Source organism: Sitophilus oryzae, unplaced genomic scaffold (genome assembly GCF_002938485.1).
Source record: "Sitophilus oryzae breed Bouriz unplaced genomic scaffold, Soryzae_2.0 scaffold_1112_pilon_pilon, whole genome shotgun sequence".
In the NCBI taxonomy this organism is placed as follows: Eukaryota; Metazoa; Arthropoda; class Insecta; order Coleoptera; family Curculionidae; genus Sitophilus; species Sitophilus oryzae.
Window position 1 is genome coordinate 549934 of NW_022145741.1, and position 144179 is coordinate 694112.

Below are 144179 nucleotides of genomic sequence, written 5' to 3' on the forward strand. Positions count from 1 at the left end.
AAAGTTTTTTCATAGTGTTTTTATGTTTGTTATTAAAAGGACACAAGTCCATTACTTGATTTGCTTCAAAAAGGCCGAAAAACTTGTACAAGTATTTAAAAAAATGAGTGATGGGAAAAACCGAGTAATTTCAATAATCGAGAACTCGAGTTTCAAGCGATTGCAATAACCGAGCGATCGCACGAGCGAAATATCGCTCGTATTTAAATACGGTTTTTCGTCCGTCGCTTGTTGTAAGTACTCGTTAACGCCAAGCGTCAAGCAGTAATAAGTTGCGTGTGCAGGGCACATATTCTTTCGGTGCTGAATGGCAAGTAGCAGGCGACGAGCGATTTGCTTGATCGCTTGATTTAGTTTACTTCAAATCATTGTCGATGTAGGTCGTAAAACTTTGTCCCTCAGATACACAACGGATAAATATATTATACCGGGTGCGTCTCAAAAGTGGCTCGCACCCCTATAACTTTTAAAGTAAAATTTGGACCTATTTCATACAGTCGCAAATTTTTAGGGACATTTCATTTTTGCTCCACTGAAAGTAACAAAAAAAAAATCATAACCTGAGATAACTTAATTTGTTTTTTATTCGTGTTTACGATCTTTATTTTATATTTTATAGTACACAGTATACAATATGAGTTTAAATTTGTTTAATGATTATGAATATCGATTTCAATTGGAATCGGATTGGAACAGAAGGCGCAAAATTGCCATTTACTTATTATTAAAACGTAGAAGAGAAGTTTATAGGTCATTTGGGACATGTGAAATATTTAAATTTCGTAAGCAACAGTATGTATCGCAATTTAATTCAAGAAATCATCGTATCGTAATTCGCAACGTATCGTAATTTAATTCAAGAAATCAAAATAATCGATAACCGGATCACAACACCATTCTGCGCAAACGGGAACCTTAAAATAGCGCGAATATTCGCAAAAAGTTGAAAACACTTTAACTTTCCCGCCCCCCCAAATTTTAAATCTTGCGAATCGCCAAAACCTTAAAATTTCTGACAGCGCCGCCATGGTCATTAAAATTGGACCAATGAGAGCAGTTTCGCAAAATCGCGATTCGCGTCTACATGAACAAGGCTATACGAGTACGTGGGCGACAAATGCGCGCGGTACAAGCGATACGACCGACGCGACGCGTATTTATCAAAAAACGTTTTTATATGAAAGCGTCCAGCGTTGGCGATGCAGAGACTGCACATAAAGGCGCATTCTCGCGACTCTTGTACTTGGCAAGTATTTTTTTATTGGCATCAGTGGCGTAGCGGCGCAGTGGGTTAGGGGCGCCCGGGGCGGAGAGCCTCTGGGTGGGAGGTTTGCCGCCCCTACAGAATCCGTTCGCCGCTTTTATAACAATTTTTTGTCGCCCCGCAGGTACTTGGAGGGTAGCCGACCGGGGCGGCCCGCTCCCACCGCCCCCGCCTTGCTACATCACTGGTTGGCATACAGGGTCTGGCGAGAATGCGGCGTAGCTCCTATAACGGCGGATTCTTACGACTCGTGTACTTGGCAAGTACGCCAATATTTGCGTACTTGGCAACTATGCATATCTGTAAACAACATTGTTAGCAACAAGTTTGGTGCTCACGCGGCGGTACGGTTGACTAATAATTGTACAAAGAAACCGCTCACACGACACGGCAAGTAAACGCCAATAATAACCAATGTTTGTACAAGTACACGAGTCGTCAGAGTCCGTCTTATTAAATAACTTAAAAATTCTGTATAGATACCCGACGGCCCATGTATACCCTGTATACCAATTACAAATGTTTGTCAAGTAAAAGCGCATTCTCGTGTACTTGGCAAGCAATGACTAAAGAATACAAGGACATATAACACCCGAGACCAAATTGTTACCATGGCTCCAAACAGTGCCGTGGCCATATATTTTTCATAATTTAGCTGCTTGAAGGGATATTTATATTTTTGATAAATGTTTTGACTACACCCAAAGATATTTAAACTCGGGAGATACAACGATCCTTTCATAAAACGCTCTAAACCTTCATCACACATTGGTTTGAGAAAATCAACGAGTGCGAGAGAGAATGGGCAAAGAAGGGAATAGGGTATCGGCGCAACGGCAACAATGTAGTTGTTTACAAAGATTAGACGGTTGAGGTCAATTTCCATTGGCGTGCCGATCGACCGACAGTATTTTAAGGAAATTAAAATAATTGTTTAATAAATTTAAAAAAATAATAATAACACATATTTGTCGCATTGTAAAAGGTTGAGGGAGGATATTAATAGAAAAAAAATAAGTTGAGGGAGGATAGCGAAATAAATAAAAACCGGCATAATTTTTTATTATAAGATGGCTTTTCACATAAGAATAACGATTAAAAAAATCAATAAGCTTTTTTTACTTTATTTTATTAAATAAAATATCAAATTTTGGGTGTATTAGTAAATGCAGTTTCAATATCTTGTTCCAAACCTTGTTCATCTCCGGTGAATGAGACTCTCTCTATTAGCAATAACAAAATAAAATAGTTATTTTAACCTAGTAACACAATATTTTACCAAAAACTAATATTTGTAGACTTCACATATTTTTGATAAATACTTTATTATTATATGTATATCTATTATATACCTATATGAATTTTACAACTACTCAAATGTGTGTCTAAAGGGATCGCACCGCGATTAAAAAACCGATACAAGACACAAAGTACCAGAGTGGTGCTACCCCAAAAACAAAATAGAAATACATTAAATTATAAAAATAAACAGAATTAAAAAAAATAAAATTAGATAAAAAGAAGTGAAAATATAATTTTATCAGGGATGAGCGGAGATAAGCAGAGAGGCATAACGAAACAGTGTAACCGGAACAGCAACCAATGACGGGCATATCACAAGAACAAGAACCTCACAAATCAGTCGAAGAAAGTATAATTTTTTAAATGATTTATTGTTATGAATTTAGTAAATGATTTTTCATTTGTTTTTTATAATCTGTAAAGGATTGAAATTTAAAGTTAATAGAAATATTATTCCACAAATGTGGCGCTATGAAACTGAAAGATTTTTGGAAGTTAGCTGATGTTCGGTGTTGTGGAATTTTAAAATAATGCACTTGCCTAGTCGAATGATCATGGTCAACGTAGTGAAACAATGCGAACAAATAGGGAGTCTGCTCTGTAGTTAAAATTCGATAAATGAATGTCATTAAATGAAATTATTACAAATCTAAACAAAATTATGATGATATTTGATACAGTGATATTGATATTGTAATACAGTCATCAGAAAAGTCTAGCGATAATTTTAGAAAATCATAAATAAAATAAAATGGCGATTGTTTAGTAAACGGTTCTTCCCTTAGTCTTAAAAAATATTTAGTTTTTTTTCTCTGGTTTGCAAAGGAAAATTCATATTGTTTATAAATAATAAAAAGTGCATGTGCAAAGAATTTCAATACAATAAAATGTAAAAATACAACAAAATGTAGTAGTCATAAAATTCATGTAATTAGTACATTAATTATATGTATGTCAAAAGATGATCATTTACATTATAGCAACCAAAATTTAAAACAAAAGCCGTATTAAATTGTAACGGCAACGAAAAGTAAGGCCGCAAAATTCCATTTTTGGTACACCCCAATAAAATTTTCACAAAAGGTAGGTAATGATTTGTCAAACCCTTAAACCCAAGTGGGTACCTCAATTATACTTATTCAATACCCTTTCTTAAAAGGGAAACAGAAATTGTTATTAAGTTATTAGTAATTAGTACGTACCATGTACCTTTTTTCTACAAATAATTTAATTAATAAATATATAATTTAAAAAACATAATAAATTAATAAATATACAATTTCAAAAATAAACCTAAAAATAAATATAATTTAGAAATCTGCTATTTTTTATGTCTAGGTCCGCATTAGTCCGTATTAAATTTGGATTTAAATGATACACTCTCTTGTATACAATACATGAATGCACCATATTCTCAAATTAATGTCCACAGAAGTCCACAAAATAACGCAAAAATACTATAATACTGCAAATAAAGAATACGGAGCTTGATCGGCGGCATAGCAACATCGCAACAGGAGAATCTAGGAATTTTCATTGATCCTCGAAATCCGTTGTACTACGCCCGCATATTTCTAAAACTAACTGCTTTTTATTATTAAAAGAAACACGATCATGATATTTTTATTCCATTATAAAATTTAAAATAGTTAAGCATTAAATGAAAAAATTGACGTTAGCAAATTAATGTACTTGATATATTATAGAAATATAACGAAATTATTTATTACTTAATAATTGGTTGTGGTATTTAATCGAATACTAATACCAATATACAGGTAAATCTGGCAAGTGTTTTCGGTGTAAGAGAGATGCGAAAATAAGGAAAGAATAATGGCCGTTGAGGGTGCAGCCACACCATCCTAAAAACGGCGTAACGACCTTGAATCGATTTCCAGTAATTCTATTGGCTGAAATTTTTGACAGATGAATTTGACAGATAAAATTTCTGACAGATAAATGTTTCAGGGTGCAGCCACACTATCCTAAAAATGGCGTATCGGCGTAACGGCGTAATGACCTTGAATCGATTTCCAGTAATTCTATTGGCTGAAATTTTTGACAGATGAATTTGACAGATAAAATTTCTGACAGATGAATGTTTCAGCCAATAGAATTACTGGAAATCTATTCAAGGTCATTACGCCGTTACGCCGATACGCCGTTTTTAGGATAGTGTGGCTGCACCCTCAGCCAATAGAATGACTGGAAATCTATTCAAGGTCATTACGCCGTTACGCCGATACGCCGTTTTTAGGATAGTGTGGCTGCACCCTGAAGAAAAAAGGTAAACAATAATTGTATCTCTTGAGTTTAAATATCTTTGACTACACCCATGGTGTAGGCGGTGGTATCATGCTAATTAATTACGAAAAAAACGTATTAAAATGTTAACAAAAGGTACAAAACTAGTATCGACGATTAGCACACGTCAAGTACATATGGTATCAGGAAAATAATTACCAAATTCAATAAGAAAACGCTAAAAAGGTGGAGTGGACTATTTATTTACTTATGAAACACAACTCCTGTTTCTTTCTTATCATTGCGGCTTTTACACTTGAAAGCTGAATACATCACCATTGTAATAAAGTGTATACAAACTTCACTACACACAACAAGTTATTAAAAATCGCTAAAATTGTCGCTGTTGACGAGGTGGTGACTCATCCGTAGGCTCCAAAATGATGGCGTCTAAGGTAACAAATTCTGCTGCAGCCCGTATATGGGCGTTGTCCATCGTTGTCCAGCGTTGTCCACCATGTCCTTGGATTCTTTAGTCATTCATTGTTGGCTAGTATTTTTTATTGACCTACAGGCAGGGTTCGGAAAACTACATGTTACTTTTAAAAACTACATAAACTACATTACATGTAGTTAATGTAGTTTATGTAGAGGGTGTAGTTTATGTAACATATGTATGTAACTTTCAAATGTCAAAGGTTTGAGGTGTGGTTATAATAAGTTGAAGCTTTAGAAAACATATAATGTATTTAAGAAAACAGAAGAAATATGGCTTTAAATATAACTATTCACATCATATTATTTAGACTCCTCATACAAAGCAAAATTATTCATAATATCAATAGGTAGTTTATTAACGTAGTTTTCATGTAGTTAATGAACGGGAAAAGACGTAGTTTTTGAAGAAAAACTACACGTAGTTAATCAGGTAAACTACGTCTTAATTAACTACTTCCGAACCCTGCCTACAGGGTCTAGCTGGAGTGCGGCGTAGCTCCTATAAAAAATAACTTAGAAATTCTGTATAGATGCCCGACTCACCGTGTCTACCCTGTATACCAATTACAAATGTTTGTCAAGTACATGAGTCGTGAGAATGCGCCGTATGGCGCGTTCCCGCTAGACTATGTATGGCAATAGAAAAATTGTTGCCAAGTAGACTAGTCGTGAGAATGCGCTTTTACACGAGTCGTGGGGACACGTATCGTGCTCATTCTTCGCCCATGTAGGACGGTGTGTATAGTCAGTAAAGTACTTGTGTCTAGCCCTAGCAGGCAACTGTTAAGCCCGACCAATCACGTTAGAGTTTTTGACAAACACAAATGAATTAACACACTCCAAATAACCACGCTAACCAACCTGATTGGTCAAGCTTAATAGTTGACTGCTAGGACTAGATACTTCTCAGTAAAGTCGTTGTGCATTCTTTTTAACTTTTACGAAGAATACGAAGTAAAAGACATTAAAAATATAGAAACGATTTTTATTAGAAAAACAGGAAAAAACAAGTGGAAATCCAACTGTACTCGAATATTTTTGACCTACACACTAACAAACCACTTCCCGCGCACCTTAACCTACGTAAAAGCGCCCCAAACCCCCCGAAAGCCGTACTATTTCCTTTCGGGGGGCTGGTCCAGTTTTCCGGAGTTTCGTACTGTTCCGTGGCCTGTCTTTCCAGCTCCGAAAACACGTTATCGCTCGAAGGACTGTATTGCTCCAACGCCTGCAGCTCTAAATCGTCCGAAACACTATTTGCGACCGGTACTATCTCGTCCTGATCGTCCAAAATTGCCCCCACGGTTTTTGCCACGATATTTTCTAGATCCTGCATCACGGACGGACTTTCTACCGATTTGAGGGGTAAGGGAGGAGGTTTAGGTTTGGGAGGCCTGTACTGATAGCTGGATGTTTGGGGATGGTTCCTGTTCGTCAGGAAACCCACGGAAGCCTTCATAGATTGCTGAATAAACCAGCTGGAGGGTGGAAGAACAACTTGCGGTCTTTGAGGAAGCACCACGGGCCTACTATAACCTAGAAACGTGGGCGGAGGGTAAGGAGCGGGATTCTGCAATACCAAGTGAGGAAAATAAGCTGTGTGACGGAAACTGAGCAATCCAGGGTTGGGTACGAACAGTGGACGACTGTAAAACCCCGCTCCGATATTCTGGGGCAAGTATTGGTACCCCGTAAATACGGGAGGTTGTGTACTGGTTTTAGCGTGGTAGTATTGGTAGTTTTGGCTTTGGTACCAATAACTTTCGGTTGCAACTTTCTGGAAGTTCTCCGTTGTCGTGTGTGGAGGTCGGGAAGGAGTTTCTGTGAATGAATCGGTGGTGCTAGAAGCTTCCAACAGCTTTGAAGTGGAGAACTGAACGCTTGTGGAGCGCTGAGAAGGTCCAGCGGTGTGGGAAGTACCTTGAAGTACTGCTGAATACAGTCTTTTATGTGGGGACAAATCATTTGTTTCTTCTGTATTTGTTTCCAACCAAGAAGAGGCCTTATTTTTCTTCAAAATTGCCTCGTTAGGTTGTTTGAAGCCCTGTGCCAAGTCCTGGAACAGAAAATCAGTCCTATTAGTCCGAGGAAGTCCAATATCGTCGTTATTGACGGAGATATAAAAAAAGTGTTAAATAAATGTTGCTTGATTTATAAATGTGCAAATTCATTCCAGTATTTCTACTTTTCGTATACTATATATCGTCAAGAGACAGTTTTTGGTCTGTACTTTGTACTTACATCTTACATGTCTAGGAATGAATTTCTATGGTGATCTTGTGTGATCGGTGGGAAAAGAAAAATGCGAAGTGTCTATTACACAACCCCTTAATCGGACGCTATATTTCATGCGTTTGAGAAAATACTTGCTCTACTGTCTTTGTTCTGTTGTTGAGCGTAATGACTGCACTCTTCGTACATATGAAAAAGCATCACCAAGAAGCCAGATCAGCACCAGATTGACAATTGACATTGTCGGCCTTGTATACTATTTTTATCCAAAGTTTCATTAAATGAGAAATAGCAACACCGCGTATTAGTGCTTCAAATAGTGTACTATTATGCAAAATTCTATAATGAATAATATTCCGTACCTACAGAAAAATGGGCGAATTTAAATAACTTAAACTTCATTATTGCTTTTTTTGGGGTATCCTGTATACAATAAAATCCTCTTAGATAGAATATTGAGAAACATTAATATAAAACTACTAATTGTTATCTTAATCAAAAACATCGATATTGGATTTCCACGGACTAATGGGTCGCTCTGTATAGTATGTAGTGAAGCTGAACAGATTCAGTGATTTAGACCAATCTATCCATTTAATGTAGTCGTTTGAAGTGGTGGGTACGTGTTGCAGTGGGTTCGGTGAACGTACCTCTAAATGGGTAACCGTGGAATAGTCATTCGCTGGTACTCTTGTCCAGGAACATGCATCATTAGTTCCAGAAGATTCCGAAGCAAAAAACTGACTAATAGGAGATTTGAACAAATCTAGATTCTTGATGCGGGTCAGAGGCTGCCAGCCGAAATAAGGGAAACATTTTACGTCCCAAATCATTTTGGTACTTTGGCACTCTGAAATACAACGAATAAAGTAGTATAGGCAAATGTTAAATAGTAAAAATAAAAAACTTCACTTACTTATTTTCAGCTTAAGGGCCATCTCTTCAAACGTAGAGGCATTCAAAAAGGGAGATTCATAGGACAGCTCACAGAATCCGTTGTTGCAAGGAAGGTTATCGTGGTTCTCGTTACAAGAATCCGTATCCTCTTTGTGCTCCTCTTAAATAACGACATACATGTAAACGAGAGCATTATTACCTTAAAAGCCTTACTGTAACACAAGAAACCTATCAGTAAATCGTCTATTTCTTCTAGCATCCATGGTTCATTTACTTCTTCTCCAGAAAAAGTCTGGTAGAGCCTTTCGTACCTCGTCACAGCCGGAGTATAAGACAGTTCTCTGGCTTCGTCATACTCAAAATTAGCATATCTAGCTAGCTTACTTTCGGGAATGCAGTCCCTAACAGTCCTCGGACTGATTCTTTCCCATCTGGAAGCTTTAAATTGAGCTTGTCGCTCTTTCAAATACAATCCCTAAAAGAAAAACGTCAAGAGATTTTGTCAAAAATGTACAATATAGGTTAAAGTAAGCTGGTACCATGTTGGCCCTCTGAAAGGGTCCCTGGTCGACGCTCCAAGTAGTGTCTGCGCAGAAAGACACGTTTTGGAAGGCGGTGCGCAGCTGGTTGGTGTTGCACATGCGACCGGCCTCATTCACGTCAATTTTGACGCTCAAAATTGACGTCAAATGATCTATTTGTGTGAGAACCAGGTGTCGAAGACGCGGTTAGTACCTACCAGCAGTAGGTACATACCTTGTACCATTTCAAATAACAATACTATAATATTTATGTATAGGTACTATGCATCGCTCAATCACCGAAGATGAGCGTTGTTAGAAGAAGTGAGCAATTGGACGGATAACCGCTCGAAAAATTTATCGAGAAGCGCAGCTTAATCACTTATCAAAATAAGACGCTCATCATTTCTACTATTTTTTTACAGGGTATACAGGGAGAGTTTCCTACCATGTTCTGTTCTCTCTGAGTATCTCGGAAACTACTGGAGGTAGAGAGTCGGTTAAATGGGGAAAGAATTGCAGTTTTGTGGGATCATAAATATGCGCCTTTCAGATTTTTGAAAAAGTTCATGGCTTACTAGATATTTCGAAAAAAAACAAATTTCCGCAATTTTAAAAATTGTCCCTATTTCCATTATAAGCTATTTTAGACACAAAGTTTTCATATAAAAGTTATAGGTAATCACACCCTTAATGAGACTTAATGAGAATGTGTTTCTTCTAAAGCCTGTCATTTTTGACATATAACACAAACATATGTTTTTTTAAATGGAAACCATAGTTGGCCATAGTTTCATAAAAAGCGCTATTTTTTAAGCTTTTCAGCGATATAAGCTATAATATGTTTTCTTCGAAAAATTACTGAGTTATAGCCAATTCTTATAATTTTTTAACAATTTCTCTTAGTTAGTCATGGAAACAAGTTTAATCGTCTTTGCTCTCAGAAATGTGAAGCAATCACATCCAAACTTTGTAAATTAAAATATGCAAAAATTGTAAATATGAATTTTTCAAATGAAGAAAAGCGTGTAGGATTATTGGTTCAACTTTTCTTGACCATACATTTTCGAGGATACGTTGACTGGTGAATGTTACGTTTTTTAGAGGTTTTCAAGACATGTTAGAAAAGTTAAATTTAGTTATAGCCAATTCTTATATCTTTCTTGGCTAATTTCAATTAGATTGCATGATATTCTTATTCTGCTATGATTTACAACTTATAAAAAGTCAGAATTTATATATTAAAATGGTTCCTTACAATTTACACAAACTAAAACTAAAAAAATAATATCACTGCATACACTTTAAGTTATTGTTACGTTTTTCGTCGGTTCCGTGTGGATAGAAAGTCACAATTTATTTAAACACTATTTTTTATAACGAATGAATCATTGCGGTGTCTATGCGATGTTAAGGTCATCCGAGGGCGGGCCATATTGTGAGGTTAGGTCGAGTCCACACCGGCCCGCAACACTGCCCCCTTCTTAGGCACATGCTCGTCCCGAGATGTATACGGTGAATGAAGGTATTTGCAAAGCTGGCCCCTGGTACATTGCGAAGTCTGAGTGAAATCTATTACCTTTTTCAAAAGACACAAATTTTTAAAATAAACCTTTCGTAATGATATAAATTGTACATTAAAAAATATAGAACTGATACGGAACGGAAGCTTACGTATAGCGTCAATACAATAAAAAATACGGAACGGATATGGAATGGATATAGAATGGAAACGGAAGGTATAGTGAGAATCAAGCTTTAATATGGAGCTGAGTTATGTTGTCTTTTTCTTACGGCACGGAAAAAGCACACAGGGTTAAATAGGGAACACTGAGTATATATTATTATTTATTTATATGTATTATGTATATGGTTATAACCGGCAAATCGGCTATAACTCAAGAAAAGGGAACACACAATAGATCTGTAAGGTCGCCGTAATTAAGCCCCCTGCAAAATATTCTACATTCTACATTAAATAAATAATAATAATAGCTCCCGTATATAGCGTTTAACGCCTTGGGAGTAGCAAGGTACAGCTTGCCATGCTAGAGCCGTTCGGTATACAAGGAAGGTAATGTGGCTAGCACTACGCTTCCACCGCCTAGTATTATTTTAGGATTGTGAATCCCAAGTATTAATTTAAGGCATTACATTCTAGGTACCCAAACTATTTTTATTTTAATAAAAATAGTTGGCTGATGAAATGCGGGCTGTAGGATTCAAATCTACATCCTTGAGATTGGTAAACGAGAGCTGTACCTCTACACGTCGCCGGGCACATTCTACAATAGATTGGGAAAAATTATCTATAGTTATTCTCGTGTAACTTTTCCAGTCATATATTAAAATTTGGAAAACAAACGTATTTGAAACATGGAATATTGACCTTCCTCTCGAAAGCACTCTGCTTCGTCCAGATTAGTCCTTGCTGCAGGAGTATGATAACTTAAAATTACTAAAATCCCATGCGCAGATGGCTTTTCTCCTTTTTGCCCACCAGCCCAAAGAGATTAATATCAAGAAGATGACACCGTAACTAAAAGTTTAACATATTGTTACGTTTTTCGTCGGTTCCGTGTGGATAGAAAGTCACAATTTATTTAAACACTATTTATTTAACACTAATTAACAAAAACAATAACGATAAAAGACTTAAAGAACTATTTACAAACGATTTATAACTAAGAATTTATTTTTGAATTTTAGCGCATCAACTACACTCGTCTATTTATAACTGCCCTCTCTAGGCCACAGCCGCCGGCTTTTATACCGACAGCTAAAGATCTCTAGAATAGTCCATAGATCGTTAGGTGCATAGAGAAGGTTTCGATTGTTCTCGTATGTACTACTCCATTCCAGTGGAACTCGTTTCTTCTCGAATCTTCGAATGAATCATTACGATGTCTATTCTTTAATGCGATGTTAAGGATATCCGAGGGCGGGCCATATAGTTAGGTTAGGTCGAGTCCACACCGGTCCGCAACAATATATTTATAGAAAAGGATAAAAAAATGAAGAAAAGTCGGGACGTCGAATTACTGGTGGTGCATCGTAGTTGGAAATTGGAAACATAACAAATTCCATTTTTTAAAGTGTCTAAATATTGGCTCTTTTGTTGATTTTACACCGAAATCGTACATAGGATTTTAAAAGTCTGCGTATGAGAACTACAAATGCCAAATTTGAACAATTTTGGACAGCCACATTTTACTAATTTAAGAAAAACTGTGCATATATTTTTAAATTAAAACTAACTGAACAGTTAAACAATGCAATACCAGGCAAATGCCAATATACCTTAAAGTTTGGACAATGCGAGCGTCACACATAAAAAAGCGCTGTTTAAATCGTACCCAATTGTGTTAAAATCAGTTGATGCCTTCTAAGTGGCGTCCAACTGAGACGTGCGCAGCTTTCAAGTGAAGTTAATCCAAGTACACTTTGATTTATCAATGTCAATACTATACAGGGTGTCCCAGAAATAAGTGCAAGTATTTTAACTAAATTCAGTAAAAAAACTTTACTAAATTCACTAAATTTTACTTTAAAAATTTCCAAAAAAAGTTATTTTTTGGTAAAATTTTGAGAACCACTGGATATTTTCTGGATTTTTTTTCTTGTAAATTTAATCTAATACCTATGTTGCCATATTATCAAGAAATTATATTTTTAACTAAAAGCTAAAAAAAAGTTCCAATAATTTTTTCAAAAAATTTCGAATTTTCAAATTTTTTTTTTGCGAAAAAAATCACATAGGCGTGTTTCTGGGGTTGAACCAGTTTGGTCTACCAGTTAAAATACTTGCACTTATTTCTGGGATACCCTGTACAGTACCATAATCATATACATATACCTACTCTTCTTTAAAAAAGTCTGGGTTTATTGTCACCAGAAAACAAGTTTACAATATAAAAAAGATACTTTTTGTAAACACCATTGGAACAACGGAAACCAACTTGTGAGTGGATCAACACATCATCTACTCATTGGTCAAAGAATGCCTAGAGAAGATGAACAAATTAGGCAGAGAAAATAAAGTCATCTTCCTACTCTGAGTGCCAGCTCACCAAGATATAGAAGGCAATGAAAAAGCAAACGATCTAGCTAGAAACGAAGCAAACCAAACACTTCACTAACTGGACCAGAATCGTTGTGCTTTCCAAGTGGAAACCAACGTCAAGCGGAACTTAAGAATCTGGTAGACTCCATCGGTAACCTGGAATGAGAATCCTCCAAGAGTCTAAGACGTCCAAAGAAATTTCTCAGAACTGACGACTGAGAAAAATCAAAGATTTCCCTTTATTTAAGTACTAGCGTGTACCAGCGACTTCGTTCGCGTCGAATTAATCATTTGTAATGGTGATGATAAGCAAAGCAAGAATTTCCATTAACACACAAACTGGATAAAATTTTCTCACATTTATGTCAGCATGAGAAAAAACAATAAGGCGATATTATTATATAACTTGGTAATATTTGAGGGGTAGTTTCATCTCGTTGGAATTTGACTTTCGAAAAATCCGTTTGCCAAAAATAAGCTTTTTACGTCAAGCAGTTTAAGCAGAATCGTGGTTAAGAAATTACCCAACTTTTTGGAACACCCTGTATGATTTTTTAAAAATATCAAAATATGTAAAAAACCAAATAAATTATGCTTGTCTAAGCGTTTTCCCGAAAAGACTAAACGTTTTTTAAATAACAAATATTGTAATATTTGAGGGGCGTTTTCACCCTCTTGGAATTTGAGATTCGAGAAACCCCTCCTTATCGAACCTCTACACCCCACAGTCAATCCGTTTGCCAAAAATCAGCTTTAAACGTCAAGCAGTTTAAAAGCAGAATCGTGATTACTCAATGGTCATATTTTATGAAACACCCTGTATAAATTTATAAAAAATCTTAAAATATGTAAAACAACAAAATAAAATATACGTGTTTAAGAGTTTTCGAAAAAAACTCACCGGTTTTTTTAAATAAAAATATTTTAATATTTGAGGGATAGTTTCACCCCCTTAGAATTCGAGTTTCAAAAAATCCCTTCTTATCGAACCTTCACACCCTAAAGTTAATCTGTTTTCCAATAATCAGCTTTTTACGTCAAGCGCTTTAAGCAGGATCGTGATTAATCAATGACCAGATTTTTCGAAACACCCTCTATACATTTTTAAAAAATCTTAAAATATTGAGATGAACCGCCTATTTAAAAATGGACAATATTTATTTAAATTCAAAACATTCATTTTTAAGACACTCTGTATACATAAACAAAATTATTGATTTTTAAAAATATTATTCACAAACTCGGGAGAGGGAAATCAGGCGACGAACAGATGTGATATTTGTTAGATAATAGCTTTTAGACTACCATTCGAGACGCATTGATATTATTTTGGTTCCTAAGTTTTGTGACAAAGAATGTTATTAAAGGTAAAGTAAATGTGTTTTCTCATTATTTAACTAATGTTAACTAAATCATATTATTTTGTTTTCTTGTTGTAATTTTCTTCTAAAGTTATTCCTCATTCATTTGATCTGTCAAAGACAATATATAACATGTGTATGCATTAAATGGAATCTATTTATGCTGTAAATAATTTCAGTTTAAAAGTAATCTAAATAAAATCGTTTACTGTTCCTTCGTGCCGATGTTTGTGGTTTGTGAGAATAAGAGCCTTGTTGAGTGTACTTACAATTTTCGACCTTGCATGGGCGAATATCTTAGCTCGCAAAAGGGCAAACAAAAACAATAAAAAAATAATTCATAGAATAACTTACAATTTATTAAATCATAAGATATTGGCACCAAACCTTCAACTTTAGCGTCGATTCCGCAACAAGGGACTTCGTACCTACGGGTGGGGACCAATTAAACTAACAAAAAACTCTTCAGTTTTGAACGATATAAATGTGGCATGTTTTGAATGTATTAAACTATAAACCTAGGTATGAGGATAGTTTCTATAATATTATTTCTCTTCTATTAAAGTTCACGACAGCATAGTTATATTCTCTGGAATAGTGATCATGGTTTTCTCTGCCATGCTCTTTTACATGTGAATTCCAGGCAGAGTACGGCACTCCTTTCATTTCATTTAATAAAATAAGTAGGGCTATTTACAAATTTAGCGTTTTATTTACATAACCTATTCTCCTCAAATTTCCCAAAATATTGCTTTGTCGAGGCGCATCCGAGGTAATCACAATAAAAAAAATATTTAACACAACGTAGGTTCCTTTCTTTCATTTAAATTTCTTGTTATACAGCTGACATATACTTTTTACTTTTTATTCTAATTCATTTTAATTAAGCAGTTGATTGTCAACCATCATAGCATACACATGTACTAAAACCAATTTTTTTTGTAATAAATAAATTTTTAAAAAAGCATTTCTGAGTGTTCGAGAGTTATTTACCGTGTATTTTCTGTGCCAGAAATTAACTAAAAAAAAAATATATCACCATACTTGTATCTCATGAATTTAACTATGAGTAATTAAACTGAAATGTATAAGAACTGTACTGAGGAGGAGGATGGGCTCCCATATCTCTAATCTCGCTAATCTCGATCTCTATCTATAATCTCTATCTATAATCTCTATCTTTAATCTAATCTCTCTGGTTTAAACTAAAGTGTCAATTCTGGATTAATCTTAAACTTTTTTGGAAAAGAAAATTTAATCAAAATATTCAGTAGTCTGAAAAACACTTATCACCGAAAGCATAGGGTTAAGACCAATGATATTTAATTGATGGTTTCGATAATGGTTGTCCAGGATTCTTAGTTGCGGAGGATTATGAGCTCGATCCTTTTCGACTGGATTCTGATTGATGATCATTTTGAATCTGAACTCATAAGTAAAATTAGAAAAAACTGTGTAAGAAAAACAGGAATTATATTAATTTTCAAAAAAAAAAATTACAATGTTCTTTATTGATATTTTGTTTAACACAGTCAAAATAATAATAGATTTAAAAAAAATAAACTTCACTTTTCTACTTAATGAAAATCAAAATAATTTTAATTCTCACACTATTTGGAGAAGTTTAATATAGAACTATCAGAAAAACAATATTAAAAAGTTAACTACAAATAGATATATCCAAATGAAAAAAAAAATGAAAGGTTTGCCCTGGAATGATAAGTAAATTAGCAAATTTTGAGTTAAAAAAAAACTGAGTGACAAACTATGAAATAATCAAATTGGTTTATAGTAAATTATTATTTTAGATAATTAGATTACTACAAAATCAAGCATCTGCCTTAATGTAACTTAAGAATGTTTAGAAAAATGTAATATAAATAATAACCATATTATCAACAGAGACAAATAATTATTTTTGTTTGTTTATTTACTAGCAATTTTAGCAGACATTTTATGATGAACATTAAGTTTCTAATAAAATCTAGCTTTTAAATAGGTAGATAAATAGATTTTAATATAATGAAAATTGGAGAAATCAACACTGTAAATCAAAGACAAAAACAATTTTTTTATTCTGCTCGAAACATTCAGTTGCTTATGTAACTACAGGCTGAAAAATATAAAACGAAAACAATTTTTTACTCTGCTCAAAAACACTGAGTTTTATCTCTAGGCAGGCTGAAAAATATAATTCGACATTATCGAAAAAAAATGCATACATAAAATAAAGCTAAAGGAACACATACACTGTAATTTATAGAAAAACACATACGGTGTTTTTATAAAATAAACAGATAAACACTTTTTCAAGAATCATAGTATAATCACTAATCTTGTGGTATTATGATTAAACTAATATAAATAAACACTTTTTCAAGAATCATAGTATTGTCACTAATCTTGTGGTATTATGATTAAACTGATATAAATAAACACTTTTTCAGGAATCATAATATTATCACTGAACTGTGGTATTATGATTAAACTAAACAATACATATAACACTTAACTAAAGGAACTCATACACCTTAATTTACATGAAAACTATTCTTTTTTACAAATCATGGTATTATCCATAGAGTTAAAAATCACTAAACTATAGTATTATAATTAAACTAAACAAACAATTTTAAGTACATCTGCCGAAAAAAAAAGTTATATTTTAGTACTCTGGTAATCTCATTGATGATCTTTATTTCAAGAAGAATACAACACTATATTAGAAAAAAAACAAATTGTTGAGACATGCACATGTTATATTTGTTAAAAAAAGAGGATAAAAAAAAATGTCTTGGACTAGTTACTGCTGCTGTGTAATCATGTTACAGAATATGCGGATATGTCCTGTCTAGTGGTTTGGATGCGGATGACTTTCGTAGGAATGCAGTGTTCGATGCGGATCACACTGCCACCTTCGGCGCGCCCTCAGTATCTAACGATACGAAGAACATCCACCGATGCTCTGTTGTGCATCAACCAGCAGACCTGAATCGTTATTCGTTTTTGAAGCTACAGTTCGAGGGTCGCAGGGCGGGGCCTCGTATGATTTTTTTAATAAAATTTTATTATTATTTAAAAAAAAATGCAATATTTTCACAAAAATAATTCAAAATATTTTATTGGGTAATAAAGCATTGATATTTCGCCTCTATAAAATAATAATTAATTAAAAAAAAAATAATAACAATTTAATGTAAAATTAGGCATGTTGGACTTCCTGGAAAGTCGTATCAAAAATGAAACGAGGTACTGCATTGTGACACTCGAGTTGTTGGTTCCACGAGCTCGGACCTGGTACCAACATGGACGTCCTCTGTTGGCGCTGAGGAATATTCTAGGGAATGATAGTTTAGGGGCGGATAGGAGATCTATATACATATGCATGTGGGCTCTCTACAGCACTGTTGGTCGTTTGTCATTATTAGGTAGCCATATTCTTCTATTTTGACATGATCATTCTTTAATATTTTTTTCTAATGATGTTATCTTTTCTAAGGATATCTTTGCTCTACCATTTCTGTCCCCTCTTGTATTATGTCACAAGTCTTTCGATTGATATTCTTTTCATATGGCCGAAACATACTAATTGCTTTGCATCTGGTTTACCAACGATACTTATCTGTACACCTATAGTTGGTTTGGTTCGATCTGTGTTAAATATCATCATTAAAGGTTAATTCACATTCTTTTCATTTGGGCCGTGATCATCTAGTGGAGGGAATTTATTTGTACTTTAGGTATTTCTATTCTTTATAAGATGCATATATCTGAGTCGTATGCCACGAAACTCTCAACTAGTGTTAATATGTAGGTGTACTTTTATTGGTGATTTCTTATGTCTTTGTCAGGATACAATACACTCTATATTTTCTTTGTAATTTTGTTTGCTGCATTGATATAATTCATATAGTCCAATTCTATTATCCAAAGGCTGGCCTATAGGTAATTTGTTTACTGGTAAACTGTCGTATGCCGTTTATACAAAAGATGTTATCCAGACAAGACTCTCCTGGCTTAAATCCACTTTGTTCTTTCCACTTTTCAAACTGTACTTCAGTTTTATATCTCAACTTCAATTGTGGGAGGCTGTGTGTATGTGTATATAAGATCATAACCGTCATAAGTAAACGTAAACTAACTTATTAAACGTCAAAGTCACCTTTTATTTAAAAACTACTTTTATTTTAGAAATTAGTTACATTTAACTATTACTTATTTAAATTAAAACTAAAAAAAAAAAATTAAAATGACATCTGTTTTAAAACTAAAATGTGAATGTTCTAATAGAATCTATACTTGGAAAAAAAATGCTAGTCAAATATTCATTTTATGCTAGTCAAATATTCAATTAGTCAAGTATATATTAGTCAAATATTCAATTATTTATTCTATATAATTATATTTTATTTTTACATTGTATTGTTCTATCTGGTTTGGACTTGATGTTTGACAATTTGTATGTGGTTGTATGTATATTTTAGTATTGTTTATATTGTCAATGGTCAATAGTATCATTTGCTGTCATACGAAATATATATATATAATGACTATTCAGCACTTATACACGCATAATATAATAACTCTATACATAATGTATAATTGGGATGTTGAAAGACTTTCTCTCTCCCTGGCATTAGTCTTTCGAAAATCTTTCAAAGGGGCGTCTGAGATGAACCGCCTATTTAAAAATAGACATATTTATTTAAATTCAAAATATTCATTTTTGAGACACTCTGTATACATAAACAAAATTATTGATTTTTAAAAATATTATTCACAAACTAGGGAGAGGGAAATCAGGCGACGAACAGAGGTGATATTTGTTAGATAATAGCTTTTAGACTACCATTCGAGAGGCATTGATATTATTTTGGTTCTTGAGTTTTGTGACAAAGAATGTTATTAAAGGTAAAGTAAATGTTTTCTCATTACTTATCTAATGTTAACTAAATCATATTATTTTGTTTTCTTGTTGTAATTCTGTTCTAAAGCTTTTTCATTATTCATTAGAGCTGACAAAGACAATATATAACATGTGTATGCATTTAATGGAATCTATTTATGCTGTAAATAATTTCAGTTTAAAAGTACCTAATCTAAATAAAATCGTTTACTGTTCCTTCGTGCCGATGTTTGTGGTTTGTGAGAATAAGAGCCTTATTGAGTGTACTAACAATTTTCGACCTTGCATGGGCGAATATCTTAGCTCGTATAAGGGCAAACAAAAACAATAAATAAAATAATTCATAGAATAACTTACAATTTATTAAATCATAAGATATTGGCACCAAACCTTCAACTTTAGCGTCGATTCCGCAACAAGGGACTTCGTTCCAATTATACCAACCCGTTAAACTAACAAAAAACTCTTCAGTTTTGAACGATATAAATGTGGCATGTTTTGAATGTATTAAACTATAAACCTAGGTATGAGGACAGTTTCTATATTATTATTTCTCTATTATTTAAGTTCAGAACAGCATAGTTAGATTCTCTGGAATAGTGATCATGGTTTTCTCTGCCGTGCTCTTTTACATGTGAATTCCAGGCAGAGTACGGCACTCCATTCATTTCATTTAATAAAATAAGTAGGGCTATTTACAAATTTAGCGTTTTATTTACATAACCTATTCTCCTCAAATTTCCCAAAATATTGCTTCTGTCGAGGCGCATCCGAGGTAATCACAATAAAAAAATATTTAACACAACGTAGGTTTCTTTCTTTCTTTTAAATTTCTTGTTATACAGTTGGCCAAAATATTACCTTTTCAACTTTGTTGACGAATTTGGGTTGTTACACTACACAAGTTAATCATTTTACTGTTCAAATTGTTCAAGTTGTCGTCTAATTTGTGTAGGCACGAGTCAAGGTCACCTTCCAACTCAAAGCAAAATGTGTCAGGATCCTCATCTTCCTCCACCAAAACGTCTCTCAGTTTAGCTTGCAAAATGCTTTTCTTTCCATCTGTTTCGCACTCTCTCTCTTCCAATATGCATTTCAGTTCGGACACTTTCAAGTCTTTCAACAATTTTTTCAGAGCCATGGTCAGTCTTTTTATTTTTCTTGTCTATCACACACGCCACACTTGACACCAATTGTTACGTTTTTCGTCGGTTCCGTGTGGATAGAAAGTCACAATTTATTTAAACACTATTTATTTAACACTAATTAACAAAAACAATAACGATAAAAGACTTATAGAACTATTTACAAACGATTTATAACTAAGAATTTATTTTGAATTTTAGCTTGTCAACTGTATATTTATAACTGCCCCCTGTAGGCCACCGCCGCCGGCTTTTATACCGACAGGTAAAGAACTCTAGAATAGTCCATAGATCGTTAGGTGCGTAGAGAAGGTTTTCGAATGTTCTCGTATGTACTAGTTATGTACTAGTCCATTCCAGTGGAACTCGATTCTTCTCGAACGAATGAATCATTGCGGTGTCTATGCGATGTTAAGGTCATCCGAGGGCGGGCCATATTGTGAGGTTAGGTCGAGTCCACACCGGCCCGCAACATTATCTTAGAAAATGTTCAAAAAATCCGCCATTGTTTTGGGTTGCATGTTTTTAAAACTGAATTGCTAATAAGGACGAATAAGATGGGACAAAATATATTCTCATAGAAGGACCGATCGACTTAATTAAACTTCTCTCGTACCGCCACTTCGAGTGCCTCTCTTAATTCACAGGTTCTTTTGTAAACCCTATTGTTAACCGTACTAAAAAAATCTAAAATGGATCAGGTGATCGAGGAGGCTCATGCAATTGGTCCACCTCTTTCTATCCCTGAGGGCATAATTATGATATAAATAATTTTTAACATTTTTTTACTATGGGGGGGGGGGGTCATAAGAACCACTTTATTGATGCGGGAGTATCTACACGCTTTTCTTCATTTGAAAAATTCATATTTACAATTTTTGTTTATTTTAATTTACAAAGTTTGGATGTGACAGCTTCACATTTCTGAGAGAAAAGACGATTAAACTTGTTTCCATGGCTAAGTAAAATTGTTGATAAGAATTGGCTATAACGCTTATATCGCTGAAAAGCTTAAAAAATTACGCTTTTTATGAAGTCATGACCAACTATGGTTTCTATTTAAAAAAAAACATATGTTTGTGTCATATGTCAAAAATAACAGGCTTTAGAAAAAAACGTAGAGCACAGTCTCATTAAGGATATGATTATCTACAACTTTTATCTGAAAACTTTTTGTCTAAAATAGCTTATAATGGAATTAGGGGCAATTTTTAAAAACACCGAAATTTGTTTTTTTCGAAATATCTAGTAAGCCATGAACTTTTTCAAAAATCTGAAAGGCGCAATTTATGACCCCACAAAACTGCAATTCTTTTCCCATTAAATCGACTCTCTATCTCCAGTAGTTGTATAGGTAATATGTATAACCACATCAAGTCTAACTATACAGGGTGTTCCAGAAATAAGTGCAAGTATTTTAACTGGTAGTATATTTCGAACTCACAAACACGCCTATGAGGTATTTATTGCAAAAAAAAAATTTGAAAATTTGGAATTTTTTGAAAAAAATTTTGGAAATTTTTTTAGTTTTAAGTTAAAAAACATAATTTCTTGATAATATGGCAACATAGGTAGTAGCTTAAATTTACATGAAAGAAAATCCAGAAAAGGTCCAGTGGTTTTCAAAATTTTAGCAAAAAATAATTTTTTTTGGAAATTTTCAAAGTAAAATAACTCGGTCATTTTGGACTTATTTGAAACACGGTACAGAGAAAAAATGTTTCTTTTGACCAGATCTACCACCCCTTAAAATACTTGCACTTATTTCTGGGACACCCTGTATAGGTACTATTTTTTTAGGCATCTGAAATCGGGTTTTACGACATAGCTAGGGCATCCAGATTTTTTGTATATGTCAAAAATGGCGATAATTTCACGGATGTGTCGGATAGTTCAAATTGCTCTGTCAGCCAAACCAATTATAACAGATCATTTTCGTTAGCTGGATAGTTTTAATTTTATCTAATACTAGCAGATCCGGCCACGCGTTGGCTAAGATCAGTGGGGAAATACCCGCCGGTATATTGAAATTTGGGTAAATACCATTATATCGGGCACATAACATCATACTCGCGTTTTTTAAAAACAATTTTTAATACCAATTTGTTGTTAAATTAAAATTATTAAATTAATAATATCGCTATTAAAAAATAGGGGTTAAGAAGGGTGAAAATTTAGGGTTGCTTTCTATGTATTTTTTTATGTCATAATACTTTCATCATAAAGAAATAAAAATAAAAAATTTTGACCAAAAAGTAAAAAAATAATATTTGGGGTAGACCACCCTTATCACTTAAGGGTATAAAAAATAACTAGCAACCTATTCTCAGACCAACTGTATATACATATAAAATTTCATCAAAATCGGTCAAGCCGTTTCGGGGAAGTATGGTAACAAAAAATTAAAAAACAACCCCTATTAAAAAATAGGGGTTGATGGTAGAAGGGTGAAAATTTAGAGTTGTACGTATTTTAATATTTTTCTTTTCCGATGTAACTAAGTACAATGATTTGTTATCTGAAAAAGTATTCGAATTTTCCATTGTCCACCATATGCTTATGACCTTTACATTATTTGTATTTATAGAACACCTGACTCTGACGTGCAATTATTCTGTCATAATCTACCAAGCTTGCTTGAGTCCCTGCCCTTAAAAAGCAAATTAATTTTCTGTGGTGATCTTAATATTGACTTTCTAAGTGTATGTGCTACTCAGGAGTTTCTTCTGTTCATTTTTGATTCTTTAGGAATAGCCATGCATGTAGGCTCACCTACCAGAATATCCAAAACCAGTTCTAGTACTATAGACTATGTTGTGTCATCTTTTGATCCTAACTCCATCGCCTGCAACGTTTTTAGCTCGGGTCTCTCTGATCATGAAGCAGTTTTAACTAAATTTTCGATAAATTCCAAAATCAAAAATGCCCCTCGTAAATTATGCCGTATTTTTTCAGAAAAGAATGCTCAAAAATTCAGCCATTTATGTAACACAACCAATTGGGATACTCGGTCTTATGATGTGGACACCGAATTTTCTATATTGGTAAAAAGATTAACCAGTCTAGCGTTCAAATCCTTTCCTCTTAGGCCTATCACAAATAAGCATAATAAACCTTGGACCACTAAAGGTCTACGCATATCTTCTAAAAACATGCGATCATTATCTCACTTAAAAAAAATCTCAGACAGTGCCTTCTTCCACAATTACGTAAAACCCTTGTAAAACTCTACAGAAAAAATTATCATAAGACTATAAAAGCCGCTAAGGACCTTTATTATAATAGGAGAATAGCCAATTCTTGTAATGTTGTAAAGAAACATGGTCTATTGTGAATGATTTGAGAAACAAAGGTTTTTCGTCTAGCAATATCTCTACCTCACCTGAGAACCTTAACGATTACTTTGTAAATGTAACGAAAAATTTAACTAATACCATATGTCCTTCTCATGATCCACTTTCATATCTCTCTAATGATAATGTAAACTTACACAGTTTCTTTTTATCGCCCGTAGTTTTAGAAGAGCATCGCAGTACAATTAATACCATCAAAAATAAATCCTCATCTGGAACTAAAAATGTTTTCGAATCTGCTAGAAAGCACTCTGAATCGCCTAACTACTTTAATTAACATGTCATTCCAAAATGGTATTTTTCCAAAATGTCTTAAGACGGCAATAATCATTCCTCTGCATAAAGGAGGAGACAAAGATCAAGCTCCTAACTATCGCCCAATTGCACTCCTTCCAACGCTATCTAAGATCATAGAAAGGTTGGTTAAGAGAAGGCAGGGTATCTTTTCTGTTTAAGTACAAAATACTTACTGAACATCAATTTAGATTTCTAAGCAACAAGTCCACAAATGACGTTATGTTTTCCGTCCTTAATAAAGTTTACTCCAGCCTAAATAACCATCATATTCTACAGTAACAAGTTTCTGTGATTTTTCTAAGGCGTTCGAGTGTGTAAATCATAAGATCCTAATTAATAAACTGCAGCACTATGGGTTCAGAGGCCGTCCTATATTTTATTTAAACGTATTTGGTTCAGGGGAACATCTCTCGAATGGTTTAAGTCGTATCTGAGCAACAGAACTCAACTTGTGAGGGTGGATAGTGGATACCACGTTGTCTTCTAGCAAGCCAATAGAATGTGGAGTACCACAAGGCTCAGTACTAGGCCCTATGTTGTTTCTTCTTTTTATTAACGACATTGCTAACATAAACATCAGTGGTAAAATATGTCTTTTTGCGGACGACACTAGCTTCACTTGGAGCAACAAGGACGTCACGGCACTTCACAGGATTATATCAAATGACTTATACACCATTAAATCTGGGTGCGATTCGAACCTCCTGAGCCTCAACATTTCTAAAACTAAAGCTTTGTCAGCCTTTTGTACTTAACAACACTACCATTGACGTCGTAAAATCGGTAATGGGACATGCATATCGACGCTTTGTCGAAAAAATTAAGCTCTGCCTGTTTTTGCATTAAGATCTGTTTCTAAGGAGCTTAACTTGTCAGTGGCTAGAACTGTTTATTATGCACTTTTTGAGTCGCACCTCAGGTATGCCCTTCCATTCTGGGGTACGTGTTGCGCGACTCAATTTGACCGCATTTTTAAGCTCCAGAAGAGAGCTGTTCGATATTCACTGTGACTAAAGAGCAGAGCTCATTGCCAGGACTTTTTTAAAAAATTAAAAATATTAACTCTTCCTTCCTTATTTATATTTAAATCCGTTTGCCTAATACGTAAGCATGTATCAGCTTCTCAAGAAAGGCCATCTCACACTTATCCACTCAGGAACGCGGGGCAAGATCTTTATCTACCTACCTCACGCTCAGAGTTAGTTAAAAGTTCAATATCATACAGCTCGAAAAAATGCACAATCACCTGCCATTTGAAAGCAAATCCATAACATCATTTTCTTCATTTCGCAAAGCATTGAAATCTTATTTACTAGACAAGGCTTTCTTCGCCGTAAATGACTTATATTTTGATAATCGAATTTGATCTTGTAAACACTGGTCTAATGTTTGCTATTGCTATATTTACCAATGACATCGAAATAAATTTGTTTAGAGGTCATTGATATTTACTATAAACTAACTAAATATTTTTGAATATTATTTTTATTTTTTTATTCCTTGACATTGCAGACATTTATAAATGTTTATTTTAAACAATAAGACTGATAACTGATAATGTTATTTGTATAATGTTTTGTATTCTCTTTTGTTTGTTTTCTTTACCTTTGTCTACAAATTGTAAAAATTTTTGACAATAAAGACATTTATTTAATACCACATCATAAAAAATTAAAATAAAAGATGTTGTTCAAAAAGTAAAAAAAAATGGTGTGGACCACCTTTATCACTTAGGGGTATAAAAAATAGATAACAACCTATTCTCAGACCTACTGAATATGAATATACCTATAAAATTTCATCAAAATTGGTTAAGCCGTTTCGGAGGAGTATATGGTAACAAAAAAATTAAAAAAAACAATGGTTTGGTTTGGTTGATGGTAGGATGAAAATTTAGGGTGGTATGTATTTTTTAATGCCACATCATAAAAAAAATAAAATAAAATTTTTATCCAAACAGTTGTTCAACCAGTGGCGTCCATTTTTGCATTGAATAATTCTGAAGAAAAAAATGGTACGCCACTGATTTCTCTTACAATAAAAAGTATTTTCTAAATCTTCATTCATTTCTAAACAGTTTTCATCTCCTGATTTTTTTTCACGTTTTGGAAGGCAGCTGGTTGGTGTTAGGTTAGGTTGCAGCGACCGGCCTCATTCACGTCAATTTTGACGCTCAAAATTGTATTTTAATATACATTTTGTTCAAAAAGTAAAAACAAAATTGGTGTGGACCACCGTTATCACTTAGGGACATAAAAAATAGATAACAACCTATTCTCAGACCTACTGAATATACATATAAAATTTAATCAAAATCGGTCAAGCCGCTTCGGGGGAGTATGGTAACAAAAAAATTAAAAAAACAACCCCTATTAAAAAATAGAGGTTGATGGTAGAAGGGTGAAAATTTAGGGTTGTATGTATTTCTTAATGCCACATCATAAAAAAAATTAAAATCAATTTTTTTCCAAACAGTTGTCCAATCAGTGGCGTCCATTTTTGCATTGAATAATTTTGAAGGAAAAAATGGTACACCACTGATTTTGGCTTTGAATCAGTTCAAATCAAATATTTCCAAAGTAAAAAAAAAACGTGCTTGCAATATCCCACCGTACAGAACGGCAGCTTCAGAAAATAGGTATATATGATGTACTCAGGTGCCACAGTAAGGTGCCGTATTTTTCAAGCCGAACGCTTTGGAAGGACCAGAGATATCGAATATCTCTGGGAGGGACACAGCAATTTGCAAGTATATACACGCTTTTTTGCCATGCAGCTCGCCGTCAAATTATGACGTTATTTTGGGTTACCGTTTCTAAAGAAAACATACTTATGTATAAAATTAAATAAACTTAAATTACCTAGTCAGAACTAGGTTAAGACTATTTTTAAAGTTTACACACCCTGTATAATAAAACGTAGGTAATTTCAAAGAGGTTGTAATTTGTTACCTACTTATTATAGATAAACTAGAAGTCGTAAAACTATTGCAGTTAAGTTTTATTTTTTTTAATGAAAAAACTGTCCAAACATTACAACACTAAAGACGCTACATTTATCTTTTATCTAACGTAGCTCTAACCACAGAACAGATACAAATTTGTATCTGTTCTGTGCTCTAACTATGAACATTTCCTTGCCAATATTAACGCAGCATAAAGCATAACAAAAGTAATCTCATATCGTCGTTCTCTCACTCTCTTTCATTTAAATTCGGAGTCGATTGTAAATTATCTCAATAAAAACGCTCGACCCAAACGATAGATCAACGTCGCAGCGCGATGTTTGCAGCTCCGGCAGCTCTCCACATCGATAATTTCGCTAGAAACCCATTAAACCGCGCCTAGCAACGTCAAAACATCGACCCGTGCCGTGCGTTGACCTCTATACAACCTCTGCGCTCCTCCGTTTGTTCCCTAGTCTATACCGAACCTCTCCTCGGCGCCTAATAGCTTCAAACTCTGCCAGTGACTGTACCTAAGTTCGTTGTTGTCTGTCTCTATCGTTCTCGCAAGTTCTGTATCAGGCTATCCTTGTTTGTTCTTCTCATGTCGGCGTGCGGGAGCAGGGAGAAACATGCCAAGCCAGCTGCGATGTTTTATCTTTAATGAGAGGAAGGTAGTTTTGATATAGAGAGCGTGCGGCTGTTGTTTTTTTAAGTAAGCCTGGTATGGCTTGAAATAACTAGAGAGGCCCAGTTTAGGAGAACGAGATATTGGAATGTTCTATTGTCGATTTTGGGTTGATCTAGGCGCTGTAGTTTTGTTTATCTGTCGGCCTTGATTATATAATAAATAAAACAAGTTTTATCGCTTGGAGTGTTTGTTTGAACTAAATTTGAATAACCTGGGTAAACTATTTATGTTTTTGATTAGGCTGCTTGAAAACATAATAAAAATATTTTATGTTCAAACTTAAAAAATAATGTACCTACCTATTGTTAAAGTTTAAAGTTTTTTCATAATGTTGTTGACTAACTCTAAAACATTTGACATGTTTTAGGTAAATTGTTTCTAAAAATAGAAATTAATGTAGGTAAGGCACCTATACCTATAGGTCTAGGTAAGGCACCTATACCTAGGTCTAGGTAAGGTACCTAATTTGGACAGTAATTTTACTAGGTATACACAGAAAAAAAAATGTTAGGTACATAGGTAGTTACCTTAGCTATAGAGTTGTCTAATAATCCGGTCTATAATCTTTGTGATATGATCCGGAGTGCTGATTTTTTTTCAGAACTACTTTTTTTAAAAGTATGGGTACCTAGATAGGTATCAGATAGGTACCTAGATAGGTATAGTTGTTAATAATCCGGTTTAAAATCTTTGTCAGTTGTGTTTAAGAATTACTTGTTTTTAAAAGTATAGGTACATAGATAGGTAGGTATCTAAGTATATACCTACTCACAACTTTATTTTTTTTTAAATTTGATTTTTTTAGATTACAGATAAATCAATCTTATTTAGTACACTGAGAAAACAAAGTTTCATTTTTTTTTAAAACATTTTAAAACCCTTTCAGATTTTAATTATATTGATATTAAATATACAGGGTGATTCCTGTAAGTCGGTCATGCCTTCGGGGAATGATAGGAGACGTCGAAATATTAATTTTGATACAGCACACTATGGGTCGGAAATGCCTCTTACGCAAGATACAGGGTGTTAAAGTATTTTAAAAATTAAAGATATTCTTTAATACGTTTTTAACAGTTGAAGGTATCGTTATAAAATTTTATTATAGGAGCCTACCTAACAGAGACACTTTAAATGTAAAAAGAAGAGGTTTTAGTTTCAATTTCAACCAGTGGCGTAGATGTAATACGCATCGGGTAATTTTTTCAAAAAAAAAGTCACCGATAAAAATAAAAATTTCTGTTTTTTTTATTTACTCTGTTTATTTCCAAGAAAAAATATCTCTTGTAACTTTCTCCTATCTAACAACATTTTATCACAATAATTTAAAAATAAATAATTTTTTAATGACAACCTTAAATATGCGAATATTATATAGTAATAATGCGAATATTATATAGTAAAAAATACTAAAGTTACTCAAGGTATGTAACTCTAACTCCTATTTAAATCATTTTTTACATGTGATGAAGGGAGCTAACGATGCACATGTGTTTCTGCCCTTTAGTTACAATAATTTGCTGTATTTAAGGATCTCATTAAAAAAATTATTTATTTTTAAATTGTGACAAAATGGTGTTAGATAGATACCTAGGAAAAAGTTGCAAGAGACATTTTTTCTTGGAAATAAACCGAGTAAATAAAAAAACTCTGAAACTTTTATTTTTTATCAGTGGCGTACTACTTTTTTTGAAAAAATTACCCGTATCACATCTACGCCACTGGTTTAAACTAAAAACCTCTTCTTTATACATTTAAAGTGTCTCTGTAGGTAGACTCCTATAATAACATTTTATAACGTTACCTTCAACTGTTGAGAAACTATTAAAGAATATTTTTTCAAAAATAACAACAAATATTATAGAAACGTCTAGGTTTACTTATTTCACTGAGATTTGTTAAAAAAAGACCTTTGTATCAGGTATAGAAACCGGATAGAAATAGGAGACAACCGAGAGTCGTGAAAAAAATCCCCCCCGCGCCCTTCTCGGCAATTTCCGCAAGAAATGAAAGTAAGTCAAAACAAGCCGAGACAAACGGATATAATCCGGGACAAGACAAAGTTAGACGAGGTACAAAGTAGAACGAAACCTTGACCTGCTTCGGACTGTTTATCGCATAGTGTAGTGGGTGTATAAGTAGTATAAAAATTAATATAGTATAGTACCTAGGTAAGGCACCGAATTTGGACAGTAATTTTACTATACACTGAAAAAAATATTACATAAGAGAAAGAAATACCTTTTTAGGTAGGTACTTATAGGTAGGTATTTATGTATCTACCTACATTAGCATAACTTGCAATTTATCCTAGGGAGGGCCTGGGGGGGCCTGGGGGGCCTGGGGTTGAGCCCAGAGGTCCTAGGGCTTTTGTTTTTTAAAAATGAAAAATAATTTTAAAAAACACATTTTTTGAATAAAACGTTTACATGAATTTCTCTATCAATAAATTTCATAGACTTGGTTATCAAACCATGTTCCCGTAGATTACTTAAATATCTACAAATTTTTTAAAAAAATAAAAATTAACACATTTTTTGAACACAACAAAATAATATTAAGATTTACTTATTTTTTTTGTTGCTGTTGCAACTTTTTTCTTGTAGAATATGACATTTGTTCCACATTGTAATTACAATATTTGAACAATAAAATAGATCTATCTATCTATCTATCTATCTATATATCTATCTATTAACTAAACAAAACTAAAAAACGTCATTTTTACTGCATCACAAGCAAATAAAAATTAATACGTGTAGCCAAGAGTCATAATTCAGGATTTCTCTGGGGGGTACCAGCAGAACTTGGGGGGGGGGCCCGGCACCCCCTGCCCCCTGTAGTTACGCCAGTGTCTACCTACCTACGTCATTTATCTTTTTTAAATTATTTTTATTTTAGGTACACTGAGAGAACAAAATGTTTCATTATTGCCAAATGCCTTTTAAAAACTTTTTTAGGTATTAATTATATTGTTTTTAAATATTACCTATACTATAGATCAAAGTTTTTAAATTAAGGTACGATTGAAAAAAAAACGGCGTCAGAGTTGGCTTGGATATGAAGATTGCTGTCATTTTGTAGGTATGAAAAATTATATGAGGAATGTGACGGAATCTCTGATATCGACATTTCTTCCCAAGCCAACTGTTATTTTTTATTTTATAAAATATTTTTAATTCACCTTAATTATCTATTATATTTAGTATAAACACCGAATAAGTATAAATTAACAATTATAGGTATAATGCGTAAAAAATATGTATTCTATTTTGGAACAGAATAAAACAAGAATCAAATATTTAGGTAGGCAAAGTGCAATAAAGTGAAGGCCTAAAAGATACGGCAACCGGCAACGTTTTACTCATTTACCTACATTGCCCTTAAAGGTAGCACAGTACACAGTACAGTCAATAACTCAAATCCGCACCCTCTTTCCATTACTATCCCCTTTCTCCACTCCTAACTATTTCTCATTTATTTTGCTCTTATATTACATGGAACATGGAAAGCACTTTCCTCCGTCTCACCCGATCTCAAGGGTCTTACGAAATAGAGAGGGAAAGGTAGAACCAATGAAAACAGAGCTCCTAATAAGTCTAGTCTGCTAGGGGAGCTCCCAAAGTCGGACGAGTCCATTTTAGACTTTAACAGGGGTGGTTCGGGAGTTTCCCTGCTAAAAAAAATCAAAAAGAAAAACGGAGAAAGGAAAACGAATGGCAATAGATCCAGAGGATTTAGTCTTATTATTTATACTTAAGATATATTTATATTTAAGATATATTTATACTTAAGATATATTTAAAATTGTATCTAAGTGCCTACTTATTTATTCAAGCCTCAAAAATATCCTATTATTGATAAACCCTAAGGTTAAACCAAAACATCGTTCATGAACAATACCGCATACCTACCTAAAAATTCAAATTAAAACCGCCAAGTCAGACGCTTCTTTCCTAGAAAACGTGTAAAAAAACCCGACCTGTATAATAGGTAATAAAATTCATAAAACCAGAGAATATCTCTCATTATTTTGTTCGATCTCTACCTGCCCGAAGAAAGGCTATTATGCTGTCTCTTTCTGTCTCTCGTTCACTCAGCAATTAAATAAACCTTTGTTCGTTTATCATAAATTTTAAATGCGCGTCAGTCAGAGGAAATGAAACGATAAACATGAAACGACTGCACGTTACTTTATCGTAAAAAAACAAACGAGACTCTCTGGGGGCTGGAAAGCAGTTTCGATAATGTTCGGGTCGGCGGTTCAGTCGCCACGAGACCTTGAACAGAATGAAAACGCCGCGAATCCCGAGTGCCGTGCTGCAAACTTTGAATCGATACGTTCGAAACGTACCGCTTTAATTCGAACAAGCTTTGAAATTTTCTACAGTGCGAGGACGGAGATATCGTTAAACGTTGATTAAAAAGGCACTAAAACGTGCTGTTGCTTATCGTTGTGAGGTTATGTCGCATCAGTTTCCTCGCTCAGGTAATATTTTTCCTTTGTAAAAACCGGTTTCGTACAGTGATTAGCATTAAAGCGCTGCCTAAGCGTCGTCGGTTGGGTAAAAATAAACCAGCAACGAATGCCTGATGCGGCGAGAAGTGAGAGAGAGCACATTAAATTGAGAGAGCTCGTCGGGTTGGTTGGATGACCTGAATTTCACGTTTATGCGGAGGACAGCCTTGGTGTTACGAGTGCGCACTCGCAGCTGCAGGCGCTTCCTACCGGCCTGTCTGTCCAAGGCTGTTGTGGCTGTTTTGGGCTGTCGTCGGGTGTGAGGGGAAGGGGGGTTTTTAGCCCGACTCGCAACAGAAGGTCGCGATCCTAGCAGGCGGCGACTAGTACTTTGTTTCTTCTTCTTATTCGATCGAGTTTTTTGTGTTATCGTACTGTTAAAAGTTCGCTAATATATTTTTTTCGGTATTTACCGGTACCGGTATAATGTTGCTAGTTATATCACTTTTCGAAACTTTCTCTGTCGATTATAAACGAGAATGTTTTCAGACCGTGGTAAAGAATGAATCAACTAGAGGGAACGGAAAGTGGTAGGTCCTAGGCCCTAGTGCTGTTGAGAATTACGTCCCTAAATACGGTGGTAGGCTTTTTGAATAATTGTCGAGAATGTTTTTTGTGTGAATATTTTGCTTGCTCTTTTATTTTAAATCGAATATGCCATGATTTTTCGCGCAAAACTAGTAATTTAAATTAGTTTAGGTATCTCGGAGTTATCAAAAATCAGTTAAATTGGGGTTTTGTGTTTGTATTTTTTTGTGAATATGAATTTACTTAAAATAATTATTGCCCTTATATAAATATTTATGATGATTTTTTGTTTATTTTCGGATTAAAAACTGAACCTACCTATCATGTTTTGCACATATTAATAGATCATAATTGGCCGGTAAGTTATCGGGAGATTATCAAAACCGACCTTTAGTATACTTTTATTGTATATAAAAAGTTTATGGAAAAAATCGGTTAATTTTGTAAGGGTTTTGTTAGTAGCTATGATTTTTGAAAGTTTGCCAATGGTTTGCCATACACATATTTTCTTTTAATAAACAGGTTGGTCAAAAAAATCTGAAATACCTATATAAAATATATTTTACATTTATTCTATTATTTTTTTATTATTGTCAAATAAGATGTTTTTTTCGATATAGAGCGTTAGATGTTTTTTTTAAGATATAAGGCGTCCCAAAAATAATTTTGACTTAGTACCCATTTAGTACCTGAAAACAGTAAGCGTATAAGTAGTAAATTTTTGGATTATAATTCATTTTAGTAGATTGTTTTCTTTTTATGTTTTTTTTTTATTTTTCCGATATATTTTCTATTCTGTCTCATGAGTGTTGATTAAACTTATTAAATAAAGTATATAAATTAGTGATTTGAATAACTTTTTAAGCTTTTTTTTATTTTTTTTGTATATTTTGGTATTAACTTTTTGACTTGTTTGTCAATAACCGTCAATCAATTTAAAATTATTCCTATGATTATTCTGCATAAATGTAATGTATTGTGAACAATTCCCTCAATTGAGGATAGTTATTTGTAATGTATTATTTTTTACTAAGATTATTCCTTTATACTACGAATGACTAACGATATTTTTTAGAGGAATCCACTGAAAACGAAGAATTGTACTGTTTTTACTGCGACTCAACTTTTGTGAACAAAGAATACCTATATCAGCACGTTTACCATCACATAAAACAACCCATTGTAAAACTGGAAAGGCTACCGGAAGAACTTCACCCCCCTCTAAAAATTACTCTTAAGGTATTCATTTCTGCATTTTTTACAATAACATTTGTGAAAAGTCAAACAAAAATTAACTATATATCTCCGAAACTAAAGTTTCAAAAAAAGTCATACTATACTAGAAATTCATTTACCCAGTAGTAGTTATAAAAAACATTTTTGGTAAACTCTGTCTCAAATAGTTTCTGAAAAAAAATAATTTTTTTAAAAGGTCCGATTAAATTTATATCTCTGAAACTAAAGCTTCAAAAAAAGTCATACTATACTAGACATTTATTTACCCAGTAGTAGTTATAAAAAGCATTTTTGGTAAACTCTGTCTCAAATAGTTTCTGAAAAAAAATTATTTTTTTTAAAAGGTCCGATTAAATATATCTCCGAAATTACAATTATCTCTGAAAGTACAATGGTAATACTAAAGTTTCAAAAAAAGTCATACTATACTAGAAATTACTTAAAATATACTTAATTTTTGTTTAAAAAATATAACTTAAAAAAAAATATATCCAGATATTTCAGTTACTGGTTGTATTAAAAATTATTTTTTTTGTTAGAACCGTTCAGGTAACAGTTTCGAAATTGTCCCATCACCAGTGTCTTCTTCAACTTCCAGCGTGGAGGACACACAGCAAGAAACGTACCAAAACGAGGCTTTTGCAACGGATACCACTGAAGGTATGATGAAAAAGAAAAAAATATTATAAAATTAATAAGTTTTTTAATTAAAGGTTTTGGAGGGGAGGTAAATACAGAGCTGGAGACCTTTAATAATACAGACACTGATCAAGACACTGAAGAGGTAATTTAAAAAAATGTTTCATAAGAAATTTTTCTAGAAAAATGTTTTTTTGATTAGGCGGAGGATAGAGCTAACGTTTGCTTCTCTCCGAATTTCGCCGATGTCATTGGTGAACCTTATCTGCACGATCTAGATTCTCCTGCGGTTACTGCTCCTCAAGATACTCCTCGAGATCAAGAGCCCCAAATAAACGAGTCCCAAGATCAGAATACCTCAGACAACACGGCAGGGGTGAGTAAAGTCTATTTTATGTTTTTTTTTTCATTAAAATTTCTTGCAGGTAGATACGTTGTCACACGGCGACGATGCCACCTCTTCAGAATACGGAAGCATACCGGGGGCTGAGCCCACGCCCCCTCCCGAGCCCTCGCCCACGGGACCCACTGAGTACCCCAAGATCAAAATCAAAACCACCGGACTATTCAAAGATCCCGAACCGGAACGATGCACCATCACAGAAATCACCGATGATAATCCCAACGGAGACCCATCTTTAGGTCTGTGTGAGTGATATTTTTATATAAATACTCTGAGAATTTATTCAATATTAAGGGTATTTTATTTTTCCAGATCCTAACCATTCTACCCCAATATGGACTACTCCATCTTTGGAGGATCCGCTTAAGCTGCCTGAAGACAACAACCTCATGTCCCTGTTCAACAACAACGACAAGGCTAAAGACTTGGGATTCTCTACTAGTAGCGATAACGAATTTATTTCTTTGGACACTTACAATGAAAGAAATAGAGGTACAATGGTAAGTGTTGTTTAACATAACACTTATTGTTTTTGAGTATAATTGGTCTGATTAGTGTTGTGTTACGAGTTTTGTTAATAAATGTATTTTTTGCAGCAATTGTACAATCCAAACCAGATTGTTCCCACATCCTCAAGTTCCTCATCTTTGGATACGCTCACCGGTCTTCCTATGCAAGCGCTGGCTCAGCAAGTGTCCAGGCTACAGCCTTCAAGCTCGCAAGGGTTGCATCAGCAGAATGTGCTGATAAATATTCAGCAGTTTCCAACGCCTCAGCAAAACAGTTACCAGCATCCTCCCATGTATCCTCCGCATCCGTATCCACCACACCCTGGACAACCACCGATGCACCAACCCTACCAATATCAGTAAGTGAGATTCTTTCCATTATTTTACAAATTGAGTTGCTAAAATTAGACCAGAAATTCAGTTAAATGTATTTTTTATTATTTGCAGGCCGCCTACTCCAATGTATTATCCCCCTGCTCCTGGCTACCCCCCGCAGCATCCGGCCCCACACATGCCACCTCCACCCCCGCAACATCAGATGGGGCAAATGCAACCTCCACCACCCATGGGGCAGCAACCACAGATTGGTGCACCGGGACAACCACCAAATTCTATGGTAAGTCTTTGATATGTTAATAATAATAGCGATTAAAAGATTATTATAAATTATCCGATACCTATATGCAACCAGTAATACGCATATATTGTTGTTCGTACAATATTATTTTTATTTTCTTTTTCTTATTATGAGCTTTCTAAAAATATACTATACTCTATACTTATTTTCAGAAATAAGGTAAAAAATGCATTGTTAATTTAACTTTTTAACATAAACCTAGTTTAAAAGTGCAATATTATTTTTTTATTTAATTAAATTTAACCAGATAATTTTGCTTTCCGTTGAGTAATCTGAATAAACTGCACCGAAAATCAACTTGTGCAGCTTTTAGACAACACCCTATCAGTTAGAATTGTTGCACAAGTACATCAAAAATATCAATTTGATGTACTTGTGCAATAATTCTACACACAGAAACTAGCGTGGAATAGCGAATAAATAAAATTTGACGTCAAATTAAATATTTGATTGTTTTGATTACCCTTAAACCTGCCGCCTATCTTTGTACAGTACGTCTGTCCGTTCTGTAGCTACGGGGTATCCGTGAGAGGGGAAACGATATTCTCTCGATGTTTTTCGTAAAAAATAAGACGACGCCTCCCATAAATAAAAATTCGACAAATTTGCAAGTAGCCAATAAAATGAGTGGGCGGAGCTATTTGCGGTGACGTACTTGTCACGTCGACGTATAAAATATATGGCTGTTTATTTAAATGTTTTTTGTCCGCATTCCTTTCATAGACACAGATCCAGCAGACGTACAGTATCTCCATTCTTAAACGAGAAACTCCATAAAACACGAAAATGAGACACCCCGTAAATGGCTCACCCCTATAACTTTTTTATTTTATACGACCTAAATCAGGATCGATTGAAGTATTCAATTGTTTTCGGTCACTTCCTGTTTCACCAGTATACCAGGATAGTTCACCACTTACAGTTCACCTGTATACCAGGAAATGACTCCAACTTATGATTTTTAAATGGTACCCTCGGTATTTTTTTACTTTATTCAATAGAAAATGACAACCAAACCAAACTATTTTTTAAAGTTTTAACATCCTGTAACTTTAAAACTATTCATTTCCACACTCATGTTTATAGGAACTTTTTTCATATTTTTTATGAGGAATCAATGAGTATTTAACTTTGGCCAGTTAATGACATCAAATTTTTTTTAAAAGGTTTTGCTGTTTTATTAAATTAATAAAATTGTGTTTATCTCATCAAGGAGACTGAAATCGACAAAACACCAAGAGACTTTTAATCGGAATTAAATAGCCTACACAAGTGTGGTAACAAGAGAAAAAAGTCCAATGAAAACCCTTTCATTGGAATATTTTTCTAAAAAAAACTGTGCGCCACTGACTTTTTCTACTTTTTCTAAAAACATGTAGGTGGCCTAGGGGGCGCCACCTACATGTGTTTAGGTTTTAACCTTTAATAACTTTTCGTCCGTACTTGTATAAAACTACTGAGTGAAAAAATATACATTTCAGTATTTTTTTACGTAAAAAATGTCTTTTAGTAAAAATTGCCACAAGCAACCATTCTCAAGATATTTAGAATGTAAATAGTCAATACATGTCATTATTGACTAAAAATAAACATGCGTTGAGTAGATAGTTATTTGAGTGAAATGATAAATTTGGGAACTTTTTATTTTTTTAAATTAATTATAAATTTTTCTTTGAAAAGTGATGTTTCATCATCAGTTTTTGTTGAACTTTTGGGACAAAAACATTTCAAATTTATGATTTCACTAAATAACTATTTAGTCAACGTGTTTAAAGCAAAATAAAACACTAAATCACCACAATACACCAAAACACTTTTACTTTTACACTGGACGCGCGTTTCGCTAACCATGTTAGCATCATCAGCAGATGATTATAAACTGATGGTTATAAACTAACATGGTTAGCGAAACGCGCGTCCAGTATAAAAGTAAAAGTGTTTTTGTAAAAAAAAGTTTGGTGTATAGTGGTGATTTAGTGTTTTATTTTGCTGTGTAACACCAAAGGTTCCAACCCTCAACTGTAATCAACATGTTTAATTTATGTTAGTGATGACAGGTATTGATAATTTCAATTCCAAATATCTCGAGAACCCTTACTCGTAGCGATTTTTACAAAGACACCTTTTTTACGTAAAAATCGTCGTAAATCTATATTTTTTGACTCACTGGTTTTATAGAGGTACGGACAAACAAACAACGCTTTATTGTACAAAAAGCCAAAACAGCTTCATCGACAAAGCACTCACAAACAACAAAATCACAAAAAATACAAACAACAAAAAATACACCATACAAATAATACAATTCAAAAAAATTTAAGTCTTTAAAATTACAAAAAGAATATACATGGACAATTTTAGAACAGTACGCAGTAAATAGATATAATTTTAGAGTTATAAAATATTAAATACTTGACCTTTGACCAGTGTGTGAGATGATCAAAATTTTAAAATTCAAAATTGTTCATAATTAAACATCAACAAAAAGTCGTTTACCGCATATAGGGCTTCTCCAGTAGGTATGATTTTAGAGCTTTGCGAAATGCGGGAAAGAATGAAAGCGACTTGGTATTCAAAGGCAGATGATTGTACATTTTTTTGGCATTGTACAGTATTGAATCTTTAACTAGTTCTGAGCTCGGGGTTGGTAGATAAAGATCGTGCTCTGCATTCCTAAGTGGATAGTTATGAGATGGCCTTTCGGGAATAGCAGATATCTGCTTGCTGATTAAGCAAACGGATTCAAAAATGAATAAAGAAGGAAGAGTCAGTATTTTCAAATTTTTAAAGAATTTCTGGCAGTGAGTTCTACTCTTCAGTCCCAATAAATATCGAACTGCTCTCTTTTGAAGTCTGAAAACACGATCAAATTTTGTTGCGCAGCAAGTACCCCAGAATGGAAGGGCATAACGATATAAGAAGGTCAAAGAGGCCTAGATATAAGAAGATCAAATATCGAAAAAGAATTTAAACTAAATCTTTACTTGAAGTGTTTCAAGGTTGGCATCTCAAAATATTCAATCAATAAATTATCAAAAAAAATAATCAGTGTATCTAGAATAATAGCTGTAAAAAAATTAAAAGTGTAGGTGGTATCTATGTGCAAGGCCCCACGTTGGGCGCCACTTTCTATGTGACAAAAACTTTTCTTTTATTGAAAATTTAAGTCAAAATATTGCGAACGGCTACTCTTATATCGGAGGCAGTGGGAACAAGCTTTTGCTTCTGCACTTGACTAAAAATATGATACCCACCTATATCTTACACTGCATACCAAAGTATAATACCACTTATTTCAAAAAGAAGCTAATACTTACAAAGGATAGTACAAACTGAAATAAGAAAATTTGTACAAGTGTATTAATTGAATAGAAACTAAAATTAGTATAGCTATTAAATATTTTGAGAGACTGGATCAACCAATGAAACAATTCAAATACCCAAAAAATAAGATTTATTTCTTGTTAGAAATTATTCGGTACCTATTCGGCACAGCAGTTATATACATTAATATACAAGAATTATATTTAAGAAACTGTATCTTAAAACTTGTTTAAAATCAAATTATGCCTTTTCAAATATTATTCAAACAATTATAATATAAAAAAATACTTTTAGAGCCGGTCTTGGTTATATTCGAATAATAAATATTTAAATTTGACTTGACTTATTACGAAGATTCATGAACCTTTTTGTTTATATATAGTTAAGGGGAAAAAGACTAAAATCTGTACCCAAGATTGCCCTTACAGGTCAAAGATCGTAATGATATAAAAGGTTAACATAAATAGGTGTTAAATATGAATAATCAATCAATATAACATGATTATTTTATAAAAAATAATAAAATGTAACAGAACGTTAAATTTTATAAATTAAGGGTTAAAGCAATGCTGAAGGCAAGTACTTAACCAGTTAAATGTAAAATATTAAGAATAGTTAATTTCTTAACACACTAATGATTATTTAAAATCAAATTAATAACATTTTAGTTTACTATAAAAAAATATACTGGCCTTGTATACCAAATTATACAAAAAAGGATCTTCTTAATGATAAAAAAACACCACAGCATCCAACTTCTTCTCAGAGGGGTGCAGGGCTGAAATCTAACCGAACAGGCTGCTGATTGCTTCGGTGACAACACGTTAGAAAAACTTGTGGAACAACTTGTAGAAAAACTTGGCGAAAACTTCTAGACACAAGTGTAGAAACACTGTAGAAAAACGTCTAGAAATACTTGAAGAAAAATCCAAAGAAAACCGTTGAGAAAAACGCTGAGAAAAATACGTAGAAAAACCTCATTGTGAAGGCACACGATCAATAATTATTTAACATTTCTTCTCAAATAAGGGCTGGACACTTCTCATCAAAAAACTGGAATCTAAAAGAAAGGCATGTGAAGGTTTTTTCTAACGAATGGAATGTCAAAGAAAATCTTACCAAAACTATAGATCCATTAATATCTCAACAATCAAAAACTATATGGGATCTCCATCCATCTATGGGACAACAAAATCACAATATTTTTCCCATATTGTGAAAAATACCAGACAAATAAATTTAATTCTCAAAATAGCACAGTGACCTTGGGAACGGCCATATCCGAGGTGACGATTTTGACGTTTCCCGTCTTGTCGATAAAAAAGAAGAGATGGCCAATACTAATACCGTATGATCGAAAAAAAACGGCGTCCAGTTGGCTGGGAAATGACGATCGATGAGATTTCCCATATAAATTTACATATAAAATGACAGCGATCTTCATTTCCCAGCCAACTGGACGCCGTTTTTTCTCGATCATACGGTATAATCTTAGAATATAATAATATAATATTGTACGATCCAATATTTTCAATAGAGAGCGTTCCGAAATTTATGTGTTGTAGAAATGTAAAAAGAATATTAATACAATAATAAAATACCGACTATAATAAAACAAAGTAGCATTTGGAAAATGAAAATGCTACAAGATGTGACTCAAAAAGGGCATAATAGGCTATTCTAGAGGTTGAGAAGTTAAGTTCCTTAGAAACTGATCTTAGCGCAAAACAGGCAGCGCTTAGTTTCTTTGATGAGCTTCAATGTGAAAGTCCCATTTTAACGAGTTGGCTACAACAAGTCCTAAGAATTTCACAGAGTCCACGACGTCAATAGTGATGTTATTAAGTACAAAAGGTTTTATAGTACTTTTATAGGACAAACATTTAGTTTTTGATAGGGTGAGGCATAGGAGATTAGAATCGCACCAAGTCTTAATGGTGCGTAAGTCACTAGATATAGTATCATATAGTGCCGCAACATCTGGGCCGCTCCAAGTGAAACTAGTATCGTCCGCAAAGAGGCAGATTTTACCGCTAATGTCTAGATTTGGAATGTCGTTGATAAACACCAGAAACAAAATAGGGCCAAAAGTTATTACTCTTCAAACCAGTTAAAAAATATATAGGTGGCGCCCTCTGCAAGTAGGAGTCATATTGACATCAAAATAAAATTTCTCGTGTCAAAAAACTCCTAGATACCAATTTTTATCCAAATATTGACGTTAGTTCAGAAATTATTTGGAAGAAATCGAAATAAAAATAAAGCTTCTACACCCTGTATCTCCGATTACGCTGCCGAAGTTTCTGGAATACAGTTCGGACTACCCTGAAGAGTATACAGGACTACCCTGTATTGTATACTGTGTATACAATACATTTGATTATTTCTGTCAGAACTGGCAACACTGCCAGATTGCTTCTTAAGTCTATAGGGGGAGGTCAAAAAGTAGTAGTGATTATAAGTTTCTTGACGGTCATCCTTAGTTAATCATAAAAATGTTACTTAATAATAATTAGGCTACTATAGAATACATATGACATAGTTATTACAAGCACAGGTGAATAATGATCTTTTTATCTAGACGGATCAATTATCAATTTTTTATTGTAAAGATTGTTCAGCCATTGTTCACCGTTCATCATTATTTATGAAATATGAGTTTTAGGGTGTGTCTGAGATCAGTTCATATTGTTTAGAAAATTTTAAGTACCGGGTGGCCAATTAAGAATGGACGCCGGCTGTATCTCAGAAACTACTTATCGTATAACATTGGGAAAAAAATTCTAATAAGTAAATCGACCAAGAGAAATCGATGGGAATTATTTTCAAGTTCAAGAAATGTCCGCTAGGGGGGCGTTTCTCTGGTAGCCAATCAGAAAAGAGGGGTTTTCTCAAAAATATGCAGGTGAACAGGTATTTTAAATATTATTATTGTAACCATCGTGAAATTTGTAATTTTTTGACATAGACTATTTCGCTCTAGCTCATAAAATAAAGTGGTGGGGGAAGGTTAAATTTGCTTTTATTAAAATAAGGATAACTCTTGTTTAGGTTACCCGTTTTAAACAAACTAGGGCTCGTTTAAAAGAGCTTTTCTTCCTCAATGATCTGCAGTATAAATTTCGTTTCCATAATTTTTTTCGTGGTAGCTAGAGGGCGCTGTTTGACATCATAACAGATATTGTGCTTTTGCATAAAAATATTAAATAGTAGGCTATGTTTTTTTTACACAGTTAAATATCAGCGCAAACCGCAACTTTCCATCTTCTCTCTAACCGGAGGTATTAAGAGAACAAATCAGGTTAGGCTGCCGCTTAGGACTATATGGTCTAAAGATTATAGTAGTAGGCTAGGAAACAAAAAAAGGTATTTTTGTTACGTCAAAATATCAAAACGTTTAAGTTCAGTCTTCATGCATCCGAATTTCGGGCGTTTTCTAAATTTTACTAAAATTTCAAGGAATTTTGTGCCGCCATATTGATTTAAACAGAAAACGGCCAAATTTCGTATGGCCGAAAACTAGGGATTTATTTCATATAACGTCATTTAGTTATTAATCCAAGTTCGTCCTTGATTTCACTTGTTTTCGTGTTTTACCTGTTGTTTGTGTTATTTATTATTATATTATAAAGTTTATTCCGTTTGGGTCACTTTTCATATAGAACGAAGGTGCGAATCTTAACAATATGTATTACTGGTCCAAATCTACCCTTGATGCAAGTAGTTCAGCACCAAGACCGTGGGTCGGAAAATGTTTAGGCAGGAATTCTATGATGGCGAATGATTGGACTTTTTTAATTATCTGAATGAAATGAACTATCCATAATTTCTAAGAAATGAATTGTTAATTTTACGAGGGGATCCGTCATGATGAAATTGCATTTTTAAAAAATTATGGAAACAAAATTTATACTGGAGATAATTGAGGAAGAAAAGCTCTTTTAAACGAGCCCTAGTTTGTTTAAATCGGGTAACCCAAACCACCGAGTTATCCGTACTTAAATAAAAGCAAGTTTAACGTTCCCCCACCACTTTATTTTATGAGATAGATAAAAATACTCTATATAAAAAAAATTACAAATTTCTCGATTATTACAACAGTAATATTTAAAATACCTGTTCACCTGCATATTTTTGAGAAAAACCCTATTTTCTGATTGGCTATCAGAGAAACGCCCCCTAGCGGACATTTTTTGAACTTGAAAATAATTTCCAGCGATTTCTCTTGGTGGATTTACTTATTAGAATGTTTTTCCTAAAGTTATACCTAGGTATATTCTTTGAGTTACACCTTTGGTTATACGATAAGTAGTTTCTGAGATACAGCCGGCGTCCATTCTTAGTTGGCCACCCGGTACATTCCAATATTGATTGAGCGAGTTCCGCATTTTTTTCGGCATTTATTCATTTTTTTTCTCGAACTCATCAGTTAACATCCCTCTAATTCAAATCCTTTGGACTGTTGAAATTCCTATTTCCAAAGCATCAGCAACTCGCTATATTATTTAAAAATGCTATCAATTTTTGTATTTTACATAGGAATATTACACCTTTGTATTGTACTTTCTTCATATACGGCGTCCACGGGCAAGAGTGTTCTACATGCTTCTCTTCCTCGAGAAAAATAAGTTATAAGCTTAGCAATGAGCTCTTGTTCATTTTGGTTAAATCTTTGAGGCATTTTTGCAATAAAAAAATTGAAATATTGTTTTACACTTTGAATAAGAAGACTAAGGAAGGAGCATAATGCTATCCATGTATTCATGCATGGTGGACGGAAAAGCCACCATAAAAGCTCTCTAGGGTGGGGATCCTTGACAGTTCTGTTTGACGATTCATTTGACACATTTGAATTTGATTTGAAATTTTGTGGATTTGTCAGTCTTTACGGAGCTTATTTTATGTTATTTATTATTTATTCTACTACTGATAGTAGGTAGTAAAGGTAGTAAATCTAGATGGAAATTGTGGCAGAACTTAAATTAACAGTGACACTATCGCGATTTATCGAAAAAGACTCTAAAATAGTTGGTTGTGTAGCGTGCGGTAGATCTCGGCAAAAATCGAGTGAAATAATGGAACAACTTTTCGCTAGTAAGTGACTATATAATATAAATACGTGTAGTAAACCGATCGTTTATGAAATTCACTTAAATTAACTAAATTATATATTTTTCTTGCATTTTAGCTTTTATTTATTACTTGTCAAAGATTAGATTCAAAGAATTTAGATACGTTAATTTGACTTACCTGCTTCAGTAGCGTATGGGATGTTTGTGTTAATAAATACTTATAACTTATCTATTATTATTAGAATTATATATTTTTATAACAATTTTAATAATTACCAACATTTATTCACAACGTAAAATAAAACAACAAATTATTGAGTCTACCCCACGTCTACCCTACATCATAGTTTTACATTTTTTAAATAAAATTAGAACGACACTGATAAACCGGAATTTAAGTCGGCCATATTTGAGGCCCATCGCGGTGTACCTAAGATTTTTGATATGCTCCTTCCTTAGTCTTCTTATTCAAAGGTTTTACAGCAACAATTAAATTTTAATTTTGACATTGATCGATGTCCGTCAATAAAATTATAACCGCAAATTAAATGACAATGACAATTAAAAGAAAATTTTTATATTGATCGATGTCCGTCAATAAAATTATAACCCCAAATCAAATGACAATGACAATTACTAAAAAGAATATGCAGTAATTTACGAAATGCCGTAATGACGTCACTAATTTTTTTCATCTGGTTGGCAAGCCTAGACCATAATAATAATAGACCCTGTATATTATACAGGGTGTTTCAAAAAAGATCTGCCATCTCTCCTGGGGATATTCTTGAAGTAAAAATAATATTTATTTTTCATATCAACATAGGTCCGATTCTGCTTTGTTTCGTAGCTACAGGGTCTTAAAATCTTAATAATTTTTCGACTTGTTATAATTTTCTTCCAAGTACTTTTAGTGATTCGAATGAAATTTTCAGGATAAAAGTTACTATAAGTGCTTCATATTTTAATGCTAAAAAAAGTGTCGATAAATTCATCACTGGAATATTTTTCAAAAAAAACATGTGCGTCACTGACTGCTTTTCTTTTGATATCAAAATTGTGTAGGCCGTTTAATACCAATTAAAAGTTATCTCTTGATATTTTGTTAAATTCGTTCTCCGTGATCTTGATGAGATAAACGCAATTTTATTAATTACTATTAATAAAAACAAAATTAATAGATTATATTTTATATTTTACCTAATTTATTATTAAATATTATTAGTATTAGTTATTATTACTATTAATCCAACCTAGAGCAATTTCAAATAAAAAAATAATGGTATTTAAAATAATTACAAAAAAACCAATGTTAAATTTTTTTAACATCTTGTAACTCTAAAACTATGCATTTCCAGACCCATGTTTATAGGAAATCTTTTCATATTTGTTTGATGAGGAATCAATGAATACTCATTTAAAACTTTCGCAAGTTAATGATATTAAATTTTTTTAAAGGTTGCTATTAGACTTGGATCAAGACAAATTAATAAAATTGCGTTTATCTCATCAAGGAGGCCGAAATCGACAAAATATCAAGAGACAACTTTTAATCGGCATTAAACTGTTTACACTATTTCGTTAACGAGAGAAAAAAAGCCAATGACGTACATGCATAGACTTAGAATAAAATATAGACTACACTATTTACATTTAAGCGCGGTCCAATATTAATTTTTGTAAACATGTTTACTCCTGGGTGCAGCTGACCTCGGCCGTCTGAGTCTTTCGCCTCCAGCCTATGTTGTCACGTCTAAAATATTATTAATATTTTTTTTGTTGTTATACACATATATTGAGATATTAAAACTGTATTTTAATAAAGTAGTGTTTAATAGTAGAAAGATGTATTAAATAGTCCCTATACTACTAAATTATAAGTCGGAGACTATTTAAAAATGACAAATTCTTTACAATTTGGCAACACCCATCAATCGCCGGGTCGCCTGTTCATTCTTTATTCTCTCGTAGTAGAGCCATAGTAGAGTAAAGCACGTGTCGTAAAAGGGTTCGGAAGTAGTTAATTAAGATGTAATTTACCTGATTAACTACGTGTAGTTTTTCTTCAAAAACTACGTCTTTTCCCGTTCATTAACTACATGAAAACTACGTTAATAAACTATGTATTGATATTATGAATAATTTTCCTTTGTATCGGGTGTAATAGAGATAATATGATGTAAATATTATATTTAAAGCCATATTTCTTCTGTTTTCTTAAATACATTATGTGTTTTTAAAGCTTCAACTTATTATAACCTCACCTCATACCTTTGATATTTGAAAGTTACATACATAGATTACATAAACTACACCCTCTACATAAACTACATTAACTACATGTAATGTAGTTTATGTAGTTTTTAAAAGTAACATGTAGTTTTCCGAACCCTGGTCGTAAAACCTTGTTGTCACAGTTTCGCCATGGCTATTTTTATTGTTTTTATTGGATGTTTTGATTTTGTATTTTTTGATTCGATTTTCTTAGTGTGTAGTGTCGGTTTAGTGTTTATTTTGATTACCTTTTATTTAAAAACTATAAAACAGGTTCGTCAGTGCCAAATTTGTAAGAAATTGGACTATTTAAGTCCTGGAACAACATTCCACAGGTAAGTCAAATTTACTATTTTGGCGTCAGTGGCGTTGTAGAAAGGCGCTTATTTAGATAATAATTTAGTAAATTATAAACCCTGGAAAATCTGTATTTTTTATATTTATCATTTACGTAAAGGTTCTTACTAACCTCGTTATTAATATAACGAGTAGATACATTATTAAGTACATAAGAAGTAGACACATTATTTTCTTGGGCATTGGTTAATTTAATGCTTTTTTTTATGAAAAATGTGTTTCTTTTTATTCTAAAACCATCCTTAGAATCTAAAATAACATACAGGAATTCCAGAATGATATTCCATTATGAAACAACAATTTTTAAGGCTTATTATAAACTATAAACAATCGAGAAAGTCGAAAAAATTACAAGCTACCAAACATTTTAAAATACCAAACATTCCTTATTTTTTTTCAAGACTAAAATATTTTACAAACATTACTTTTTCCCTATAGTTTCACATCAGGTATAGAAATAACTACGTTTTTATGATAGGGTCACCATTATGATAACAAAAATGACGAACAATGGTCCAGAAATGTAAACAAGTACATATTTTTTGTAAATATTTTTCTTACCGCTTGCATTTTTGTCCATTATTATTTCACAAATTATACAGGGTTATGTAAACCAGGTAGATATTTCGTTTTTTTTATATTAAACAAAGATAAAATAAATATGCCATTTTAAAATTTATCCAGTACTTACCTAGAGTTTTTTCTTTTTTTTTCTCGACTGTTAATCTATTATTAATTTGTAATACCGTATGATCGAAAAAAACGGCGTCCAGTTGGCTTGGAAAAAACCATCGATACATACTCCATATAATTTTACATATAAAATGACAGCGATCTTCATTTCATAGCCATCGCTGACGCCGTTTTTTTTCGATTATAAGGTATAATTTTCATTTTTTCTTTTATAATGTAATATCACTTAAGTAATATCACATATAATCTGAAGATAGTTTTAGAATTAACCAAAACGTAAATCTTTAATAAAACAATCTGTTATTATTTGCCATATATGTATGTATCCAAGAAAATAATTTACATATTATTATTATATGTTTTACTGTTTTTTATCTTTATTTGAAACTCAGAAATGTTGCATTGGCTTTCTAAAAAAATGAACTTGTAAGTTTTTAAAATGCTTCGTTTCGGAGATACAGGGTGTAGAAGTTTCATTTTTATTTCGATTTTTTTCCAAATAATTTCTGAAGTGACGTCAATATTTGGACGAAAATTGGCGTTTGGGAGTTTTTTGACATGAAAAATTAGATTTAGATGTCAATTTGACTTTTACTAATAGGGGGCGCCACCTACATATTTTTTAAGTTATTTGAAGAGTAATACTTTTTGTCTGTATCTATATAAAACTACTGAGAAAAATTTACATTTCCAACGTTTTTTACTTAATAAGGTCTCTTGTTGACACTCGCCACAAGTATAGTTCTCAAGATATTTGGAAACGAATTAATCAATACATTCTTCATAAATTATTTGGAAAAAAGCGAAATAAAAATGAAATTTCTACACTCTGTATCTCTGAAACGAAGCATTTTAGGACATAAATTTATACTATTTTTTTTACTGATTTTATTTGCAGATTATGCTGCCAAAGTTTCCTGAATACAATTCCGACCACTCTGTATATCAAGATATCCCCCATTACGTACTAGTTTTTCTTAATAATTTTCTATACATTTTCCAACGCCAAGATGTACCAAGCGCATACAAATACATCAAGCTTCAAACAAGCTTGCACGTTGACAGTAATACCTACAGTAATATTGTATTATATTAATGTAATATTTTTGAACCAATGTTCAATATTACTGTAGTAATACTGTTTATACTCATGCCTTTTATATTTGTTTGAATTTGGTGCATATTTCCATTGAATAAAGTATAGTCACCATTACCATTATTATACTTACTCTATAATAAAGACAGTAACGAGTTAAATAAATGTAGTTTTCATTTTATTCACTTCCTAAAAGCTTGCTTTAATGGAACAGATTCCTGTTTTTTCTAATTTACATAATAAGACATCACTTTTACCGGAAAAAAAAATTAAACAATTATAAAGTTTTTTCTCTTTCTGTTCTATTATATCTATAGAATAGATCCTGTTTTGATTAATATTAGAGTTGTAAATGTTTGACTAAAATTAATATTTTATTAAATTAATAATTTATCATCAATTTCAAAAATTAAATAATTTCGATTATTAAAATTTCTTCTATAACACGTACTTTATTATTTTTATCGTTTTTAGACTCTAAGACGTATTTTTTTTCTAAGTCCTAAACTTTGCTTTATATTAAACTATTTTCTTTATCCTAAATCTTAATAATATAAAAAGTTTAAATACGATATATTTTTAATTGAATTATAGCTTCATTAAAATTAAAAAAATACCCGCCTATGATACGGAGAGTGCAGGTGCACTGAAGAAACAAAAGACAGTGTTGTGTTGGGCGGCAGAGCCGTCAGGAAACGACCGTTACGACGGAGACAGCCTATCTATCGCTCGTGTCGCACTCGTTAGAGCCAAAAACAATAACACAACAATAACAAGACGTTGTCTGTCCGCATCTTCCAGCTATTTATGAATGAGATGCTCAGTCTATATTTTATTCTAAGTCTATGCGTACATGCTTTTTTTAGAAAAATATTCTAGTGATATTTTTTAGCACATCCTTGGTCAATATGTCCAAACCATAGATTTAGTAAGAACAGATATCACATTGTGCATTTTAACCCGATCAAACAATCGGAGGTTGACTACGTACTGTAAAAACCAACTGAGATAGAGAAGGCGACATTGCCACATCTCAAATTTGCGCCTATCTACTTAGTTTGATTTGCAGAAAAGGTGACTTTAAAACCTTCACCCGATATCAATAAATCTCAATTTCTTAATAAAATTAATAGTTTATTTTTAAAGAAGCATGCGTAATAATATGTTATTAACCAGAGGATATATGCGTTACTATTAAAGGACGTGTTTACTGTTTAATGTGCTGAAACGTCTAGAACTATTGGCAACGTCGCTGCTAGTCTTCCAGAATGAAATGAGCCGTCCGTCCCACCATCCCTCGCGACGGCCCTTGGTCCGTTATAGCGTACTACATTTAGCTTACGGTGTGTTTGAAGTCGGAATCAAGTCCGAAGTGAACTTTTCAGTGGTTTTCAATAGTTTTTGATTTTGTTTAACATACTTTTGAATCTGCGAATTTTCAATATGGTAGGACAGTGTTAAATGTGTGGAAAATTAAGCTCAAATTACCCGAATTTGTCTTTTCACAGATAGGTATTGTTTCCGCCGTAATCGTACATAGGCGTCCCACTAGGGAGCCTCTCACAATTAAAATAATTTCTAATTATGTATATTTGTTGAATTTTGATCTATTAAAACAAGAACGTAGTAGCTGGTAACTGAATTATAATTCGTCTCAATTACTACCTAACCTTTGTAGATCATAACAAATTTGAATATAAACGTTGCATATATTTGAAACTTTATTATATGCCAGAAAGTGACATATTTTTTTAAATTGCGTCATATTTTGGTCATTATATACGATATTCTAAAGGATTTTGCTCAACAAATAAACAAAGGTGTTTACCCGTCTTTTTTTACATTTTATTGCTTTATTATATTATCTTATATCCTGCCCCTTCGGTCTTGTTTAGACAAGTTTTTACCACCGTACACTACAAATACCTCTTCCTAGAGTTATTTGTACGGTGTGTTTACCTTTTTTTAGAATGGGACGAACTGTAAATAATTCTTAGGCTACTAGTTTTATACATACATATATACAGAGTGACCCAGGCCTCCAAAAAAGCTTTTTACCTATTACGTTTTTGGTTTGTGATTTTTATTTCAATCTTTACATAAGATCGGGGCCATTGTAACGCACATTTTCAAAATATTTTTGTCAACATGCAGGGTGATTCAAACCGCAATACATATGCTTAATACAGTTATGAAGATTGGGACGTTTAACTAAAATTTGATTGTCTGATTAAGCTACCTAAGTAATGGATTTGTAAACGTAATATTCATTATTATGCGACAGAAATCCCATACTGTAGCACACAGATTTGATACTTTTAATGATAAATGCCCTATTGAGAGACTAAAGGTAATTGCCTCGTATCAGAGCCATCATAATACGAGAAGAAGACCGAAAGTCAAATCTTGTCTTACATTTTCAAAAAACACAATTTTCTCATTAAAATAAATATTGATTTTAGGTATAGGAAGTTATTAATAATACAAGATTAAACAACTATTACACAGTACTTCACAGGAAGCTATCGATTGCGAACTAACTAAATCGTTACTAATTACTAATTTTGAAAAGTTCTTTTTAAGATAAAAAAAGGTAAAACTAAAACCTATACTATCATTTGAGATTAAACGGGAAGTTCTAAATAATGTTGCCTATTCTAAACAAGAAAAATTTATTTATAAGTTTCATAACACCTCTAATTAAATTTGGACGAAAAGAATATTTCTGTTTGCTGTAGGTAATTTTCTCAGAGATTAAACGGGAAGTTCTAAGTTCTCTTCATCTCTCAGGGAAAATACGTAAATAAAAATGACTTTTTAAGTCAAAAAAAGTCAAAAAGACAAGTTATTCCAAAAAAGGACTGCCCTTTTCAAAAAAGGACAGGTGGCAACCCTAGGTATTTCTGGAATGGAAATTTAATGGTAAATCTACAACTTTAGTTTGAAAATATGTTCCGGCCACCTATGATTACAAAAATGTCTAAAATGTGCTTTACCATTGCCTCCATATTCTAAAAAACAAATTGAAAGAAAAGTCACCAACCACAAACCTAATATAGAACTGTTTCGGAAGCCTGAGTCACCCTGTAAATATTCAAAAGTAACTGAAAGTTTATATAGAAGTAACTGAAAGTTTATATAGAAGTAACTGAAAGTTTAAATTGAATATCGACGTTGGAGCGATTTTCGAAAACTACCTAGTTAACGTTTCAACATAATGTTACGGATTCCGTGGGTCCACTATTTAAACTCACGATAAAATACTTAACGAATTTATTTGTTTCACTCTGTACACACAACTTATACTATTTACAACACAACTTATGCAACTACTATTACTCTAACGGTATTTCGCGGTATTTTCAAACTTTAGACTTCAAACTTCAAAACTTGTCCAACTGTCAAAGCGCGGGCCTTATATACCCCTGGCGGTTGTTTCTAGATTTTCTAAAGAATTCTATAATTTTTCTTTACTTTTCTGGCGAATGCGCCAGGTTCCTCAATGCACTTTGCGATTTTTTAGCAGTATGCAGTTATGCAACCAGTAATACACCTTGACATTGCCCCTTCTCAAATTTGATCGTCCCGATCAAGGTTTCCTGTCTGGTATCTCTCAATCGATCCAGATGAACTACTTTCATCTTACTTCTAGGGCTGCGTTGAATCCGGTACACAACATCATTTATCCTCTTGATGACTGTATAAGGACCTTCCCATGCTGGAGTTAACTTTGGGGACCTCCCTTTCTTGCGCTGTGGGTTATATAACCATACCATATCGTCCTGTTGAAATCCCGTAGAATTAGCTCTGAGGTCGTAACGAGCTTTCATCCGGTCACTGGCTAGCGTAATCTTACTTCTCACGGCCTTATGAATTCCCAATAACCTTTCCTTCAGTTCATCCGCGTAGTCCTCTACGTTCGTGGTGCTGTCGTCTGGTGATCCGAACACCAAGTCACAAGGCAACCGTAATTCTCGACCAAATAAAATCTTCGATGGTGAAAGTCCGGTGGTGTTGTGAACTGCACTTCTATATGCCATTAGGAATAGTGGTATATGCTGATCCCAATCTCTTTGATGTTCATCCACCATTTTCGAGAGATGTTCTTCAATGGTCTTATTGAATCTCTCGACCATCCCATCAGACTGCGGATGTAAAGCTGTTGTCCTAGTCTTGTGAATACCAAGCAGATCACACATCTTCTGGAACAGTCTTGACTCGAAGTTCCTTCCTTGGTCAGTGTGAAGCTCTAAAGGAATTCCAAATCTACTGAAGACATTATGACTAATACTTCAGCTACAGTCGATGCTTCTTGGTTTGGAATGGCAAAAACTTCTGGCCATTTACTGAAATAATCCATCGCCACTAAAACGTACTTGTTGCCCTTGTGCGTTTCAGGGAATGGGCCTGCAATGTCAACAGCGATTCTTTCGAATGGCAGTCCAACGTTATATTGTTTCATTTTTCCCCTAGATCGAGTGCTTGGTCCTTGGCTGGCTGCACAAATTTTACATTGTCGACACCATTTCTTGACATCTTCGCAATAATCCACCCAGTAAAAGCGATCTCTCAGCTTGCTCAAGGTCTTGTTTACCCCAAGATGGGCTCCAGTTTTACCACCGTGAATTTCTTCCAATACCTGGGTAACTTTCTTCCTTGGTACCAGTAACTGAGTTGTTACTGTGCTGCCATCCGCACTTTCCCATGTGCGCTTTAACAATCCATTCTCAATCACCAGTGAATTCCACTGAGCCCAGAGAGCTTTGAAAACCAGCCCTCTGTCCGCAATATCCTGCCACGGTGGTCTCTCGCCGTTACCTTCCTTGAGCCGTAGTATTGCTCCGATGTCTGGATCTTCCATTTGATCTTTCCTAAATTGTATCGTCGTCCATTGTTCGTCAGTTCTCAGTTTAAAATTCTTTACTCTGATAGTGCTTTCGCGATGTTGCATTTTCTTGCCCAAGGTAGCTCGTCGTCGATCCGGTTCGTTGTCGATAATTTGTACCCGTCCTACACGACACCCAACGGTTTTCTCTAGTTTCCCGAACACAGTCTTCTTGGTATCACCAGGTATCATCACAATTTGATGATCTTTCTTCCATATTTCCTGGTCTCTTCTCTTTAGATACAGAAAATTCCTCATTTCCGATTTTCAGGATGTTTCTATGGTGATCAAACGAAAAACCATGTTGACTGATCACATCCATACCCATGATAAAATCATCTTCAATGTCTGCCACTAAAACGCTATGCCGAAACTTCAAATTCCCTAACTCCAATTCCATGAAAGCCTCTCCCCGTACAACGGCCATCATCTTCAATCCTTGCACTGAGTTAGTCCGCACCAACGATACCATAGCGCCTGTGTCCACAGTCATTCGAATTCTTCTACCATTGACCTTCCCGTTGATCACCAAACTGTCAGCGATGTTTCCTAGACTCCTAACGGAAAACATCCTAGGGGCTCTGTTTTCTTCAGCCAATACTCGCTCATTAGTGTTGATTTCCTGGTGCCTATGTTCTCTCGATGGTAAACGGAATCGCATTTGGACGCGGCAATCCCGTTTGATGTGGCCATTCCTGCCACATCTATAGCAACTTATGTCCTGGGATCTTCCGATGTGCCGATGTTCTCTTAATGATGAACGGAATGGCATTTGGATGCGACAATCCCGTTGGATATGGCCATTCCTGCTACATCTATAGCACCTAATATCCTGGGATCTTCTCTGGTTCTCTGTCTGGGTGTTGTTGACTCTCTTGTTCACTAGTAATTCACATAGTTTATTAAACATCTCCTCCAAACGTATGTGAGAACTCTTTGGCTGTTCCTCAACCGATACCGAGCCTATCTTCGGTTTAGGAATGGCGCTAAATGCAGCTTCTATTTCCAGCGCCCTGACGAGTACTTCGCTGCTGGTAGAAAATTGGGATATTTGCAGCGCCCTCTGCAATTCGTTGTCCCTCAGTCCGCTGATAAAGCACTGAGCAGCGAGTTCCTCCCTAAATCCTTCCGGTGCTTCTGGATATGCCAGGTGTACCAGCCGACGTAAGTCTGTGCTCGAATTCCTGCAGACTCTCTCCGGACCTCTGCAGGCGTGTCTTGATCTGGGCCTGGTAAAGTTGGCGTCGATGTTGGTCGCCATATCTTCTGTCCAGTGCAGCGACCAAAGTTTGGTATTCCTGCTGTTGGGCTGCAGGAATAGTTTGCAACAGTTCCAGCGCAGGGCCACGCAGCGCGATGACAAGTGCCGCTGCTTTCTCCTGGTCGGTCCATCCGTTGGCAGCGGCGGCTGCTTCAAACTGGCGGTGGTACATAGTCCAAGTGGTTTGTCCATCGTAGGTTGGGGCCTTGAGGTTCGCAGTTCCATGAACGCCAGGTGTCCTTACTTGTACCTTGGTCTTCTGTAGGTACATCTCCAATTTTTCCATTTTCTGCTGAAGGCGTTCCTCCAGATCTTCTACAACTTCTTGGAAATGGTTCTCCTGTCGTTTTTCCAGGTCTTCAAAATTCTTCTGTAGTCGAAATTCCTGATTTTCCAAAGTTTTCTTAAGACGGTCCTGATCTTCTTGTCTTTCCCTGTGACGTCGCTCCTCCACACGAATTTCCAAATTTCCTAATATTTTCTCAAGCCGGTCCTGTTCTTCTTGTTTGTCTTGTTGTCGTTGTATTTTTAAATCTTCGAAAATTTTCTTAAGCCGGTCCTGTTCTTCTTGTTTGTCTTGCTGTCGTTGAATTTTTAAATCTTCGAAAATTTTCTCAAGCCGGTCCTGTTCTTCTTGTTTATCTTTCTGGCGACGCACTTCTAGATTTTCTACAATTTTCTCCAACCGTTCTTGTCTAATTTCTTGATTCTCCATAAGCATTTTCTGTAGTTGGTCTTGTTCTTCTTGACGTCGTAGTTTTTCCTCTTCTTTTCTCTTTTCCAATCGGGCTCGTTCTTCTTCTCGTTCTTTACGGAGTCTTTCTTGATCTTCTGCTTTTTCTTTCGCAGCCTCTCTTGTTCTTCTGCCTTTTCTCTCTTCTCATATTCTCCATAAAATCGCCCAATAATTTGCTTACTTCCTCCATTTTCTTCTGCTTGCTCCCTTGTACCAACCATAAAAACACTCTAATTCGGTCTAAAAAATCTTCCAATCCACTAATTTCTTCTTAAAATCCTCTTGAATCGCACTTCCGACACCAATTGTTACGGATTCCGTGGGTCCACTATTTAAACTCACGATAAAATATTTAACGAATTTATTTGTTTCACTCTGTACACACAACTTATACTATTTACAACACAATTTATGCAACTACTATTACTCTAACGGTATTTCGCGGTATTTTCAAACTTTAGACTTCAAACTTCAAACTTCAAAACTTGTCAAACTGTCAAAGCGCGGGCCTTATATACCCCCTGGCGGTTGTTTCTAGATTTTTCTAAAGAATTCTATAATTTTCTTTACTTTCTGGGGAATGCGCCAGGTTCCTCAATGCACTTTGCAATTTTTTAGCAGTATGCAGTTATGCAACCAGTAATACACCTTGACAATAAGTATATGTGGGATATTAATTATATTATTATATTAGACCTTATAACAAAACTCATCTAACGAAAAAGTGTTAATGTAGTATATTAATATGGAGTAAAAATTTTACTAATTACTTTACTTTTACTTTACTAATTAAATTCGTTCCATAAAACGATACGCCACTGGCCATTAGAACAATCCAAATGTGCCTAGTTGTCGGGGTCGGAAATTTTCAATGACTAAAGAATCCAAGGACAAATAACACCCGACAGCAAATTGTGACGCTGGCATCAAACAGTGCCGTGGTACATATTTTTCTTAACCTAGCTGTTTGAAGCAATATTTATATTTTTTGATAATTGTTTTGACTACGCCTATGGTGTGTCATCCTAATTAATTACGAAAAAAACGTATTAAAATGTTAACAAAAGGTACAAAACTAGTATCGACGTATAGCACATATCAAGTACATACAGATGTTAATTGAAATTGAAGAATAATTATCGAATTCAATAAGAAAACGCTAAAAAGTTGGAGTGGACTGTTTATTTACGTATGAAACGTAACTCCTGGCTCTTTCTTGTCGCTGTGGCTTTTACACTTGAAAGCTACACAATTCACCATTGTAACAAAGTTTATACAAAGTTCACTACACACAACAAACTATTAAAAATCGCTAAAATTGTCGCTGGTGACTGGATGATGACTCACTGTTTGGCATCAAACGAATGGCGTCTAACGTCACAAATTCTACTACAGCCCGTACAGGGGCGTTACATGTCCTTATATTCTTTAGTCATTGGAAATTTTAGACTTCTCTGTCTCTTCTGTCCTTGTTTGACACATTGGAATGTTTGATACACTACCAACGAGTATTTATGAATGGGATGTTCGGTCTATCTTTATAATGTCTTTGGTCCAAACTCTTTTAGCTTTAAAATCGAATTTATAATAATAATTTTTACCCTAAAAATTTCATTCGAAATGCTAAAAGTACTTGGAAGAAAATTATAATAAATAGAAAAAATATTTAGACTTTAACACCCTGTAGCTACGAAACAAAGCGGAACCGGACGTATGTTGATATGAAAAATTAATCTTATTTTTACGTGAGGACTCTCTCCACGAGAGATGGCACATGTTTTTTGAAACATCCTGTATACTTACATGGATGAGTAAATCACTATGGAAACTGCCGCAAACATATCAACGACTTCCATTTATCTTCTTTTTTTGCTCTTTTTCTTCTTTTACTCTATCTGTCCTTGTCGAGGACCTATCGTCCACGCGCTTAGGATTGATTGACGTATTCAATGGTTTTCTTTCATTTCCTGTTTCGCCGGAAATGACAATAACTTTTGATTTTTAAATGGTACCCTCGGTGTTTTGTTGCTTTATTCGATAGAAAATGATACTCTGAATAGAATGACATGTCATATGTCAACTTTGATATTTTCAAATATGGTTTATTAGAAATTGCAACATGCGATTCATAACGACAATTTGACTCGAAATACCAAGTGTGTGGTACCCTTTATGGTATCAAATTGTTCGTAAAAAAATGCTTTTTCCAAATATGCTAATGAGCCACCCTCGTTCCATTTGAAAAAATTGAGATATGATTAAAAATACGATTTGGGCATCTTTTAACCAGACAGGACAAGACATGAATAACATTAGACGATCAAATCTATTTTTCCAAGGCTCCTTGATTAAAAATTAGTGTTTTTAACACAGCCATGGCACTCTAGATTGAAATTTAAAATTCAATTTTGTTTTAAGCAAAAATGCCAGAAGTTGACATATGATATGTCATTCTATTCAGAATGTCATTTTCTATCTAAGTTAGAGTCTTTTTCGGTAAATCACAATAGTGCCACTGTTAATTTACGTTCTGTCACAATTTCTATCTAGCGATTTTTAACTAACTTAATCTTAATAACTACCTTTATACAACTATCAGTAGTAGAATAAATGATATAAAATAAGCATACATAAATGAAACAGGTTTAGATTGGAAAGTGCCCATAAGGGCAATGTAAACCATCAGTGGCGGACTAAGCCTATTGGAAGTATTGAAGTATTTATACAGGGTGTCCCCTGCTGAGCCTGCATTAGAAGTTTCTAGAGAACTACAATATCTAGATCCGAGATTTTGTGCATATCATTGTTTCACAACGAGATCTATCGATTAAAAATATTTTCAATATGGCGGCACTTTCGGAAGTACCGGAAGTTGACAGCAACTTTCTTATATCAAACGGGTGACCGCATTTTTTTATTACTTACTTAAATTCTCTGTAAAATTTTATGGATTTTGATATTAAACACTCTAACCTAACGTTAACCGTTTTTGAGAAAAAAAAAATTTATAATTAGGAAAAAACGCCTCTGAAAAATATGTATATAGCCTAAACGTCAAATTTAGTGATTGCCACAGCCACTGTACTATAAAGAGAAGACATGTGGCTATCTATGCCAAAAATTAAATAGTCCGAATGTCATATAATAATGGCCGCAGCAGATGTCAAGGAATTGAGCGATTAAAAAATTATCATAAATCATTTTTTTTCAAATGGAAATCCACTTTTTATATTTACACCATTTAAAATAAGAAAGTTTCTGTCAAATTTCGGTATTTCCGGAAGTGTCGCCATGTTGAAAATATTTTTAATTGATAGATCTTGTTGTAAAACAATAATGTGCAGAAAAACTTCGATCAAGATATTGTGGTTCTCTAAAAACTTCTAATGCACGCTCAGCCTGGGACACTCTGTATACTGTAATAATTATAATAAAAATCGATATAGATATAAATATGTCACTCATCAGCAGTGCCGTCTTTACGTAGGGATCTGATGGGCCCTGGCCCCAGGAGTATTATGGGCCCCGGCTAGTAGTGGGAACTATCGAATGAATACTATCGAAACATTCGATAGTTGCAATTCATTCGAATAATTCGATAGTAAGAAAACATTCGTTGAAAACTATTCGAATAAAAATTATCGAATAGATCCGTCATCTGCCTTGAAATATTGTATTCTAGTAATTCGGCAGCAAAAACCATTCATTTATAAAATTCATTCATTTATGAAATTCATTCATTCGTCAGGATCGATTATAATAAAATATTAACTGAATTTTAGTTGTCGCCCGGCGACGTAGGTTTCCAAACCCGACAGCGGTCGGTGGCAATGCTATGAAAGAAGCCGGCATCTTTGATTTTTTGCGGAGTCAGATATAGATAACGACACATTATTTTTTTTATTGAGGTGCTAGTATTTACACAGAAAATACATTATGAAGGGCGCTGTTGCCATATTTTGGTATTAGTTGATATTAGCAAAGAATATTATTGTTTGGCTTTAGTTAGTTAGGGATAGTATGTCTATATATTCTGAATTTTTTTTTATTAATATCCTGTTGTTACACTGCAATAATACTTGTTATTTTGGATGTAAGAAAATGATTTTTAATGTTTTTAAGCAAAGACTGGTTTAATAAATAATAATAACAGTAATAATTTGTTATACCTATTAACAACAAAATTTAAAATGATTTAATATAAATATTTTTTTTAAGTATTAGCAAAATATAAACAACAAATTAGATGTCAAAATTATTTATATTAGATCCTATTTAAAAATAATATAGTCTCTAAATTTTTTGGCAACGTTGGTTTATTGAATAATAATAATTACAGAACTAATTTGTTATATTAACAACAAATTTTAAAATCATGAAATATAAACATTTATTAATTTTCTAATCATGCAGTGTAATGGAACGAAAATATAAATAAAAAATTAGAATCAAAATTATTTATATTAGGTGCTTTATATTACTTTTTATATACTATTTAAAAATTATATTTACTTTTACTGGCATTTACTTTAAAAAATAAATGAAATATTTCTTCGCAAAAAACTACATGTTAGAGAATTAGCATAAACAAAATACAAACATCGTTAACTTTTTTTTTAAATTGGCACGTGTAAAACTTTCATTTTAATTTTCTCACCCCATAGTTTGAGTTCGATAACCCCCCATTTACTTAACCACATTACTTAAATATGATTATTAAGTTCCAACTAATTCATATTATTAAAACATCTAAAATGCAAATATGTATTTTTAAAATTAATTGTAAGTTCATCTCATCCCTCTTAAAAATTGCTACTTCTCAAAATTTCCCATTAAAAAATAGACCATATACCATATAAAATTAAATAACTGAAAGATCGGACTACGGAAAACAACACAAATTTTCGGAAAAATTTTGACCACCTGCACATGCACACAATCGTCAATAAATAAAATTAAAAAATAACTACTATTTTAGTATTTTAACTATTTTAATAAATGCAAAAATAGCACAGTATTTATACGGCGAAGTTATAAAAATTTGGAAGAACTAATAATGCACTGGCGCATACAAAAATCAAACGAATACTAAATTTCATTTATCAAAAGCATTCGATAGTCGTGGCGCAACGATAACCATTTGGTCGATCTAGATATTGTGATTCTCTAAAAACTTCTAATGCACGCTCAGCCTGGGACACTCTGTATACTGTAATAATTATAATAAAAATCGATATAGATATAAATATGTCACTCATCAGCAGTGCCGTCTTTACGTAGGGATCTGATGGGCCCTGGCCCCAGGAGTATTAAGGGCCCCGGCCCCCGGCTCTAAAAAGGCTGCAGAAAAACGATAACATCAATTTTTTAAAGCTTATAATATTTTCAAATTGAAAAACGAATGCCATTTGATGTAATAAAACAATGTTTGCATGTATTTAATGGCAACTTATGATGACAAAGTTATGCAAATACCGGTTCCACATATGAGCCGCGTTACTTTCGCTACCGTTCCAGGGAAATACCGCGACAAAACATCGCGATTTTGTAAGTCCTCCAAGATCCGAGGGGCCCCTTCTCTGTCTCAGGCCCGTGACCCCCGTTACACTAAAGAATTCACTGCTCATCATCGGTTAAAGAAGCTAGAATACAAGTTATGCTGTGCATTGGATGTAATTTAAAATGTTTATTCAATAAAAATAAATAATGAAACCATTGAAAAATAACTTAAAAGCTAAAATAAATAAATTCAGTCTCAAAATATATAAAAAATCATAATTATTCGATATTTTAAACAAAGAAAATTATCCCTTTATTTAATTTCCTAAATAGAAAATGCCAATCACAACTACTGGGACCTGATAATTGATAATTAAGTAAATATCTGCTTCCATTTATACTGTTTATAGTTGGCGTATACGTATGGTTTGCATAGTCCACCTACAAACTGCTTCCTAATTACTGAACACATATTGGCCTTGTTTGCCAGTTGATTAAAAAAAATTATTAAGATTTGGAGGCCCCCTAAAAGACGGGGCCCGGGGCGGACCGCCCCTTCCGCCCCCACCTTAGTCCGCCACTGTAAACCATAAAGTAACTAAAATAATATACAACATAGCAATATTTACTTTGAAAATGGACGCTTTAAACACTTTTTGGAATTTTTTCAATGAGAGCGGTTTAGATTTTGAAAATTTTTATAATTTTTCTGTTAATAATAATATAAGGTTCTGATTTGACAAGAGAAAATTCTTTCTGTTTTTGTTTGCGGTTGTTCTTGTTTACGTTAAATATTTATCTCTTTTGAATCATTTCCTGTTCTAAAAATTTGTGGCGCATATTTTAAATTTTAGGTTTTAGCTACAGTAGCGACATCTTAAGTCTTCCCTTTTTATAATGCACAAAGATATTTCTCCTTACCTCGACACTCCATAGCTAGAAGTTAGCTTCTGTGTTCCCGGAGGGTGCATCGGTGCATTCACACTATCCTAAAAACGGCGTATCGGCGTAACGGCGTAACGACCTTGAATAGATTTCCAGTAATTCTATTGGCGGAAAAATTCATCTGTCAGAAATTTTATCTGTTAAATTTATCTGTCAAAAATTTCAGCCAATAGAATTACTGGAAATCGATTCAAGGTCGTTACGCCGTTACGCCGATACGCCGTTTTTAGGATAGTGTGGATGCACCCTGAATGCGCCCAGGGTACCTATTCTTGACCACTCGCATCTTCCAATATCGCTCGCATCTCCGAAAAAGCCATATAACAATACACGTGATGCGTATACGCAAAGTTGCGAACGATGTCAAGAATAGGTACCCAGCTCTTTCTCCCTACTATGGAGTGTAGAGGTAAGGAGAAATATCTTCGTGCATTAAAAAATGGGGGTCAAAAAAAAGGAAAACTTAAGATGGCGCTGCTGTAGCAAAAAACTAAAATTTAAAATATGCCCCGAAAATTTTTAGAACAGGAAATGATTCAAAAGACATAAATATTCGACGTGAAGGCACGGGTTTCAAAAAAATACAATTTTCTTGTCATGTCACGTGAAATAAATTATAGATTTTTATTCAGCAGCAATAGACTGGGCCTCTAATATATAAAAATATTTGTTTCATATGCTAAAAAATTAAAACAAAGCTTTTTTTGGGTAATGTTTGGTTAGGTTATTTTTATTCTCTTATCTATGGTTACTTTTTATTTTTTAGAAATATACGTTATTAGCGCCACTGTAGTCATTTGGTGAACCCTTATTCTTCTCATTTTGTCACTTTCCATCACTTTTTCAATAAAAGTCCCATAAGAGATATTTCTCGTCATCTCTACACTCCATACTCCCTACCAAAGACAATTCCCCGTTCCCCGTCTCTATATCTCTGGACTTACTGCGAAAAAAATACGTTTGAGACTTTGAGGGTGCAGCCACACTATCCTAAAAACGGCGTATCGGCGTAACGGCGTATCGGCGTAACGGCGTAACGACCTTGAATCGATTTCCAGTAATTCTATTGGCTGAAATTTTTGACAGATGAATTTGACAGATAAAATTTCTGACAGATGAATGTTTCAGGGTGCAGCCACACTATCCTAAAAACGGCGTATCGGCGTAACGGCGTAACGACCTTGAATCGATTTCCAGTAATTCTATTGGCTGAAATTTTTGACAGATGAATTTGACAGATAAAATTTCTGACAGATGAATGTTTTAGCCAATAGAATTACTGGAAATCTATTCAAGGTCATTACGCCGTTACGCCGATACGCCGTTTTTAGGATAGTGTGGCTGCACCCTCAGCCAATAGAATTACTGGAAATCTATTCAAGGTCATTACGCCGTTACGCCGTTACGCCGATACGCCGTTTTTAGGATAGTGTGGCTGCACCCTGAGGAAGGAGTATAATGCTATCCATGTATTCATGCATGGTGGGCGGAAAAAGCGCCATAAGAGCACTCTAGGGTGGGGATCCTTGACAGTTCTGTTTGACGATTCATTTGACACATTTGAATTTGATTTGAAATTTTGTGGATTTGTCAGTCTTTACGGAGCTTATTTTATGTTATTTATTATTTATTCTACTACTGATAGTTGTATAAAGGTAGTAAATCTAGATGGAAATTGTGGCAGCACTTAAATTAACAGTGACACTATCGCGATTTATCGAAAAAGACTCTAAAATAGTTGGTTGTGTAGCGTGCGGTAGATCTCGGCAAAAATTGAGTGAAATAATGGAACAACTTTTCGCTAGTAAGTGACTAAAGAATATACATACGTGTAGTAAACCGATAATTTATGAAATTCACTTAAATTAACTAAATTATATATTTTTCTTGCATTTTAGCTTTTATTTATTACTTGTCAAAGATTAGATGTCAAAGAATTTAGATACGTTAATTTGACTTACCTGCTTCAGCAGCGTATTGGATGTTTGTGGTAATAAATACTTATTATAACTTATCTATTTTAAATAGAATTATATATTTTTATAACAATTTTAATAACTACCAACATTTATTCACAACGTAAAATAAAACAACAAATTATTGAGTCTACCCCACGTCTACCCTACATCATAGTTTTACATTTTTTAAATAAAATTAGAACGACACTGATAAACCGGAATTTAAGTCGGCCATATTTGAGGCCCATCGCGGTGTACCTAAGATTTTTGATATTTTGATATGCTCCTTCCTTAGTCTTCTTATTCAAAGGTTTGAGAGAGACGTTTTTATTTAGCGTTTTCATAACATTCAAATATTTTTTACTAATTTCTTGGTAAATATTATGTAGGTAGTTGTCCGATTAAAACGTCCGAAATTAATTAGTGTTAATATGGTGTTAATTAGTTGTTTTTTGTTTTACGAAATTCGGAAGCATGTAAAATTGGCTTAAAATTTTAAAATATGGCAACGATGTAAAATATTTCGTATTTCGCATTCACAAAATTTGTGATTTAAAATTTATTTTTATTATTCTTTTGAAACAATATAAATGTTATTTGTTATTTTGTCGTACGTTATTTTATTAATATAAAATTGCGCTACGTAAAAAAAATTCTAAATGAGTTTAAAAACGCGGGTTTTAAAAACATTAACGGCAAATTCAAAACTGTTCAAAATTGTTAAGCCTAGTTCTCATGGGGCGGAAAATCGCGTTGCGAGCGCGGATTTTTTAAAATTGTCCCGCTGCGGGAAAATTTTAACTTTTGGCGGATCCGCAAAAAGTTAAACTATTTTTAACTTTTTAGCGAGTTTTTATAGTCTATCTTTGTCTAAACATGTTCTTTCTTCGTTTAATTTTTAACCTAACCTCAAATTGGGAGGGAAGCTGTTTGTTTCTTGTTTGTTTTGGTTTTGATTGTTTTGGTCATAGTCTATGATTTGGTAGTTTGAATTTTAATTTTGGAGTTGGGATTGCTTGCTCAGACCTTTTTAAGAAAATATCTCTGACCCACATTCTTCTTTTTTTATTCTATGTTTTTGTAAAGACCTTTTGTTTTTATGCCATTCATAAATTAATATTAATCCAACTATGTCCTGCCTTCTCCATTGATAATAGCTATAATTATTGTTAGCAATATTATACAATTACAGTTACAAATATTTTTGTTTATTGTTTATCTACTTAAAAAAACACACTTGTACCTTTCAAGTTCTGACATTAAAAAAAAATCACTAGAAAATAATCTGAAATACCCTAAATTTATCTAAAAATCCCTTTGAATAAGAAGACTAAGGAAGGAGCATATTAAAAATCTTAGGTATACCCAAGAACGGTAAACTAATAGGATTGCTCATCCTCATAAGACGTACGTTCGCCTCTTCCCGCGCTTGGCGTCCCCAGCTGACAGTTGTGACGTCATTGTAGCCCTTGTCAAAGCCTTCGTGACCTTGTCATGATAATGTGTCTTATTAGTTGCCTATGGTAAACTTATAAAAATAACAGCTGAGAAATTTTGAGTTAATTATTTTGTCAATTTTAAATGTGAAAAAGGTGTCTTTAAAGTTTTTAGAGCTATAGAGTGTATAAATACGTCCATTTTGTGTTGTGGATTGTGACAAAGTGCATACTAAGTACTCTAAAAAGAATGCTTGCAAAAGGTGATGCCTGGGACCTGCTGTTCTTAAAAATGCATTATCCGAGTATTTAATACGATTTATACAGTTAATTTTCTTTACTGCATACATATAAGGTGTTTAAATAAATAAACTAAATAATGAACGTTTTGCATTCGGTAACCAATAATGCACGTGTGTGTATTATTGGTTGCCGGATAAGGACTAATAACTATGACAAGGGCTACAATGACGTCACAAAGCGAGTAGTTTTCGCATGCACCTGGCGGACACTTTTGGCTGAATGAGCAGTCCTATTAGGTTAACTGTTCTTGAGGTACACCGCGATGGGTCTCAAATATGGCCGACTTAAATTTCGGTTTATCAGTGTCGTTCTAATTTTATTTAAAAAATGTAAAACTATGATGTAGGGTAGACGTGGGGTAGACTCAATAATTTGTTGTTTTATTTTACGTTGTGAATAAATGTTGGTAGTTATTAAAATTGTTATAAAAATATATAATTCTAATAAAAATAGATAAGTTATAATAAGTATTTATTAACACAAACGTCCGATACGCTATTGAAGTAGGTAAGTCAAATTAACGTATCTAAATTCTTTGACATCTCATCTTTGACAAGTATTAAATAAAAGCTAAAATGCAAGAAAAAGATATAATTTAGTTAATTTAAGTGAATTTCATAAATGATCGGTTTACTACACGTATGTATATTATATAGTCACTTACTAGCGAAAAGTTGTTCCATTATTTCACTCAATTTTTGCCGAGATCTACCGCACGCTACACAACCAACTATTTTAGAGTCTTTTTCGATAAATCGCGATAGTGTCACTGTTAATTTAAGTTCTGCCACAATTTCCATCTAGATTTACTACCTTTATACAACTATCAGTAGTAGAATAAATGATAAATAACATAAAATAAGCTCCGTAAAGACTGACAAATCCACAAAATTTCAAATCAAATTCAAATGTGTTAAATGAATCGTCAAACAGAACTGTCAAGGATCCCCACCCTAGAGAGCTTTTTCCGCCCACCATACATGAATACATGGATAGCATTATGCTCCTTCCTTAGTCTTCTTATTCAAAGAAAAATCCGCATCCGGAATCCCGCTTCATGTGAACCGGCCAATTTTACTTTCTTAAACAGAAAGGGATATTCCGCTCCATGAGGACTAGGCTTTAGGTGTACCGCGGTGATGTCAAGTGTGTTCAATTTCAAACAATTTCGAAGAATAATACCCCTCTGTTAAAAGTCGAAAGACCATAAGAAACCGTGTAACTTACACCATAATCGGTTTTTATTTCAGCTTGCGACCGAATAGATTAAAATACACACATTGGGTATTGGGTTATAAAAAGAAAGAAAAGTAATCGGCAACCGGTCTAGGAAATACTTCTCTACCTGCTCATCGAAAACTGAGGAACCGGCAACCTGCGCAACAGGTTGAGCTGTTGAGCTAAGCTAAGCGTCATTTGGCGTCATTTATTCTTGTCCTTGTCGTCTGATGGTGGCGTGGGTTTGTTAGAGTGAAACGAAACTTGCGGCGTTTATGTGTGTGTATTTTAAATTTTAACCCCCAAAATGGGTGCTTTAAAAAACCCTGATTTATTGGAAAAAGTCGAAATTATCAATTATTATGCCAGGACGCGTGCCAGATCCGCAGAAATATCCGAAAAGTTCAACATACCGATCGACGTGGTGCGTCAGATCATTCAAAACAAATCGGCCGTTGTAAAGAAATATTACAAGGAAGATGGGCAGAAAAAACGATTTTTACATGCCGAAAGGCTCGTATTGGAATCCGAACTATCTAAATTATGTAAAAAGATGCAGCAAAAGCGACTTTACAAGAAAGAATTTATCTTTATGATGGCAAAATTGCGGGAAAAGTGGAAATTTAAGGTTAACTTGACGTCGACATGGTTAGAGTGTTTTGCTAAAGAAATAGGCCTTATTTTAGTAAATGGGCAACGTAAACATTCGAAATTCGCGGATATTCTTGCGCAAAAAAGTATGGTAACTAATCGTACAGAACAAGAAAAAGTCAATTATAAAAGGAAAAATTTGACTGTGCAGATCTCGAAGATCAACAAAAATGTAAATATCAAATCGAATTTGCTTTTAAAAGAAAAACACAAAAAAAATAAGCATTCTACAGTGAAAACAAGTGAAAATATTTTTATATCAAAAGGAAAGTTAACGAATCAAATTAATAAAGGTAGAAAACAAAGGTTTCAAGAAAGTTTTGAGGAGGATGTTAAAAACGATGGTATGTTAGTACAAATAGAGAATAATCAAGATATTAGTACCATAAAATCTGATACAGAACCTTTTAAATTCACTAATGAATCTGGAAGTAATAATTGTGCAACAGAAAAAGTTGAAACAGATAAAAATGTTTGTGTTTATAATATGACAAATGAAAAAATACAGTTTGTGCCAAGTTGTAATATGCTTAATGGCAAGTTAAACAACAATAATATCATTATTGATTCTAGTTTAAGCTCTAATACTTTTAAATCAAAAAGGAAGAAAGTACAGTATTTCAAGGAGACAAGAAATTTTAGAAAGATGCCAAATTCTAACAGAATTAATAGGGGCAAGGCAATGAAGAATGATGATAATCAAGTAACTAAAATGCATAATATTGTGAGGATTTTACATACACCGAAATTAAGAACTAAGAATCGTGTACAGTATTTTAAAACCAGAAATAACAAAATTAACAGTTCTTTAAATAATGGTGCCATAATCACTGAGAGTGTTAAAAAAAGCAATGGTACAATTGATAATGACATTTTAAGGTATGTGGGGTTAATCAATAAAACCACTAAAAATACAGAGAACTCTGCAGCAGTGTTTCTTGAAGATTCTGACACACAAAACACTGTTAACCCTAATAAAAGAAGGAAAAAGTACTTAAATAACTCTGCCACTAAAAAAACTGAAACTGATAATAATATTTGTAATGAGAATTTTTCAAAGGAAAAGATACAATTGGAGACAAGTTTTGATATGCCTAATGGTAAATTTAACAATACAAATATTAATAAGTCTAATATATGTCCTAAATCATTAAAGTCTAGAAGGACAAAAGATGTTAAAATGCTGAAATCTGATACACATAAGATAAAACGTCAACTAATAAACTCTTGTAGTGATGTTAAAGAGTCAATAATAGAGTCATGTGTATATAATGAAATTTCAAAAGACAAAAAGATCTCGCCTGAACTGAATCAAAAGGTATTTGTTGGTATATGTACAGATAACATTAATGAAACAAAGTCAAATAAATTACTGAGAGAAGATTCAGAAGTATGTCATAAAAAGTTCTCAGAAAAAAAGACAGAAGCAAGAATTTTAAGGAAACGCGATGTTATAAAATACCTAAAAAATAAAGGAAAAGTAAAAAGAGGTAAAAAATTTGAAAACCCTGTTATCACAGAATCAGAAGCCCTTTCTAAAAATATGACCCCATCTAATATTGACAGAATTGCTGAATTTGTAAATAATTTCTCGAGAAGCCGTAGGAACAAAGATCGGGTTCAGTATTTCAAAGAAAAAAGATGCTATAAAAAAACATCTAATTCTGACGAAAAAGTTAATATGATGGAAAAAATTAAGAATAAAACCAGTAAAACGTTAGGTGATGATAATCAATTAACTAAAGTTAATAATATTGTGAGAATTGTAAATACTATATCCAGAAAATTAAGAAACAAGGATCGTATACAGTATTTCAAGAAGAGAAAATATAATAAATGTAGTAGTTCATTTGAACCTGTAAAAAATGGTGCACTAGAAAGAGCTAAAGGTGCAATAATCAGTGATGGGGCAGAGAAAAGCAGTGATGATATTAACAATGACATTTTTAGGTATGTGGGCTTGGTCAATAAGACACCTTGTAAAAATGCAAGCCCCACAACAGTGTTTCTTGACTCTGACTGTAGTGATAATCAAAATACTGTTAACTCTCGCAAAAGGAAGAAGTACTCAAAAATATCAGTAAAAAAAAGTAAATTTGATGATAGCATTACTTTTAACTGCATACCACTTAATGAGAATAGTATAGAGATTGTTGTGGGCAATGAAGGTTTAGAAACACCGAGTTCAAGTAGAAGGAAGTCACTGAGACTAAATCCAGTCAATAATGATACTTGTGAAGAGTCAGTGGACGAGAGTACCGACTTTCTTTTCGATCCTAGTGTTTTAAATTCCATTAAAGACTACAATAGTGATTTTGAGGAGAGTGAACTCAGGGAAAGTGACGATTTCGTGAATGCCTTTGATGAAAGTCAATTACTTCAAGTTCCTTGGTCTAATATATTTCCAGACCTTGATTTCATCTCATCTGAGGAATTGATTGAGAAAATTAACTCAATACGTTTTGAGTATGATCCTGAAGCTTTCAATGAGGTTAAAATCCAAACTCACGAGGATTATTCTGATTCAGATGACTTTGTAATTTAAAAAAATATATATATATTTTTTATATTTATCTAATTATAATCTTTTTTCTAGGCTCCTTCAACTCCGGGTCAACATATGCCTCCGAATCAAATGCCTCAACCGCCCAGTCCAATGCAGGGAGGTTACAGACCAAACAACATGAACCAGCCCAAACCTCTGCCGCCTAGGGGGGCTCCGGGCGGAGGTCCTAGAATGCCTGGAGGCCCCAGAGGTCCCATGGGTCAGAGAGCCCCCATGGCCAGGCCTAGAGCGCCGATGATGAGGCCCAGAGGGGGAGGTAAGACGTTTCGCAGGTTTTTTGGCGGGTTTAAAGTAATTTTTCGCTCTATTTTACAGGACAGCCGATGAGAGGAGGCGTTAGGCCTAGAATGGGGGCCCCTCAGAACGGAATAAGGCCCCAAAGTTCGCCGGTGAAGAGGAATCCCGATCAAAATAGCTCAATTGTGAAGAGGAAGAAGTTAGACGTGTTGTCTCCTTCGGATAAAGACGATGATGATTGTCAGGTGATCTGTATGCAGCCGAAGAATACTGATGGTGGTTTGCCTCAAATTGAGAGCGTACACGTAAGTACTTAATTTATTATTATAGGTCTATTTTTGGGGTTGAAATAATTAGTTATTTTGAATGTAGAATGATTAAGAGGGGGGGGGGGTTAATCACTGCGATCTTAAAGATCTATCTATTAGTTACTTAACAAACACCCTGTATATATTTCAAGAGTTGAACTTTTTTACAGGGTGGACCAGAATCGGCCGAGAACAGCATCATGCACCTGTCAGACTCTATTACTTTGTCAGTTCGAAACCCACCCCCTAAACCAGTGGCCAGTCCGCAGAAATCGGACGCCAAAGCAGTGGCTAACATTTTAGCGACGAGGGGCATCACGGTTACCGCCAGCGCAAAGCCCAAAGAGAAGGACAGCCCCACTAAGACGCCGGCACTTCCTACGGCGCTGAGTCTCAACGGGGCTGTCAGTATAGTAGCTTCGCCTAAAAATAACGGAGCATCTAAGGTATGGCCTTATAATCTGTACTGTATGTTCACGATATTTAGAATATTTTTATTGTTTGCAGTCTCCACAGTCTGAAGATCTTCCTACGGTAGACTTGACAGACGATTCGGCACCTCCCAAACCTTCACCCACGAAAAAGGGTTTGCCCTATCGTTGTGATCTCTGTCCGGCACAATACCCTAACGCCGTTGGTCTGAATAAACACAGACAAACTTACCATAAAACGGCAGGGGGCATGTGCGAGCTCGGCGTACCCTTAATAAATCTCAAACAGGTGAGAAGCGTGGTAATTTTTTTTAGGACACCTTAATTTCTGTAGTACCTAGAGGTGGGCAAAGATTATGTGGGAATATTAAAAATTAAAAACGAATCAATGAAATTTATTTCAGTTAACTAGTTGTTTTTATACTTGTATTTTCGCATTTATTTACTTGTAAAAAATTATTAGGATACGTCAATTTAACTTTAATGGTATCAGTAACGTATGTGTATTTTAGTATTAAATAATTATATGAACTTATTTATATTATAATATACGTTATATTTTTTAACAATATTAACTAAAACTTTTAGTGACAACCCAAAACAGAACCAGCAAATTATTTAATCTACCCTAATATATATTTTAAAACGTTTTAAACGTTTTTAAAAAAATTATAAAGTTACTAATAAATCGGAATTTAAGTGGTTAATTTTGTTGAAATGCTCCTTGATGTTTTTTGTATGCAATTATAGCGAAATGTTTTACCACCAATAGTTTTCTGCCAAGTTTTACTTCAAATCATATAGGTACATTAAAGTTTTTTCCTTATTTTAGCCTGGTATAATGCAAAAACTTTCTCAACTGGGCATCAACAGCTACATTCCGATGCCCAGTGCAGCGCCAGACGGTACCTACGCCTTGCCCATCATTAACACCAAACAACCTGGCAACGTGGCCGCCCTAGGTGCCACCCAGATGCTCTCTTTGGGTCCCGTAAGAACCATACCCAGGCCGGCGCCCCCGAGCGGTGCCCCACTTAAGAAGTAAATGGATTTCCTTATATTTGAGAATGGTACAAAGGATCTATATTTTTGGTTTTCCTGCTGCGTCGGTGTTTTATGTATTGGAGGAGCGTTAAGAATCTGTTAAATCAGAAATTGTGAGTGAATAGGATTGATTTTGGATGATAGTAATGGATTCTTGCAAAGATGAAACAATAGGGGTTAAGATTGAGACTGAATATAGATGGTATTTCTTTTTTAAGTTTTCAAAAGTGCAATGTTCATATGTGCTAGTTACTACTAAGAATTATGAAATGAGTTTATTAGAAAAAAGTGAGTATGTTTAGGTATGGCATTGGTTGTACCGTTGTAGATATTTTTGTGATAAAACTAATAAAATAAAAGTTTTTTTATAAAATGAACCCTTAGTTTTTCTTTCCAAGGTGTTAATATAAATAAAAACCAGAGTAGGCGAGTTCTTAAATAAGATATTTATTACAGTTTAGTTACATATTTTAAATAATTTTATATTCATTCATTTATTTATATATTTATAAATACACGACTCATTACAGGCAGTTGATTTTTCCAAACGTACACAGTTTTTTTTGTCTACAACCATCCCATTACAACGTTCACAGTTACACGACATTGGCAAAAACATAAAACGGAGAAATCATAGAAAAAGAAAACATCGAAAAAAATACTGTTTAGATTCAGATTCACGACTATTTGTATTTCTACGAGGTGAACAGCGATTTTTTAGCTTCGAAAACCTGTTCACGTCGAAAGACTCATTCATTCTATACAGAGAATCGTTCAAACATTCTTGATTTCTTTCGCATCCTACGCAAAATTGCTTAAATTTGCAGTTGTGCATTTTTTCGACCCTGTAGGTCGTCTACAGCCAGAAAAGGACAGATTTTCTATTTTATCAACATCGCTACATAACTATGTTTTTTCTCTCAATTATATATCTATACACAAAAAAGATTTTCAAAGAATAATTCGACATCGTCACTGAAAGGATTTAAGCTTTTATAGAAACAAACTTTCTCAAATAAAAAACGATTATTAAATTTATATAATAGTAACTCAATGATTTTTTTGATATTGAAAATAGACTGGTATGTATCTTGAGTAGTTCATTTGATTCATCACAATTCATTTGCGCTTCAGCGAAAATATCCCAAAATAATATACTACATTTTCTACCGATCGTTGTTTCTATAAAAACTGACCCGTTTACTAATGGCGTGCAGTTTTTTTCTGGTTTTTATCGAAAAAAGTCATGTTGATACAAAGTAATCTGTCGACCATGGAGTGTCTGTACAGGAGAGGGGACGACGGGGTTGAAAAAGGAAAGGGAAAACATCTGCGCGTTTTGATATAAAAAACACTAAAAATTCGGAAAGGGTTGAAATTGCACCCCGTCAATCCCATTCTTAGACCATAACGAGACATGTCCCTTAGATAGTTTAATTCAAGGCCTATTTTACTCCATAATATGACCTCCTATGAGTATGTAACTTCAAAACGATATGTACAATGAAAAGACTATAACACAATCTAGATTTAGATTAGTAAAAAATACAATAATTCTTTTGCCTCTATGTGACTTCGCGTCGAAACTTGTTGCTAAAAGGACGTGTCTATGCGTTACATGGCCCAAGGTTCCCATAATAAACAACATACATTGACATCGAATTTGAATAAATTTCCTTTTATTTTTTAAGTAGTCAGTATTTTGAAATACAGAGAAAAAAAGACAAGAGCAATTTTACAATAAAAATAATATACATATATAAAAAAGATTTGTGTATAATGTTGTATGTTGCGTGTTTATTTTATTGTTTTTTTTTCTTTAATTAATTTATAATAAGTTTTTGGTAGATTTCTACGACTCGACCACAGATTCACAGATATAAATATTTATAACAAATAACATTCAGTTTTAAAAGTTTTTTTACAGAAGATGGGAGGGGGGTATATATGAAAGAGAACCAACATTACTCAAGCATATACAGGGTGTTTTTTATGCAAAATACTTAAGTACAATTTCTATAAAGGTTAGGTAGGTCAAAAACCATTCATTTTCTTCCTCCTAGAAATCATACCCAAAAATATTTTAAATTGACATTCTGTATATAGAGATAAAATAACCATATCTCTAGAGTAGTGTCGATTCCCAGGTGTATTTTTTCATGAAATTCATTAAGTTTTCTTCTTCAGACTAGCGACAACACATTGACAAATCCTCGCTACTCTTCGTATCTTCTGGAGATTACTAAAAACTAATAAAAGAATCTTTCAGTAACGAACAAAAAACAGCGATTCTCGATCCAGATGGCCACGTCACCACACTCGCGAGAAGGAAGAAGAAATAAATGACGATCATCGACGTTTAGAAATGTGATTTATGTACGTGATACATATATCCTGTCTGTAAAGCGTTTGAACCAAAAAAAATTGGGAAAATTATGGTGCCAACGGTCTAAAAATAAGGAGGGCGTGGAAAATAATGAATACGCGTCTGCGATTGTTAAATTAAGTACTAAAATGAAATTAAATTGTCAAAATTGTGGTGGTGGGGGGCAAACGTACTAAAATATTGATATATGTAGTATCTGTAAAGAGGATTGTTATAATTACTTAAACATTAGAAAAACATAAGAAAATATAAAACTGAGAAAGGTTTACCCGATACACAGGGCGTCCCTGGCTGTGCTTGCATTAGACATTTTTGGTGAATTAAAATATCTAGACTGGAGCTTTTTGCGCATCAATGTTTCACAATAAAATCTCTGATCAGAAATATTTACAATTTGGCGGTTAATATTAAACGTTTTTGAGAAAAAAAATATTTAAAATTTTGGTCTAAAAACTGGTTGTCAAAAAAATGTTGATAATTATTGGAAAAAACTGAAAAATCGTCCGATTTTAAGAAAAAAATGTATACACGGTATTTTGAGGTCGGTTAATTAGGAATCTGACCTTTTTTAGCGGTCTCACCGTTTTTCAGAAAAATCCAAAAATGTAACAAAATATATTTTTTCAAAATTCCTTATATTTGTAAGGTTTTCTCGTACATATTTTGTTAGGCATTCAATAAAATTTCAAAAAAAAATCAAATAAAAGTTCAAAGGTTTTTGCTATTTCTGTTACTTTTTTTAACCAATTCTATGCGTACTAGAGGAAAATTTGCAAAACCAATTTGTAAACAATTTGAACAAGTTAGCTCAGGTGTTAGTGACATTTAAAGTTATGTTGCCATATCTAAAATGAGTGATTTTTTTACTGATAACTACCCTTTTATATCATAGAATATACCTAGTCCAGCCGCTAACGGGTTCACGAATGAGTTTGTGATTGCTTCGGTTTAGTCTCTTTTCCGCGATTCAGGTTTGATTTTCATTCATTGATTTTATTGCGCATCTGATAGTGCGTATTAAAAAAACAGAAATAAACAAAAGAGTGAAACTAAGCAATCAAGCTTGGTTTCACTAAGATGATTGCTAGAACCTATAGTTAGATATTAACCGAATCCCCCCCCACCAATTATTTTATTAAAAATCCATAATCAACCGAAAAGTACAAGACATGACAACGTTGCAAATTTTTAGATTTACATAATTCAGTTTGCCTTTCTCATTGCATAGGAGAGAGAAAGACGCATACATACATGAAACGTCAAACTTCCATCTTGTCTCAATTTTCTTTGTTTATTTTGTTAAAAAAAGTGTTTTCAGTAAAACTTTGGATATTTTTCTATCTCCAACCAAGTATGGCTTTTAGATAAACTATAATAAAATGTAGTGATGAGAAAAACCGATTAATTTCAATAATCGAGTACTCGAGTTTCAAGTGATTTCGATAATCGCGATCGTTCGAGCGAAATTTCGCTCGAATTTAAAAATACGGTTTTTAGCCCGTCGCTTATTGTAACTCGTATATATATAATGGCAAGTGGCAAGTAGATTTAGTTCAGTTTAAAGCATTATCGATGTAGGTCGTAAAATCTTGCCTCTCAGATACTCAACGGATAACGTCGTATAAATTAGAATTTTTGCTCGAGTTATCTCATTACTAATAAAATTAAAGGGTCCGGTAGACTTTAGGTACGTCAAAATTTTAAAATTTTCTATACAGAATCGAGAAGAGGAACACTTATAATGACATTTTCTAACGAAAAAAGTGCGGATCGTCCATAAATAACACCAAAAACAAAAACCCCCTTAATATCGCTACGACTATTTTTCAAAATTAATAGGAAAGTATAAATAAAACAAAATTCCGATTTTGAATATTTCATTGTTACCGCCAGCGATATACGCAGACGCGAGCAAAAGACAAATAAACCTAAATCTGCGTCATCCTTGTCACTCTTATTAAACTTAATAAAGAAAGCTATATCACTTCCGTTCGGTCAGTCGTCGTGGCAACATCGAATACTGTCTGATGACTGGTTGTTCGGAGGTCGATTTTTGTTTCTTGTTTTCTGTTAATATTCTTGTAATCGTTTTGTAAAAGCTTAATATTTTTTGGTGCAAAAGTTTTAAAGTGGATTCGTGTCCCATTCAGATACATATTTTTGTGAAACATTTTTAAAGTTCGCCTACTATAAGTGCCATGAAAAATTTTATACAAGTTCGCCTACTTTGAAGTGCCATGAGAAAATGTATTTAAAGGACAACCCTTTTTTCACGTTGTCACGGGGGTAACCAGGCCCTATGCAGCCGGATGCTACCAGCGTGGGAGAAGCTTTCGAAATGATCATATAAGGACCTTTTTTTGTGTTTTAATTATTGTAAAATAATAGATGGCCCCAGTATGGTGTACAGCCAGACAACATTGAGGTCATCATGAAATTGAGCTGGCAATTGCCCAGTAGCAAAGAAAACCGAGACGAGAGAGAGAGAGGGAGAGAGAGAACGCTGTAGTCTAACCTCCAAAAATAAATAATTTTATTGCAGAAATCTCAAACATTTAGCCGAGTATCCGTACGATCCGTACTTAAAACGTTTAAACATTAATTGTAGAATATATTAATATCAAATTTACATCAATAACTTCAAGATTGACGACGTACCTAATATCCACCATCACCAAATTAAATTATTACTTTATACTTCTATTAAGAAAAATGCAGTGTTTAAATAAATTTTGTTTTTTTCTGAAACACCTTAAGAGACCGTCAAAAAAGTCCAGATTAGTAATATACGACCCTCAAAATAGGGTGTATACAAATTTTTGTGAAAATCAGACAATTTCCAGTTATGTTTATAACCTAAATGCCTCACTGTATCTTGAAATATCTTTAAAAAAATGAAAATATTTTAAATCAAAGGCTCACTGTGAAACATGAAGTGTAAAAAGGCTCCGATCTGGATATTTTAGTTCTCTAGAAAGTTCAAATTCAAGCTCAGCCGATAACAGTCTGTATATATATGTACTTCATAACTTGTGTGCATTTTCATCATGAGAATCATGAAAACTTCTTTTTTAGACCAATCAGTCTATAATAAATAATATAAGTCTAATAAAAATAAAAAAGTCAAATAAACTAAGATTTTTTTCGTTAACAAAAAATAACGTTTTTTTAACAGTATTGATAGTAAAAATAATACATATAAATATAGCGTAAAATTTCTTCAATCTCTTTCCTTTCTTGAGACACCCTGTATCACATGTAAAAATATTGCACTAAGCTAAGAATGATCCAACAATAAATAAATTTTAAAAAATAATCTACATATGTCATATAACTTTCGTAAAAAATATCCATTCTATATAAATTTGTAAAAGTAACAAAATTAAAAAGAACCAATCATCATAGAAGGGTCTGAAGTTTTATTATCCCGATAAAATTTATTTTTTATCCGAGCAGTCAATGAAAAAAATAATTTTGGCACTGGACTTGTTGAATTTTAAAGTTTTTCGTCAAACTCAATTTTAAAACAAATATCCCCTGAAAAATAACGAAAATATGTTTCCCCTTTTCTTGTCTTCGTCAAATATGTTTTATGCTCTCAAGGATAGTATTCTCCGCCATGATTGTTTTGCTTCTGTATTCGTCATCGATAGCGCAGGTAGTTCGAATAAAGGGAAAGCAGAGAATCAACACCTCTCTATCGACTTTGTACGTTAAAACTATTTGTTTTTGTTTTGCGTTGTATTTAGTTGGTCCTACCGATTTTTATTTGTAATTTTTGTCTTGTGTGTCTCTTTTTCAAAGAAATTGAAATCAAGAATAATAAACTTGTTAAAGAAATGAGAAATATCATTATTAAATTAATAAGTTCAGGGCTGTCACTGCCACGCTGAAAATTGACACGAAAATGCTGTTATGTCAAAAAATTCAAACTGACATAAAGACAATATTATTCTTTTTCCTACTGCGCTATAGTTTTCGTTCTATTACAGGATGTCCCATTTTCGCGTTTTACGGTGTTTATCGTTTATGAGTAGAGATATAGTTTTTCTGAAGTCAGTTGGAATAGATAGACTCTTAATTTCGGCACTGTCTTTGTCGGCGTCGACTGGACAAAGGTCTCACTGCTTTCAATTGACTTGGGAAATGCTATAAAAAGATACGGTTTTCACATCACTGTACACCATTTATGAAACTAAAGATGCTACACGCATATTTGTCCTAACCCCCTTGGCTTCTGAAATACAGAGCGAATTTGACCTATTTTTTATCTGGGTTATATTATAACTTAACTAAAAGTTGAAAGCTGAGTCCCATAGAGAGTAAAAAACTAGGTACTCCACTGGATTCTACGTGAAAAACTCTACACAACTCAGTTTTCATCATTTCCATAAGTTATAGGATAACTGAGATACAAAGGGAGTCGGAAACTGCAAAATTTTAAAATTCACCCTTTATTTCAGAAAGTAAGCTAGAACAAATCTGCATGTATCATCTTTAGTTTCAGAAAAATGTAGCAGTGATGTGAAAACTGCATCTTTGTGTCTTTACTCATAGACGAGAAACCCCATAGAACACACGAAAATAGGGCACCATGTAGAGTATTTGTGAAAATATTTTGAGTCTATTATTCTTGACAGAAAAAAGAAATATATTTATGTTTTATTTACGCGAAAAGACAAAAATAAGTGAATAGTAAGTCTAAATAATGCCATAATATGTTAAATATAAAAACTGTCAGTGATAAGCCACAATCGAGAATTAACCGACGAATAAACACAAGAACGCAGAAGTGTGGACTAGGAATGACGGAAGGGCGGCGGTAGCAAAGTAGTTGAAACGGTCCCCCGGGTGACCTGTCCTATTTTTATTGATGACGATGGGGACGAGGAAAGAGTTGAGAGGGTTAGCTAGGGGAAGGGGAGGTGTAGCGCGAAGGGCGGTTATAATAGTTCGTATTGGCGCAGGTGCATGCGCTGAATGATGTCGCGACAGTCGTTAAACACTCGTTTGATGTTTTCCGTGTCCACGGCGCAGGTGAAGTGCGGATAGCAGTAGTGCTTACCCTCGCCGGATGCGGTACTGATGCGCTGGAACAAAAATATACAAAAAATAGTTCAAACGAACATCACTAACAATGATACTAATGATAAGAAAGAACGTTTAAATCGTATAATTTAAACCTTGTGGGTAGGAATCAATTCTTTGTTTTTGAATTACTTCAATTATGTACCGGGTGGCCAACTAAGAATGGACGTCGGTTGTATCTCAGAAACTACTTATCATATAACTTTGGGAACAATTGTAATAGGTAAATCGACCAAGAGAAATCGCTGGAAATTATTTTCAAGTTCGAAAAATGTCCGCTAGGGGGCGTATATATTACTATTGCAATCATCGAGAAATTTGTAATTTTTTTGATATAGAGTATTTTGCTCTATCTCATCAAGTGGTGGGGGAAAATAAGTATAACTCTGGTTTGGGTTAGCCGATTTTAACAAACTAGGGCTCGTTTAAAAGAGCTTTTCTTCCTTAATGATCTCTAGTATTAATTTTGTTTCAATATATTTTTTCATGGTAGCTAGAGGGCGCTGTTTGACATCATAACAGATATTGCACTGTTGTATAAAACATTTAAATAGCAGGCTATGTTTCTGTTTGCACAGTTAAATAGAACAGAATTTCCAAAATATCAGTGCAAACCACAACTTTCTATCTTCTCTCTAACGGGAGATATAAAGAAAATAAATCAGATTAAACTGTCGCGTCGCCTAGAATTATAATGTTACGGATTCCGTCCACTAATTTAAACTCACGATAAAATACTTATTTTATTTATCTCACTCTCTCATTTTATTTGTCTCACAACTTATACTATTTACAACACAATTTATGCAACTACTATTACTCTAACGGTACTGACACCTTCGCCAATTAATTCACAATTTAAAACGCAGTATTATCAAACTTCAGACTGTCCCAACTGCCGGTTACGCTGGCTTATATACTCTATTGATTGCTTCTCGAAACTTCTACAGTTCTCGGAGAGCGTTCTACTTCATACTGGACAATTCCATTGTCTGATTCGCTTACTTGTCGACTTGATTAAGAGATGGCGCCTAAAAATGTCTTTTACTTTCTGGCGGATGCGCCATTTTTCTTGACACGTTGCGGTTGTGTAGGCAACCAGTAATACATTTTAGCGCTACATGCACCTTGACCTTGACAATAAAATCCAAAAATTATAGTAGTAGGCTAGGAAACAAAAAGAGGTAAATTGGTTACGTCAAGATATCAAAACATATATTTTAATTTCATTTTAATGCCATTTAATTGTTATTTATCTATGTTCGTTCTTGATTCGACCTCATAAATAAAAACCCAGGCATAATGAATCTGGTAAACTACTGGCCATGGAAATATGACACTCCAGCGTCTCTGTCTACTAAAGTAAGTGATATCCAAAAAGCCCCACACATTCATAGCAAAATAAGCAGCACAACTGCACCATCATGCTGATAAAATAGCAATAAATGCAATTTCATCATGATGGATACCCTAACAAAATTGGCAATTCATCTCTTAGAAATTGTGGATAGTTCATTTCATTCAGATGATTAAAAAAGTTCAATAATTCGCTATCCTAGAATTCCTGCCCAAACATTTACCGATTACAACGGTCTTGGTGCTGAACATCAAGAGTAGATTTGGACCAGTAGTGCATAATGAAGATACCTTCGATGCTATATGAAAAGTGACCCAAACAACATAACCTTAATAATATAATAATAAATAACACAAACAACCAGGTAAAACACGAAAACAAGTGAAATCAGGGATAAACTTGGATTAATAACTAAATGACGTTACATGAAATAAATCCCTAGTTATCGGCCATACGAAATTCAGTCGTTTTCTGTAAAAAGCAATATGGCGGCCCAAAATTACTAAAAATTTTAATAAAATTATTGATTGTCCGACTTGTCCGACTTTCGGACAAACAAAAATTTTAATCTGAGAACTAACTATATACGTATAATAGTACCAAACCAAACCAAGAAATTCATAAAAATATATGGATAGACGATAATATTACATAAACATGTTTAAAAATTTATGACGTCATTTTTTTTTAAGAAAACGTCCGAAATTCGGATGCATAAAAACTAAACTTAAACATTTTGATATTTTGACGTAACCAATTTACCTCTTTTGGTTTCCTAGCCTACTACTATAATTTTTAGACCATATAATCCTAAGCGGCAGCCTAAAGGTGCGTATTCATTATCCGAACGAACGAACGAACGAAAGTGCGGTATATTTAGACGGGGACCGAACGCATGCGGCCGTTCGTTCGCTTGACCATCCGTTTCGAGTCGGTACATCAAAGGCGTTCGCCAACAAATGCCTCCGGTCTTCTCGTGCGGTCCTATCGTGCGGTCCCCGTCCATACCACTAGCGAACATTCGTTCGTTCGTTCGTTCGTGCGGATAATGTATACGCACCTTAACATGATTTGTTCTCTTAATATACTCTGTTTTTTTTTCTCATGTAAGATTTCGACAGACGATGACAGAAAAAAAGCAGATGACGTCCCATACCAATCTATTTATTTTACTAAAAAAAGTTTCTAATAATTTTTAAGTTAACTATGGATGGGTTTAAATATAAATTCGTCATGCGTCGTCACTTGTTGTTTCTAACCAGTTTTATTGGTTTATTTCAAAAATGACAGATCGTATTTCAATTTTATTGGTTTGACGGAACGATGAACGACAAACGGACGCCGATGCGTATGAACTCGCGTTTAGATTTTTGACGTTTGTCAAAGTCTTGCCAAATTATAGGTTATAATTTTGTGACAACTTTTGTCAAATACCCTGCGTTTTGGAAGATTATGCATTTTGATTCGTGTTATTACGTGTGTTTTGTGTCTTTTGAAGTTAAGTGGATGAAAAATCGAGTGAAAATTAACTGTAGAACCCGGAGCACAGTTTATGGTTAATACTCGCTGCCCAGGCAGAAAGTCTTATACTGTGGTCTTATACAGAGATACACCAATAAAGTTACTATCAATAAAGTTCGTATACAATCTCGTCGTAGATAAGTGCATCTCGAATATGGTAGAAGGACCATACTAAACACATACTAGAAACTGGAGTAGCTGTAAACTATCGACATCACACGATAGGTAAATAATGGATTTTAGTACTGCAGAAAAATAATGTCAAAAGGTACTGGTTTAAAAAAAATTAAGATTAAAGTTAATTAATCTACCTGTGAGGTATAAAATTTGGTAAGTGTTATTATTAATAAAATAGTTTGTTTTATTTATGTTGTTTTATTTATTCCTGCTGCGGAATATTACAAATTTGTATTTGTACATAAGTTATATTGATAAATATAATCATAAATGCCGGAAGTTTCATAAAGCTTGAAAGTAAGAAATAGTTCTTTTTTTATATTTTTTGGTATGTGGTGTCTTGTTTTTGTTTGTTTTGTATTAACACATACCGTTTTTTATTAAATAAAATAACTCGATTACATTTTTTCAGTTTTATACAGTTTTTCTCACAATATTTTGAAGTTACTTGTCAGTCAAATTTTAAATACATATATTAATTTCCTGGTATGCGTTCCAGTTGTACCAACTTATTTCTTTGTAAAATGAAATAAACTACTTCAAAGTAGTTTATTTCATAAAATTTGCATAAAAAAATTAAATAGCACACTATGTTTCTTTTTGCACAGTTGAATAGAGCACAAAATTTTCAAAATATCAGAGCAAACCGCAACTTTCTATTTTCTCTCTAACCGGAGATATAGTCTGTCCAACGAGAAGATCCTTGACAGTGATAGATGTGTCTGTCATTCTAATTTCAAAATTAAAATGACAGACACATCTATCACTGTCAAGGATCTTCTCGTTGGACAGACTATATCTCCGGTTAGAGAGAAAATAGAAAGTTGCGGTTTGCTCTGATATTTTGAAAATTTTGTGCTCTATTCAACTGTGCAAAAAGAAACATAGTGTGCTATTTAATTTTTTTATGCAAAAGCGCAATATCAGTTGTGATGTCAAACCAGCGCCCTCTTGCTAACACGAAAAAATCTATGGAAACAAAATTTATCATTAGGAGATCATTAAGAAAGAAAAGGTCTTAAACAGCCCTAGTTTGTTAAAATCGGCTAACCCACTATTATACTATATATAAACTATAACTATTATACTTATTTATAACCCAAAGTTATACTTGTTTTAATAAAAGCATGTTTAACCTACCCCCACCACTTTATTTTATGAGATAGCAAAATACTCTCAAAAAAATTAGAAATATTTAAAATACCTCTTCACCTGCATATTTTTTTAGAAAAAACCTAGTTTCTGATTTCTAGCGGACGTTTTTCGAATATCCGACGATACAATATTAATTTTATTGGTTGAATTTAAAGGCCTTGATTGGTTAGAAAATTCTGTTAGTGTTTAAATTTATTGCATTCTCATGTCTCCGTTTACCGGATACATTGGTATATTCGATACCAATTAAACTTTTAGTTACGTAATCGCGAGACGTGATTTTTAAATTCACTGTTGCTAATCATGAACATATCCGGTGCCGACTGACTGAAATTTAAATTTCCTGCTTGGGGAATCAGGTGGTAGCTCTGCTGTAAAAAATGTCCAAGTTGCCACATTTATCTATTTATTTCCTGACATTGTCATTCGTTTTGACATTTTAGTTTTGTATTACGAGTTTGTGGTTTAAATAAATCGTGTTGTGATACTTTAAGCTTAAAAATGTTTACTAGCAGACCTTGCAGTCGAACACTATTCTTTTTAGAACTTCTTTTAGTGCGAAGAGTACAAGTTAGCTTAATAGCCGTAAAAAACTCATCGCAACTTAATGAGAATATTTTGAACGGAAAAGCGGTAGTAATAGCCCTTAAGTGCTGTTAAGAAGGTGAGGTTTGGTTTGGTTTGTAAATAAAAACTGTTTATATATTTATAATTATTATATTTTTGTTTCCTAAAATATTTTGATGAAAAGAAAATATATAAAAGTGGGCTGTGCCGGTGAAGCCTAATCACGTGACTAAAAGTTTATTTGATATGAACTATAATAATGTTTACTCACCAAAAATTCGTCCCTTATGAAATACTTGGCCCTGAACACTTCCGGCGGCTCATTATTCTCATTGGGCACCTCCTGCGGCGTCTGATAACGCGCAAACTCTGCAAAATACTCCTCTAGCTTGCTCTTGCCTGCCAGAATTTTCTCAGCCAGCAAATCCTGCTTGTTGAGGAAGAGGATGACCGAGATGGTGCGCAGCCACCGGTTGTTCCAGATCGATTTGAACAGCTCCAGCGACTCTTTGAGCCGGTTCTGCGTGGGGTCCTCGCGTAGAACCATGTTGTACGACGAACATGCCGTTACGAAGATAATGGCCGTCACATCGTTGAAGCACTGAATCCATTTGCGGCGCTCGTCGCGCTGTCCACCCACGTCGAACATACTAAACGAAAGTATCTCAAATGTTAGAGATGAGCAAAAAATCGCAAACTGCGATTCAATCGCAGCGATTTTAAAATCGCAATCGCAACCTGCGATTGGCTCTCATAGGAAACCGCGCATGCGATTTCTTCTATTTGCGAGTTTCAATTTAGGCAACCAGTATTACTATAGCTTAATATTGCAATTTTGCTGTAATTATGATTTTGTAAACTGGGACCGTGATTTCTATCTGCGAGTTTGAATTTTTAGGAGTAGCGATTTGCGATATTGGTGCGAATGTAATTTTGTGGTCATTGAAACAAGCGTCTGCGGACAGGAATGGAGCAACCATGAGTGGGGGAGTATTTGACATTTGCACTTAGCGGCAAATTTAATGTACAATCAATCCCATCCCGCGACGTTTAACCAACTAACCAATGAATTAACACCCTCCAAATAACCACTCTAACCAACCCGCCAAACAACTAAACCAGTCCAACCAAAAAGGGTGAAACCAATGCAATCAAATAAAAAAATATATAAAAGTTTTGGTCCAGCGTGAGATTTGAACCACGGACCATTCGCACACGAAGCAATGGCCTCAGTCACGGAGCCACAGGTGCTCTTGCGAAACTGCCTATAGCCAGGCGTTATTTTCCGCCGTGATGTCTACATCTGCAATGTCGCGGGATGGGATTGTACATCTTGAAAGATAGAAATTTTGAAAACAAGTCATCGCAACCAAAACGAAACTCAAGTCAGTTCAGTAACCCATAACCTCACAGATTTCCCGCCTACGTAACGAAATGTCAGAATAACCCCTACTCATGGTTGTGAGTAGTGAGTTTTCTATTGAAGCATTTTGTAAACTGCAATTGAATTTTTTTAGAGAAGGTATTATTTTTTAGAGTCACGATCATAATATACCGGGTGTTTTTCAAGAGTGGTTCACCCCTATAATATTTTTATTTTTTCTGATAAAAAAACGAGATTTGGTATGTTAGTATATGACATAAATTAGGATTGATTGACGTATTCAATTGTTTTTGGCCACTTCCTGTTTAACCGGATATGACTACAACTTTTGATTTTTAAAGGGCATCCTCGGTTTTTTTTACTTTATTCGATAGAAAATGACACTCTGAATAGAATGGCATATCAAATGACAACTTTTGACATTTTCGCTTAAAAAATCGTATTTTAAATGTCAATCTAGAATGTCATGGCTGTGTTAAAAACACTAATTTTTAATCAAGGTGCCTTGGAAAAATAGATTGGATCGTCTATTGTTTTTCGCGTCTTGTCCTAGCCAGTTAAAAGTAGAGATGAGTAGATCCGGTGTTTTAAGAGTCGGATCCGGATTTACATCAAGATTCAGGTTCCAGTTCCGCCAGATCTTTATCATTCTAACCTAATTTATCCAAATTTTGTTTTGCAAAAACAATCCGCATTTAAATGTTTTGTAGTTCGTCAGGGAAATCTGATGTTTGCGTTTTGGTAAATCCTTATTATATGATATTAGCTGTTCTATTTATTTAGTAGAGGTACCCTAAGATTCAAATTTATGACTAGCATTGGCCAATAATCATCATGAGGCGTCATGAGGCAAAACATTACAAACATTACATACTATAAATAATATAAGATAGTTGAGACTGCCGATGCCGTAGGGATCGCTTCATGCTCGAAGCAGAATGATCAGCATTTAACAGATAATACTTTTAAGAAATAAAATGGTATTTTTTACAAAAAATAAAATAAAACTAAATTTGATTGATTTGACAAACTGTACTATAATTTCTTGAATTTACCAATAAAGTAACAACACTACACAACACAAATTTTAAATAATACAAAATAATTTCGAATATGGTTACGATCCACGGAAGTAAACTTAAAGAACAGTAAATATAGCTCAGCAGCAGTTACAATAATTACCTTTTTATTCCAATACTCTCCAATACTGATTTATTTCGTTGCATCGTTATGTTCTCGTTACCTGCCGACAACGCGACGTAGCTGGTTAGCTGTCAGCAATGCAGTTCCACGGATAGGGGTGGATATTAAGTAGGATTTGCATCCATCAGTACCGGTACCAGCGAGAGGTCCGTGGATGCATATCCATCCGGACCTGCTCATCTCTAGTTAAAAGATGCCCAAATCCCATTTTTAATCATATTTCAATTTTTTCAAATGAAAGGTGGGTGGCACATTGGCATATTTAGAAAAAGCATTTTTTTTACGAATATTTAGGTTTGGTAAATATTAAAATCGCAATCGCAGGTCTCAGTCGCTGCGATTTCAAAATCGCAATAGCAGTTTCAATTGCGATTGGAGAATCGCAGTTTTGCTCATCTCTAGTTCAAATAAACAACGTATTTTGGACTTTTAAGTCAAACCCAGGCTATTTATTTAAAAGGGCGTTACAAGGGTGTAGTTGGTTAGTATATTAACACAAAAATGGCGGTACTTACTGGAAATTAACCTTATCGACTTGGAACTGCGTTTCAAATATGCCGCTGGTCAGCACTCTGCAACGAAGGATGTCCTGCTCAGTGGGCGTGTAGTCGGATCGCTTGATGACGTCGACCTGGTCGAGGAAGTACTTGGCGCAGTCGATGAGCTGGTACTCGTTGCTGCGCTCGTACGTACCCTAAATCACGTAAATACCTTGAATTAATAACGGTAAATTCGTGTAAACAAAAAATATCCTAGACAAAACAATCTTTACACACAATAATTGTTAAAACAATTAATGGTTTATTCAATTCTTTTTGAATTTTTTTTTCGCTCTGTTTGAAACTTTTAACAAGGTTTTGGATGTATTATATACATGTATTATATATATATATATATATATATATATATATATATATATATACATGACATTACAGGGTATCCCAGAAATAAGTGCAAATATTTTAAGGGGTGGTAGATCTCGATAAAAGAAACATATTTTCTCTTTATCGTTTTTCAAATAAGTCCAAAATAACGGAGTTATTTTGCTTTGAAAATTTTTCAAAACCACTGGATCTTTTCTGGATTTTCTTTCTTGTAAATTTAATCTAATACCTATGTTGCCATATTATCAAGAAATTATGTTTTTAACTAAAAACTAAAAAAAATTCCAAAAAATTTCGAATTTTCAAAATTTTTTTTTCGCGAAAAAAACCTCATAGGCATGTCTCTGGGGTTGAACTATACCACCAGTTAAAACATTTGCACTTATTTCTGGGACCCCCTGTATATAGACCTATGGTATAGACCCATGCAATGAAAACTTTTAAAGTAATATTCATCTATTATGAGAAACACATATTAACATTTCTTTTAAAAAATGAAAAATTTTCTGTAAAATTAAAGTAATTACTTTTTAGCTCGATTTGTTTAAAAAGTAATGTCTATATTGAAAAAAAAAGTTAATTATTTTTGAAGGACTTACTATAGTATTCCTTTTTATACCAGAAAAATCATAATTACTATCATAATTACTTTTAAAAGTATCTTTATAAAAATTCAATTTACCAAAATGAGTTAGTATAACCTAAAATAGTATTTCTGGCAGCTTGCAATAATTATTTCAAGATACTATATTCTTCCATGTAAAAGTTGTATTCAAAATACACTAAATGGATAGAGCAACACAATATCGCCGTTTTTCAACTTATTCTACTCTTTGTGACTTCTAAGTCTTTGTTGCAGAGATCAATATAGTAGTTAGCATTACTAGACACTGTTTAAAACTAAAAAATCTAGTATGTAAATCCATTTAATAATCCAATCTAACCTACCATGACTCTTTTTACACCACATACCTAAGTAATACTGATTGAAGAACTCACCTGAACACCTCGGTCCTTCCACAGGGCCTCTGTGTGCTCATAAAACTCAGGAGGGTAGTCAAAGTCCGGCCCAGTGGCCACATCTTGGATCCAATCCACCCTGACTTGGTTCTCTGGCTTCTCCAGCTGAACTGGGGGACTCAACGTCGACATGGCCCCCGTTATCGTCTAAAACGACCAGATATATTAGTTCAAATGGTAAGTAATTAGAGGTGATCTTACAATAATGGCATCTCGAATATTCTTCTTAATGTCTTCTATTTTCTGCTTTTTCTCGCGCTCGCTGAAACCGTTTACGTGAAGGATGCGCATCTGTTTCACGATAGTCGATTTTCCAGATTCGCCCGCTCCTAACAATAATAACCGATGTGTTGCTCTGTACACCTAAAATTTTACAAATATGAAGTTAAGAACAATACCTCAAAGACATTCAATATAATGGGATACAGAAATGGCACAACAGAACATCAGGGTTGGATAGGTAGAAAATTTGATATATTCTACCGTATTTTCTACATGTAGAAAATTAGTTTTGTATATCTTAAGTTTTTTGAGTTTATATTTATTTCAAATATTTTAATCACGATTAGTACAAGAAATAAACTAATAACGATATCTCCAATTGTTATTTATTATTTAACAAATGGATAGTATATAGTATTTAAAGAACCATTAGGGATACAATGGGGACTCTTAAGCAGGCTAGAAGACCTGGATTACGCAGACGATCTATGCATCTTTTCCCATTCACATTCGGATATGTCTCAAAAACTTCTTAGACTCCAAGAGGAAGCTAATAATGTCGGTCTTCAAATCAACGTGGCGAAAACCAAAGAAATGAGGTCAAATACTCCCAACAACCAAGATCTATACCTCTCCAACCGAGCGGACCGAGCCATCGAAAGAGTTGATGAATTTCAGTACCTGGGAAGTATGGTTCACAGCGATGGGGGCACAGAGAAAGATATAGAGGAAAGGATTTTGAAGGCACAAAGAGCTTTTGGCATGCTTACACCTGTGTGGAACTCCTCTATATATAGCAAAAAAACTAAAGTCCAGCTCTTCAATAGCAATGTCAAATCTATTTTGCTTTATGGATGCGAAACATGCAAGGTTACGCGTGGTCTCATGGATCGCCTACAGGTGTTTGTTAACAAGACTTGTTAACAACTTAGTGTCTTCGAAGAATATTGAGAATTTTCTGGCCCAATCAAATTAACAACGAAGAACTGTGGAGAAGAACATCACAACATCGAATAGATATTGAAATTAAGAAAAGAAAGTGGGGCTGGATTGGGCACATTTTGCGCAGACCCCACAGAGATATCGCTAGACAGGCACTTGAGTGGAATCCACAGGGAAGACGTGCCAGGGGAAGACCAAGGAATATCTGGAGAAGAACAGTAACCTCTGAAGCCCAAGAGGTCGGGAAAACATGGGGAGAGATCAAACAGACAGCTCAGAATAGGATCAGATGGAAACATCTCTTAGAAGCCCTATGTCCCACGAAGGGATGACGGGAACATATATTATATATATATATATATATATATATATATATATATATATATATATATATATATATATATATATATATATATATACTATGTTTTATATTCTCAGGTAAGATTTCGACAGACGATGACAGAAGAAAAGCAGATGACGTCCCATACCAATCTATTTATTTTACTAAAAAAAGTTTCTAATAATTTTAAAGTTATCTATGGATGGGTTTAAATATAAATCCGTCATGCGTCGTGTCTTGTTGTTTTTTAACCAGTTTTATTGGTTTATTTAAAAAATGACAGATCGTATTTCAATTTTATTGGTTTGACGGAACGATGAACGACAAACGGACGCCGATGCGTATGAACTCGCCTTTAGATTTTTATCATTTTTGACGCTTGTCAAAGTCTTGCCAAATTATAGGTTATAATTTTGTGTCAACTTTTGTTAAATACCCTGCGTTTTGGAAGATGATGCATTTTGATTCGTATTATTACGTGTGTTTTGTGTCTTTTGAAGTCAAGTGGAGGAAAAATCGAGTGAAAATTAACTGTAGACCCAGAGCACAGTTTATGGTTAATACTCGCTGCCCAGGCAGAAAGTCTTATACACCAATGAAGTTGCCAAGTTGCCATCGATAAAGTTTGTATACCATTTCGTCGTAGATAAGTGCATCTCGTATATGGTAGAAGGATCAAACTAAACACATACTAAAAACTGGAGTAGCTGTAAAATATCGGCATCACACGATAGGTAAATAATGGATTTTAGTACTACAGAAAAATAATGTCAAAAGGTACTGGTTTAAAAAAATTAAGATTAAAGTTAATTAATCAACCTTTAAGGTATAAAATTTGATAGGTGTTATTATTAATAAAATAGTTTGTTTTATTTACCTATGTTGTTTTATTTATTCCTGTGGAATATTACAAATTTGTATTTGTACATAAGTTATATTGATAAATATAATCATAAATGCGGGTAGTTTCATAAAGCTTGAAAGTAAATAATAGTTCTTTTTTATATTTTTTTGGTATGTAGTGTCTTGTTCTTGTTTGTTTTGTATTAACACATACCATTTTTATTAAATAAAATAACTCGATTACATTTTTTCAGTTTTATACAGTTTTTTTCACAATATTTTGAAGTAATCACTTGTGATCTTGTCAATCAAATTTTAAATATATCCTGCTATGCGTTCCAGTTGTACCAACTTATTTCTTTGTAAAATAAAATAAACTACTTTGAAATTAAAATGACAGACACATCTATCACTGTCAAGGATCTTCTCATTGGACAGACTATAGTATGTCAAAAAAAGGTCAACTATTAACTTCCATATTATTTTAAATAGATATGTACAACGGAAAAAATCCGTGAGAGAGACTGTTGTGTCATTATAATTCACGTGCATAATTATTGTCCTCCATTCGCGAACGTCAAGTTCCAGTGCTTTACGCCCTGGGCTACTTGAAAACGGTTCTGAAAGGAGCTGTGCGCAATAGCCTGGTGCCTTCATATGGCGCGGAACAGTTCTGGAACTTTATGACTCAATTGAATGGAGTGAGAGTATCGTGTTCTTGAACAGTTCAGAGCTGCACAACTGCGTGAATGGAGGACAGCAATTGTACTGTCATTTTTTGGATGTCATCTGTCAAAATCTTCCCTGACTTGTTAGACATACTATAGTCGAAGTTGTAGTTGCTATAGTATGTTTTACATTTAACAAAAAAGTTTTCAATAGTAAAATCAAAGTTTACAGAATAGTTCTGTGTAATTCTGTAAAGTTTGGCAAGACTTGAACAGAGCAACAAATAAAAAAAATAATATCTAACATAATGAAAGTCAGAAATACAAACTACAATAATTATTATTAAATGTACATAGATTATGAAACCACAGGCTTTCTATGGTAAAATTAAAAAAAGGTACTTTCTGTACGGTCTTCAGATTAAATAGAAAAAAATATTCTAATAGTCTTCAGATGGATTACTTATCTTCAGTAGGGTCACAGAATAGAGAGATAGGGCGCCCACACATATTATAGTTTTATCACCAAGTTTTAATATCAAAAAAGAAACTTCTAAAGTGAAAAAACGGCTTTAAATATACAAAATTAATTTTGTACCTGTTCTCAGATTTTATACATTTTCTACTTAATATTCTGCATATTCTACATTTTCTACGGACTTTTCTACATACACGTAGAAAATTAATTGTCTACGCGTCGTTACCCAACCCTGCAGAACATACATTTCAGAGAAATATTGTGTAAAAATCAGAAAAAATAATTTTCACGTACTTGTTTTTCTTTAGCTAACTGCCTATTGATTTGATCGCTGATCCTTTTCTGAGATCTGATGTCTTCTGTGGCTTGTCCAGCATCCCTGTCTCCAAAACAGCCCATGGCCGCCAGGGGGGACCACCTACATGGCCCACAATTAGAAAAACACAGGTGTATGCTTTTCACACCAAAAGAAACTCGTTTCTACAAACCTCTAAGTATAGACTAGGTAATTAAAAACAAAACAAACAAGAGGTTTGCAAAAAAGGTTCTTAATATACAGCCACAACTCACCAGCAATCTGCCCCCTTGTCGGCGGCCACGGGGCCACAATCTGGACCTGAAGCCACCGTGGTTAGATTTCAGTCTCAAACAATACCACAACACACTTCACAACTTGAGTTCTACTCATACATCACTTCGTGTGTTAAACCACATATTTTGTCAAAGCAGATCCACTTACTGTTTGTAAAACTACAACAAAACAATAAAATTAAATCAATTACTGTCAGAAAATTTTATACAATATAGTAAATAAAATCTTTTCTTATCGTTTTATTCGATATTTAGTAATAACAATAACTTTCCATGATATAAAAAGCAAACTATTTTTTTATCAAGAAATTATGTACTCATCCAGAGATCTGTCCACGATCTGTCCATAGATGATCTGTCGTCACTATTCTGTGTGAAAACACAATGTTGCCATTATCACGATTTAATATTTTGATATTCAAATAATAATTATTAATCAAAATAGAAAATCTATATTCACCTTGATGGTACCTACTATAAATGGAGCCAAATTAAACAGAAATTGAAAATTATATTTTATTTTATATTTTTATTAAATAATTAATGTTTATATGGATATTTTTCAAATCTCAAAAATCTTAACTGCTAAACGTTAGATATAATTTTAAAATAAAATTAATGAAAACGTATTTATATACATATATTATATATATTTTTAACTTTATTAAATAACAGAAAATAAACAATAATATCGCTAAAGAAAAAACGTTTAGGAATTGTCTTAAAATTTGGCAACACGGTTACTAGGTTGAAGGTTGAGGTTGGATTAATTTTTACTTGTTTTTGGCAAAATTCAATACTCGGTGGTCAAGAAATGTTTAGTTTAATACAAAGGTGATATAGTTTCGTCTAAACAGGATCGTCAATGCATTTTTACTTAAAAATATGGGGAAAAATGATGAAAAAGTTTACTCACAAGAGTCGATCAATTCGTAGGTAAAATTGATGAAGGGATATTCGGGGGAACACTGGAAATCACAGACACGACACTGCACCGCGTAAATAACGTTCACACGCGTTTTTAGACAGCGGCAACGAAAATAATTAGCCGAAAATGTTGATGAAAAAATGGCTTCGCGGCAACATCCTCACAGCCCACAGTCGGCAGACACGGCGGGCTATTTTTACCCCGCGACGATCGAAAATAGCCCAGACCGCCGAGACAGATGTATATTAACGACACACACAACAGAAAGGCGCATTTAAAAATAGATTTCCGTCATTTTTTCGGGTTTCGCGTATTCCCCTGACGGGATCCTTAAAAACTACAACGATACTACCTACACCCTCGGCGACTTGACTGGCGAATTACTGGGATTCTGGCGCCGCCCTGTCACGGATCTGCCCTTCGAGACGGTCCCTGGGGCGCACCTCGAGTCACAAAACCATTTTTCGTCAGTGGATTACGATTATTTCGCCGCGAACGCTGCTAATCTTAACATGTCGCCCGTGCAAAAACTCTATAACGGCGGCCTTGCTTGTCTCGTTTTTTTGTTGTAGGTGGCGCCACGGTCACCTGTCAACCGTGCGCAGCTGGCTTCATTGACCCGCCCGGATGCAAAATTTGAATTTTTAATTGACAATTTTTTTACCATCCGAACATATTTTGCTGATCGATCATTTTATCTTACTTTCTCTATAAAAATTGCTTTGAAACATTTCTACAAACTCTATCAAAACCAATTCTCCCTTAAAACATATCAAAATACACCTTTTAATATTAATTCTTAAAAATTGTTATTATAACCCATTACCATACCATTTTTAAAATAAAACACTTGATATTCTTATAGACTTTTAATAATTGATATAATATACATGAAAGACTTAATAGAATTTACACAATATTGATATAATATAAAAAAAGAAAATCCATTTCTATAGACTAGTGTCAAATGCTGTTATTATATCATTAAAAAAAGGGTAAGTATTTTCAACCATCAAAACCTCTAGATATTTCTTTCAAAAAAATTAAAAAAAAACTGTAGAGCAAAAAGAATTAAAAATAAAATTATTCCTAAAAAAATTTCGTTAAATTGATGAAACAAAAATATAACAAATAGCTAGAGATTATAGCCGAATATAAAAAAAAAATATTAATTCTAAGCTAAAAAATAGAGATGCGTCTCAAAAGTTGCTAATCTCTATAACCTATAACGTTTTTATTTTTGTCAGATAAAAAAACGAGATTTGCTGTTAGTATATGGATAGATAAATAATAATATAATATAAATACCGTATGATCGAAAAAAAACGGCGTCCAGTTGGCTGGGAAATATTGATCAATGACATTTCCCATATAAATTTACATATAAAAAATGACACAGTGATCTTCATTTCATAGCCATTTCATTACTGACGCCGTTTTTATTCGATCATACGGTACATCATCGGTACATACATAAATTAGGATTGATTGACGTATTCTATTGTTTTCGATCACTTCCTGTTTCACCGGAAATGACTACAACTTTTCTATTTTTAAATGACACCCTCGGTATTTTTTTACTTGATGACAATAAAAAATGACAAACAAATGACACTCTGAATAGAATGACATATCATATGTCAACTTTTGACATTTTTGCATCTGGTTTATTTGAAATTGTAACATGCGCTTCATAAAGACAATTTGACTCGAATACCAAGTGTGTGGTACAAAATTATTCTTAAAAAAATGCTTTTTTCCAAATACGATAATGAGCCACCCTCGTTCCATTTGAAAAAAATTGAGATATGATTAAAAATACGATTTAGCCATATTTCAAATGGCCATATTTCATTTTGGCCATATTTCATTTGGCCATATTTCAAATGGCCAGGACAAGACACTAAAAACATTCGACGATCAAATCTATTTTCCAAGCCTTCTTGATTAAAAGTTAGTGTTTTTAACACAGCCATGGCACTCTAGATTGAAATTTAAAATACGATGTTTTTTTAAGAGAATATGTCAAAAGTTTACATATCGTTGGTGAAATGTGATAAATTGCTAACTCCATTATTCCTAATTTTAGAGGAGAGAAAAAAAAAACGGTACAAAAAAATGTGTATACATGTAGCAAGTATATTCATGCGTTAATATGATAAAGAGATAACAATAATATTTGTTGGGAACCATAAAACTCAAAATTTCGTTAAAAATTTTACGTAAAAATGATTAAAGGTATTATCCTTGTTGGGTATTATTTACTTAAATAACAGGTTATCACGTTTCACTGGATTTCGGAATCACACATTTCGGTATATGATATGTCATTCTATTCAGAGTGTCATTTTCTATTGAATAAAGAAAAAAAAATACAGAGGGTGTCATTTAAAAATCAAAATTTGAAACAGGAAGTGACTGAAAAGAATTAAATACGCCAATCAATCCTAATTTATGTGATATACAAACATACCGAATGTCGTTTTTTTTTATCTTAAAATATATAAAAGTTATAGGGGTGAGCCACACTTTTGAGACGCACCCGGTATTTATAAATATCTGATGGAAATTTTGATTTCATTGTGCATAAATATCGATTTAAGGGTATATAAAGTGAAACATAAAAAACTAAAAGTTCAAAATATCAGACTAATTCATTCAAAATATCAGACTACAAAAGTTACAAATCAATTGAATTTAATAGTTAAACACGTAACAGGGTAGTAAAAAGACTATTCAAATACATATAAATAAAATATTTGATTCTGGCATTCATTTGATTATCAACAAAGTATTTGAATACTAGAAAGAGTCGAAATTCGAAACTACCATTTGCTTGTCGTCGAACGAGAAGTGGGAGACGAGGGAAATATCGTTTGTCGAATGTATCTTTATCTGACTCCATATCAACAGTTTAAAAAAATCTTACATAAATTTTTACGTAAAATCTAAGTCCAATTTAATACACATAAAGTTTTACCTACTAAGGTACGCACACATTGACCAGAGCCGCACTCGCTGCACGGGCCGCATTATTAGCTATTTTGTTTCTTTTTGCCCCTACTACACTCGTATTTGCCAATCGAATTTCTCATCAGTCGCTTCCGGAGTCCTGTCTGCGGTGATAAGCGTGTTTTTTAATATTTCTCGACAATAAATGACAACGAACAAGAAATAATTATGAGCTCCTTGCTAATAGAAGAAGAAATCACGAGAAAGAATCGAAAGTTATAGGTTCACAATATTGGCAAAAATACACGTTATTTCCATATTTAATTGAGGATGAACTAAAAAATTTTTAATATTTCAATATGAGCCATGAAAACTTTGCGAACTTTCTTAGCATATTGAATTTCTTATATCCTCTTGGGCTACCTACGCTACGTAGAGTGGAAGGAATTGCGTGTGACGTCAGCAGCACTAGCCGCATTTACCGAAAATCATTCTGGCCCAACAATGCCGGCCGCATTTTCGTCGATGCGATTCGTGCGGCTCTGGCTAGTGTGCGCACCTTAACTGAAAGTAACACGAACAATATTTTTCTTCGGTCGATGCGGCGCGTGCGGCTCTGGTCAGTTTGCGTGTACCTCTAGTCTTACTCTGTAAAAACGTATCTTGATACGTATTTTTTCCAATTTATTTGACTGAATTAAGACGGAAGACCGTCTAGAGAATTGGCGGGATCGTTTTACAAAACTGACATTTTCTTAAACTGACGAATTAAATACAAGTAAATTAACAAAAAAAAATAATATGGATATATTACAGGATCTTTAATAAGCTACTTTTAAATATACATACTTGATCGCCGTAGAAGCGTGGTCTGGAATTTAATGCGTAAGACAGTGATGGAGACAGCTTAATGAAAAATCAAATGTATTAAAAAGAGAAAAAAGTTGGGTTGATACATTTCTTCTATGCGGTATTGCCGAGTTGTGAATCAAAATTTCAGACCACCTAAATAAGCGTTTACGAAATACACCAATGACTAAAAAATACAAGGACAAATAACATCAGAGACCAAATTTTTACCATACCACCAAACAGTGCCGTGGTACATATTTTTCTTAACTTAGCTGCTTAAGGAGATATTTATATTTTTTATAAATGTTTTGACTATGCCTATGGTGTATGCGCTGGTATCATACTAATTAATTACGAAAAAACGTATTAAAATGTTAACAAAGGGTACAAAAGTAGTATCGACGTATAGCGCATATCAAGTATACAGATTGTTAACTGGACAGTTACTTATAGGCGAACAGAATGGCAACACTAGGTACCTATTGAGAACGCATGCACTTACAGGGTTTTCTGCCGACTCGTCCCGTCGCGTCGGCTATCGACGAGCGGGCCGAAGTTGCCATATTTCAACCATAAAGCTCTTGCCGCGAGTAATAAACAAATTAACAACCTGTATATAATATCAGAAAAATAATTATCGAATGCAATAAGAAAAGTAAGAAAATGACAAAAAGGTGGAGTGGACTGTTTATTTACCTATAAAACGTAACACCTGGCTCTTTATTATCGCTGCGGCTTTTACACTTGAAATCTGAACAACTAACCACCATTGTAATAAAGTTTATACAAAGTTACTAGACACAAACTATTAAAAATCGCTAAAATTGTCACTGATGACCAGCTGATCACTCATTCGTTACAACCAAAAAAATGGCGTCTAATATCACAAATTCTGCTGCAGCCCGTATATGGGTGTTACATAATATCCTTGTATTCTTTAATCATCGATTTCCATAATATTAGTTACTCATTTTACTACAGCTGTAGTAGATTCTTATTATGTTTCAGTCTCAGAACTACATTCTGTCCCTGACGAAACTACAAAAACAAGACAAAACGAACAATCATAGTTGTTAATTTAGTAACTAAGGTTAAAATCAAACGCTGTTTGAATTTAATATAAATTTTCTTGGTTCTATCGCGTGTAACCCGTGACACATAGTTTTAGAACGAAGTTTTACAACTTAAAATACGGTTAGCAATCTGAACAAACTAATGAATATTTATTTCTATGATATTTGTAAAGAGTTACTCCAGATATTTTATTTCAAGTTTTCAAGCAAGTGTCTAACATAATTGAGCATTATTCGTATATTATGATATTTCACGTACGAACCGGCAACACTGTATGCCGCTTTTTATCTTGTCTCTTTGTCTGTCAACTGGTCGTATATATTTATCTCTGTCGTATGCATTAAAATACATATCACGGAAGTAAAGTGACCAGTGCCAGATAATATTTTTGCATGTACTATTTCCAAAGTATACTATTTACACAATTATTAGCTTTGCGTGTTTACAAATGATATTTAACTAAAATTTGTGTAGTAATGACGTTCTTTTTAACAGTTTTCTAGACCGTAGGGTTTACCTGACACGCAAAACTGACTAGTAAAACGTTATGTGTAGACAGAATTTTAAATTACATAAATAAATTACATAAGGAAAATATCGAAATAGAGAATAACATAAAATATTAAATACATAGACCTAGAATAGAGAACTTAAGAGAATAAATTTACTAAATTCAGTCAAGTATTTATTGGCTATAGGCTTGGTGCATTTCAGTTGATTTTAAAAATTCCGACCGCGGCGCTCAATACGGCAGAAATTAGAAGTGCCCGACTAAAGTATTTCAGTTAGTTCCGTTACCGTTCATGTCGATCGCATTGAAATAATATTAAAATCGTGGCTTTGTCGTAATATTTAAGTATTTTAGTTTTTAATAGTGCAGCTATTCAAACTATAAACCACTCAGGTACGAGGTTTGTGTGATGTAACGCTGTTTTGGGCAGTGAAGTGAAAAAGAACCCGAAGTGTGTGTTGCATTGTGTTGTGAGAATTTCAAATGTTGATAAAACTGCCGAAAAAAATGTTAATACGTAAAGGAGGTTGTAATTAGGTGTTTGTTGGGTGCAATAACATTCAATAATTCAACATTCTCGGATATTCAACTCTCCGGAAACAATATTTTATAGCTTCACAGCTTCTCACATAAATCTGATTAAAAGCAAAAAGGGATTCAAACAGTTCGACGAAACAAGTCAGTAAACAAAGTGTCCATTACATAATCAAAAAATTAAATAGACATACACTATGAGAGGATAAAATATAATTTGCAATATTAATGGTATACCTACTTTTTTTAATCAACTAGTGCTTATCTTTTTTATGAACATCTTCTAAAATTATAATTATGTACCTTTAAAAAAATTGTTATAGTCAAAACAGCCCCAGTTATGTCTCCACTAGGAAAATCGGTGCGTAATACTATGCTCGCTACCGTAGTTGAACTCTGAACTCATCTAAAGAGTTTTATTAGCTTGAATAATAAATTATAATACTATAAGTTAGACCTGAAGATATCAAAATATTTACTTTTTATTTTTAGAATAACTTTTAATGTTGTAATTTTACAAATTACACACTTTAACACTTAGAAAATTATATATATTTTTTTTCGTGTATTCGCTATTTAAACCGGAGTATTTGTTTAGTACGCTGATCACAGTATTCTCCGCTGGTGGCAGCACCGGCGGAGAATGTACCAAGCCTATATTCAAGGACTGAAAGGACCCGAAATTAATGCGAATTCAAAAAGGTTTGAAAATATACAATTCTCAAAAATATTCGAAGATTCAAAATTCGAAAAAAAAGGAATTCAAATTCAAAAAATTTGAAATGTGTTCGAGTCTCAAAAGTATTCAAATACAAGTATTTGATTCTAAAAATCATCCCAAGCTCCCGTTACTAATACAGGGCTATCTAGAATATCAAAAGAGAAAATAATACATACGTTTAAAATATTGCAAAAATTAAAATAAAAAACGGGGGCGGTATGTTTCAAAAAATAAGACCATAGTATATACCTTAATATAATGTTCAATAATTATTATGTCCTATTATCACACATCACAAAAAATCTATACCTCCTTAGTATCTAGGTTCCTAGATAAATAATTATCAAATAAAATATACATTATTATAATATCCAATAATAAAATGCACCATATTTTCTTTTGTAATCAACTACAACTTTAACAGACAATAGAAAAGAAAAAAAGAAAAAAATATATTTTTTCTTATATATTTAATTTTCACATCGACTGAGCAGTGACACATAGAAATATTTTAAGTATTTGAGCCTTATTTTTATGATTAAACAGAAAACAAATTCACCCACATAACAACTCTCTAGAAAAACAACCATGAACAACCTTGTTTTTCGTTCAACAATAAAATAGAATATATATTCAATAAAAATTTTGATTTAAAAAATTGTTTAAATATTCGACATAAGACTAGATAGAAAAGTTGAGTTTTCCTCTAAGTATCCGAAATTGATTTCATTTTCATTTTGGAAGACCCTAATATTTACATAATAAATAAATAAAGCAATTTTATATGAAAATGAGGATAAAAGATTCTAAAAAATTGTTTAATGAAAAATATGGCAGTATAACAAGAATGATTTCTTTATACACATAAAAAAATGAAAACTTAACTCTATTGGAATATACAGGATGGACCTTTTATTTGTATCTGCCTTAATTGGACCATCCTGTTTATACACGTAGATATACAGGGTGGTCCGAACTGTATTCCGGAAACTTCGGCAGTATATTCTGCAGATAAAAATAAGTTAAAAAGTCCCTATAAATGTATGTCCTAAAATGCTTAGTTTCGGAGATACAGGGTGTAGAACTTTTATTCTGAAGTAACGACCTGAGTAAGGTGGATAAACTGTAGTAACGTGGATGAGAAGAGCAGAGAAAAGCAACTTTTTCAGTGCTTCTTCTGATATTTCTTTATAAACTTTTTTAAAATTCACCCAAAGATTTGATAAAGAAGTTTCTTTGAAATTTTGTTTTAAAGCTGAATCACATGATATTTCTATTAACTGACTTTCCTGTACCGTTGTCAAGCCCTTAATATCTGAAACAATATCTCCGTTGAAAGCTTTCTGAAAAATATTCCCGAAAAGATGACTCCAAACCGCGGAGGTGTTTTTCGTGACTTTCTACGTAAAAAAAGTCTCTTAGTAAAAATCGCTACAAGCAACCGTTCTCAAGTTATTTAGAATGGAAATAGTCAATACATGTCACAAACACAATACATGACAAAAAAATAAACACGTTGAGTAGATAACTATTTGACTGAAATAATAAATTTGGGAAATATTAATTTTTTTAATAAATAATAAATTTGGGAAATATCATAAATTTCTCTGCGAAAAAATGATGATAAAACAGTTTCTGTTGAACTTTTGACACAAAAACATTTCAAATTTATGATTTCAGTCTAATAACTATTTAATCAACATGTTTAATTTATGTCATTGATGATATGTATTGATAATTTAGATTCCAAATATCTCGAGAACCATTACTTTTTATTTATTAGCGATTTTTACCAAGAGACCTTTTTTTAAGCGAAAAACGTAAATGTATATTATAAATGTATATTTTTTTACTCGGTAGTTTTATACAGGTACGGACGAAAAATTATTACTCTTCAAAACAGTTAAAACACATGTAGGTGGCGCCCCCTACAAATAAGAGTCATATTAATATTAGAATCAAATTTCTCACGTCAAAAAACTCCAAGACACCAATTTTCATCGAAATATTGAGGTTACTTCATACATTATTTGGAAAAAATCGAAATAAAAATGAAATTTCTACACCCTGTATCTCCGAAACTAAAAGCATTTTAGGATATACATTTATACCAACTTTTGTACTTGTTATTATCTGCAGAATACGCTGTCGAAGTTTCCGGAATACACTTCGGACCAGCCTGTATAAAAAACACTTACATCTGACATCAAGTTTGTTCTTACCTAACAAGGGTTACGGTACATATATTTTGGAAAAAATTACCTATTTTTAATTCTACGACACATATATTATTTGAGCTATGAGTCACAATTTCAATTCTACCCTGAAATTTCATTTAATCATTCCTGTAAAAAGCCATCTGTACTCCACTGCTTCTCCTACATAGTTTCAAAGATCACACCAAATATTTTTTCCGAACTGCTCAAACTGTGAAATATTTTTATGTCAGCTGAGACTTGCGACAATTGCACAACCATTTTATTATTCTCGCGTTCCTTTCAACAATTGATGGTGGTTCACTATTTCTAAAAAAATTATTTTCTTAGACAAAATAAGTGCACAACAGTCACACTATAATATAATAAAAAAAACAAGTCTAATATTAATCTATAATCAAAAAAGTTTGTACCTAATAAAAAACTATATAGTAAAAAGTTTATAAAGCGCGGGATGATTTCCAGGATTTGTTTATCTTTCTTAATGAGGTTTCCAGCAAGATTATGTACAGGGTGGCGCCTCTCATACGACGCGGAGGCTCCAAGGAAAACGATAGTGTGTCACTTCGTCAAGATTCATGCCTCTTCAATATACTATTAAGGTTGCCTACCCCTCAAACAAAGATTTTCCTAGATATTTTCATTTTTATGATTTAGTGTCAGTAGATCTTTATTATTTGATAAAATATAGGTGGCTGTAATATGGCTGACGTTACTTCAACAGAGCTGTCAAATTAGTTCAACTTTACCAACTAGTTATCATTTTGTGTCAGTTAAAACAAAGAAAAAATATAAATTTGCCGAAAATGGAAACTTATATATTACATCAGTGAGAATTGATATGATTCTATTAGTTGGTGACTGAAATGTGCATTCACCAATTAATAGAATACTTAAATGCTCCTCATTTATCTAGTCTGGACTTTTTTTATGGGGATATGTTAAAAAAAGTGTTTACAAAATCATCTATTGTCGACAATCAACCAACTATTGTCGACAACACAAGAGAAGTGATTGTGGCTGCTTTTCAAACTAGAATTCCACATATGACTTTTAACATGAAAAGATCTTTTGAAAAGAGAATAATTTTATGCAGCAAACAGGAAAGGAAGCATTTTGAGCATATCATTTCATCTAGCTAATTTTTGTCACATAATTATACTTTTATATCTAGTTTTAATTCTGTAATAATTAAAATATGTTTTAAACGTGTATTTTTTATTCCCTTTGAATATTTTACTCTAAATCCTTTAATTTTTGTTAAATTAACAAAAGGTACATATATCACAGGCACCTACTAAACCAAACTAAAAATATCTAGGAAAATCTTTGTCTGAGGGGTAAGCAACCTTAATAGTGTTTTGAAGATATATGAATTCTCCATTGAATACCGCAATACTATACTGGATATTGCATTTAAAATAGAGGATTAACCTGCTTTTAAAAGTGACCAATGTTCAATATTAATTTTGTCTCACCCTGTATAACTTTTCAGGTCAAATGTTAATTTGGTTTAACATACAATGGTTATTGTAATTAAATATCATGATATACATGGTAAATTAAAATTTTAGGTGGCTGTTATTCAAATTTAAATTTTATTCTTCATTTTCACAAAATGTGAAATATGTCAAAATCCTTACATTTTACGCATAAGCTTCTTTAATGAAACTACCCTTATTTTTTCATAGAATCCAAGAATCAATTAATATATAGGGTATTCCATTACAAAAAACCCAACTTTGTCGCGTAACTTTTTTTGGAAACATCCTGTAAAACTCTATATGATTTTATAAAATGCTTTCAATTAACCTACATATGCTCCCAAAATTTAATTTCGATATAAACTACCGTTCTCCTTGGAGTCTCCGCGTCGTATGAGAGGCGCCACCTTGTATTTTTTATATCCATTAAATTAAAAATTATTCTTTAAAAATATGCCAATGAAAGTTAATTTTTATAAAGCATTACTGAAAAATTAAAAGATCACTGAAAAGTTTCTTTCGTATACTAAAAAATTATTTTTCTATTTTTTTTTTAGATTAATCTCACCTATAACTTTGCTGAGGACAGCAATCAATACTTTCAAGCGGTCTTGACGAATCCACCGTCGAAACGTCAGAGAAAAACACTGGACTGTCTGAAGAATGTCCACTGCCACTCAACATCTCCTCATAGCTATCTGAAGTCAGTCCCAAATGCTCAAAAAACTGCTCTAGATGGCTTGTAGGAGGTTCTGGAGGTCTCCAGTAACGATCACTAATATCAGACTAAGAAAAGAAGACATTCTAATATTGATTTTTTTTTTTTTTTAGAAAAATATACCTTTGATCTTAAAATAGGTCTATCGCGTTTATACCTCAGACATTTCTGCCTCTTAAAAGCCGATATAGGGGGCGCAGGATATGCTATTTGACGTGAAGCCCTGCATTCTGGTTCTTGACAGCAATAGTACGAACTTCCCCCACTGTGCTGGGTGCTTGAACCACTGTCGCGACGAGTTTCGGGCGAACAAAACTAAAACGAGCAGAAAAAAACATAAAACAATAAAATTATAAAGTATAACTAATTTATGTTTTACTTGTCTGGGAGGGGGCGCGGGTTCGCTTCTTTGGGTGTAATGTCCACTAGAACCCCCGCTGTCTCTATTTGACAAACTTTTGTTACTGCTTTTATTAGAACTAGGTTCAGCACCTCCACTACCACTACTCCCTCTACAGTGCAAGTCTGGGAGGCTTTTATGACAGCGCTGTGATGAGTATTCAGCTGGGGGACTCAATGGAGCCATCTAAAACATGAAATGATAAAAGCCCCTCAATGTAACATTTATATTTTTTCTTACCTGATCTACACGGAGTTCTTCTGCACTATCGCACACCAGAAGTTGACGCAGGCGATTTTGAAGAAGATCATTTGAGTTTGGTGGATGAGGAGGAGCTGCTGGAGAGTGAACCGATCTTCTGTGAGTTAAAGGAGGTAAAGACCGCGAAGGAGATACTGCCATATCTAAATAAAAAATAATTATAAAAACAAATCAAAGAATTGGGAAGACCAAGAACCTAATAACAATTTTTTAATTATCGATCCACTATAATTTTAATTTACTTACACTGAGGAAAACTGGTAGGAGGCTTATTATAGCTATTCCCTGGAACTATACTTGTAACATTAACACCCTTGCAACGATGGTAAGTTCCATAAGCCCCAAAATTGGAATGGCTTCTTATAGGTAACTGCTGAGTGTTGTCTCTCACAACCTCAGACTTAACATAGAATGGCTTGCTCTCAGCTAACAGCTCCACAGCTGATTTTCTCTTGGATCTCATTGACTGTGATTTTGTAAGACTTGGGTACATTATAGTAGCCATGTTCTGTGATGGGCAGTGAAGAAGGAATTTGAGCGTTCTAGTTAAGTGTTTTATCTATTGTTAACTACCTCTTTATCATGAAAGAGGTTTATGCATCTACCTGAAAATCAAAACAAATACGAGTGGGTCTAGATTTCACAATACCAGAAATAAAAAAAAACACGTACATCAGGCAAGGTGGGAGGTCGGAAATTAACGGAGAAACATCGACGAAACAAGATCGCGATTCAGTCTAGAGGTACATCACAACATTTTTCGAGTTGGAATTCAACGAATATGCTTGAAAAAGTTTAAAAATTGTTGTAATTTTCAACACAGTCCATTTCAGCAATTTACAGCTGACTGCGTGTATGGCGCATGCGCGTTTTATGAACTCCGCCCCGCATTTCGTCCATTTTTTACAGTTAGGCCAAATATACAGGGTATTGGAAAAAGGACGGTCAAATTTCAAAGGATGATAGTCAGGGTTCGGAAAACTACGTGTTACTCTTAAAAACTACATAAACTACATTACATGTAGTTAATCAACGTAGATAGTGTAGTGTATGGTGTAGTGTATGTAACTTTCAAATATCAAAAATTTGGGGCAGGTTTGGAGTTATAACAAGTTAAAGATGGGTAGTTGATGCTTTAAAAAGAGAGGAAATACGGCCAAATATGGCTTTAAATATAGCATTGGCGTGTCTATAAACATGGATCCGGAAATGCATAGTTTTAAAGATACAGAACGTTAAAGTTTAAAAAAATAGAAAATACCTACAATAATTATTATTCTGATTAACGCTCAAAAAAACATTTGTTTTCAACTGCAAATAATTCAAAAATAAACTGCAATGTGGCAACATCGACGATGTGCGCTTGCGTAGTATCGATGATCAAATGCCGCAAATATGGGCTTCAAGGTCAGCTTACGGATCCACACCTATGATCTACACCTTTACCCAGGCCAGCAGAGCAGGGTTCGGAAGTAGTTAATTAAGACGTAGGGTAAAGGTGTGGATCCGGTGGCTGACTTTAAAGCCCATTTTTGCTGCATTTGGTCATCGATACTACGCAAGCGCACATCGTCGATGTTGCCAAATTGCAGTTTATTTTTGAATTATTTGCAGCTGAATTTATTTTTTTGAGTGTTAACAAAGGTGTTAATCAATAATAATACAAATTCTATAATTCATTTTATAATTTCAGATTTATCTTGATATCCAAAATTAAGGTAAGAAGGATAATGAACATTGTGAAATGAAAGTATTATAAATATATAAAATTGTAATAACATTTATTTATATATTTACATTAGAATTAAAAATTATCATGTACGGATTTTTTCTTAATGGTTTTAAACTTCTTAGAATTATTTTATTTCTTTCAAGTTATTTAATTTCTAGTTATTTACAGGCAACAATAGTTTTGATTAAGGATTATATGTATTGATATGTTTTGAAATACTACCATGACGAGTCTTATACAACAATACACGTCAATAGGAGATATATAGAGGCTCTGATAGAGGTAACATTTTACCTATAATGTTACTAATATAATATACTTTGATTATAATGTTTGTATCATAATTTCTTAAAAATATCAAGTTAGTGGATTAATAGCAATTTTACGAAGAGTGTGTTGATAAGACTAAAATAAGCTTTATGTTTAATCTTTTTCTCGTTAGAAGGGAGATGGTTTGTGTCGTAGAATACATTACTTATATTCTTTTCTTAATTTACTGTAATTTCTTGTATCCTATAATGCCAAACCTTGACAATATGGTGAAGGTTGAGTTTTGATCTTATTATTTTTATAAAAGGTTTTATACCTGTGTTTATACAAGACCAACTTAAGATTAGTTTGTGATTTATATTAAAGATCTTTCTTATAATATTTGTTATGTCTTAATCTTAATACTATATTATGCTTTGTCTGGAAAATAAATGTTAAAATATCTTAATTTTGTATATCCTATTCCATCCTTCCATTAGGAAAAATATGGTTTATAAATCATATTATGCTAAGAAAAGCACATAAATTAGGTGTAAGAATAGAGAAATCTTAAGGTAACAGAAAAATTAATGCAATATATGTGTAAGCAGAATTAAACAAAGTGTAATAACTGTAAATGTCGCTGAAGCTGATTCTACAATTTTAATTACGGGGCTAAAAGGCCTTTTAAGGCCTCCGTAGTTTTGATGGAATGTTAAAAAAAACCTATTATGAACATGACATGGAGCTACAGCCTACAGCATTTAAAAATAAAGAAAAAAGAAAAACTCATATTTGTTTTCTACTGAAAATAATTCCAAAATAACTTGCAATCTGGCAACATCGAAGATATGCGCATGCGTAGTGTCTGTGACTATATGCAGCAAAAACTCGTTTCAAGGTCAGCCACCGGATCCACACCATTACCAAGACGTAGTTTACCTGATTAACTACGTGTAGTTTTTCTTCACAAACTACATCTTTTCCCGTTCATTAACTACATGAAAAGGAGTTAATAAACTACCTATTGATATTATGAATAATTTTGCTTTGTATGAGGAGTCTAAATAATATGATGTGAATGGTTATATTTAAAGCCATATTTCTTCTGTTTTCTTAAATACATTATATGTTTTCTCAAGCTTCAACTTATTATAACCTCAAACCTTTGACGTTTGTGCTTTGACGTGCTTTGACATTTGAAAGTTACATACATATGTTACATAAACTACACCCTCTACATAAACTACATGTAATGTAGTTTATGTAGTTTTTAAAAGTAACATGTAGTTCTCCGAACCCTGGGCCAGAGTCCTAGTAGCTTCTCTTCTTCAATAAAAAATTAAAAATAATAAAAAGGAATCAAGAATGAAAGAAGAAAATTAAATTTCACTTTTTGGCAGATGTTCTAACCTCAATGATTTTTTCGAGGTATCAAAGGCTTTTTGTTAAAATCTATTTGAATTTCGATATGTCGACCAAAAGTAAAGTTTTAAAACTATATAAATCTCTTTTAAGGGAGTCGGAAAAGTTCGCGTCCTATAATTTTCGGTAAGTTTCATTTTCAATTTGTTTAAATAACTTCTTGATAAAAATCTGCACGATATACTGTTAATATAAATAACTATTTTTTTCTAGATTATATGCAATAGATAGAGTGAAATATGGATTTAGAGAAAATAAGAACGTGAATGATACAGAAATATTACGTAATAAAATAGCTGAAGCTCATAAAAATTTAGAAATTATTAAAAGACAGGTAAAGAATTGTTTGCAGTGTTAATATTTCTTCAACAAATTGTTTGTTTTAGACACTTATCAGTCAGATGTACAAGACGGAAAAATTAGTGATAGAAAACATAGCTCATAAGTAATGAATCAAGGACTGTTGTGATTTGAAAAGTGATACACTTTGTTAGTCAACAAAATGAAGCACCTTAATTCTTTGTTAAGCGAGAGACATTTATTAAAAGGGCAAGTCTCAAAATTATATTACTTTTGCCCACAAAGTCCTTCATTTTGTTCAAGTTTTTAAGGGACTTTTATTGTTTTTATTATTAAAATTATACTGGTATGTACAGAATAATATATACACCCTATTTAGTTCTTTCAATCCACTTGACAAGGTCTTTTCCTAATATGTATAAATCTTCAGTGATTGCTTCAATGTTTAAAACCAACTTGTCATCTACAAGTTTCCTTCCATTGACATAATTGACCTTTAAAATAAAGAACCAAGTTTATTAGTTTGAATAGTACTATTTTTAATTGAAAAAAAAAACCTTAAATTCTTTTGTTTCTAATGCTGGTGGATTCCACAGTACCCCTATGCAATTCCCACCGTAAATGTTATGAAAAAATGTGGCTATACCTCTATAATTATTCTGGAATAATATAAAAGAATAATATAAGAAACTTTTAAAATATATTATATCTTACCCTTAGTTCCTTCAAGTATTCATCAACAGGACTAAATTCAACAAAAGGAATGTTTTCAATATCTCTTTTGACATATTTCTCCAATATAACTTGTTGTTCATTCAAATCACTAGTATTTTCATGCCTTCTCGAATTAAATTGGGGATTTAAATGAATTATTAGGTTATATCCATCCATATTAGGTGAAAAAAATCCCGTCAGATCAAAAAACTTTTGTTCAATTACACTTTCACTCATCAGATTCAGTGTAATATTTGCCAATTGTCTAATTCTTATTAAAATCTCTCTTGTAGGTGATTCCTTGGTAAAGAGTGATGCTCCTTGATCATATGGTGTTATAATATACAAAGGTTGAATTGTATCACTGTGCTGTTGAAATTTTGACTCCAAATCTGCCAAATCTTCCTCTAAAATAATAATTGTTTTTCTAAAATAAAATACTTCAAAATAAATTGTAAATACCATACTTGATAATTCGTCGTTAAAATTTACAACTAAGGGCTGCAACTCCCACTGGAATTCAGATATAAACTTCAAGAACCTCAAAAAGGAAATTTGAGGTGTACAAGATTCACTATATGTTGAGTTATGCAAGAACAATGATGCATTTAATAAATTTATAGTTATATCTGATATGTGGAACTCGTCTATTAGTTGACACCTGAGCCATTTCTTTATTAGGGCTGTACCAGATCCGAAACTTGGAAATTGAAGCTGCAAACTATAATTAAATGAGTAGAAAAATCCAAAATTTAATTACAAAAATTATATCATTTTACCCTTTTAGAGCACCTATAATCTTAGGTAAAATGTTTAAATCTCTTTCAATATTTAGTGTGTTTTGCGATTCAACATATTTAACAACTCCAGAATCAGATGTAGCTTTTTTCATTAGCGCTACTTCTTTGGGAACATACAAAATATACCTTAAAAATAAAGCTGAAAATGTTGGATTTATAGAGACAACTAAAATAGTATCCTACCTGAATATGAGACCTTCATAAAATACATCTAAGTGATTTTTAGTCACCCTTGATTTTATATTATAGATTTCACTGAGCTTTTTCGATATCTCAAGTAAGAATGTGGTTTTTATATGCCTTACTCCCTCAAGATTGTTAGGCCATTTTGAACTATGTTCTAAAAATAAAGATATGACTACATATAGCTGCAAATATTTTTAGATTTAATAATAGATTAAAATAATACCTAAGTAAAGAACCAATTGATTGGCTTGAACATACTGTGGTATTTCATCAACATTTTCTGTGTTAAAGATGATACTATTCTCTTGCACTTTACAATTTTTAGATTTATAGTCATTATCTCTAGCAATTGGTGGATATACATTACAATAGCAAAAAGTATCTGAAAGACCTAATATACCAGTAATACTCAAAGACATTTGAAGACCTCTGATTTTTTGTCCCAATTCATCAGATAAATTAATCACTTTTAAGCATCCTTCTTCATTAGTGCCAACAGGATATGGTGCTTTAATTTTTTTATTTATTAAAAAATCTTCTAGCTCATTATAATACAATCTAAATTTCAGCTGTAACTTTTCCGTAAGAAGAAATTGTAGAATTTGTTTTATTATGTTCCTTTTGGCTCTAATTGTGTTGGTTTTAAAATATACAGCTACATGAGCACTTCCATCCCGAAATCTAAAACATGTTTTATTAATGTGTGAAAATACATTATTAATTTTCTTGATATATTTTTACCTTCTATCACTGAACAGATATCCCCAAAACTGTCTAAATTTTTCTGCTTCAGAGTGGTCACTCAAAGAAGGACCTTTTTCTATAAAATTAAATGCTGTTTCTGAGTTTAAATTTATACCCAACAAAACTTTTTTAATAGGATATGTATTTTCTTCAGAAAGTTGAACCTCAATTCTAGGCACAATGTGTAAAATCCTTTTATTCAAACCTCTTTTAATTACTTTTATTAATGAACCTATATTCTGTAGAGTTCCATAGCCGACATATTTTGCTCTGTCTGAATCATCAATTATTAAACACTCTTTTAACGGCAGCGATTCAGTTATACTAAAACAGTTTTATAAAGAAATGTTCTTTTTAATTAAAAAAAACTAACTTACTTAATTATCACATCGTATTGTAAATTAAAAGACAATTTTGTTAAAAATAAGGAATGGAAGGAGTCAGTTCTAGGATTGTCAAGATGTTTTAATGCCATCTCACATTCAGCAGATACTTTTTTCATGATATCTTCATTTAAAAATGCAGCAGCATTGAAAGAACCTGTACAGTCTAGGAAAACAATACTAAAACTTTGTTTAAACAGTTCAAGAGTTTGTTTATCACAATTTCCAAGACTTAGAGGATTTTTTGATAGATCTGTTGAGGATACAAAACTCCAAAAATTCCTTACGACTTGATATGAACTCATCAGTTTGTTAAGTTTCTTCTTTACAAGCAAATAAATGATTATATACAACACTAAATTTTCTGTAAAGGCTCCATAACCAATATTTAGTTCCCTCTGTTTCAACCATACACACAAAAGTTTTATACCTTCTTGTACATTATAATGTTCATGTAACACTGTTTTAACAAATTCACTGTATGTTGATAAAGTTACGTCATGTGCTATAGCACTATTATACAAAATTGTTGGTGTATTTTTTAGCACCGTAATATCTTCTATTCTGCTCTTATCAAATAAATTGATTCTTACATTGTTCATATTTGGTAAAAATCTAGATGGCTTGAAATATCCTTCGGGAGGTGTAACATAAATTTTGACTTTCAATTTTTCATCTTTTGTAGGCTGCATTTCTAATACAGGTAACAAGATATTATTTTCATGATAACATAACTGTTTTCTAACTCCTGTAATATGCTCAGCTAAATAAATCAAATAGTAAAACCTTTTTACAAGATATCTGTTATTTAGAAAATCTTTCACATTGAGATACAACTTGGGCATCTTAATATTAATGGAAGCTTCTATATTAGGGCCTGGATAAGAATTGCACTCTTTTAAACCAAAACTCTGGATATTAGTAGGCTTACTGAACTTTAGTACTAAATTTTGATCTGTTTTTATATTACAGCTATATTTGGAAGCTATATTGTTTATAAAAATATCTCTTTTACTTGATTTCTTCTTTGAAGGTTTGATATCAGACAGTGATAATTCTTTAAATTCTGGCAAGTTTTCTAGTTCCTCATTCACTGTTCTTAACCAAGAATTTAGAGATTTTCTTCTCTTACTCTTTATTGATATTTCCTTTACTAGTTCTGCAATCTGAAGCCTAAATAAATTGTTATTGTACAAGTTTTCAGTTTCTTTTAAATTATTAAGCTCTTCAACTGTAGGAGGTTTGTACATATCATCTTTGTTCTTGTTCTTTTTTGGAATATCTTGGGATATGCTTTCATACTTGACTTTCTTAAGCTTTGTATTATTTGAGTCACTATTTTTCCTTTTACTTTGCTTAGGTGTTGATAATTTCACGATACTTTTACCAGTAGTATCCGGTTCTTCAATAGATAAATCATTTTCATCTGAATCCTTAAAATTAAACAATACTTAATAATTTTTATTGTTAAATATATTGAAGGGTTATAATTTTACCTCGTCCCATGAATCCATTTCAGTTAATTTATCAATTAAAACCATTAAAATAACGTATTTTTCATGAACCTTCTATAAGATTTCTAAAAAGGTGCTAAAAAAATAATATTGTTGGGTTAGAAAATTTGGACCACAGATTTGAACACAACACAACCAAAACATGTGCTTTTATCACAGAGATATATATAGAGAGAGAGAGAAAACCAGCTTCAGTCAGTTCAGTCATCAGTGGCTGTTGTGGTGATTTGGTGGTGGCTGTCCTTCTAGTTAATTATTTTATGGCTGTCCTCCTTTCACGCAGTTGAGTAGCTGTTCAAGAACGCCATACTCTCACTCCATTCAATTGAGTCATAAAGCTCCAGAACTGTTACGCGCCATGGAGACACCTATCGCGCAAGGACCACGGCATATAATGGTGGGTTCATACAGCCAAATAAAATAAAATAAGAATAAAATAAAATAAGGGTAATGGTGTGGATCCGGTGGCTGACCTTGAAACGAGTTTTTGCTGCATATAGTCACAGACACTACGCATGCGCACATCTTCGATGTTGCCAGATTGCAAGTTATTTTGGAATTATTTTCAGTAGAAAACAAATATGTGATTTTCAGTGTTTTTTTGTCAATATATACAGTATGATCGAAAAATCGGCGTCCAGTTGATGGCTGGAAAAACGACGATTGAGGACATTTCCCATATAAAATGACAGCGATCTTCATTTCATAGTCATCGCTGACGCCTATTTTTCATATACGTATATCATAGTACGCGGTATATTATTTATATTTATTATTTTAATATTTCGCATCAACACGTGAAACGTGAACGCTTATTATGTATTTTCATAGTCAATAAAATTAAATAGAAATAAAATTCTAGATTCCCATAATTAATCTAATTGTTCTAGATTATTATGCTATACGTTTAAAAGTGCTTTATTAAAAATTCAGAGAAATAAAAGGGATGTGTCCAAGTTTTCTTTTTTAATTTTGTAAATGCTGAAAAGCTCCATGTCAGTGTTCATAATAGGTTTTTAACATTACATCAAAACTATGGAGGTCTTTAAAGGCCTTTTAGCCTCCGTAATTAAAATTGTAGAATCAGCTTGAGCAACATTTACAGTTAACATGTTTAATTCTGCTTATACATATATTGCATTGTTTTTCTGCTACCTTCTGCTATTCTCTACACCTAATTTATGTGATAGATTTCTTAGCATAATATGATTTATAAACCATATTTTTTTTCCCTAATGGAAGGATGGGATAGGGATATGCAAAATTAAGATATTTTAACATTTATTTTCTAATAAAGCATAATATAGTATTTAAGATTAAGATGATAACGAATTTCTCAAATGATCGAATGAAAACGGCGTCCAGTTGGCTTTTGAAATGACGATCGACGATTCCCATATAATTCTACATATAAAATGACAGCGATCTTCATTTCATAGCCATCGCCGACGCCGTTTTTATTCTTCGATCATACGGTATTATAAGAAGATCTTAATAAATCACAAACTAATTACAAACTAATCTATTAATTTATTCTGTATAAAGCATAGGTATAAAACCAAAAGAATATTATAGTTTCACGCATTTATAATTTAAGATATTCTTTGATAAAACTAGATAAAACTAATAAGATCAAAACTCAACCTTCACCATATTGTATCAAGATTTAACATTATAGGAAAAGAAATTGCAGTAAATTAAGGAAATATCATTAGTATTGATATTAAATAACTGTAATGTATTCTGACACAAACCATCTCCCCTTCTAAAAGAAAAAGATAAAACATAAAGCTTATTTTAGTCTTTATCAACACACTTCTTCGATAAAAATATATGTCTAAAATTGCTCTTAATCCACTAATAACTCTTGATATTTTAAGAAATTACTTGCACACAAATATTATAAATCAAAGTATATTAGTAACATTATAGGTAAGATGTTACCTCTATCTCTCATTGATGTGTACTTGTTCTATGTATATAAGACTCGTCTCTCATGGTAGTATTTCAAATCATCAACTACATATAATCAAAACTATTGTTCTTTGTAAATAACTAGAAATTAAATAACTTGAAAGAAATAAAATAATTCTAATAAGTTTAAAACCATTAAGGAAAAATCCAAATTTATAATAATTTTAATTCTAATGTAAATATATAAATAAATGTTATTATTATCACCTTTATATATTCATAATACTTTCATTTCACAATCTTCATTATCCTTCTTATCTTAATTTTGGATATCAAGATAAACTGAAGTTATAAAATGAATTATAGAATTTGTATTATTATTGATTAACACTCAAAAAAATTTTTTCAACTGCAAATAATTAGAAAATAAACTGCAATTTGGCAACATCGACGATGTGCGCTTGCGTAGGTATCGATGATCAAATGCAGATAAAATGCTAGATTTCAAGGTCAGCCACCGGATCCAACACCTTTACCAAAATAAGAAATAAGGGAATTCTTATTTTGTGTTCATACAGTCAAATAAAATAAAATAAGAAATATATATTTGCTCATGCGCAGTACGATGAGGTTGGATAAAGTTAACTTTTACGATTGTTTATAGTAATTTTACTATTTATAGTATATTTATTTATTCGTTGCCTACTATATTATACATTTTACTTATGTGAAATTATAAAATAAATTAAATCCAAACTGAAAATATTTGTAGGTTAGAATTAAGCGTGCGCAAAGCCGTTTTCACATAAAATAAAACAAGAAGTTAAAAGATTAAAGACTTCTTATTTTATTTGTTATTTTATTTGGCTGTATGAACGCATGTACGGTATCCCATATAACCAACTTTCTTATTTTATTTTATTTTATTCTTATTTTATTTTATTTGGCTGTATGAACCCACCATAAATCACACGGCAGGCTAACTCTGCCCGATCCCATTGTTTTAAATTTTTATAAAATTTGACCTTGAAAACACCATTATGGGTGCCGAGTCAGGGCCGGATTAAAACGTATCAAAAAATTTCCCAGAAAATAAACTATTGATAGACAGGGTCGTATTAAAAAAAATACTGGAATTTACTGAAACTGAATTTTATTTACCCAATACTGTTATCTAACCAAATGAATCGTTAACCGCGCATACTCCTCGAAAAGTAACAATGAAAAAATCAATTAACCATTTAACTGTAGAGAATAGACAATTAAAATTAAAAAAACATGCCAGGAGTTACAAACAAGAATTAAAGAAATACCCAATAAAATATCTATTGAACAATCTAAAGAGGCTATTGTGACAAATTATGTCCATCAATGGACATAGCAAATTTTGTTAATATTCATCATAATATAATAATATCATCAAGTGCAATTTATTTTATAATAGTGGTCGTGATAATATTGTAGGTTTTGAGGACCAGAAGGGGAACAGAGAGTTTAAACCAGCTCGGGTGTCTAATGTTGTTATGGTAAGAGGTATCTCTACCAATGGAAAGCAGTCCCTAGCTTATTTTACAAGCTTTTATCCCTTTTATTTAACTTGCTTTGTATGTATTATATGTTCGGGGCAAATCTTTAGAAGCACTTCCTTTCATTGTAGGAAATTAAAATTTGGCATGTAGGTTATGTGTAGGTTCAGTCCCGATGACAATACATTTTCTTGCAAGGCATGACCCGAATTTTTGACAGCTGTCAAAAAAATTTCAAAGTTGCCCGATTTTAATAAAAATCGATATACAGGATGGCCATGGGCTAAAATGAAAGAAAAAACCGAGGGTAAAGGTGTGGATCCGGTGGCTGACCTTGAAGCCCATATTTGCTGCTTTTGATCATCGATACTACGCAAGCGCACATCGTCGATGTTGCCAAATTGCAGTATATTTTCGAATTATTTGCAGTTGAAAATTTTTTTTTGCGTGTTAATCAATAATAATGCTAAATTCCTATAATTTCAGATTTATCTTGATATCAAAATTAAGGTAAAGAAGGGATAATGAAGATTGGCTTCTCGTGAAAGTATTATAACATATAAAATTGTAATAATAATAACATTTATTTATATGTTTACATTAGGGTAAAATTTATCATTTACGGATTTTTCTAATTATAAACCAAATTCATTAGAAATATAGCCTAAAATCAACATGTATAACATAAACCTAGAGGCCTTTTCAAACCCATTAGAATTATTTTATTTCTTTCAAGTTATTTAATTTCTAGTTATTTACAGGCAACAATATTTTGATTTTTTGCATATAGCATGTATTGATGTTGTGAGAGAGAATACCACCATGACAGGTCTTTATTATAGAACAATAAACGTCAATCGGAGATAGAGGTAACATTTTACCATGAATTTTACCTATTATATAATGTTTACTAATATAATATACTTTGATTATAATTAATGTTTGTATCATAATTTCTTAAAATATCAAGCATAGACATCAAGTTAATTGGATTTTTACCGAAGATGTTGATAAGACTAAAATAAGCTTTATGTTTATCTTATTTTCTCTTTAGAAGGGGAGATGGTTTGTATCGTAAAAAATACATTACAGTATTTAATATCGTGTACTTTGTTATTCTTTTCTTAATCTTACTGTAATTTCTTGTTTCCTATAATACCACATCTTGACAATATGGTGAAGGTTGAGTTTTGATCTTATTAGTTTTATAAGTCATGAAGACGCTTTTCATTGAGGGAATAATAAGAAATAATTTGAAATTCATTGCATTGTGGTTGACTTTGATTGTGCATATAAACCATTTAGAATAATAATAATAATAGAAATACAAGACTAAATTAAGACTTAGTTTGTAGGATTTATATTAAGATCTATCTTATAATATTTGTTATGTCTTCATCTTAATACTATATTATGCTTAGTCTGGCATAGTACATATAAAATATCTTAATTTTGCATATCCCATTCATCCTTCCATTAGGAAAAATATGGTTTATAAATCATATATGCTAAAGAAAATCACATAAATTAGGTGTAAGAATAGAGAAATCTTAATGTAGCAGAAAAATTAATGTAATATATGTATAAGATGAATGAATTCAAACAAGGTAACTGTTAATGTTTGCTGTGCTTGATTCTACAATTTTAATTACGGAGGCTAAAAGCACATTAATATTTTATTTACGCAACCTACCTTATATTAATAAAGTGAATATCAATAGAAAAACCTTTTACAATTAGGAATACTAGATGACATTGACAATATAATATATCTTGAATTTAATTGTCTACTAAACAGGACAATTTAAAACTCTATAATGACATTAAACTTCTTACAATTCAACGCTTAGAAAAACGCTATTAAACATAGGAAACGTTTCAGCTCAATATACCTACTCTAGTTTCAGCTTATAAAAGTTATGGAATAGATAAATAATCGATCAAAGGTAATGCCGGTAACGCCTCTGCCTTCAGTTTTCCATTTATGATTGTTTACCCCTGATAAAATACCTTAATTTTCGTTATTCTTTTCTTGTCAGATACGCTTATATTAACCACTACTTTGCCTGGAAGATTTTAATAACAAGTTTTATTAAAATGGTATCACACTAAACTGCATGTAAACATGTCACTTAAAATGTTTTAAAGAAAAAATTTGAACACATCCTTTAATTTCGGAATTTTTAATAAAGCACTTTTAAACGTAGCATAATAATCTAGATAGGAATCTAGAGGTTTTATTTCTATATAATTTTATTGACTGAAAAATACATAATAAGCGTTCACGTGTTGTGCGAAATATTAAATAATATACCGCAAATTATGATTGAAAAAAAAATAGCGTCAGGGAATGACTATGAAATGAAGATTCGCTGTCATTTTATGGAAATGTCCTCAATCGTCATTTCCCAGACAACTGGACGTCGTCGATCATACGGTATATATTGACAAAAAAACACTGAAAAGCACATATTTGTTTTCTACTGAAAATAATTCCAAGATAACTCACAATCTGGCAACATCGAAGATGTGCGCATGCGTAGTGTCTGTGACTATAAGCAGCAAAAACTCGTTTCAAGGTCAGCCACCGGATCCACACCATTACCGAAAAAAAAAATTGAGCTGTCAAAAAAATTTCAAAGTTGTCCGATTTTGATAAAAATCTAGGTAAAGTCCCGTTCTCAGAACTGCGACTGTCGCCAGCGACACGTTAAAAGAACCAATGAAATTTGTACAAAATTCAAACATCTGTCAATTTTAAATTTAGTACAGCTCCCATTGGTCGTTTGAAGTGTCAATCAGTGTCGCTGTCGACACGACGCAGTTCTGAGAACGGGGCTTAAAGGTGTGGATCCGGTGGCTGACCTTGAAGGCCATATTTGCTGCATTTGATCATCGATACTACGCAAGCGCACATCTTCGATGTTGCCAAATTGCAGTTTATTTTCGAATTATTTGCAGTTGAAAATTTTTTTTTAATCAATAATACAAATTCTATATAATTAATTTTATAATTTCAGATTTATCTTGATATCCAAAATTAAGATAAGAAGGATAATAAAGATTGTGAATTGAAAGAGTTATGAATATATAAAATTGTAATAATAATAACATTTATTTATATATTTACATTAAAATTAAAAATTATCATGTACGGATTTTTCTTAATGGTTTTAAACTTATTAGAATTATTTTATTTCTTTCAAAGTTATTTAATTTTAGTTATTTACAGGCAACAATAGATTTTGATTATATGTATTGATGCTTTGAAATACTACCATGACGGAAGTCTTATTACAGAACAATAAACGTCAATGGGAGATAGAGGTGGCATTATCTTACCTATAATGTTACTAATATAAATATAGCGTTTATAATATTTATTTGAATTATATTTATTTTTTTTATTATTTTTTATTTTTTATATATATATATATATATATATATATATTATATATATATATATATATATATATATATATATATATATATATATATATATATATATATATATATATATATATATATATATATATATATATATATATATATATATATATATATATATATATATATATATATATATATTTTTTATTATAATAATTTCTTAAAAATATCAAGTTAGTGGATTGACAATTTTAGACATATATCTTTTATCGAAGAGTGTGTTGATAAGACTAAAATAAACTTTTATGTTTTATCTTTTTCTCTTTAGAAGGAGATGGTTTGTGTCGTAGAATACATTACAGCATTTAATATTGTGTACCCCTTTGATATTCTTTTTCTTAAGTTACTGCAATTCTTGTTTCCTATAGTGCCAAATCTTGACAATATGGTGAAGGTTGAGTCTTTGATCATTAGTTTTACACCTGTGTTTAATGCAAGACCAAATTAAGATTGGTTTGTAATTAGTTTGTGATTTATATTAAGATCTTTCTTATAATATTTGTCATATCTTAATCTTAATACTATATTATGCTTTGTCTGGAAAATAAATGTTAAAATATCTTAATTTTGCATATCCCATTCCATCCTTCCATTAGGAAAAATATGGTTTATAAATCATATTATGCTAAGAAAATCATATAAATTAGGTGTAAGAATAGAGAAATCTTAAGGTAGCAGAAAAATTAATGCAATATATGTATAAGCAGAATTAAACAAGTTAACTGTAAATGTTGCTCAAGCTGATTCTACAATTTTAATTACGGAGGCTAAAAGCACAGAATATCTAGCTACGCAACAGAAAAATACTCGAAATGAAAGAGCTAAAATTGCACAAATAGAATACTAGATGGCGCGACAATATCATAATCAAAATATAATTAGAAATTTTGAACTTTCGGTTTTGGATCGACGGCTCGTCGACGGCCTTATAGCTCGGCTAAATATGCACAGTTGCCAGATTCAAAGAGACTTGATTTGGCATCCCATTCTTTATTGTGTATAATGCAATATGTGTTTTCTTTCTATTCTTCTTTTCTTGTCAGATACACTTATATTAATTATTCCTTTGGCTATTAAAATAGTTTTAAGTATATTATTAAGGAAATGAAGATCGTTGTCATTTCCATGGAAATGTCCTCAATCAATATTCTGTGACAACTGGACGTCAGTCGATCATAATACGGTATATATTGACAAAACATATACATTTTAATATACACTACCTTATAATGTTAACTAAGAAAAAATACCTTTAATTACCTTAAAATTAATAATATACAGGGCTGATTGATAGTGATATTTATTAATGCTGGAACGTTAGTAATGAAATATAAGTTTAATAATAAATAAAGAAATTTATGCAGTACCAAAAATGTTAAAAAAATTAAACAATGCCTATAATAACAAATTTCTTCCGTTTGCCACGTTATTTATATAGACCTAGGTAGATTTTAAAAGTGACAGGGTACAATTAATAATATATTAGTTCGGCATAAAATTTGCTGTCATGACATCGAACAATAAATTAAAATTCGTAAAATAAATTAAAATTATTAAGTAAACAAATCTTTATAAAGAAACGCAAGTGTACAATCATTTGGGCCCAATCGAACTCAGGAAATGATATCATAATAGTGTACTATATTATGGGTACCACTCGATATACTTTAAGGTACCATAATATTGCAATGTCACCGAAGATCCGTAAGCGCACATCTCGATGTTGCCAAATCAGTAGCTTCATTTCGAATTCATTTTGCAGCTGAAAATTTTTTTAACTGGACAATACAAATTCTATATAATTAATTTTATAATTTCAGATTTATCCTTGATATCAAATTTAAGAACAATCAGACGCCATGAAATGGTAATTCATTAATATGATACTCATATTAAAGGTACCATTTATATACATCATAGTTCAATCATATTTTAAATACATAACCGAAGATACGTAGTATACCAAGTTTAGACCCAATCGAATGCAGGAAATGGTATCGTTATATGGTACTATATTAAGGTTACCACTTTATACTCATCATAGTACCATCATATTACAAAATCACCGAAAATACGTAGTATCCCAAGTTTACAAGCCCAATCGAACGCCATGTAACGTAATATAGTGACTATAATATGGTACCAGTTGATATGCTACACGGTACCATAATGCAATGTCATCAAAAATACTAAGTATATATATGGAAATATGAGCTCAATCGAACGCCAGAAATGGTATTGAAATATGGTACTATATTAAGGTACCAACTTTATATGGATATAAGTACCATCATATTACAATGTAACCGAAGATACGTAGTATATACAAGTTTAAGATATCCAATATATATATATATATATATATATATATATATATAGACACACGAACACAGTGGACAGAGCACGAAGAGACACGAAGAGGAGTGAAATATGGAGATGGGAATGAAATGTAGAATACACATAGCATGAAATGGTAATATCGTAGTATGATATTTTCATTATGGTACCCTTATTACTTGCTCCATATGTAGACCATAATATTACAAATATCACCAGATACGTAGTATCCCCAAATTTAAGCCCAATCGAGACGCCATGTACATAATATGGAGACTATATTATGGCACCAGATGATATGCATCATAGTGGTACCATCATATTACAATGTCACCGAAAATACGTAGTATACCAAGTTTAAGCCTTATTGCCGCCAGGTAACTTAATATTGCTATGTCATCAAATATGGTACCATAGGAGGTGCAAGCTTACACTTTATAGCTCCATATGGTACCCATGATATTACAATGTCACTGAAGATATGGTATACCAAGTTTAAGCCCAATCGAAACGCCATGTATCGTAATATAGTAATTATATATTATGGTATCACTTGATATGCTTCTGAAAAAACGGCGTCCACTTGGCTGGATGAAAAGGACGATCGATGATATTTCACCACCACCGGAATGCATATAAAATGACAGTGATATTCATTTCATAGCTATCAAAACATGTGGTATGGAAATATGAGCCACCAAGCAGGAAATGGAAATAAAATAAAATATGGACACACAGACACAATTTCCCGATTATACAATGGAGGAACTGGTGGTATGAACACAATCGAACGTCAGGAAGTGGTGTTATAATAATAGAACAATACTTATTATATTGTCGCCGAATTGGAATGAAAATTCAGGATTCGAATTATACTGGATCAAACGTCAGGAAGTGATTGTAATTTAGCTCATAAGATTTAAATTCCAACTAACATGGAAAACTGAAAAAAGGAAGCTCTGGATCTATTTTTAATACGTTTTAAATGATGTGTAGCAAATTTGAGTGGTGAAGCTTTTATCAGAGTATTACGATATGAATTACACAATGGCAACACTGCACAAATTCTGGTAAATTTTGTAGAAAACTGTTTTCTTTTAAGTTTATTGCCCCTCCTATGGACATGTAATTGGGAAACCACATCAAAATATCTGAGTTGGAGAATGACTTTAAAACCTCTTCTCACACTTACTAATTTTATACATGTAACGAGGCTTCTGTTGCGTAGCTAGATATTCTGTGCTAAAAGGCCTTTTAAGGCCTCCATAGTTTTGATGGAATGTTAAAAAAAACCTATTATGAACATGACATGGAGCTACAGCATTTAAAAATAAAAAAAAAACTTGGACACATCCCTTTTAATATTTACCGAATTTTTAATAAAACACTTTTTAAACGTATAGTTGCGTGTATAGCATAATAATGTAGAGCAATTAGATTAATTATAGGAATCTAGAATTGTATTTCTATTTAATTTTATTGACCATAAAAATACATAATAAGCGTTCACGTTTCATGTGTTGTGCGAAATATTAAAATAATAATATAAATAATATACCGCGTACTATGATTGAAAAAAATAGCGTCAGCGATAACTATGAAATGAAGATCGCTGATATTTTATATGGGAAATGTCCTCAATCGTCATTTCCCAGCCAACTGGACGCCGATTTTCGATCATAATTGTATATATTGACAAAAAAAACACAGAAAAGCACATATTTGATTTCTACTGAAAATAATTCCAAAATAACTTGCAATCTGGCAACATCGAAGATGTGCGCATGCGTAGTGTCTGTGACTATATGCAGCAAAAACTCGTTTCAAGGTCAGCCACCGGATCCACACCATTACCAAAATCTATATATAGGATGGCCATGGGTTAAAATGAAAGAAAAAAAATTGAGCTGTCAAATTTGACAGCTGTCAAAAAAATCTCAAAGTTATCCGATTTTGATAAAAATCGATATATTGGATGCTCCCTACCCCATAGTCGGTTTTCATCAAGAACAGTTAACCTAATAGGACTGCTCATTCAGCCAAAAGTGTCCGCCAGGTGCATGCGAAAACTACTCGCTTTGTGACGTCATTGTAGCCCTTGTCATTGTTCTCTTTCCTTGTCTAAGTTGTTATTAGTCCTTATCCGGCAACCAATAATACACACACGTGCATTATTGGTTACCGAATGCAAAACGTTCATTATTTAGTTTATTTATTTAAACACCTTATATGTATGCAGTATAGAAAATTAACTGTATAAATCGTATTAAATACTCGGATAATACATTTTAAGAACAGCAGTTCCCAGCATCACCTTTGTAAGAATTCTTTTAGAGTAATTCCATATTTTTGTTTTAAAATAATTAATAAAACAAAATCGTGAGCACTTAGTATGCACTTTGTCACAATCCACAACACAAAATGAACGTATTTATACACTCTATAGCTCTAAAACTTTAAAGGCACCTTTTTACATTTAAAATTGACAAAATAATTAACTCAAAATTTCTCAGCTGTTATTTTTATAAGTTTACCATAGGCAACTAATAATACACATCTATCATGAACAGGCCACGAAGCAAAGCCAATGAAGCACAGAATATCTAGACGCAATATTCTGTGCAACTCAGGTGGATGGACACTTCTATGGGAGAACTGGAAATGGTTGAAAACTTGACTACAAGCGATTTTCTAGGAATCTTCCTTACCGATAAATTATTGACAAGAGTGACAGATAAAACCTTGACAGCATTCTTTCCAGTATAACTGTTCATCTCTTTTCTTTCTAAAGTGTGCGTTGAAAGGAGACAAAAACAATTTTTTGCAAACCCATAATTTGTTATTCAGAACACCACTTTTCTCCTTGTCAGGTCGTTGACGTTGACTTGTCGCCATTTTTATTTCTTTTGTTTACATCGCTGCAGTTTGCTTTGTAAATTGAATACATAAATTATTTAGGGCAAATATAGGTTTTTGATAAAACTCCTTGGACTAACGATGTAGGTAAGTGTTGATAAATAAGTTTTTTCATCTTAACATGCTCATTGTCATTCTCCTGATTTAGGTGACAGAAAAGGATCATCAAATCAAATTGAATTTTATATTTTTCATCCCAGGGACTGATAATAAAATATATATTTTATGGATAATTCTTCCTAAATATCAACGAGATGGAGCCATCGGAAGAAAGGGACCATAGTACAAAACAGAAGGGTGATCTTTTCTTTCCACTTAGGGATATTGAAATTATTATATACTGTAGTCGTGTTCTGGTATTATGCTCTGAGAAATAGATTAAACAAAGAACAATAGATATAGCACTCTAGAGGAAAAGAGGCAATACCTGTACTCTCTCTCTGATATTTGTGAAAGCCATGGCAAAGTATTGTTGTAAATATCATCTTTTAATCAATCTGGAAACTTCGAGCAAAAAGATGACACTCAACTAATACCCTGACAGATATCAGAGATCTATATGGAGGTTCTTCCTCTCTTTTCCCTGGAATACTTTTAATTTATTATTCTTGTTTATCTAGATTTCTAAGAGCACTATGAACGAACTCAGCTTGTATGTTTGAAATAATCGTCCAGCTACTTTAAAAATGATGATCGGTTTTATTTTTCATTTATATAATCTTATAGATGGCTTCATTTCTAGTTTCATCGCATGACGCCATTTTTTCTAGTTTTGTTATAATTAATTTTGTCTCCTTGATCTACTCTTGTAACATTATTCTTTTTAATTTTATTAATTTATTTTGTTGGAATTAATTTCTGATGTATATTTTGATAACAATGATATTAAACATATTTTTAAAAAATGGTGTATTTTTGTGTTTTTATGTAAGGCCAAGTAATTAAAAATAAAATGAAGAATTAAAATTTTATATTTTTTTAAAGTTCCGCCATGTACATAATCTAGTCCTCGTAGTTCCTACAAGCGATATTGGGGGCGCTAGTAGCAGTAGACTTGTCAACAGTGTCAAATTTAAACGTCAATTTCACTTTCCAATATTTAGCAAGGCGCTCGCACTTCTCCTTGTGTATGTGTTTTGTGCTGTGCACGAAGCACGAAGGCTTTGACAAGGGCTACAATGGCTTCACAACTGTCAGCTGAAGCGCGGAAAGAGGCGAACGTACGTCTTATGAGGCTTATGAGGATGAGCAATCCTATTAGTTTATATGATTAATTTACCGTTCTTGGGTTTTCATTTTATTTGTCTCACATTTGAACTGTCAAATTTGACAGCTGTCGTTTTTTTTAAGTTCTCCTTTTTTAATGAAAATCGATATACATATTATTAGGATGCCCCTTGGATGCCCATAGGAAGTTATTTAAGAAAAAGAATTGAGTTTAAGTGTGTGGCTCTGAGAAACCAGCATAACTAAAAAGTAAAAAATAAATTTAAGAATAAAAACTTTTTAAAAACAAGGTTTTATTTAAATACATTAAAAAGAAAAAAAAATAAACTTTTATTATGGACTTATAACGTCATTACAGAATTTTATATTATATAAAAGCTTGTCGCCAGATGCGAGATTTGAGTGTACAGTTGCACTCATAAAAATCTGGTACGACAACTTTATCTTGTAATTCCTAATTCCTGTAATTCTTGTAATTCTAATATCTTGTAAACCTATTCATTATTCCTATCCAGGATAAATTCATCCAGTTTAGAAGAACATTTAAAAACTTTTTTGTTGGATATTACACATGGTACCGAAAATTGTCAAAATGATATTAAACATATTATTAAAAATGGTATTGCTTATTGTTTACGTATGTATGTCGTAATTAAAATAAAGTCAGAAGAATTAAAGACCTCTGTTCTTTTCTCTCTGAATTGTCATGAGTCATCCATAAAAATTAAAAATAGATACGGATAATCAGTAAATGGGGGCGCTATAGCAGGTAGACCTGTCAAGCAGTGATCCAAATATTAAAACTAAAGAATTTCGGACTTTCTTGTATTTACTAAACTACAAAAACCAAAATATATCACACACAACAAACAAAAATAAAAAACAAAAAAAATATCAATTAAAAAGAATGAAATAAATTAAGCTGCAAGGCTAATAAAGACTCAAAGCTGCTGTAACCCGTAAGGCCCTCGGATCTAAGGTCCTGATGACAACAAAAGACTACGTGATCGCCAATGACTGGACTACAACACTGGTTAATTCCCTTTGTTATTGCATATCAGCTGCATATATATATATATATATATATATATATATATATATATATATATATATATATATATATATATATATATATATATATATATATATATATATTAATAAAATTATACAAGTTTCTCGTCTTGAACTGCTAATATAGAAATTCCAATTCCACGCTGTGCCTGGGTCATAATGTGGATCAACCTGCTCTCACTACTGGTTTCGTGGGCCCCACCCCATCATCAGGTGAGCTTGGGTATTTCCACAAAACGATCGAGCACAGCAATAAAATATATAAATACGACTTGTCGTAAAGTAGCGGTAAGATATTAAGTCCCGCATCGCGAGATAGCGGCCTGCGTGCAATGGTAGTACTTTCTGTGCCACCGAGGCAACAACTATCGATAGTAAATAAAGGCTTTTTTCGGCTAGCCCAAAATATATAATGGAAAATAAATTTCTTGCAGTTTTTAGGTATAATAAAATTATACAAGTTTCTTGCCTTGAACTGCTAATATAGAAATTAATTCCACGCTGTGCTCGTCATAATGTGGATCAACCTGCTCTCACTACCGGTTTCGGGGCCCTACCCCATCATCAGGTGAGCTTGGGTATTTCCACAAAACGACGAGCACAGCGCAGAATATATAAATACGACTTGTCGTAAAGTAGCGGTAAGATATTAAGTCCCGTATCGCGAGATAGAGGAATTAATTTCTATATTAGCAGTTCAAGGCAAGAAACTTGTATAATTTTATTATACCTAAAAACTGCAAGAAATTTATTTTCCATTATATATTTTGGGCTAGCCGAAAAAAGCCTTTATTTACTATCGATAGTTGTGCCTCGGTGGTACGAAAGTACTACCATTGCACGCAGGCCGCTATCTCGCGATGCGGGACTTTCCATAATATGCACGTAGCGTTCCCGCCAAAGCGAGTTGGCCTGCCGTGTGATTTATATGCCGTGCAAGGACTGTATATATTCCATAGATAACAGAACTAATATATTCTAAAGGACTGTTCGATCGCGTCAAATCGCCGCTGTCGTAGTCGCAGTGGAATGCTACGTCACGCGCTGACCAGCGCTCCACAGTGCGGCGGATGGTTATTCTAGCGGGACAAAATCTCAAGAGCAATGTTTGGGACTTAAAATCTAAGAACGTAGCAAATGGTCTAATATATAGCAACTTTATGGTTAAATTTATTTATTTATTAACAACTTAATTTTATTAATAAATAAATACAAGATAATAAAACTAATGATATTATTCGTACATGACATTACACAAAACCGTATTGTAAACCATTGCCAAATACATAAAATTATGATATCAGGTGAAATACTTACAAAAAAATCTTTAGCAGTTATTTTTTAATTACTTTGTAATCTTGTGACACCCTCTATATTTTATTTTAAAAAATTATATTTTATTTTAAAAATATTAATTAAGATAGATATTTTAATTTTAATTTTAACACTCGGTAATTGTAAATTCATATACAGTAAGTATCTAAGACAATTTTATAAACTCAGTGCCTTTTGATGGAGTTGTTTTGTTTTTATACTATCCGATTGAAATGAAACTTTTTGGGCATTCACCTGTTAAGCTTGAACTCCCTGTGACTGTGACTACCTGTGTTGGTAACTATTGGTCACTCAAAAGATCTACATCATTCAATATATCGATATTTGAAAAAAAATGAAAGTTTGATATCTGGCAGAACAAAGGCAATGTAAAGGATTTTTAACAAATAATATACGTACAGTAGAAAAGTACATACCTTTGGCAATCTTCAACATAATTTGGCTTTGGAATAAAATGTATAAGCACTTGTAAATATTTTGTTTTCGTATGATCTCTGCCTTGCTGAGCAGAAAACGACCAAATTTGGTTGATAAAAATGTATCGAAATACAAAGAATATTCATGCATTTTTATATCAATTGGAATGTCTACTATTTATTCTTACAGTACACATTTTTTGGCTTATTTCTAACCAAACGCTTTTGTCCCGCTAAATTTATCTTGCAACGCAGTGTGCGCTCGTCCGTCAAAACAAAAATAAGTGTCACTGTCAAAGAATATTATAGTTTTAATATGGAGGGCTTAGACTCCATAAGTTTTAAGAACTCTCGTGTGGAAGCTTTAGTGATTTGTCATACGGTGGCGCTTTTGAACATAATCGAAGCCTGAAAATGCTAATATTTTAAATTTTGAGGACTACGCGCGGCGATATTTCGTACGGTGTTGCCAAACATATTTTATTTCTCGATATTTAAAGAAATATGTATTGATTATATATTTCGTATATTCGATAAAGTACATGAGGCATCCTAAGGCTATGAAAAAAAAAACGTAGCTATGAAAATAAAATTTTAGATTTTTAATTTTTTGTACCTTATAATAAAAATTACTTCATTCCAATAAAAAATTAACTAGTATGATTATGTGTTATCTGTGCTAGTATTAGGAAACTCGAGTAAATACGGAGAATATTAATTCGTTCTCTAAGATGAGCACTACTAAGTAATTTTTAAATTCGACCCATAAGGGGTGTAATTAGATAAAGGGATGTAATTATACAAAAAAAATCTGTAAATCTACTCTAGGAGTATAAACTTTTGCACAGATGTGGCGTATTTGAACATTGATAAGCGATTTTTGGAAATGTATAGCCTAAGTGTTAGTAGTGAAACTGGGGTGAAATTTTGTACAAAAAGTGTTAGTTCTAGGAGTATGAAATTTTGTACAGAGTTTCCTTAAGTGACGAAAGAGTGAGTACCTAGGAAGCTAATTTTGACATTCATCCCTTAGAAATAGGGATGAAAATTTGTACAAAAGGTTAAAATCGGTTTTAGAAGTATGAATTTTGCAGACGTTCCTTATGTAACGTAATTTAGCATTAAGAAGCAATTTTGGAAATTCGCCCTCTAAGGGTGTGAAGTGAGGGGTTGAACGTTCTGGAAACAATAGAAATTCTGTTCAAGGAATATGAGAATTTGCACAGAGGTTCCCTTTTATGTAGCGTAATTGAATAATTAAGTGATTTTGGAATTCATTCCTTAATAAGGTAAAACTAGGGGTGAAAATTTTGTATAATTTTTTATAAAAATCCGTTCTAGGACTAGGAGTAATGAAATTCTGTTCAGAGGTCCCTTAAATGATGAAAGTGAGTACCTAGAAGCGAATTTTAGGCATGCATCCCCTAAAAATAAGGGATGAAAATTTGTACAAAAAATTTGTTAAAATCGGTTTTAGAAGTATGAATTTTGCAGACGTTCCTTATGTAACGTAATTTAGCACTAAGAAGCAATTTTGGAAATTCGCCCTCTAAGGGTGTGAAATGAGGGGTTGAAACGTTCTGGAACAATAAATTCTGTTCAAAGGAATATGAGAAATTTGCACAGAGGTTCCTTGGTGTAGCGTAATTGAATAATTAGAGTTGATTTTGGAATTCATTCCTTAGGGGGGTAAAACTAGGGGTGAAAATTTGTATAATTTTTATGTAAAATCCGTTCTAGGACTAGGAGTATGAAATTCTGTTCAGAGGTCCCTTAAATGATGAAAGTGAGTACCTAGAAGCGAATTTTAGGCATGCATCCCCTAAAAAATAAGGGATGAAAATTTGTACAAAAATTTGTTAAAATCGGTTTTCGAAGTATGAATTTTGCAGACGTTCCTTATGTAACGTAATTTAGCACTAAGAAGCAATTTTTGAAATTCGCCCTCTAAGGGTGTGAAATGAGGGGTTGAACGTTCTGGAACAATAAATTCTGTTCAAGGAATATGAGAATTTGCACAGAGGTTCCTTATGTAGCGTAAATTGAATTAATTAGAGTGATTTTTTGGAATTCATTCCTTAAGGGGGTAAAACTAGGGGGTGAAAATTTGTATAATTTTTTATGTAAAATCCGTTCTAGGACTAGGAGTATGAAATTCTGTTCAGAGGTCCCTTAAATGATGAAAGTGGGAGTACCTAGAAGCGAATTTTAGGCATGCATCCCCTAAAAAGATAAAGGGATGAAAATTTGTACAAAAATTTGTTAAAATCGGTTTCCTAGAAGTAATGAATTTTGTAGACGTTCCCTATGTAACGTAATTTAGCACTAAGAAGCAATTTTGGAAATTCGCCCTCTAAGGGTGTGAAATGAGGGGTTGAACGTTCTGGAACAATAAATTCTATTTCTAAGGAATATGAGAATTTGCACAGAGGTTCCTTATGTAAACCGTAATTGAATAATTAGAGTGATTTTGGAATTCATTCCTTAAGGGGGTAAAACTAGGGTGAAAATTTGTATAATTTTTATGTAAAATCCGTTCTAGGACTAGGAGTATGAAATTCTGTTCAGACGTCCCCTTAAATGATGAAAGTGAGTACCTAGGGAAGCGAATTTTAGGCATGCATCCCCCTGAAAAATAAGGATGAAAATTTGTACAAAAATTTGTTAAAATCGGTTGTAGAAGTATGAATTTTGCAGACGTTCCTTATGTAACGTAATTTAGCACTAAGAAGCAATTTTCGGAAATTCGCCCTCTAAGGGTGTGAAATGAAGGGTTGAACGTTCTGGAACAATAAATTCTGTTCAAGGAATATGAGAATTTGCACAGAGGTTCCTTATGTAGCGTAATTGAATAATTAGAATGATTTTTCGAATTCATTCCTGGTAAGGGGTAAAACTAGGGAGGTGAAAATTTGTATAATTTTTTATGTAAAAATCCGTTCTACGACTAGAGAGTAGGAAATTCTGTTCAGAGGTCCCTTAAATGATGAAAGTGAGTACCTAGAAGCGAATTTTAGGCAATACATCCCCTAAAAAAATAAGGGATGAATATTTGTACAAAAATTTAATTTAAAAAATCAGGTTGTAGAAGTATGAATTTTAAATACGTCTCCTTATGTAACGTAATTCTAGCACTAAGAAGCAATTTTTTGGAAATTCGCCCTCTAAGGGTGTGAAATGAAGGGTTGAACGTTCTGGAACAATAAATTCTGTTCATGGAATATGATGATGATCATATATGATGATTTGCACAGAGGTTTATTATGTAGTGTAATTGAATAATTAGAGCGATTTTGGAATTCATTCCTTAAGGTAAGTAAAACTAAGGGTAAAAATTTGTATAATTTTTATGTAAAATCCGTTCTAGGACTAGGAGTATGCAATTTTTGTACAGAGGTCCCTTAAGTGATGAAAGTGTAAAACCCAGAAGAAAATTTTGGACATGCACCCCCTAAAAATAAGCACTTCCTATAAAACAATTAAAATAAAAAAAAAATTGTCTAAAAAAATAAAAAAAAAGTTAGTGGGCCACCTATCAATACTTAGGGTATAAAAAATAGATAACCTAGGAATAGGTTGTGACCAAAACCAAACCAAACTGACCTACTGAATATACATATAAAATTTTATCAAAAATCGGTCTAGCCGTTCTCGGAGATGGTAACAAAAAATTAAAAAAAAACAACCTTATTAAAATATAGGGAGATGATGGTGGAACGGTGAAAAAAATTTAGGGTTATTTGTATTTATTAATGCCAACTAAAAATAAAAACATTTTTTTTCAAAAATAAAAAATGAGGGTGGGCTACCCTACTGCACATAAGGGTATAAAAATAGATAACAACCTATTCTTAGACGTTACTGAATATACATATATAAAATTTTATCAATATCGGTCAAAGCTGTTTCACGGATGGTAACAAAAAAAAAAACAACCCTATTAAAAAAATAGGGGGATGATGGTAGAACAGTGAAAATTTTGGGTTTTTGTATTTTTAATGCAAAAATAAAAATAAAAAATATATTTTCAAAATATAAAAAAATGGGAATGGGCTACCCTTATCATAAGGGTATAAAAATAGATAAATAAACTATTTTCAGACCTACCAATATACATAATAAAATTTCATCAAAATCGAAGCAAAACCGTTTCGGAAATGGTAACAAGAAACTTTAAAAAAACAACCCTATTAAAAATAGGGGATGATGGTAGAACGGTGAAAATTTAGAGTTGTTTGTATTTTTAAGGCCAAATAAACAAATCTTTTTTTTTTTCAAAAAATAAAAATGAGGGTAGGCTACCCTCTCGGCTACCCTTATCACTTAAGGGTATAAGAATAGATAACAACCCATTCTTAGACGTACTGAATATACATACATATAAAATTTTATCAAAATCGGTCAATCGGAGATGGTAACAAAAAACTTAAAAAAAACAACCCTATTAAAAAATAGGGATGATGGTAGAACGGTGAAAATTTAGGGTTGTTTGTATTTTTTAATGCCAAATAAAAAAATTAAAATTTTTTTTTTCAAAAATAAAAAAATTAGTGGTCTACCCTTACCATTTAGGGTATAAAAAAATAGATAACAAACTATTTTCAGACCTACTCAATATACTTATAAATTTCATCACAATCGGCCAAGCCGTTTCGGAGATGGTATCAAAAAAAACAACCCTATTAGAAATAGGGGATAATGGTAAAACGGTGAAAGGAATTTAGAGTTGTTTGTATTTTTAAGGCCAAATAAAAAAATATTTTTTTTTCCAAAAATAAAAAATGAGGGTGGGCTACCCTCTCGGCTACCCCTTATCACTTAAGGGGTATAAGAATAGATAACAACCTATTCTTAGACGTACTGAATATACATATAAAATTTTATCAAAATCGGTTAAGCCGTTTCGGAGATGGTAACAAAAATCTTAAAAACAACCCCTGTTTAAAAATAGGGGATGATGGTAGAACGGAAAAATTTAGGGTTGTTTGTATTTTTAATGCCAAAAAAAAAATTAAAAATATTTTTTTTCAAAAAATAAAAAATGGGGGTGGGCTACCCTTACCACTTAAGGTATAAAAAATAGACAACAAACTATTTTCAGACCTACTCAATATACATAATAAAATGTCATCAAAATCGGCCAAGCCGTTTCTGAGATGGTATCAAATAAAACAACCCCTATTAGAAAATAGGGGGATGATGAGTAGAACAGTGAAAATTTAGAGTTGTTTGTATTTTTAAGGTATTAAATAAAAAAAATTATTTTTTTCCAAAAATAAAAAAATGAGGGTGGGCTACCCTCCTCGGCTACCCTTATCACTTAAGGGTATAAGAATAGATAACAACCCATTCTTAGACGTAACTGAATATACAAATAAAATTTTATCAAAATCGGTTAAGCTGTTTCGGAGATGGTAACAAAAATCTTAAAAAACAAACCCCTGTTAAAAAAAAAAATAGGGATGATGGTAGAACGGGTGAAAATTTAGGGTTGTTTGTATTTTTAATGACAAATAAAAAAAATTAAAATATTTTTTTTTTCAAAAAGCAAAAAAAAAATGGGGTGGGCTACCCTTATCACCTTAAGAGTATAAAAACAGATAACAACGTATTCTCAGACCCACTGAATATTACATATAAAATTTCATCAAAATCGATCAAGCCGTTTCGGAGATGGTAACAAAAATTAAAAAAACATCCCCTATTAAAAATAGGGATGATGGTAGAACGGTGAAAACTTAGGGTTGTTTGTATTTTTTTAATGCCAAAATAAAAAAAATAAAAATATTTTTTTTAAATAAAAAAATGGGAGTGGCTACCACCTTATCCCTTAAGGGTATAAAAAATATAACAACCTTGTTTTCAGACCTACTCAATATACTTATAAAATTTCATCAAAATCGGCTAAGCCGTTTCGGAGATGGCAACAAAAAAATGAAAAACAAACCTCTATTAAAAATAGGGATGATAGCAGAACGGTGAAAATTTAGGGTTGTTTGTATTTCTTAATGCCAAATAAAAATAAAAAAACATTTTTTCTTTTCAAAAACTAAAAAAAAGAGGGTGGGTTACCCTCTCGGCTACCCTTATCAGTTAAGGGTATAAAAATAGATAACAACTTATTCTTAGACGTATTGAATATACATATAAAATTTTATCAAAATCGGTTAAGCTTGTTTCGGAGATGGTAACAAAAATTAAAAAACAACAACCCTATTAAAAAATAGGGATGAAAGAAGAACGGTGATAGAACAATTGAAAAATTTAGTGTTGTTTGTATTTTTTAATGCCAAATAAAAAAAATAAAATATTGTTTTCACAAAATAAAAAAATGAAAGTGGACTCCACCTATCATTTAAGGGTATAAAAAATATATAACTACCTATTCTCAGACCTACTGAATATACACATATAAAATTTCATCAAAAATCAGCTAAGCCGTTTCTGAGGAGTAATACAGTAACCAAAACTGTAACACGGGAATTATATAAGATAATATTATATGTAAACTGGCGGAGTGCGGAGAACGGAAAGACTGATTATAGCAATAGAATAAATTTGAAACTATAATTTAAAACTATTCAAGAAAGTACACACAAAACAAGGCAACGCCGCGCGTCTATTCGTTCAATTCCGAGCAAAATAGCGAGGCTCCACGAAGTTGGGGCCTCGCTCGCCAAAGCGAGGCCCCATCGACAGGTCAGATTTTGATGCCAGACGAGACTTCTAGGGTATTAAGATATTCTTTGTCACTGTCTAAAACTTTTGGCGCGAAATGCAACTGGGTCATTAGATGACGTAGAAAAACTGACAGTGCAGGAGGATAGGAATCGAACAATCCATATCTCTATATAGTATCCTTGCCTATCGCGCACCGCTCCTTTCAGAACCGTTCTCGAGTAGCCCCAGGGCGTAAAGCCCGGAACTCGAAGTTCGCGAATGGAGGACAGCAAGTGTAGCTGGTGACATACTGGTGATACGTCGTCGTTCTGAGAACGGGGCTTCAGAGAACTAGAATCATGATTAAAAACGATTTTATACCGATGTTCCAATGACTAAAAAACAAAAAGCACAAAAAGTGACATTGGGCGCGTTCAGGGACGGTCAGCGGCTGAGTAAACGGTTTCCCTAAACCTTATTCAAAGCCCTAAACGGTCGTCTCTTTTTACACGCAAAAATAGTCAGCCGCTGAGCAAAATACTCAGCGATCGGTCAGCCGCTGTGTTCCATGAAAGCGCACATTAATTTTTTTTTATTAAAATCATATTAACATTTTTTATTTAAAAAACAGTAGTTATTATCTGTGTTATTACGGTAATTTTCTGGGTAATTTTTAACTAGCTCATTCGAATTAATTTCAAATTTACCATAAGTTAGATATAAAATATTAGGAATAATTATAATAGAAAATAAATATTATAAGGTAGATAATTATTTTTTATTATTTTTATGATGTATAACAGTATCATAAGATAATCACATTATAATATAAATATATAATATTTTAATATCTAAAAATACATTTACAGTTGATATTCAAATCAGTAGTTGAGCTGAGTTGAGATTCTTGATTAAAATTGAGCAACAAAACAAAAAACTAAAAATAAGAAAACTCACTCTTGTCAAAAGTATTAATAAAAAAAACAGATAGTTAAATAACGATACACTTGTTGCAAAAAAAAGGTTTAAACAAATAAAAATCAGAAATCAACATTAAAAATGAGAACCTCTATATAGGCGTAGCTAAAACACGTAGTGGAGTCTTTCTATCAACTCCAGGCGTTCTACAGAGTCTTTTTGGTGTTTTTACAGTAAGCGGTACTTTAATATATGGCATATTTTGATTCTGACCTCTTCGTGGTGACGATATCGCTTTTTCAATGCCATTCAGATCTCTACGAGGTGTAGTCATCTCTGTATAATCCTAAAACACAAATAACTTTAATCTGATCTTTATTTGTGCACATGGTTTTATTAAAATACCTGTAATATATCACTGGAACTAGTCTCTTTATTGCTTTTGATATACTGTTTTCCCAGAGCTTGTAGTTTTTGCTTTTGAGAAACGTTTCCATACTTACGTCTCGGAGAAATGCTATTTTTCTTATATTTTTTCTCTTCAGATCTTAAAGCTCTTATCCTAGAATTTTATTAGATATAAATAAACAATTTAGCACTATCAGGCTTGGTGCATTTCAGCTGATTACAAAAAATTTCGACCGCAGCGCTGTATACGGCAGAAATCAGAAATTTTCGCTATGTATTTCACGCCGAGCCGTCCCGATTACAGTTCATGTTGATCGCATTAAAATAATATTGAGATCGTTGCTTTATCATAATAATCAAGTATTTTAGTTTTTTGCTAGTGAAGTTATTGAAACTATAAAACACTCAGGTATAATAAAAAATAAGTTAAAAAGAATCCGAACTAGGCGCCGCGCCGTGTTGTGTTGTGACGATTTCAAATGTTAATAAAATTGCAGAAAATATGTTAACGCGTAAAGGAGAGCGTAATTAGGGCGTTGTTGGGTGCAATAACATTCAATAACTCAACTTTCCCGGATATTCAACTGTTCCGAAACAGCATTTTATAGCTTCATAGTTCTTACACCGATTTGATCAAAAGCAAAAATGGATTCAAGCAGTTCGACGAAACAAGTGAGTAAACAAAACAAAGTGCTCGTTACATAATCAAAAAACTATATGGACATATACAGTACGTCTATCCGTTCTGTAGCTACGGGGCATCCGTAAGAGGGGAAACGATATTCTCTTGACGTTTCTCGTAAAAAATTAGACGATGCGTCCCATCAAAAAAAAAATTGACAAATTTGCAAGTAGCCAATGAAATGAGTGGATGGAGTGTTTTCTGCCGTTTCTATTTAGGTACGGATTTATAAAATATATTGCTGTTTATTTAAATATTTTTGTCCGCATTCTTTGCATAGACACAGATCCAGTAGACGTACTTTACTATGAGAGGATAAAATATAATTTGCAATATTAATGGTATACTTTTTTTAATCCACTAGTGATTAAATGTTTTATGAACATCTAAAATTATAATTATGTACCTTTAAAAAATTTCGTTATAGCCGAAGTAGCCTCAATTATGCCCCACTAGCAAAACCGGTGATAAAATTATGCTCGCTACCGTAGCTGAACTCATCTAATTCTTTTTTAACTGGAATAATAAATTATAATACAAGTTAGACTTTCTGAAGGTATCAAAATATTTACTTTTTTATTTTTATTTTTAGAATTTTCACAAATTATACTTCCTAACACTTTTAGAATAATTTAATAATACATTTTTCGTATACTCGCTATTGGTATATGCTAGTTTACTACGATATTCTCCGATGGTGGCAGCACCGGCGGAGAATGCACCAAGCCTATAGCCGATATAGCCCCAATTATGCCCCACTAGCAAAACTGGTGCATAAAACTATGCTCGTTACTGTAGTTGAGCTCATCTAAAAAGTTTTTTTAGCTGAAATAATAAATTATAATACAAGTTAGACCTTCTGAAGATATCAAAATATTTACTTTTTTATTTTTATTTTTAGAGTTTTTACAAATTATACTTCCTAAAACTTTTAGAATAGTTATATAATAAATTTTTCGTATACTCGCTATTTAAACCCTTGTATTTGTATATATTAGTTGTTTACGATATTCTCCGATTGCGGCAGCGCCGGCGGAGAATGCACCAAACCTATATAGTTTTTCTTTAAGGTATAATATAAAATGATGACAATAAACTGCCAACAAGCACGGACTTTTACGCGTCTCTTCCCATTTTTTACTTTTTGGTGAAAAAAAAAACCGTACAAATTAATAAAAACACGTTAAAAACTAATAAAAATAGATATGTCTCTACCTTCCCGACATACATGTTCTATACGTAGAAAATGCACCTCATAAAAACTAGTTTCCGTACATGTAAAAAACTAGTTTTTACGGAAAGGTTTTATCCTCCTATTCCTGGCTCTTTCTACAGTTCCTAAATTCATAAGATCTCAACCGCCACACTTTGCGCCAAAAAATTTAAATTTAAACTTATTTACAATACAAACCTATGAGACATTCTAGTAGAGTCACTACTTTTAACAGATATACCATTACCAGATCTGTTTATAGACCTTTTTATCGAACTGGGTTGAGATTGTGAAGATTGATTTGAAGATATAGAAGAATCACAGTCTTTTAAGTTATCAAACAAGCTAAAAAGTAATAATTATAGAATTGGAAAAAAATATTTACAAATGAAAAACTTACCGTGCTTTGGCTCTCACCATACCCATATTCTGACTTCTCAGTTTAGCCACAGAAGCCCTACCATTAGCGGACACGTCTTGCGGACTACTAGGGCTGGTAAAGAAACCCTCTGCACTGATCCAATGATCCGATGACGTCGCTGTCGTGTCAAAACTCGTAGAGCCGGATACGTTGGTTGAAATCTGAGGGCTCGATTGTGGCAAGTTCTTAGCGTTTCCTGTAAAGGTCGTAGGGCTTCTTGGTTTGAGTCCTAGGGATCTTTTAGACATTGCAGGCGATTTTTGTAATGTTGGAGTTAAGTCTGTTGCATCCTGTTTTTTCCTCGTTATCTCGATCCTAGGAATGAGGGACACTGTCCCTACGTGCCAGGACTGGTTCCTAACGACCTGAGCCCCTTTTTTCTCTCTTTCTGTCGACCTTCTTCTAATACTCCCTATTTTTCGAGCGCTGGGAGATCGAATTATCTTATTATCTGCGCTCCTGCGAATTCTGAGATCCCTGCTTAGCCTCCTAGCTAGCTGATCTGTGATGGGACTGATCGAAGCCGACTCTAAAGTTTTTTTGTAAGCGGTTTGGACGTTTTCTATGTTGTTATTGTCCATAAGTTGTTTCTGAAAATAAAAATGTAGATATTTAAAAAGTATATCGATAATATCAGTATACCGGATGCGTCTCAAAAGTGGCACACCTCTATAAGTTTTTATTTTTTCAGATAGAAAAACAAGATTTAGTAGTTCATATGCTAGTATATGACATAAATTTGGATTGATTGACATATTCAATTATTTTCGGTCACTTCCTGTTTCACCGGAAATGACTACAACTTTTGATTTTTAAATGGCACCCTCGGTATTTTTTTTACTTTATTCGATAGAAAATGGCACTCTGAATGACATATAATATGTCAACTTTTGACATTTTTGCTTAAAAATAAATTGTATTTTAAATTTCAATCCAGAGTGCCATGGCTGTGTTAAAAACACTAATTTTTAATTAAGGAGCTTTGGAAAAATAGATTTTATCGTCTAATATTTTTCGTGTCTTACCCTGGCCAGTTAAAAGATGCCTAAATCGTATTTTTAATCATATCTCAATTTTCTCAAATGGAACGAGGGTGGCCCATTAGCATGGTGAAACAAGAAGTGACTGAAAAGAATTGAATAGGTTATGGAACTGAAAAGTTCGATCTCTGCCGATTTTCTATTAGTTGCGTTTAGTCGTATGTACGCACTGTAGCTGTAAACTTTATTTTATAAAATAAAGAAAGCTCCATTTGCTTTTAAATTATATTTGTGCCTTTTAGTTAAAGCCCTCTTTCTATAAATCCTATAGAGTTGAGCCACTTTTGAGACGTACTCGGTATTGATACTTCAAAAAAAATCGATAAGTTCCTACATCTCGATCTGAGAAATAAAATCGTGTATATTTAAAAAATCGATTCTTTTCGACTTCAGTATCAATATTTTTACACATCCCTACCTGGGTTTCCACTGTTCTAGTATCCATAGTATGTGCATTTTCCAACTCCAAAGAGATTCGTCTTTCTATTTCTGTAATCCTATTTTTAAAATCCTCATACTCCACTTTAGGTACTCTAATGTAGTCCGGCTCCTCTAGTTTCAAACCGAGATTCTTTTGTGATAGCATGAGTTCTTTTTTAGTACCAGCACAAGAGTTCCGTTTTTTCTTTCTATTTGTGTTACAACAAATAATTTTAATTGCCTTATTATTATAATTATTTATCTCTGTTGGCTCACCTCAAGTTGGCAGCATTACTCACAGCAGACCATCTTCTTTCCAACAAAGATTTGGCGCCCAAACTGTTCCTTCGTGTAGGTATTTCATCTTCTTTTAAACTCTTCATACTTTTGCTTCTCATGTACCAGTGCATTTTCTTTTCCTTGTGACTAAGAGAAGAAATCTCATATTTTGAATTTTTATAAAATATTTCAGTTTACATTTTTTACTTTTATTTATTAATATCAAAAACTTACATGTTATCACATTCTGGGTCCAGATTTAGGACACTATTCGTCTTTAAACCACTAAAACATTGTAACTCTTAAATCAAAATAACATATTTAATACTTTGAAACGTACTTTGGATTCACGCTGACCGGAGTCCTGGTTGGACTAAAGGGTGTATTTAATAGGGCACAATCAGGCAATTTTGTTAAAACATCTTTCCTAGATTGAAAAAAAAACATTTGTTACATAAAAATGGTATAAATAAAATAATTACTATACTTTTTTTTCAGTGACAACCCACTCTCTGCCTTCCTTTTCTTCAAATATGATACAGTAGGCGTTAACAAATCAGGTGTAACTATATTATTTCCAATTAAATCTTCATCTGACTTACTACTGACAATTTTCTTTAGACCACTGAACATTCCTATGTATAAAAATGTGTTAAAATATAGTTTAAATCAAGCAAGTAAAAATAGTTTTTAGTTCTTTTCTATTTAGTAAACTATTTACTTGTTAACGAACCACTTCTCCTTTTATTTTTTCTTCTTTTTTCAGACTCAGCTTCTCTTATTTGTCCCACTTGTTCTATTATATTGTCAGGAATAACTCCAATATTCTTAGAATTTTCTATTAACAATTTTGTTATATCACATATCTTTGTAATCATAAGAGAGGATTTTGGAACCATTTTCTCATCAATAGGAAATATATTAGGCCCTACCAAAATCGATAGGTTTCCAAAATTCATTTTGTTACATGAAGAATATCCAGCCACTTCATAAAAAAACTAGAATAATTTAATAAAAAAAAATTGAGACTGACCAAAATAAAAATCCAACTTTACCTGCATTAAATAAGATAAAACATTTAAATTTTCACTTGGCAACAATAAACACGACAACAACAAAGATTCTAACTTGTTTTCAACTATGCTACAGCGTAAAAACAGCTCATGGTAATTAGATGGAATGAGTGGTTCTGGTAGTTCTCTTAAAAAACATTTTAAAACCACTGCTATATCTATTACATGGTGTTCATCTCCTAAACTACAGCCACGGTCAAGCAACAACTAGAAAAATAAATTTTCATTCGTTGTTAATATTTAAACAACTGCAAAATTACTTTGATTTCATTTTGTCGAGATTTTGAGCCCTCCTTTCTAAAAATTCCTTCAGTCTGTACTCTGGATAAAATGTAAGTACATAATTCATGAATTCTCTTTGGTATTGTCAGTTGTTGACCATTTGATAATGTTACTGTCTCAGTCTCCAAGTTAACTAATGGCACTTTAAAGAATTTTTTTCCATATCTAGTTATCTAAAACAACAAAATTATAGCAGATTATAGTCTTTTGTATTCATTCCACAATGCATTCTACTCCTGTGTAAGAATATTTACCTGAGGGGGTGGACGCCCCTTTTTTGGTCTATATTTGATACCATCCTTTCTTAAATGCTGTATGGCAATGTTTCGAATTTCTTCCTTTTTATTCACATCGTTAATAAACATTTTTAAAGCTATTCTTGACTATTAGGTATAAAAACAAACAACACTCAGCATCTCGGCAACATTCTTTTTTGAAATTTGAAACATACCAAATGACATATGACATGATTGACATTTATTTTACCGTCAAATTATCAGCTACTATTGGACAATGGATGGCGGTTTTTATAAATTTTTTAACGGTCACATACATACATTTAAAAATTAAACATTTTATTATTTATA

The 144179-nt window shown here is 32.9% G+C and overlaps 7 protein-coding genes and 1 long non-coding RNA gene across 12 annotated transcripts; 3 read left to right on the forward strand and 5 right to left on the reverse strand.

Annotated features, from left to right (window-relative positions):
* Nucleotides 1-6276: 6276 nt before the first annotated feature.
* LOC115882550 lies at nucleotides 6277-9454 on the reverse strand. Its single transcript, XM_030900710.1, has 5 exons — nucleotides 8977-9454; nucleotides 8651-8912; nucleotides 8457-8597; nucleotides 8191-8390; nucleotides 6277-7364 (listed from the first exon to the last, which is right to left on the reverse strand). Exons 1-5 carry the CDS (start codon nucleotides 9076-9078, stop codon nucleotides 6297-6299), a joined length of 1773 nt encoding a protein of 590 aa, XP_030756570.1. The 5' UTR covers nucleotides 9079-9454; the 3' UTR covers nucleotides 6277-6296.
* Nucleotides 9455-31969: 22515 nt separating this feature from the next.
* Nucleotides 31970-72860, forward strand: LOC115882556 (nascent polypeptide-associated complex subunit alpha, muscle-specific form-like). 4 transcript variants are annotated; one of them, XM_030900742.1, is made up of 14 exons: nucleotides 31970-32207; nucleotides 33841-34004; nucleotides 34541-34661; nucleotides 34715-34785; nucleotides 34843-35016; nucleotides 35066-35288; nucleotides 35356-35543; nucleotides 35640-35911; nucleotides 36000-36168; nucleotides 70494-70719; nucleotides 70779-71005; nucleotides 71179-71454; nucleotides 71516-71728; nucleotides 72272-72856. In XM_030900742.1, the coding sequence occupies exons 1-14, from the start codon at nucleotides 32183-32185 to the stop codon at nucleotides 72482-72484; spliced, it is 2562 nt and encodes an 853-aa protein (XP_030756602.1). In that variant the 5' UTR covers nucleotides 31970-32182; the 3' UTR covers nucleotides 72485-72856. The 4 variants fall into 4 exon arrangements, with proteins under 4 accessions (XP_030756602.1, XP_030756593.1, XP_030756612.1 ...); XM_030900733.1 differs by lacking the exon at nucleotides 31970-32207 and adding an exon at nucleotides 32221-32767; XM_030900752.1 differs by lacking the exon at nucleotides 31970-32207 and adding an exon at nucleotides 32221-32767 and having other exon boundaries at nucleotides 35066-35282.
* Nucleotides 47132-49166, forward strand: LOC115882590. Its single transcript, XR_004050214.1, has 2 exons — nucleotides 47132-47194; nucleotides 48808-49166. It is a non-coding gene; the product is annotated as an uncharacterized LOC115882590 (long non-coding RNA).
* A 541-nt stretch (nucleotides 72861-73401) lies between the features above and the next one.
* LOC115882572 (guanine nucleotide-binding protein G(s) subunit alpha) lies at nucleotides 73402-94804 on the reverse strand. The gene is made up of 8 exons (XM_030900764.1): nucleotides 94226-94804; nucleotides 93289-93468; nucleotides 93013-93136; nucleotides 89427-89588; nucleotides 89205-89372; nucleotides 87837-88015; nucleotides 85006-85384; nucleotides 73402-79959 (listed from the first exon to the last, which is right to left on the reverse strand). The coding sequence occupies exons 3-8, from the start codon at nucleotides 93115-93117 to the stop codon at nucleotides 79813-79815; spliced, it is 1140 nt and encodes a 379-aa protein (XP_030756624.1). The 5' UTR covers nucleotides 93118-93136; nucleotides 93289-93468; nucleotides 94226-94804; the 3' UTR covers nucleotides 73402-79812.
* An 8340-nt stretch (nucleotides 94805-103144) lies between these two features.
* On the reverse strand, nucleotides 103145-106868 carry LOC115882580. The gene is made up of 7 exons (XM_030900777.1): nucleotides 106633-106868; nucleotides 106207-106565; nucleotides 105940-106103; nucleotides 105679-105885; nucleotides 105423-105614; nucleotides 105150-105367; nucleotides 103145-103406 (listed from the first exon to the last, which is right to left on the reverse strand). The coding sequence occupies exons 2-7, from the start codon at nucleotides 106463-106465 to the stop codon at nucleotides 103322-103324; spliced, it is 1125 nt and encodes a 374-aa protein (XP_030756637.1). The 5' UTR covers nucleotides 106466-106565; nucleotides 106633-106868; the 3' UTR covers nucleotides 103145-103321.
* Nucleotides 106869-109132: 2264 nt separating this feature from the next.
* On the forward strand, nucleotides 109133-110194 carry LOC115882600 (LYR motif-containing protein 4). The gene is made up of 3 exons (XM_030900797.1): nucleotides 109133-109492; nucleotides 109580-109700; nucleotides 109753-110194. Exons 1-3 carry the CDS (start codon nucleotides 109359-109361, stop codon nucleotides 109813-109815), a joined length of 318 nt encoding a protein of 105 aa, XP_030756657.1. The 5' UTR covers nucleotides 109133-109358; the 3' UTR covers nucleotides 109816-110194.
* Nucleotides 109977-114271, reverse strand: LOC115882593 (nucleolar protein 6). The gene is made up of 10 exons (XM_030900787.1): nucleotides 113990-114271; nucleotides 112488-113926; nucleotides 112108-112434; nucleotides 111590-112047; nucleotides 111364-111520; nucleotides 111160-111306; nucleotides 110848-111101; nucleotides 110381-110787; nucleotides 110224-110325; nucleotides 109977-110160 (listed from the first exon to the last, which is right to left on the reverse strand). The coding sequence occupies exons 1-10, from the start codon at nucleotides 114032-114034 to the stop codon at nucleotides 110038-110040; spliced, it is 3459 nt and encodes a 1152-aa protein (XP_030756647.1). The 5' UTR covers nucleotides 114035-114271; the 3' UTR covers nucleotides 109977-110037.
* A 23439-nt stretch (nucleotides 114272-137710) lies between these two features.
* LOC115882610 lies at nucleotides 137711-144044 on the reverse strand. 2 transcript variants are annotated; one of them, XM_030900814.1, is made up of 13 exons: nucleotides 143847-144044; nucleotides 143571-143765; nucleotides 143293-143517; nucleotides 142971-143235; nucleotides 142725-142872; nucleotides 142578-142664; nucleotides 142472-142522; nucleotides 142235-142384; nucleotides 141957-142167; nucleotides 140478-141088; nucleotides 140276-140422; nucleotides 138180-138336; nucleotides 137711-138120 (listed from the first exon to the last, which is right to left on the reverse strand). In XM_030900814.1, the coding sequence occupies exons 1-13, from the start codon at nucleotides 143955-143957 to the stop codon at nucleotides 137926-137928; spliced, it is 2553 nt and encodes an 850-aa protein (XP_030756674.1). In that variant the 5' UTR covers nucleotides 143958-144044; the 3' UTR covers nucleotides 137711-137925. The 2 variants fall into 2 exon arrangements, with proteins under 2 accessions (XP_030756674.1, XP_030756666.1); XM_030900806.1 differs by having other exon boundaries at nucleotides 142959-143235.
* Nucleotides 144045-144179: the final 135 nt, after the last annotated feature.

Excerpts from the sequence above, each read along its gene's own strand:
- LOC115882550 (XM_030900710.1), bottom strand. The coding sequence starts at position 9,078 with ATGTGCAACACCAACCAGCTGCGCACCGCCTTCCAAAACGTGTCTTTC. Across the intron at positions 8,913-8,976 it reads CCTTTCAGAGGGCCAACATG|GGATTGTATTTGAAAGAGCG; the intron begins GTACCAGCTTAC and ends TTTTTCTTTTAG. Across the intron at positions 8,598-8,650 it reads GATAGGTTTCTTGTGTTACA|AGGAGCACAAAGAGGATACG; the intron begins GTAAGGCTTTTA and ends TCGTTATTTAAG.
- LOC115882556 (XM_030900724.1), top strand. The coding sequence starts at position 67,554 with ATGGGTGCTTTAAAAAACCCTGATTTATTGGAAAAAGTCGAAATTATC. Across the intron at positions 71,006-71,178 it reads CTCAAATTGAGAGCGTACAC|GGTGGACCAGAATCGGCCGA; the intron begins GTAAGTACTTAA and ends ACTTTTTTACAG. Across the intron at positions 71,455-71,515 it reads AAAATAACGGAGCATCTAAG|TCTCCACAGTCTGAAGATCT; the intron begins GTATGGCCTTAT and ends TATTGTTTGCAG.
- LOC115882572 (XM_030900764.1), bottom strand. The coding sequence starts at position 93,117 with ATGGGCTGTTTTGGAGACAGGGATGCTGGACAAGCCACAGAAGACATC. Across the intron at positions 89,373-89,426 it reads ATATTCGAGATGCCATTATT|ACGATAACGGGGGCCATGTC; the intron begins GTAAGATCACCT and ends TGGTCGTTTTAG. Across the intron at positions 79,960-85,005 it reads TCATAAGGGACGAATTTTTG|CGCATCAGTACCGCATCCGG; the intron begins GTGAGTAAACAT and ends TTTTTGTTCCAG.
- LOC115882580 (XM_030900777.1), bottom strand. The coding sequence starts at position 106,465 with ATGGCTACTATAATGTACCCAAGTCTTACAAAATCACAGTCAATGAGA. Across the intron at positions 105,886-105,939 it reads AAGAACTCCGTGTAGATCAG|ATGGCTCCATTGAGTCCCCC; the intron begins GTAAGAAAAAAT and ends TTCATGTTTTAG. Across the intron at positions 103,407-105,149 it reads TGTCCTCAGCAAAGTTATAG|AAATAGTGAACCACCATCAA; the intron begins GTGAGATTAATC and ends TAATTTTTTTAG.
- LOC115882600 (XM_030900797.1), top strand. The coding sequence starts at position 109,359 with ATGATTTTTTCGAGGTATCAAAGGCTTTTTGTTAAAATCTATTTGAAT. Across the intron at positions 109,493-109,579 it reads TTCGCGTCCTATAATTTTCG|ATTATATGCAATAGATAGAG; the intron begins GTAAGTTTCATT and ends ATTTTTTTCTAG. Across the intron at positions 109,701-109,752 it reads TAGAAATTATTAAAAGACAG|ACACTTATCAGTCAGATGTA; the intron begins GTAAAGAATTGT and ends TGTTTGTTTTAG.
- LOC115882593 (XM_030900787.1), bottom strand. The coding sequence starts at position 114,034 with ATGGTTTTAATTGATAAATTAACTGAAATGGATTCATGGGACGAG. Across the intron at positions 111,307-111,363 it reads TATGAAGGTCTCATATTCAG|GTATATTTTGTATGTTCCCA; the intron begins GTAGGATACTAT and ends TTTATTTTTAAG. Across the intron at positions 111,102-111,159 it reads ATTATAGGTGCTCTAAAAGG|TTTGCAGCTTCAATTTCCAA; the intron begins GTAAAATGATAT and ends ATTTAATTATAG.
- LOC115882610 (XM_030900806.1), bottom strand. The coding sequence starts at position 143,957 with ATGTTTATTAACGATGTGAATAAAAAGGAAGAAATTCGAAACATTGCC. Across the intron at positions 140,423-140,477 it reads ATGGTGAGAGCCAAAGCACG|CTTGTTTGATAACTTAAAAG; the intron begins GTAAGTTTTTCA and ends ATTACTTTTTAG. Across the intron at positions 138,337-140,275 it reads TCTACTAGAATGTCTCATAG|GATAAGAGCTTTAAGATCTG; the intron begins GTTTGTATTGTA and ends ATAAAATTCTAG.